Raw genomic sequence first — 130,425 nt, 5'->3', positions numbered from 1 at the left:
TATCTCACACTTAGGGCCTCTGTTCATGGCGACAGCCGACACAATAAAGCAGTATCCAGCACCCAAAACTCCAACTGCCGCAAATATTACGGAAGTAAACATCTGCCAAGAACGAGCAAAAGGTCAAAGCCAAAGTCCATCCTAAAAATCCATCTGGCATGTTTGCAGTTTCAATGACTCACAGATGGCGCATGGGGAAGTGCACCAGAGAGTCACCTTATCCAAATCCACAGACTTCTCCTAACCCTGTGGGCAGGAGTGGCTCAAGCACCAACCTCCTGGCACCAGGAGCACCAATGTCTCTCCTGCTTATCGGGAGATAAATGGTGTCGAGGCCAGGACCATGTGCGTGGAACGAAAGGAGTGGCACTACCAGTTCACATGCACAACCCTGATCTGGCCACTGCTCCCCCCCACCCCCTCAGTAAGCGGCATTTGCACCAGTGCTGTTGCTGTGTGTCTCCACCTCACCAGACCAGCTTCTGCTCCTATGCTGGCAGAAGTCACAGGTGAGGTTCTCAACCCTTTGGCCTTGAAAGAGTCATTTCAGTGATGTTAAGGGCCAGCCCTATCATTAGATAAGAGTAAGGCAGCCACCTCAGGAGGCAAATGCTAGGGGTGGAATGAGGAATGGCAGAGAGATGTTGGAGGGCATTGCATTTATACTTACCGCAAACCTCTTTCCACAACCTTCATTGCCACAGCACCCGCAGCAATCGTTATTCTTAAGACCCAGGAAGACTAAAGCAGGAAACACCATCTGATGGTACAACAGAAAATGCACTTTGAGGCCCGTTCGTTCCCAAGATGTATTTCTTCTAAAATGTCTACCGTCTTTTTCCAGACCCAGCAGTTGCATCTGGCAGGTCTACTCTCAGAGGAAGCAGCAGGAATCCTGGAATCCTCACCAAATTTCATTTAGGTATCGGTGCCATGGAATGCACTGGGACTTAATTCCAAATTTTAAAAGGTACAAAGCTCGGCTGCAAATGACCCAGCACCCAAAGAAGCAATTTTAATTAAGAAACTTTATGGACTATGCCTCAGCTGTATTGGCTATTGCTGTAAACTAAGTAATGCTGAACTGGGAGGAATGTAAGACCAGGTCACCTGAAAGACTGTCTCAGGAAATTCAACTCTGTGCCCAAGAATATTGTAGGGTGGTGACCCAAAAATGGGCATTTTCTGTCATTGTCCTTTCCCACTGCCATAGACAAAGAAACAACCATTCGTTGCTTCAAACCTCTAGGAAAGACATATATTTTTGCCTGACCCATAAGATTGGACCCTGGTATTTGCATTTGAATACCCCAATTTCCTGCTTTTATTTATTTTCATATGCTGTTATACTACTGTTTTACTGGTTTTATTTTGTATTTTTCTTTTAATGATATTGTTTATTGTTTTTTATGTTGTACATCACTTAGAAAGATCTTTAAAATATTAGCATATAAAAGCTTTCAATCAATCAATCAATCAATCAAAACACTGATCTAATCTCACAGAGCAATGCTTATGGTCTTATCTATCAGAGACAATCCAGCAGTACATCTGTTTTTAACATAATAGGCAAATGGTCTACTTTGGTAATAGACTATTCAATTTAGGTTTTCAAGTTATTCTCTGTTAGAATTTCCAGCTTGCATACTCAACGCACTGGCAATCTAATATCCAACACAGACTGTGCACCACACCTACAGTGTAGTCAGATTTCTGCTCACTGTAAAGCTCAAGGCAATAATAAAAATGAGAAGAACAGAATGCATTGCCCTACTCACCAGTACACCAGAACCCAAGATCCCTCCGAAGTACCAAACTTCATCTGAAATATGGTCTCCGGTTTCAACCTCTCCTCCAGGGAAAAACAACAAAATATTAGCAAGGGCACATAGCACAGCCAGAGGAATGAGAGTACCTCCAAGGCACTTTGCACACCCTCCGCAACACATGTTTCCAAAACTATAGCGCAGGCACCACTAGGGAAGAATGAGCAAAGAAATAAAAAAATTCCCTGGATCCCTTCAGTATTGAAAGACAAAAACTTCTTGGTTTATTTTAACCCAATCCACTTGTGTCTCCAGTTCCCACTTGGTACGGTCTCCTTCAGAGAGTTTGCAGTCTGCCAGCTAACTAGTGCTCTGATCATTTATACGGCGACATTGTCATGATCTCATTTTTCTGCATCTCCCCTCCACCCCCCAAATGAGATTATGTTCAGAACCACCTCTAATCTTGCCATGACAACCAGATACCTCTGTTAATATTTTACCAGCATGGACAAGACAGCCAGTGGTTTGGAGCTTGATTATTGGAAAATGCCCCTTTCAGGGATGCAACTTATTTTTGGTGATGTACTTTGACCCGCCACCCCCTCCTTTAAATGCTTAGTCATGGCAGAAATAAAAATGAACAATTCATCAGTGTTTCATTGCATCGCCCAGCCTAGGTGATTTCATAGGGAGTCCCCAATAAGTTTGCATGGGTGAGTGCACTGATAATGAATCTATGCTACCTTGAGAGTAAGAACAAGATAAAGGCTGTAAATCAAATAATTGTGTAAGCAGAGCAAAGTTTGGTCGTCATCATCTCTGCAGGGTACAATAGCCATTTTCTATTGGAAAGCATTCGCTCAAGGGCAACCTGCGAGGGGCAATGGATAGAACCAGGCACAACACTATTCTAGTATACTAATTCAGAAAAGGATGCTGCGATTACTAAAACCCAGCATGTGTTTCTCAAAAAAAGTCATGCCAAGTTTCTTTTTTTGATAGGGATAGGGTTTCATGCTTGGTGGATCAGGGGAATGCTGCAGATGTAGTGCATCTTGATTTCAGCAAGGCTTTTGGCAAAGTCACCCATTATATTCTTGGGAAGAAGCTGGCAAAAAGTGGGCTGGACGAGGTAACTGTTAGGTTGATTTGCAACTGGTTGACTGACTGAACCCAAAGAGTGCTCATTAATGGTTCCTCATCAACCTGCAAAAAAGTGACAAGTGGAGTGCCACAGAGTTCTGTCCCAGGCCTGTTGCTGTTCAGACTTTAGAAACAACTTGGATGAAGGAATTGAGGGAATGCTAATCAAATTTACAGATGCATCAACAATGTGATGCAACAGCAAAAAAAGCTAATGCTATTCCAGGCTCCATCCACAGAAGTATAGTGACCCAAAGTCATAGTCCCACTTGTTTCTGCCTTGATCAGACTACACCTGTTCTGGACACCACAATTTACGATGGATATTGACAAGCTGGGATGTGTGCCAAGGAGGGCGACCAATTTGATCAAGGGTCTGGAAATCAAACCTTATGAGGAACAGTTGAGGGAGTTGGGTATGTTCAGCTTGAAAAAGAGGAGACAGAGGGAATATGATAGCCCTCTTAAAAACTCTGAAGGGCTGTCAGATGGAGCCAGCTTGTTTTCTTCTGCTCTGGAGGATATGATTCTAATTACAGTGGTACCTCAGATTACAGACGCTTCAGGTTACAGACTCTGCTAACCCAGAAATAGTACCTTGGGTTAAGAACTTTGCTTCAGGATGAGAACAGAAATCGCGCAGTGGCGGCTGAGGGGAGCCCTATTTGCTAAAGTGGTACCTCAGGTTAAGAACAGTTTCAGGTTAAGAACAGACCTCCAGAACAAATTAAGTTCTTAACCCGAGGTACCACTGTACAAGAAAGGAGATTCCGACTAAACATCAGGAAGAGCTGTTTGACTGTAGCAGAGGTTGGATGGCCATCTGTCATGGATGCTTTATCTGAGATTCCTGCACTGCAGGGGGTTTGACTAGATGACCCCCAGGGACCCTTCCAACTCTACAATTCTATGATAGGATGAAAGCATGGGTCAGCTTCACAAACAACACCTTGCCCTGTCTTGCATCTGGCCACAGGCTGCCCACCCATGACATGACGTGGTATTCTGTGGACTAATCTGTGGCAAATCTTTCTGATGATAGCTTTTAGCAGACTTGACGGGGCAATGACAGAAAAATCATCACCTGCGGCATACATGCTACATTATTTTGTTCCACCGCCACCCCGTCAAGGGTTCCACAGGTGTTTGAAGCAATACAGAGATTTGCGAAACCTGTTTTGTAGAGATGAGGGTTGGTTGAATGCATACACCCCATGAAAAAACGATGCCCATTGTGGAGAACTAGCCCAAAGCCAGGTAGGGGTTAAATTTGGTGACAGTTAGAACCCTTAGGGGCGGGCTCAGCCTGGGTATAAAACACCCCTCCCTGTGGTCAGTAAGTTAGTTAGACATGTGGGAGTTAGAAGTGTGGAGAGTTAGAAGGAGAGTTGAGTTAGTTGAGCAGAGCGTGAGTCAGGAGTGAGAGCTGGGAGTTGAAGAGTCTGAGGTGGAAGTTAGCAGAGAGGGTAAACAGATTGTGAAACGTGTTGTTATTGGCATTTAGTTATTTGTTAGAGGTAATAGGCCGGTATCATTTAGAGGCAATAGGCCGGTATAGGACAACCGTTATAAGCTTATTGAACATCCTTTTATTTATCAGCAACCACAAGCTTTTGTACTCAATAAACAACTTCTTTGTTCACAATATCCTCGTCTGTGGTAAATGAAGTAAGCAGGTTCCAGCTAGTAGTCTGGTGGGTTGCAGCTGGGGACCGTTTGTCGTTGGTGCAGCACTCATAGACCGTGAAACGTCCGGGGGTGGCTGTACAGGGTGGAAGTGCCCGCGACACCCATTTCATACGTGGCTGGGGAGACTCAGCCATATGGGCGGGGTACAAATAAATTATTATTATTATTATTATTATTATTATTATTATTATTATTATTACGTGCTTCAATTCTCTGGGAGCAAAAGTAGCAAATTGCAATCTATCTTTCACACTCTCCCTCAATGCTGTTCTCATCTTCTAGATATGTGAAAAGAGCAAAACATCACCATATATAGTTATAGGGCTCCCTTTTTGTATAGTAGCTGACAATAATGATCAGTTCTGCTGTTTCAGAACAGTGTAGGGAAGTCTGCTGTAAATTCATAATGTGATTATTGGGAGGTAACAATGTGTTGTTTCAATCTTTGCAAGCTTTCATCTCTTGCATGCAGTGCTTTTTTCAAGGTGTGTGGCACAGGAGGACACATACCCCTAAATATTTTGTGAATCTATGTTTGGCCTCATTGAGGGGCAGTATTTCAATATGAGTAGGAAAATGAGAGTACTCCTAATTTTTATTTTTTTTAAAAAAAAGCACTGCTTGCATGTACTTGGGAATCAATTCCACTGCCTGTATGAAATGTGGAATATTAAAACCCAAGGCCTTGTTACATGATACTGGATAGTGACCCACTATAAACATTAGATAAGGACAAAATGGAAAACACCCACTGATTAATGCATGAAGCATATATACTCTGATAAGGATAAGTGCTTTCTGATAACGCAGAAAAGTATCTTCAAACGATAGCAAACAAGCAACAGTGAAAGTCGAAGATCACTGCTCTTTAGGTAACATTAAATAATGGTTGGGTGAACTTTCTATGTCACCTTTCACCAATGGCTGTGCTGCTTGAGATGGGGGAGAAATTTGTTCCAGTTCGCGTTTAAAAGCAAATTTATCAGATTTGCACTTTCCAAAACTGTGCAAGCAGAAACAAAGAGTTATCCTTTGAAATTCGCACATATCCAAATTTTGTGATGCAGTACTCCAACCAATGTTTACACACATGGGGGAAATGTACTTTAATATTCAGGGAAATATCATCTGTTGATTCCCATTTTGTTGTGTTTGCTCCCAAGAATACAACCGTTTTCTTAAGGTCACAGGCCTCAGTGCAACAAAGCCCAAAGAGACTACCCTGAGGTTTGGAAAGTAGATTAGCAGATACGTTTATATTGGAAACGTTAGGGATCTGTAAATGGCCATGAAGAAAGCTATGATTCATAAATGAAATTATGATGAACATTCCCTGCCCTGTGTATTAGTCCTAGATATTTAATCTGCTGCTGTGGTCTTCGCATCCTGGCAGCCGACATCGATCAATACAGGAAACCTCCCGAGGGCTTCCAGCTTTGACCCTGTACATAAATGATGAGGAGTGATATGGTTGCTGATAGCCTGCGATGACTCCCTGGCCACTCATGGTAATGCCTGTAAACTTCCAGTGACATAGTTAGGACAGAATGCATGCTCAGAAACCCTGCTTGAAACACACATTGCCAGTATGACACACTTCCCTTAACCACGTCCCTGGAAGTTCAAATGCAGACCTTACTGGGGGTTATTTGCAGGCAGGGCCGTCTTAAGCATATCCGGTGCTGTGGTGCAAAGATCCCTCCAGCGCACACACACACCCATTTCCCAGAATTGTCAACCTTTTTTAGGCGGGGGGACCTCCAAAGTTCTTGACCATTTTTAGGAAAGGTTCCCCACGGAGGTGCATAGCGTGCAACGTGCATGTCCAAATGGTGAGAAGGGGTGTGCGCAGGGGGGGGGGGAGGAATACTTATGGAGCCATTCCTCTCCTGGCCTCCCCACAACTCTCACGCAGAACCCTCCAAGCTCCTCCCTGCCTCACCTGTCGTTTCTTAGTTGCGGCAGCAGCCACACAAAGGTGGAGTGGGGAGATAGATCCCCCCCCCGGTTGCTGGCCAAAGGCTCAGCCTGACTGCCCGGCCACAGTGCCTGGCTGGGGGAGGGCAAGGAGGGAGGGAGGCTGCCAAGGCAGCCAGTGACGGAGGCGCTACTCTCGCTGGCTCTCTGCAGCCAGCCAGCCAGTCGAGTCCGGCATGCAAGCACAAGGGAGGCACAGCAGAGCATACAATCGGGATCCCAGAAGGTTATGGATTCGCCGGGTCCTGCGCCTCATCATATACATAGCCAAGATCCCGATTGCACACTTTGCTGCACCTCGTGTTTGCGCGCTGGGTTCGGCTGGCTGGCTGCATGGGGGTGTGGTGCACGCCGCGGGAGGGTGCGGGGTATGCCGGGGAGGGGGCAGCCATAATGCCATGCTTTCCTGAAAGGAGGCTCCAGGCATGGCGCAGCATGGTGGAGGCGGATGAGGGCGGCGAGCTGATGCTGGGAGGTGCCACGTCCAGCCTCCGCCTCTTCCCTGGCACCCTCCAGTACGTGGAGCCTTGGTTCCCCGCACCACTAGCCTCTATGGCTAAGACGGCCCTGTTTGCAGGTGGGATTCAATCACATGCCAGCAAATTCAGGCCTCGCCATTATAGTGGTTGAGGTCTTGCACAGACAAACCCGCTTCCAAAAGACCGGACTTCTTACAATTAACTATGGGGAAATGCACTGGAAACTGCAGGAAAACATGCTTCCCACAGTCAGCGTGAATCCTCCTTAAATAGCCAACATCACCTGATCTCCCTGGGAACAAATGAAGATGAATGCTCAATAAACAGGTCCCCTGAAAGTGCCCTGGGAAAAGCATGGAAATATCTAGGGTAGTAGCCACACCACCAATGTGGGTTATGTTATAATGGGGGCTTTCTTTATCCCTATGGCTCACAATTTTCTAGTCTCCAAAGCTGCCGAAATAGCATTGTCCTCTTTGTTCCTGTGTGAACCCTTATCCCCACTTTCTCGTTAGATCCTCTTTTGCTTCACCACCCATTTCTCTATCTCTCCTGTCCATTCTTCCTCTCAGGCCCCTGCTTCTTACACTTGGTTGGTATCCATCTGTCTCAGGAGACAATGGAAGAGTGTGCCTTTGGGGGTGAAGTCAAACAGTTGGGAGAGTTGCAGCGCCTGACATGGTTGTAGAGACCAATAAAGGAGAGGCATGTTTTATTGCATCTGGGGTAGATGAAGGCATACAGATGTGCTGATGTAGGTGTACCGTGACATTACTTCTTTCTGCACTCTTCCCAGTGGTCGTTCCTCCTCTGGTCACTGCTGTGGATACACAACCTGACGCACTGTCTCCAGTTACTGTAGTTGTCCGCAATAGATTCCCACGTGGTTGGGTTGATGTTGCCAGCCTTCATGTCAGGTTTGCAGACGTCTTTGTAATGCAGAGTTGGTCTGCCAACAGGCCTGGTGCCTGAAGCCATCACCCCAAAGAACACGTCCTTGGGGATCCTGCCATGTTCCATTCTGTGGACATCAGCAAGTCGGTGTAGACTTCGCTGAGACGGGAGTGTGAACATGCTAGGAATGTGGGCTCGGGAGAACACATCTTTTTGGAGATTGTCCTGTCATGTGATGTCCAGATGACACAGAACAAGTGGAAGGCATTGAGGTGCAGCCCATGACTCACTTCCATAAAATAGTGTGCTCAGCACATGAGCCTGGTAGATCTTCATCTTGTTCTTGGATGTTAACATCACATTCTCCCGTATGCTTTTGGAGAGGTGAACCATTGCCATAGCTGTGCCCTTTAACTATGCTCCTTTCAGACACCCCCTCCCTGCCCTAAGCACACACCCTGGACCAGGCATGGGCAATCTCGGCCCTCCAGATGTTTTGGGACTACAACTCCCACCATCCCTAGCTAACAGGACCAGTGGTCAGGGATGATGGGAGTTGTAGTCCCAAAACATCTGGAGGGCCGAGTTTGCCTATGCCTGCCCTGGACAGATCATAGAACTGCAGAGGTGTATTATAGTCCTTTGAGCACCAGAAGCATTTTAGTCATGCTGGCCACATGACCCGGGCATGGACAAACGCTGGCTCCCTTGGCCTTAAAGTGAGATGAGCGCCGCAACTGGACTTAACCATCCAGGGGCCCTTTACCTTTTTTACCTATTGTAAGGCAAAAAGAGGAAAACCTTCTCCATACCCACTTCCTCCAACCCATGCAAACTGTTCTGCACTTCTGACTGGCATCTTCCTCCCCTTCCTAACTAACACCCTCGCCTCGCCACCCCACAAACAGCCCTAAATGTTGCAAAGCAGCGTCCATTACTGCGCCCAAATAATATCTAGCGAACGGACCAAAGCGATTCAGAACGACTCTCCTCTCGTATGATACCAGAGGTGCGAAGGGACCTTTGCTTCGGAGTCACGTGCTCTGCGGTCACGTGAGGCGAGCCCAAAGCGCTGCTCCTTCGGCTCCCTCAGGACAACGTTGCTACTGCTGCTTCTCCTCTCCAAGCGCGCGCCAGGTAGGAGGGGCGTCTGGGAGAGCGAGGAGAGAGAGCGCGCGCGCGCATGAAAGGCACGCCTGGCGGCTCCGATTTTTGTTTTGTTTTCCCCCTTCTGTTGTCCGTCTCCTGCTGGAGAACTAGGTCCGTTAAAGGAGACGGCGGGCGCGTGGCTGAGGCTGCCTGTGCGTCTAGGCACAGAAGGAGGGGCAACCTTTGCCCTCGGGGCGCGAGAAGCGGCTAAGGCGGCAGCAGCTGGCTGGGCTCGGCTGAGCCACGCCTTGGAAGCCCGAGCGCTGCTTGCCTCCGCTTCCTCGCCGCCCCGTTCCTGAGGCTTATCCTCCGTTTACTTAGCTGCAGAAAGAAACACCCAAAGCAGCACCTCTCTTCCCCGACGGGGAAACATATCCAATTGAGTATATAGCCTATCGGGGGATGCTGCGTTTCAGTGATGCGCCCCCCCCCCCTGCCCCATCTGTGCCCGCCGCAAGGCGTTGGACAGCTGTTGTTTAAACCGGAGAAGTTGGACGTTTCAAAAACGAAAACGCTTCTCAGAACTGTAGAGTTGGAAGGGAGCACGATGCATTACTGACTGGCTGGACTGGACTGTCTAGTAGGGAGGCGGTACTGTTTCAGGGCAAGAGAAACTTTGGTGCCGCAGATGCTGCCAGGCTACAACTCCCGTCAGTCAAGGGTTGGGGATGATTAGAGTTGCTGTTGAGCAACATCTGGAGAACCAAAGGTTCCCCACACCTGTGGGCCTAATCACTAGTGACTAATTTCTAAGAGTGGTGTGTAGACTCTGGACCATCTTGGTACGCAGGCTGAGACACCTATCTGCCCGCAGACTGTCTCACCACTGTCTCACCAGAGTGGTGCATGCTCTGGTTATCTCCTGCTTGGACTACTTGCAATGGACTCTGTGTGGGGCTACCTTTGAAGGTGACCCGGAAACTACCGTACAACTAATCCAGAATACGGCAGCTAGACTAGTGACTGGGAGCAGCCGCCGGGACCATATAACACCGGTCCTGAAAGACCTACATTGGCTCCCAGTACGTTTCCGAGCACAATTCAAAGTGTTCGTCAAAGGGAAAGGGAAAGGTACCCCTGACTGCTAGGTCCTTTAAAGGCCTAAACAGCCCCAGCCCAGTATACCTGAAGGAGCATCTCCACCCCCATTGTTCACTCAGGTCCAGCTCTGAGAGTCTTCTGGCAATTTCCTCACTGTGAAAAGTGAAGCTTCAGGGAACCCGGCAGAGGGCCCTCTCGGTAGTGGCGCCCTCCCTTCAGATGTCAAGGAAATAAACAACTATCTGACTTTTAGAAGACATCTGAAGGCAGCCCTGTTTAGGGAAGTTTTTAATGTGTGATGTTTTATCACTTTATTATTAATATTATTAATATTAATATTCTGTTGGGAGCCACCCACAATGGCTGGGGAAACCCAACCAGATGGGTGGGGTACAAATAATAAAAAATATTATTATTACTATTGTTGTTGTGATGATGATGATGCTCTCTCCTCTTTAGGTACCGTAATAATGTGCATTGCTCTACTTCAAAATGTGTTCAGCCCGCCGTACTGTATTTGGGAGCCCCTCCTTATTCTGCTGAGTGGGACTGTGGACCTCTGCCCCCAACGTCCTGCCCACATGGCACCACTGATACCTTCCTTGTCCTGAAGTGAAGGGTTTTTGGAGGGGTGGTGGTTGCAATTGCTTCCCAACAAGTACCTGCACCTTTTTGCTGGATCCCTGTGGTTACCTGAAAGAAAGGCACTTTGGATGCACACATTATTACAGAGCAAGCGGGGCCTGCTCTAACAAACTGTTGCAATGGAAGTTTATTATTATTATTATTATTATTAGCATAGAATCAGAATTGTAGAAGTGTAGAGTTGGAAGGGACCATGAGGGTCATTTAAGCCAATCCCCTGGAATACAGAAATCTTTTACCCAACATGGGGCTCAAAACCCCGACCCTGAGATTAGGAGTCTCATCCTCTACCCACCCTCTGCATGGACAGATGTGCTGCACTATATCAAGCAACAGAACCACAATCCGAGCATTTGGATCAGCACATATAAGTAACTGAGTTACTGCTAAAGCCCAATTTTGTTAGACGGAACACAGCCTTCCTGTATTCAAAATTCTCAGGTTTGAATAAGAAGGCATCAGGATGGCTTTGAATCTTATACAACCTAACTTCGGTTGGTGAAAATTGTGTGTGGGGTGGGGTGGGTGGATGGGTGAGAAATTGTGGATCAAGTTTGTTCCTCAACTTGAATTTTGAACCTGGGGGGAAAAATACACTCATTTAATTAACAGTTGTATTATTGTTGAATTCAAGGGAGTTTGGGAGTAAGAATGATATTGCTTGGGCAGTTCCATTTCACTTGCCAAATGAAAACAAGGGATTTACATAAAATATGGTAACATGATGTAACTTCAGTATATTTAAGTGTAAGCTATATTGGACACAACAATTTGAGTTTTGCAGAACTCTGTGAAGTTTTATATGGGTCCATTTGATTTTGGGGTTCGCATTTCTTTTTGTACATTAGTTCAGGTTTTCCTTTTAATACCCATTTCTTTTTGTGTGTGTTGTATATTCTTCTGAAAAGGATGTCACATCTTAATTTCTGTTCTCGGAGGTCCCCGGTGGTTTGCAGTAGTGCTTGCGTTGCGTCAAGCCAGCCTCTTGCAACAAATATAGGCCTCGGTAATTAGTTATTCTGTTCTTTTAACGGGTGGAATATTGATCTTTTTTGTGTGCGTGAGTGGCATCTGACATTCAGTGGGTTGGCTCTGGACTTAAGTTAGCGACTCTTTAGACATGTGACTAATCTGGGGTGCAGCGCTATACTGAAGATCTCCTGGCTGAGGTTTCCACAATTTAGGAAGTGTAACTTGTGCTTCCTCTCTTCTGGGATACAAAACCATTCTCAAATCATTTCAGTTACAGTTGAAAATCAGCATTCCCATGTCTTTCTCTACTTCTTAGGATCCTGTGATTCTAATACACCCTAAAGTGGCACACTCTGTTTTGGTTTGCAAGTTATTTTTAGTTTAGAGTTGTTGTTGTTGTTGGTTGTTGTTCTTTTAATGAGCCTATCTCTGTTGCAGATATCTTAAAGAATGGTGGCAATGCTGCAGATGCTGCTGTGGCAGTAGCAGCTGCTTTAAATGTTACTGAACCATGCAGTACCGGCATAGGTGGAGACTGCTTCTGCCTCTATTACGACGCAAGCACAAAGCAGGTACATGGTCTCAATGGAAGGTAAGTACCAGAGAGAGAAAGAGAGAGGGGGAGAAAGAGAGAGAGAGCGCACATGAGCAGCTGTTGTATTCTGCTATGTAATAGGGCATAGAGTTGTTGTATTCTGTTACGTATTAGAAAATATAGGTGTATTCAGTTATATGCTGGGGTAAGCCATGCATTTGGGATTTCTCTCTTTGTAATTTCTACTCCCCCATCCACCCTCCAAAACCACCTTTTTGCTGCTGGTTTGAGAGTAGGGGCCAAGAAATGAGAGGACTAAGGCTGGATCTAGATACATCAAAAAAACATTTCAGGAAAACGTGTTGTAAATCTCACAATGGGAAATCGCGTTGCCAAAAGATGGAACTCCACAGCGTCATCTGTGCTTTAAAAAAAACACTAATGTAGCTGAGTCCTAAGAGAACTCCTCTGTGAATGGCAGCTAGGTTGTTGAGTGAAGAGATGCCACTTCCTTTTCTGACACCATACATTTTATTGTGTATGATACTACTGCAGGAAACATTATGCTAGACTAGGGCTGCAGTCCTATGCACTCTTTCCTGGGGTTAAGTCCCACTGAAGTAGGACAGTTGGCCAGCCAAGATTATGTGACTTGATTCATGACACACAATGAATTCAAAGCACAGGTTTGAATCTAGGTTTTCCAGACTGTAGCTCTACCTTCTATCTGCTGGATCACATTGGCAACGATGGGAAGCTTGGGAAGGGTAGTGGCTGGAAACCGTGGCAAATGGAGAGTCATTAAAGCACAGCAAACCAGGTTGTTGCCACTAGCTCGACTGCTGAAAAATAAGCAGATACTTGGACTGAATTTCTCAATGGAATTCCACATATATAACGGGGCTCAGTTTAGTGGTTTTGTTCAGGCTTGCTACACTTATCAAGAGCCTGTTTGCAATGTATACAGATGGTGTTTGTCCAGTTTTTGTGTGGGCCTTCAGGCTTGTGTGCATAATGTCACTTTGTTTTTTAGCTGAACTTGATAATGATTTTGTGCAAACACCCTGGTGGACAGAGTGTCTGCAGTTCTGGTTTCATATGGGGAAGACTTTCATTTTAACCAGGAGGTCAGAATCCAGCTTTGCACCTCATTTCCTTTTCGTTTTGTTCTGATTTTCCTACATTCATATGCTATTCAACTTTTCGCCGCTGCATGAGGAATAGCTGTCCTTTAGGTCTAAATTGATTATCAATAGGAAGATGCTATAAAAGGATAGCATCAGTTCCAGGTGCTCTTCAGTTCCTGTTGCTGTAGTCCAAGGGCAGAGAGCAGGACATGCTGAAATTCCTCTGATTATTCTTTTTCCCTCCCAGGAACCTTTCACAAAGAAACAGGAAACTCCAGAACAGGAATTCAATGTAGCAACATTGCACTAAGTGGCGCATGCATGTGGGGAGCAAGGTCAACTTGTGCAACAAGACTTTTCCACCCTCTTCTTCCCCACATGACCCCTAAACCTGTTCTGGTGGTTCCCTCAAATTTGCAGAGCAGATTTAGACGGTGCAGGGAGAAGTCTTGTTGCGTGAGTGGACCTCATTTTGCAAATGCAATAACTTAGTATTAAGCCATGTTTCAAACATGAGCATGCCTCCCTCCTGCCGCACAGGCCCTATGCAAATTGTGTCTCCCCCCACAGCACTCACGCACCTAAAACAAGCCATAGTATGGCTTGTCATGTTGTCCGAACCCAGACCATGGCTTGTTTGTTTCAACTGAACCTTCAACTGAAGGTTTGTTTCTTGGTTTATTTCTGGCTTATCACTCATGATTTGCTTGAAACAAACCACAGTCTGGGTTTGTGTAGTGCAACAAGCCGTATTGTGGCTTTTTTGATGTACAGGAGCCATAAAGGGGGGGGGGGGGTAGTGAAGGGCAGAGAAGCCGTGTGGGGATCTGTGCATCAGGGGCAGCTTCTCATTCAAACACATGAAAGAGATTTCCCACTTATCATCGAAACTGGGCTATGTGCCTAACACAGGAATAGTCAGCCAATGGCCACAATTGCCAGATCAAAACACTACAGTGACAGAAGATACTACCGTTGGCAGAGTGTTCCCTTTTGAGTAGCTATTAAAGCAGGTTAGCTCAAGGGCTAACCTTGACCAACCCTCTGGGAGCCTCATGCAAGCGATGAGCATGCACATTGTACTTAAACTCACATGCGTACATAAATAAATACAGTTTCTCCCCCAGCACTTAGGTTTTGGGGGAAAGTAGTTTTGTTTCATCCCCAAGTCTTGTTTCATGGGGAAGGGGTGATCTTCCTGGAGACATTTGCTGCAGAAGTGAGACTTAACCACCCATAACCCACAACAATTAGGCATGGGGAGGAAGCCGTCCATCAGAGCCAATAGATTTGTTTGCAAGTCAACAGGGCATTTGGGGACTTGGTGGGGCACTGTTGGCAGCGTGAGTAATATGGAGAGGATTACCTTTTCCCCTTTCCAGCTGCGACACACGCTCTGAAAATGCCTCCATGCACCACTGTTAGGCTAACCACAGTGGGGGCAAAGTGGGGACACTGGGAGGTCCCAGGGGCAATGTCTGGCCCACAGGCTGGCAGTTCCTGACCCCTATATTACTGGTACAGAAGCTCTTCAAGGGTTTGGACCTAACAATTCTAGTTCATAGGGTTAAGAGCATCGTCTGTTTCTGTGTGGCTGAATTAATGTAATATGTTGAGAATAGTGGTTTGAAGCAGAGCATTTTAAGAAGAGCGATTGGGTGGTGCATCTAATAAGAGTTTCTGGAAATAAAGGTGGCAGAATTTCAGCCTTTGATGAATCATTCTGTGAAAACACCATGGAAAATGTTCAACATTATTTCAGGTTGTTGCCAGGAGGCTTCTGAGCGCTGTTACAGTGCCGTGCTGAGAAACTGTAGCACCATCATCAAACTAAAAAAAAATAAGGTCAAATTGATGCTCTTTCTCCCCCTTTTATCTTTTTAGTATGCTTGTAATTCGGTTTCCATGTGGATCTCTGTTTGCTTTGCAGCGGTCGGTCTCCGCAGGCCCTGACCCTTGAGCTGCTAAAAGATCATGGCTTCAGCGAGGCAAATCGTCCACCTCCACTACATTCACACAATGTCACTGTACCTGGTGCGGCAGCTGGCTGGTGCGATGCTGTTGCTCTGCATGGAAGCAAAAAGGTGAACCCCAAATGAACATGCAGATTCAGGAATATAGCATAACCAAAACTGTTTCTTTTTTGGCAGATTTTTCTTTTTCTTTTAAAGCAACTCTATTTTGCATTTTTTTAAAAAATAAAATAAAATCTGAATTTGCTAATTTAGTTTATTGTGCACAATTTCTTCCACTCCTTCCAGATACTGTATACGGAAATGCAAGGAGAAATACAGGCCACGGAATCTCCTCTCCCATCACTAGAAATGTTACTCTGCTTCCCCACCTGACTTCTGAGATTTCGCCAGATTTGTCAGCTTATTTTCAAGCTTCTTTTCACAGCCATAGAAGACATGGGAGTGTTTTGGTCGCTTAATATTTTCTCCCACTTTACTATTTATCGATAGCCTATTGAACAACTTTGTTTATAGGGTTAATTTTTGTAAAGAGGAGGGCCTTGGGAATGTTTTTAATCAGACACACGTACATTTCAAATGTTGCATCTAGATGGAAAGTAATTGTGCGATCTTTCCCGGTTCAGCTTTCCATGTTGCAAATTCTGCAGCCAGCTATAGACCTGGCTGAGAAGGGCTTCCCAGTCTCAGAGATTACTTCCTACTGCTGGAAGAATAATGCTCATGCTCTTCGGGCACCTGGCAACCCACACGGGAAGGACCTGCTGATTGATGGTCAAGCACCTGGTCACGGACAAGTCTTCTGTAATCCTTTTTTGGCAGTCACTTTTAAGGTGAGCTGAACTGTCTTGAGCCGGTGTTCTCAGCTCAGAGCTATGGCTGCATTTAAACAGCAGTTTATTTAGTTTCCCAAACATTTCCCCAACTGTTCATTTCTGCATTATATTTGAGCTTTCGCATGGTGTAAAAGCTGCTTATAGAAATACAGCGGAATGTGGCACAAATTCAGCGTTCATTTTCATGACATATATATATATATATATATATATATATATATATATATATATCCAGTTACAGGTGGGTAGCTGTGTTGGTCTGCCATAGTTGAAACAAAATAGAAAATTCTTTCTAGTAGCACCTTAGAGACCAACTGAGTTTGCTCTTGGTATGAGCTTTCGTGTGCATGGAAGAAGTGTGCATGCACATGAAAGCTCATACCAAGAACAAACTCAGTTGGTCTCTAAGGTGCTACTAGAAAGAATTTTCTATTTTGTTTCATATATATATATGTATGTCAGGGAACTGCCCTTGGCAGGGCAGGAGGTCTTCTCGATGTACCAAGAGCCCAGACACCTCCTCAGTAGTAAAACCTCTTCAAGCGGGAAGAGCGGCACCTCCTCCAGTGGGGAGGGGCAGGCTGGAAACAGCCAGGCGAGACAAGGGCTTGGAGATGCTGCTGAGAGGCCCAGCACGCCTCATGAGTTTTGCTCTGAGGGGAGCATGCCACTTCTATCGCCCCAGTTGCACAGAGGGGTCAAAAGGAGACTGGTGAGGCAGTCTTTGGGGTGCCGCAATTCTTATGTTGGGGTCACAGTCAGAAAACGGCACTCCCGGATTCTGCAAGTGACTAGGACGGTCATGTTTTCATGTTCTCTGCACTGTAAATAGTCTGCACCATTAAACTGTTAAAAGACAGTTTAGACTCATGCCTGATTACTCGTGAGTAACGCTAACGTAGACCTGACTCTCTCTCTCTCTCTCTCTCTCTCTCTATATATATATAAATACACTGTATTTTCTGGCGTATAAGACAACCCCCAATTTTTCCAGTTAAAATATAGAGTTTGAGGTATACTTGGCTGCAGATTCTCCACCCGGCGTATAAGACGACCCCCGACTTTTGAGAAGATTTTCCTGGATTAAAAAGTAGTCTTATGCGCCATAATATACAGTATATATATATATATATATATATAATGTGAGGATTGGCGCAGTGGGGCCAATTTTATTGGAACTGCAACACATGAGGTGAGATTCAACCTAGCCATGATTTTAAGGGAAAAAACACCCCACCCACGCTGCTATTAGCCTTAGAAAGAAAGCTGTAGCTGACACTGGTGGGACCTCCCCACTAGGAGGGGTAAGAGCAGTAAGGGGGTGAGGGAAGGATTGGGGAGGGAAGGACTAAATCTCCCCTCCATGCATTCTGTGGTCTCAATTAAATTGATGTTTAATTCTCCCTTCCTCATACCTTGTATCCCCAATAAGAATCAGTCTCTTCAGGCACCTAGTACTATTTTTCTTTTAAAATCCTAATGTGATAGCTCAGTTGGTAGAGCATGAGACTCTTCATCTCAGGGTTGTGGGTTCGATCCGCACGTTGGACAAAAGGATTCCTGCATTGCAGGGGGCTGGACTAGATGACCCTCGTGGTTCCTTCCAACTGTACGTTTCTATGATTCTATACAATCTTTCTAATGATGCCTTTCCTGTTGTGTCTACTTTGACCCTTCGTTTCTGCCCTGGTGCAGGTAATTGACTCATATCCTTTTCCTGCTCTGATCTTGAAGGGATGTTGGGAGCATGCCATTTAGGAAGTGGTATCTTGCTGACATGTTGAACGGAGAAAGGATCAGATCAGGGCAGTACTCATTGTGGAATTAGACCCCACACTCCTCCTCCCCCCGCCCGGCTCCATCTGGGCTTTTAGAGAGGAAGTGAGATGTGTTGTCCACGGGAATGATGAAGGCTGGTATTTATCCAGAGAGAAATGTTTCATGCTACGCAAGGAAGTTAGTGGGGAATGACAGTAATGTACATGAAATTTAATTTTATTTCCACAGCAATTGAATTTGCTTCCAGGTTAACTTGGTTTCCACTAAGCATAAGAGATTTGGAGGCTGTATCTGAATATTCTTCAGCAACATCTCCCTTTTTCATTTTTCTGATAATTATAAATGTCAGTATGCTGCAGGCTAACAAATACTGCCTCTTAACCTTACTGAGGAGCTAACGTAATGCTGAAAAGCTGTTCAGAGTCCAATCTCATAGAAATCAGTAAATAGAACACTATAGGCTGAGAAGATGGATTCAAACTAATCACTTGTCCAGCTTAATTCCCTTCCATTGTTCAACTTGGATTAATGTAACGCATTTAACCTATACTTCATAACCAATTTGGGTTGTTTCCTCCACCCACGTGTATTCATTTCCCTACACTCAAGAGTTGTTGATAACATTTATCTGCAGTTTTAAAACATGCAAATATAATTTAATATATGATTAGCATATGCACAAACCATGGGTTGCAGATATATTTGGTCCTCTCCTTAAAACTGTTTGCTCCTTCGAAAGACAGTCCCCTGTGTCTTTCTGTATCTCTTGATGCCGTTGGCTGAGCTACTTTGATGTCGCCTTGTACTTTCACTGGTGATAGCAAATGGCCCCAGTAGCTGTTATTGACTTAGCTGCTGTGATGGCATGGAGAACTGGGAGGGATCTGGGTCAGGTAGCTGAACGCAAAGGGGAAATGAAAAGATCTTAGCATTTGAATTCTACGTTCGGCAAATTTAAACCACATATGGGCCTTGAATTATATGTTCTTTTGGTACAAATATTCCAGTTCATTGCAGAGCCTTGTAGTAAGCAGAGTCATCCAGCAGATAGATGAAATGTTATGCTCAATAAAAACTCAAATCCCACAGATGTATGACCCTAAAACAGTGAATGTGTGAAGAGAATCGACATAGATCCAAAGAGCATGTCCAGTGAGATTTTTTTTTTTGGGGGGGGTGGTATTTTCTCTGTGAACAGAATTCCATGTTACAATCTCCTTTGGAAACTAAATGTGAAATAGAAGTTCAACGTTGCTGTTGCCATGGCAAATGATTTGTGAGCTTCTTGTTTGCTGGCCATAGCCTTGGTCACATTTGCTTAGATCGACATGTGCGGTGCTTGATACTGCTTGAATTCAGAACTGCTATTCACTCACAAAAGGATGAAAGCTGTGAACAGTGAGCAAGCTGGTATAAAACCCTGTTTGCATCTGTAAAGTCAGCTGTCACCTAAGGGAGTCCAGGCCTCCATCCCTGTTTTTGAATATCTTCGAGACCGATTTTGGATCTCTTACAGAGAACTGTATAGAAATGATGAAATTAGCCTCTGTTGGATACACTTCACATGAGATAATTTCCTCCCAAATGAAGCTGGGAGTACACAAACTGTGCATTGTGATGTGTGTTGAACATATTGTCTGTGCATGCTGAAATAGATAATTATGCAAAGCAGTCTGCAGAGAACTCTTTGTTTCCAGCCAATAACTTCAGGTATTTCTGTTTCACTAGGGGGTGTTGTGTGCGTAAACAACAATGTCTTAGGCATCTACTTTCTGTCACAGCTGATAATTGGAGGTGATGTTTCAAAAGTGCAGCAGGGAATACAGTGCATTTCTCTGCTACACTAGCAATGTTGTTGTTGTTGTTGAGAATTTTGGAAACCGTGGCTCTTGAGTACAACGAAAGACAAACATTTAACGTGATAATAAGTGCACAAATGACACATAAACAACAAAGGATATATATGACTTTCAAGAGTCAGTGTGTTAGATGAGAGAGATCTCTCTCCTACACGGTTTATCTCACTTGAGGAATGAGCCTTTCTTGACCTGCCAATTTCATCTGTTAATATTTAACAAATTGGTGCCAGGTGGTAACCTGGTCTGTAGAGGATGGTACACTATTTGCTTAAACACGGGGAATGACACATGCCCTTTTGTCTTGTTGGTGCCAGGTACCAACAACTTAATATCCCCTTTGCATGACTGGCGTTGAAGTTGCTCTTCTTTGAAATCGCGTCAGGAGTGACAGGCAGTTTCCTTTTGTGTACATAAGTGCCTAATTGTGCTCTCTTTACTTCTGAAGCCACTCATTTACTGTGCATGCTATAATTTTAAAGAGACAGCTCACCCTTGCTTTCTACATACACCCTTCAAACAAATATAAAAATGCTGTAATATTTAATAAAGCTGCTACGTTTTACCACCACATGAAAGGACGGTTCTGGAACAGTTGGTCTTACCAACTATGGCTTGGGCCACAACTGCACCAAACGTTCAGGGCACAATGGGCTGGGCAGCATTCATTTAATGCAGCCTATCAGCTCAAAGACTTTGCCCTTCTCCTCTGCCATGTGCCCTGATCCCCTCCAAATTGTGAGGAGAACGAGAGGGGGCAATTGTTCTGTCAGGCAGTCTGCAACGCTTGTGCAGATGGAACTTCCATAATAACGTGACGTTGAATTCCACCCTAAGATACCACTTTTGTAGTTATGGCTTCCCCCAAAGAATTCTGGAAGCTGTTAAGGGTGCTGAGAGTTGTTAGGAGACCCCTATTCCCCCCCCCGAGCTTCTGTTCTCTGTTCCCAGGGTTCCCTGGGAAGAGGGGTTGGTTGGTAAACAACTCTTGAGAATCGTAGCTCCATGGTGGACAAATTGCTTAACCTTGAGGGTCCTCTGGTCCAATCCCCTACAATGCAGGAATAGACTTGCAGTCTGTGAGTGTAATGTGCAGCTGACGTGTGTTACAAGTGACCAAGGCTTTGCCGAGACAGCCATGGCACCCTTTTTGAACATCTCATCGTTCTCATCGTTTTGGTAGCCATAGTTATTTAAGCACCTAACTGAAACATTCGTAGATGTTGTGGTGGTCCTGCTTTTGCGTTCTCTGTCCCTCCCACAGAATTTTCTGTGAACGGGAATGCCTTTTTACTCAATGTGTTTGTCTTTATACTTCAAAGCGGTACTTTCCAGTGACACAGCCAAGGTTGGAAAGAAAATGGGGTTTCCTTGCCAGGTCATTCTTGGGATTCCCCCCCCCCTTTGTTTTTTATCCTCTGTTCTTCGTCCTGTAATTTTCATACGGTAATAAAATTGCCTGGCAGTCTCTTACCTTCCTCCCAGACCCACCCATGCCATGAATACAGGCTCTCAAAGCTGAACTTGGCTGTGGTTGTTTCCTTTGAAAAGAAGGCAGAATATATTGTGGGGTGCCCAGTTTTTTTAGGGAATGTGTGCAGAGAGCGAGAGAGAAGAGGTCAATTGAAGTGTTCATGAGAGGTGGACTTAAACACTAATTTGTGTCTCTAATTTGTGTGGGCTCATGATTGAAATATCTAATGAGTTGGTTACTGTCTTTATGTGTTGTTGTTGTTGTTGTTGTTGAATCTTTATGTGTACCCTGAACAAATTCAATTTAAGTGCCATATAATCTGGTGGCATACCATGTGAATTTTACCCCTCGTTTTTCTAGTCAGTAGGTAATATGAAGGCACCTAGGACTTGTTGACTGAATCACAGGGTTTTTTTTTAAAATGCATGCTACTTCCCAGAGAGCTAGGCCTCTGAAATTTGTTTCATACAGGCAACCTGTTTACTTCACTTCCATCTCGATTTACTTATGTGGAGGTTAGACTATTGTCAGGGGAGCCTCCAGAGGCAGCAGAGAGCAGGCTGGGGTGGAGCAGAGAGCAGGCTGGGATGCTGAGAGTACCCATCACCACCTGAGGAGCCCAGACTTTCTGTGGGAGTGACAGGCAGGGAGAGAGTTCTGTGGTGGAAGGGCACTCAGACGCTACAGGGTCCCCACACCAATTCAGCAGTTCAGGGACTGAGGGGGAAACGGTAGTTCCGTCGCCCCAATTACGTAGGGGGCTCAAACAGAAAGAGGAAAGGAGGAGACTGGGGGTCCCCCAGGCTCTTTTGTTGGAGGCGCCAGCGGAAAGCGCCACTTCCGGAATCTGAGAGTGACTAAGGCAGTCATGGAAATTTGGAGCTCTGTCTTGTACATATCTGTATAATAAAACTGATGTAAATATGCAGATCCTGAGTCATCGCCTTTACTCGTAAGGAGCACCACGAGCCCTTACAACTATGTCCTGTCCTTATTAAGCATTTGTTCTGATTTGTTTTCAGAGAGTTATATGATAAGAATGTTCATCTTGGATACATCTTGATTTGCCAAGTGCAGTAGTTATATACCCCCCTCCCATTAATCATCTGTTCATCTCCTGCTTTTCAGCGCATTTCCCCATCACTTTCCCAACTGCAAAGAGTTCGTTTTTTAAAAGGGGATTTGCTGCTGTGCAAGGGCAACAGATCCACTTCAGTTGCACAAACCTAAATTTCCACTACCTGGGTGAATCCTTCCCACAAAATACTGTGTGGGAGCGACCATGGTCCAAGGCACCCCAACTGCAAAAAGAAAGGGTTGGATTATTTTACATGTGTACATCCTAAAATGCAAAGGAAACAAGCTCACATTATACTGAAGTCCTTTCACTATTGCAAAACTCCTTTGGAAGGGAGCCATTTGCACTGGAGAGAGGGTGGGAAGGAGAAGACAAGCTGAATTGGAATAGAGAAAGGAAACCAATGCTTAACTTTTCCTCTGGCAATTATCGCCACCCCCCCAAAAAAAAACTTTCCTCGCTAGCTGCTTGATTTGGTAGAGAGTCAGATTTCAGTAGCAGCTACCAATAGAAACGCGCACCCAATACAAGCTTAATTAGTTCTGTAGATACTCTGCGCTAGGAGGGAGGGAGAATTTCATTTCTGTTCACATTTAAAGTCGAACCCACACTTTCCAAAAGAAGATGCAAAGCTATCCTATGAAATTTTCACTTATCCAGATTTTGCAATGCAGTTCTCCAACCAAGCAATGTTTACAAAAAAAATCATATATTAAAGGGAAATGCACATAAAATTCAAATATTAGAGGAAATAACATACAAAAATACATTATATTTGGAAAACTGCTAAAAAATGTGTATATTAGTTAAAACTGCAGACAGAAATGTGTTTATTATGAGAAAATTGCACCAAAATGCCAATGATTTTTTTTAAAAAACAACAACACGAAATTGCTGCAGAAATGTGGAAAACTGGTTGATGCTTGCTGTTGAAATTGAAATAAATAGAGCTCTGCCACATGACCCAGGGCTCAGAAAATTGGTATAGTGTCCAAGGCAACCCACTTAAGTGAAATGTTGAGTTCAATGGGTCTTTACTCCTCCCCGATAGATTTGTAGTAGATGATTGCAGCCTAAAACTCCTGTAGTATTCAGAAGCTGGCATTCAACCGTCTTCAAGCCTCCACCTGGTTCTTCAGAAGTCGGTCTCTTAACACACAGCATAGGTGAGCGCCAGTATGGAAAGAGAGTATGAATCAAATAGGAGATGTTTGCACATAGACATCACTGAGTGGCCGAACCTCTTGAACTCCTTTCTGCCTGGGTAGGGGGAAAAGGAGAGCGATTCCAATCCAGCATTTATATAGCCTGGTCAAAGCTCTTCACACTGCAAGTAAAATGTCATCAGGTATGGATACCTGTGTGACATTCACGAGCATCAAATAATCTCAGGGCCATTCTGAGAGTGTCTGTGCCTGAGGAACTTGTGATGCCAGAGTTCCCACATAAGAAAAGGAGAAGCTCAGATACCATATCATTAGTGAAGGTGTGTCACAAATTGCACTCGTGCCATTCCAGTCCTGCCAATAATAGTACCTTTCTAAGCCCATTCTTACTAATAAACCTATTAGTCATGTTGGATGTACACACACACACACACACACACACACACACAGAGAGAGAGAGAGAGAGAGAGAGAGAGAACAATGAGTAATGTGTTTAAACAAAGAAGCAAAAGTTAAATATACATGCGTTATTTATGTATCTTCACTCAGACCCATAGTCCTTCTAAAGTCTTGTGTCATTGCTTTCACTCTAGTTAAGTATTTCTGAAATGTTTTTTTTGAAAGATATATTAGGAATGTAGGAAGCTGCCGTATGCTGCGTCAGGCCATTGATCTGCTTTTGTCAACCCTGACTGGCAGCAGTAGATTTCAGTTCTGGGGCAGGATTTGAACCTGGGCCTCTTCTTTATGCAAAACAGATGCTTGACCACTGAACTATGGCTTTTCACTTATTGTTCCCCACCGGCAAATATACTGTGCGTATGAAATGGTCTGGAATTGGTTTTTTTTTTTAGCTTTAAGAATTGGATATAGATGAGGGCAGTTGTTATAAGAAAGCATTTGTGTGGGAACAAATTAAACTTACTTAAAATAGTGTACAGTCAAACCTCGGTTGTCGAACATAATCCGTTCTGGAAGGCAGTTCAGCTTCCGAAATGTTCGACAACCGAGGCGTGGCTTCTCGTTGGTTGCAAGAGCTTTTTGCACTCAAGCGGAAGCCGCGTCGGATGTTCAGGTTCCGAAAAACGGTTGAAAACCGGAGCATTTACTTCCAGGTTTTCGGCGTTCGGGAGCCGAAACGTACGATAACGGAGGTGTTCGGGAACCAAGGTTTGAACCACTGCATACTTAAGCGAAGTTGCTTGCCAAATTAGAGAAGTCACCTCTGCTATATGCTACTGCATTTACATACATTTAAATCACCCCCCCCCCAAAAAAAAGAATTCTGAGAACAGTCACTGACCCCTCACAGAGGTACAACTCCCGGCACCCTTAACAAACTTTAAATGTATGGTGCTTTTTTAAATGTTTTGTGTGTATGGAGTCTAGGTCTTGATTCAGCAATGCAGGAAACACTTTTATACTGAAAATCATCATTGTCAGGTAGAAAGTTTTCCTTTTCTTTATTGTTCCTTTGCTGGTGTTCAGTGACCACTATTTCTTCTCCAGGGTCTGCATGTATGGGAGATCCCTCCAAATGGGCAAGGAATAACAGCGCTATTAGCCCTGAACATTTTAGAAAATTTCAACTTGAAAGGTAAGACCAGCATCTAAAAGAGTCCTATGTGCCTGTTACTTCTTGGGGAGGGGTGGGTGGGTGGAGAAAGTATAGTTAGGGAAGAAACATTCCAGTTGTTTCAGCTTTAGGAGAAGAAAAGCCTCTGTTCGAAACTAAAGCTACTGTTAGTCACTGTACTAATTGTGAATTGTTGTTGTTCTTGTTTTTAAATTGCAGGTGACTTTACCTTTTTATGTACCAAAATAAATAACAGGGTAGGAAGTGTGAAGTGTCCATGTTTTCGGTTCACTCTGCATGACAGTTTTGTCACAAGACACTTTTAACAGAGCAATCCAAACTCTGCAAACTTGTCACACAATAGCCCTTCAACAATTGTTCCAGTGCATGCCCTCTAGCTTGAAGTGCTGGCTGTTGGAAGACTCCCAGGGGCCTTGGAGGTGGCACTGCTCAGGAGCACATGAGATGAAACATGTTCAGGGTGCAGAAAGGAGACTGGCTAGGGGAGGAAATGGATTGGGGGGGGCAGGGGGAAGGAGGGAGGGAGGGCAAGGCAGCAGTTGTGTGCACACTCACATTTACTCTGCACATGACACTTTACACAGTCCACATCTATCCTGCAGTTTCTTGAGGAATACTGCGTTTTGATGTGTTCTATTAGATTTCAAAATCCTCGTGAACAGACAGTGGATGACTTAGAGACACATCCAGCCAAACTGATATGCACAACAATGTGCAAAGGTGATTAGAAACACAGGTGAAAAAATGGCCTCACTGCGTTTTAAGCCAATAATGTGTACATAATCAAATATGGATGGTGAAGGAGGAAGAGAATAGAGGCAGAAAAGAAAGTGACATTTCTCCCTTTGGCGCACTCCACATACTGCAATTTCTCTTAGGCCCCTATATCTAGAACATAATCTGTGAATGAATTCAGTGCAATTATTACTTGTGTAGTCAATTGTAGTTTTCATGGGCAAGTGATTCTTTTGACCTGATGCTTGTGCTGGTTTACTTTTCTAGAAATGGGCCATAATACTGCTCGCTATTTGCACGTCCTCATCGAAGCTGTCAAAATCAGCTTTGCCGATACTTTATGGTTCTGTGCAGACCCAGAAAAAGTAGCTGTACCCACAGCAAAGCTCCTTTCCAAACCTTATGCCAGAGACCGTTCGAAGCTGATAGATTTGCAGAGGTAAGGGGTCATCTCTTGACTGCTTGTGTTTATTTCTTATTGCATTGATCTTCCACCTCCCCCCCCCCAAGGCGCTCAAGTTGACTTAAATGGCTCGACCCTCACAACTACTCAGTGAGGTAATTTGAACTGAGGGTTGGTGACTGGCCCAGTGTTATCCAGTGAGCTTCATGACTGAGCGGGGATTTGAACGCTGGTCTCCACGGTCGGAATCCGAAGCTCTAACCTGTGTACTTCTATATTGTTCTGATCCTGAAATATGGAACAGTTGTTTTCTTTGGCCTTGGCTTTCTTTCAAAGTAGCTGCTGTCTTCTTGATGTTTACACATCAGATTATAGCCCTCTTTCATTTGCAATGGCCAGGATCCAAAGAGTTAGTTCAGGCATTTGGGCAGGCCCAATGGGATTTTTGACATTTTTCTTTGAACAGCAGGCTGCAACACAATATCAAAAGCTTGCTTCTGAGAACCCGTTCAGTTTGAAAGTGGTTTTTGTGGAATGGGGAAACTCGAGCCCAAACTTTTGTAAGCATCCAGAAAGAGTTGCAAAGTTCCTTGGACCCCAGCCTATGAAGACATTGCGATGCATTACCTAGTTTGGGTGAGGCATTCAGGAGAAAGACAAATTGTTATAGGAAAGCCTGACGAAAACTGCAGAATGCTTGTCGGCATTTGTTTATTTCTGTGGAAGCAAGTGGAAGTGTGTATGTACGTGTGAGGGAAGAACTGCTTCTGATCGGGGTTCAAACCTGCTATTTGTTACCTGCCAAGTGGTGCGTTCCACTCTAAATACCACCATTTCCCATTTCCAACCAACACTCAACATTCTGTGTTTATTGCACATGCACCATCTTCATTGGGCTATTTGGGGGTTTTATGCCTCTTCTAGGTCATTTCTTTTTGCTTTCTTTACTTCTTCAAACCTTTGAGTTCCATGAAGCATACTAAAACCTACTTCTTGCTTTTCTGTGACCCTGGCTACATAAATATTGACACTCACCACTTGAGTATGCTGCTGCAGGGAGGAATGCCTATTGAGAAATCAACGCAAAAAAATGCTGCTAGGACGGTATCCTTTGCCCAATGTAGGGCTCGAACCCACGGCCCTGAGATTAATGTTAGATAAACAAACTTCTCACAGTTGTAAATTGGTGAGCCTTCATGCCCACAACACCAAGGTGGAATCTATACACATATAAAAAAAAGTTCAGAAAATGTTTTTATTATTATTAAAGTGAATTAAAAAATACATTGAATTTTCCATAAGGCTCACCATTGCCGTCTAGTGTCACATTGTATATTGCACTTAAAACACACTTAAAACGTTTTATTTGCAGCTGTATAGCTAAGTCCCACCATGTCTTCAATCATATACATAGAAAACAACAGGCCTTGAAAACCCAAGGGACTAAATATCTACAGTAGGGCATACCTGATTATATATATGTGGCATTTTTAAAGTACCCATGTGTGTTAGCCTCCTATTGTGTACATTAGATAAAAATGTTTGTTTAAATTTGTTGGCAGCGCTGTGTTTGGGTTTCATCTCATAAAATAATGTGGTAACCCCTTATTTTATCTGGTATTACCCGACCATAAAAAGACTTACAGGCACTGTTCCTTTCCTGTGTCGCTTTTGCCTTATCTTTCTCTGCCACGCTATTTGCTGTTTCAGCTGAACATTACCAGGGGGAGGGAGCAGGGAATTTCACTAGGAACTTGATGCAAGGCTCCTTGTGGGTGAAGCTACAATCTCTATTCTACTAACATAAAACTCGCACGATCGCAGGCATCTTCACTCATTAAGAAAGTAAGAAGAAGCATTCTCTGTTCTCACAAAGGCCAACCAGATGCTCGAAAGTGAAGCCCACAAATGCGACATGAGCACAACAGGATGTAATGTACACTTTATAAATAAGCACACCTTGTTTAACCCGACTTACAGGTGAACTCCCCACTTGTGGAGGGGTTAACATTCTGGGCCCCCATGCTCATAAGTGAAATCACGTGAAATGGGGAGCACCCTCTAAACACATCCCCTGCTACTGTGTCTTCAATCCAAACCAAAATTGAAGCTCTGGGGCCAGCTGGAGGCAGCACAAGGAAGTAGCGGCTGCGGCTGCGCTACCTCACGTTTCAGCTGTTAGGTGGAGAGGCTGAGCAACTGAAACAAAGCCTCACTGCGCCTCCAGTCTTTTTGGGGCTTCTTCTGCCCTCACTGACATCCTCTTTGGGCTCTGGGGAGGGTCTTCTCAGAAAAAACCCCTATGAAATCAGATATTTGAGTTTATGACTTTTTTTCTGTGTGAAGTTATTGAGTTGTTGTTGTTTCCTTCAGGGCAACTGCCAAATATAATCAAGGAAATCCTTTCCCGGTTGGAAGTGACACTGTTTACTTCACAGTGGTGGATACCCAAGGCAATGCCTGCTCTTTCATTAACAGCAACTATATGGGATTTGGCACAGGGCTGGTTCCAGATGGCTGTGGATTTACATTACAAGTGAGAAAATACTTTCAAGCACACGTGCATGCATGTATACACATGTGTGGAGAGTAGGGATGGAAAGATCTCTCACTTTTGCTTCTCCCCCTCATAAATTCAGTTCTCCGCATTTTGCAGCAAGCTGCAAATATATATTTTTAACAATCCTCATGAAAATTCATGAGCATTTTAACGTGAATTTCTCATAATAAACACATTTTTATATGCTGTTTTGTCTAATGTACATATGTTTACAAGCAATTTCCCCTAATATCATGCATTTTGTATGCAATTTTTACTAATATTTATTTTTATGCACATTTGTGCCTGATAAAGTGGTACCTCAGGTTACGAACTTAATTCATTCCAGAAGTCCATTCTTAACCCAAAGCGTTCTGAACCCGAGGCGCCCATTGCCTACATCGGCCTCCCGCGGCCCGAGAAGCAGATTGCGTTTGTATCCCGGGGCAAAGTTCGCAACCCAGGACACTTACCGGTACTTCCGGGTTTGTGGAGTTTGTAACCCAAAGCATTCGTAAGCAGGACTGTTCATAACCCAAGGTACCTCTGTATATGCATTTTAAATATTGTTTGATTGGAGAGCTGCATTGAAAAATAGGGATGAGTGCAAATATCAAACAATCGCTGTGTTTCATTTTGCAAATTGTTTCAGAAAGTATAAAGTAGATAGATTCATCTTGAGATGCATATTGAAATGAATTTCTCCTCCATCTATAGTGGAGAGAGAGAGAGAGAGAAGATTGCTTTAATATTAATTGGCACACAGTGCTATCCAGTATATAATATTGCTATTTCATATCCTGGTTGGCTTTAAAATGTTATTTACATTAAATTAAATCAAATCAGATCTTGTTACAATAAGTTGAATATGGGAAGGGTTTTCCCTACATTAATGGAGGGAGTCATTTATTTATTTATTTGCTGTGCAGTAGTTTGGGGAGGTTACACTACGGAGGTGGTTCAAAGTTTGGTGATTTTTCACCTTAATTTTAAAACTGTATATTTGGTATATTTTGCAGTAGCGTCTTCATAATTTGTAACTGGCTGCTATTTTAGCAGTGTTATGTGGGTTTGTTTTGCTATTGCCTTTATTAATAGCCTTAGGTAATTACATAAATTGTTAGGGAATTGTCCTATTAATGCCCACGGGGCAGCTTTGCCTACCCCTGCCTTTTACGGTATTGACTTGTTTTTTAGAACAGAGGAGCCAATTTTTCACTACAGCCTGGTCACCCAAACTGCTTGGCACCTAGGAAGAGGCCATATCACACAATTATACCCGCTCTGGCTACTGATGCTGATTCAGGGGAGCTTCTGTGCTCCTTTGGAGTAATGGGTGGATTCATGCAGCCACAAGGGCACGTTCAGGTGAGCCTCTGCATCTTTCAACTACTTCTCTGTAAGCATGCCATTTGCAAACCCTACAGAAGACCCTTTGCAGTCCAAGTGCAGAATCAATAATTAAGACGCGTGTTTGCAAACATTTAGAATTCATGTGTTTGAGGCTGTTTCAGGGTTTGGGGTTTGCTTGGTTGTTGTTGTTTTTCACATTGGCTTGCCCGACTGCATGCCTTCCTCTCCACCTGGCGCACCTGTCTCACCTCTGAGACCTGTACGTGGGTATACAGTAATACCTGAACACAGCATATCTGGCATAAAATCCAGTGAACTTCACAATCGACATCCTAGGTGAAATCAGCTGCATGATCCAGGTGTACTCATGTTTGATTTCATGCAATTGTGCCCTACTGGAATGTTATGCCGATGAATGGGCACCTGACATGTTGAAGAGGGTAAGTGTTCTGTTGCCGTCTTCCCCCATGATTGGGTATGTGTATCGTCTGAACCAGCTTGCAGTGCTGCTTCAGTACAGGGAAACCGTCTTTGTTTTTCGTAATGAAGATAAAATATTACTCATCTTCAGTTGCTTTGTCAGTCATGTTGTGATTTCCATCATTTATGTGAAGACATTAAAAAAAAACCTATTTTGCTCAGGCTGTTGCTGCTCTGTGAATTGGTGACTTCCTAAGGATGTATCAAATTTATGTAAGAAGCTTGTCTTTTTCCTTGTTCGTCTTATCCCATTCTGTACCCTTTGTAGGTACTGCTCAACATGTTGGAATTTGGAATGAATCCACAAGAGGCTTTGGATGTGCCTCGTTTTTGTGTCGAATATGACAAAAAGGGTAAGACACGTTTTTAAATACACATAATGACCATACGGTCATCATTCAACATCATCTTATTTTAATAGCTGTGGGAAATCTAAAATATTTAGTTCATCAGATGCAGGAACACAGGGAAGTGCCTTATTCTGCATTTGGTTTGGTACACACGTGGACAGAGATGCAACAAATAACAAATGTCACACTAAGGTCTGTCTTCCTTCCTTCCTTCCTTCCTTCCTTCCTTCCTTCCTTCCTTCCTTCCTTCCTTGCACACAGATACATTTATCTTTTTGCATCCTGTGGAAATGGGTTGGAATATTCTATTTCCGTTTCAAGGGATCCTGATTTAGAGCTATGAATTACTGCTTTCGTTCAATCCAAGTCTTTTGGGTTGAATGGCATTTGTGAAATCGATCAGTATCCCTGCAGTATTGCTTGCCCAGTTAAATCCTTGAATGCATTTCTTTTATACAGTGGATGCATGGCTCGTGTCCTTGGAAGATGGCATCCCTCGGCACATCGCGGAAGCATTGATAGCCAAGGGTCATACGGCCATGGCACCCGTAACTGGGCACAGCAGGAGCATGTTTGGACGGGGCCAAATTATCACCAAAGGAGACTGGTGGAGGCACTGGAGAATCCTGCCTTCTTCTAGCAATGTATTCTGGGCAGGGTCTGATCCCCGAGCTGATGGCTGTGCATTAGGATATTAGCACGGAAGAAAGAATCGGCTGTGTGTTAAGTGGATTAAAAAAATAATAATCAATGTCCAAATCGAAACTCAAATCTGAAAGGGTATAAACAAGGACAATACGGGCAAGGAGAAAATAGATGAAAATCTGCTTGAGCCATAGGCTTGGTGATAGAGCAAATGCTTTGCATGTAGGTCTCTCAGGGACAGTCAGAGGCATCTCTGCCTGTGACTGTGGAAGAGGGTTCAGCTGCCAATCAAGTTGGATGAAGGGTGGGGCAGCCTTCCGGTGGAGCTGATTGGCCAGAGGCCAAGGTGCTATGGATGGGACTCCTACAGGTGTCTATATTCCGGCTCTCAGTCGCACAGCTCTGCAACCAGAGCTGCTCCTACCATTAGGCAAACAGAGGCAGTCCGGTGGTTGGTATGGGTGGCAGTGAATTGCTGACTCACCCCCCCCCCAGCCCTCCCATCACCTGGCTGTGCTGCTGCTGCCTGCCCGCCTTCTCCCTAGCACCAGGAAGGGCCAAAAGATTGTCCTTCCTGCAGAACAAAGCACTCTGGGCAGGCCGGCTGTGAAAGTGCCTGTTCTGGCATGGTTTGCTCTGGCAGCTAAAAACGATGCCTAAAATTAGGGCAGAAAGTTTAGTGTGTGTGTGTGTGTTTTTTTTACAATAGTCCCAAGTTTTGCCCTCGTGGCAAATGTGTAAACTTCCTAATAAAGACAGGAGGAAGGGCAATTGATACCAACATTATTAATACTGACTAGCAATGTCTTCCCCCGACCTATTAAACTTTTAAAAATCATGTTTACAGCTTATATGTGTTTCATAGAATCATAGAGTTGGAAGGGCCCCCAGGGTCATCTAGTCCAACCCCCTGCAATGCAGGAATCACAACTAAAGCATCCATGACAGATAGCCATCCAACCTCTCCAATGAAGGACAGTCCACAACCTCCCGAGGGAGTCCATTACACTGTTGAACAGCTCATGCACTTCTATTGCATTTTGATACAATTTTGGTATTCTTGATTATTACATAGCTCTCCTTGTTTTGTTTTTTTCCTGTTTTAACTTAATGAATTTAATGAATTTTAATATCTAAGGAGCATCCAATCAGTCAAAAAAATAATAATAATGAATCCGCTACAAAACCTTTCTGCATTGATTTGTCTATATGTTTCTTAATGTAACCTTTCTGTTTTGTAGCATGTTTTGGTACAATTTGTTACTTAATAAAGAGTCTTCTATTAATAGTGCTGTGTGTATCTAGTTATTATTGCAATAAGCAGTTTGTTGTCCTTGTGTGGATGACGAGAACGGAACGGCTTAACCAGCTTTGTGCACCCACAGGAGTGTGGAGCTTGAAATTTCTCAAGCAGCAGCAGTAGGAACCTTCCCCCAAACCATAATAATAATGTAATTAAGTGTTCCCATGTCTGAAGGCATGGGACAATTCTGTTAAAAATAAACAGTGTCAAGATGGGAAATTGCCTGGGAACTTTATGTATGTCCCCTAGAGTTCCACGAAACGTGAGATATAAATTTAATAAACTAATGGACACAGAAATTATCTGCCTTTAGTGAACAGTACCAGTAGGGTTTATTTATTTTTAAAATCAACAACTGTGGGCTGCTTTTGAGGAAGCTAAAGCTGGGAGGGAACCTTTCAAATGATTTACACCTAGCTGGTGACACTACCACTTCCTCTTTTAAAAGTACCTTATTTATACATTTATTTATTTCATTTTTGCCTTTGCAATATCCAAGAGTGGGAAAAGTCTTTGTAAACAACCGCTTGTTTATAGCTGTCCAAGCTGTCATTTCCTTTTTCAGCTGTGAGCCTGGGGAAATGGCTAGGCTGCAGATATGTGGCTAGACAAAAACATCGAATTAACAGAACAGATTTATTCAAATCAGCATAAGTGAATGGAAAAAATACTGTACAGTGTTGCATTAGCCTGAATGAATCTCCCTCTCTCCCCCCTCCCCCCTCTCTCTTGCTCACTGAGCTACACTATATCAGAGGGTGCTTCCAGACTGTCAGTACTTTTGAGTGGCATTCAATCACCTGACAAATTCAGGTTGTGGAATTACAGTTGATTTGGTGCACTTGCACAATAAATCCACCTCCCTCCAAAAATGGGACTTTTTCCATCAAGGAAAGTGATGGGACAATTAGCTGGAAAGTGTGGGATAACAACTGTTTAATGTGACATATAACTTCCCCCCACAAACGTTGTGCAAAAATGAATTTCTCTCCCTCTCTGGCTTTGTTTCATGGATACAGGTGGAAAATGTTATTAGCGCACATTTAACAGGTAGTTTTTTGCTGGTCTGATAGCACAACTAAGAAGGCTTCCTCCAATATCTCTGTGATCTAATGGATCCATAATGAAGATTGTTTGAATATATATGGGAAAGGCAATCTAGTTTCAGAGCCCTTTGTGGCCATTATCGTGGCATTTCAGCTCTTGATTGAGGTAGCTAGCCTGCAGCTGCAACATGATCTCCTATTTGACGACACAGTACAAGCCAGTCATTTTAACATTTTCATTAGGAGCTTTTTAGGAAACAGATCCTGGTGGGGTGCAGTGGGGGAACCCTCCTAGACAGATCTGCAAACTGGTCCTATGCTTGTTTACATGGAAATATGTTTCACTGCAATCATGCGTACACCAAACAGGTGTACGCGGAAATGCAGCCTTAACTCCCATTGGACAGGCCAGTGATGAAAAACGATCAATAATAAAGGTGAGTGCATCAGGTTTATAGGGAGTTAGATTTATTGGCTTCTCTGCACAGTATTGGTTTCTGTTTTCTGTTTCTGTTTACACCTAGGCTGCATCAATTACTTTTTCAAGATCAAAATTCATCCAGCCACTGTAAGCTGTCAGCAAGTGAGTCCCACGATCATTATCCTATCATTGTTTTATAGGTGCTAGTCCATACTTAAATATGCTTAAAAGGCTGGTATTATGATGGGCAATTGTGGAATAATTAGTTAATTGCTGAATTGGTTATATTTAGCTTCTTTACTAGAGAGAGCTGCTTATTCATTTGACCTGTTATTATAATTACTTCTTGCTTAGCTTTTTGACCTCAATAATATCTTCTAGCAATGAGTAGCAAGGTCCCAAGAATTTGGGGCTGAGGAGTTGTCTATTTCAATGGACCATATTCTGGATTTGCCACTAACTTGCCTGATCCTTCCTCTTTTCTATGCCCAGATGTGGCATGTACAGCATCCAACCCCAGGTGGTCAAGATGTTAAGACTGCTGCAGTCACCGAGGAGTATCAGCTGCTATTGAGCCCCACCTCCCGCCCACACTATTGGCATAGGGTTCCATTTGTTTATGTAAAATATTTCTACCCCACCTTTCTGAAACTTAAGGTAGATCACAGTTAGCCATTAACATCAGAAGGCAAAATCATGGAACAGCTAGGAAAATCAATAAATCCATATACAGTCGTACCTCGGGTTACGTACGCTCCGGGTTACGTACTTTTCAGGTTACAAACGCCGGTAACCCGGAAGTGCAACACGGAGCGCGCACGATGCACGGATGCGCAGAAGTGTTCTGCACAGTTTGCGCATGCGCAGACCGCTACTTCCGGGTTTTTCGCACACTTGTTCGGGTTGCGTACTTTTCGGGTTACGAACTGTAACCCGGAACCAATTACGTACGCAACCCGGGGTACCACTGTAAAGTCAAAGCACAGCAGCAAAAAACAGGCATTGCCAAAAGGCTTTCAAGAGTGAAAACACGTTAACTCCAAGGGGATGTGGTTTATTAAGAGCTAGAAACTTGTTTTAATTTAATATAAGTAAATAATGAAACATGAGGTTTTCAGGATGCTGAATTATGCCTCCAAGGCTAATATTGCTGCTTGCGCAGAACTGAAAAATATGAACAAAAAAAACCCCTTAAAATGTGTCACAGGAGAAACTAGTATTTTTATTTTAATGTATTTATTAAAAACATTTCTGTATTAACTGCTTGTTGTTGTTTAGTCATGTCCGACTCTTCGTGACCCCATGGACCAGAGCACGCCAGGCACTCCTGTCTTTCACTGCCTCCCGCAGCTTGGTCAGACTTATGTTGGTAGCTTCGAGAACACTGTCCAACCATCTCGTCCTCTGTCGCCCCCTTCTCCTTGTGCCATCCATCTTTCCCAACATCAGGGTCTTTTCCATGGAGTCTTCTCTTCTCATGAGGTGGCCAAGGTCTTGGAGCCTCAGCTTCAGGATCTGTCCTTCCAGTGAGCACTCAGGACTGATTTCCTTAAGAATGGATAGGTTTGATATTCTTGCAATCCATGGGACTCTCAAGAGTCTCCTCCAGCTCCATAATTCAAAAGCATCAGTTCTTCAGCCTTCTTTATGGTCCAGCTCTCATGTAGTATTGACTGCTACATCTGTCTATTACGTGGCTGAAGTCTCTGAAGGAACCTTGATTGTTTGAGCTATCGTTTAGCTCAAACCATGCAGACATGGTACCAGGCTCAAAGGACTCCACCCTTTAGCAGAGGTTGCTGCCAAGAAGGAACTGGAAAGGAACTATTCCAGACTGCCTTGACACTAATTAATTTCCATCTGCTGTGCAAATCTCATTTGGCAAATGAAGGATGGGCCTCTTGTCTGCTGGAGAGCAACCATGCAGCTTTTTTTGTAAAAAGTAATAAAAAAGTAAAACAGATGTAACGTTTCCATGCCGTTTGAGCAGTAGCAAAGATCCTCTTCCCACAGCAGCACTGACAATGCCCAATCCATTATTCGCTACTTGATAAAACATTGTTTCCTTAGAACTGGGATGTGCAGGGCCCAGGGTTTGTATGGAGATGTGCAAAAACACATGCAAAAATACAGTAGCACTGTGCAGGAATTCAAACCCAGGTTTCTATGGTCCAAATAAAATATTCTTAATCACAGCACCCTGGTTTCTTTTGGCCCCATTAACTTGGTGCTGGTTGTTGTTGATCCCAGAAAACAAAAAAGGGGGCTATGCTGTAAAAATATTTTTTTTGGGGGGGGGGCGTGTTGGTCTGGATGATATGCAAGAGTCCCTTCCAAACCCATGATCCTCTGCAGGTGAAGATAGAATACCGGTATATAAGAGAAAACCAGACAAACCAGTTCCTTTACTAAAGTAATGGCCTTAGCTGGCCACTTAATTACTGACATTTACATTAGAAAGAAGTGACCCTGTTGCGATAGAAACAAGTGAGGGTACCTCCTCTCACCCAGTTGGAAGCAACATCAACTTGCAAGGTTGCAGAACAATAGCCAGAGAGACAAGAGACATGTCTTGCTCTTTGATGAGTTTGGAGCTTCTATGAGAAACCTAACAGGGAGGCAAGATCTGTTGACATTTTTAATGTTGTGAACCCTTCCATCCTATGCTTAGGTTGTACATGTGTGTAAATAAAACAATATCTCATAAATACACCACAGCCTCCACGAACCTTCATTTCAAGGAAACCAAACCCTACTGGGAGCCCTGAAATATCTCACTCGCACAACAATACCATTTAATATGATCATCTGGGGAATTCTTCTCATGGTACTATAACCTACAATATATGGTTTTGGTACCCCACTAAAACAATACGAGGGAGGGGCAAATTGCTCTTCAATTTGGATTCCCAGATTCTGTTGGACCATGACACCCCTCCCATCAGCCTCAGTCAGCTTATCCAATATTTGGTACCCAAAGCTGTTCTACCTGATGTTCATCCTGTTTATATGTGCGGATAAGGCCATATATCACAAAGGCACCACAGGCCTCCGGTGATTGTCCTTCTAGGGCAGGCACGTCCAACAGGTAGATCGTGATCTACTGGTAGATCACTGGATGTCTGTGATAGATCACTGGTAGATCACTGCCCCCCCCAAGAAGCTCAACAAGTTTGCCCCCCCCCAAAAAAGCTCAACATTTTTGCCCTGGATCCCTAAAAAAACGTGGTTTTTTTCCTCCCTTAAAAAAGCTCATCAACTTTGACCTGAACCCCCCAAAAGGGGGTAGATCACTGCCAGTTTTTAACTCTGTGAGTAGATCGCTGTCAAACTGCGAGAGGCAGTGAAGGATAGGCGTGCCTGGCGTGCTCTGGTCCATGGGGTCACAAAGAGTCGGACACGACTGAACGACTGAACAACAACAACAGATCGCTGTCTCTTGGAAGTTGGCCACCCCTGATTGTGTATTGATGTCTCTAGGATCTCTGGCCACTCGGAGATTGGGGCTTGTGTAACAATATTCTTGAATTGTTTTGAATAAAGTTCTCATTTTTGTCATACTGCATTGCGGAAATCGTGCTCTTTTATTTTGCTTTTACAGGATTGTTTACAGATAGTCTATTTATTGCTCACCCATTGTAGGAGGGTTTAAATATTGTAAGTCTCTTTGGGTGGGCTTGCCCAGAAAAGTGGCTTCAAAATACCTTCCAATAAATAAATAGTCCTATTGAGCTTTTGTGGCTGTTAATGTCCAATTAGCCAAGAAAATGAACCACAGTATTATTATTATTTGCATTTTCCAATCAATCTTTTTTTTTCTTCTTGGCTCTGGCTTTTATTTTGTGATGCTGCAATCAGTCTATAGGACTTTTATTTTATTTTTTACACAGACTGAGTGCCCTCTGCTGTCACAAAGTAAAAGTAAGATTTACAAAACAGGCAGCTATTATAATATAATAGCAAACTTTTTCAGCAGGGGGCTGGCCTACTGCCCCTCAGACCTTGTGGGGGGCCGGACTATATTTTGAAAAATAATAATGAATGAATTCCTATGCCCCACAAATAACCCAGAGATGCATTTTAAATAAAAGCACTCATTCTACTCATGTAAAAACACACTGATTCCCGGACTTTTCGTGGGCCTGATTGAGAAGGCGATTGGGCAGGATTCCAGCCCCTGGGCCTTAGTTTGCCTACCCATGATTTAGGCTGAACTTCTATGCACACCGTATCTGGAAGAAAGTCCCAATGAAAACAATATAGCGCAGCACGTTATACTTTAAATTGTTAACCAAGAAATGCAAGAGTCTGCAACCTGTAAAAATCATTTCCATATCTTTTTCTTATTGAGTATGATTTATAGTTTCTGCTACTTATATGTAGAAGCCCTGCATATTAGAAATCCTGCTCAGAATTCCCTTCCCACATAGCATCCTGAAATTTCACCATGCATCGTCTTTGCAGTGGATGATAGGTAGGTAGCCACCCAAAACTTGCAGTTTCTCATCTGTTTTTACACTAATCATTTCACTGTTTTCACCTTGTCCAGTGTAACCGATCTTGTTATAACTGATGGCCTAGCTAAACAAAACCGGTTCTGATGTTTAGATGTCACTGAAATCTTATACTGAAGCAAGTTATTTCTGACGTCAGCTATTGAAGGGATTGTTTTTTTAAAAAATGCACGCACAAACAATATAATAAAGGAAATTCTTGCCAATTGGATATTCAGCAGGGTAGGATATCAGCTTCCACTTCTGTGTAGGAAACCCGGTGGCTATGTTTACATTTGACTTAAATTCATCAAAGCCCAAACCCTGTCACTTAAATCCTGCTTAATCAGATAAGGTTGGGAGGATATGGTCATGTTCTGGAGGAAATCACTGAGGCCAACAGCTACAGAACTCGGGAGGGCCCTGCACAAATGTTCCTAAGTGTTGTAACATTAGGTGAAAGATCAAAACCTGACTTCAAATAAAATATATCCTTTTCCAATGAAGGCTGCCATTCTAAGCACATTTTGGAAAGCATACCTTTTCTTTCTTTGGCGATCACTCGTAGCTGAGTAAGATTGTCTTCCACAAACATGGTTTTAACATTGAGTCCGTAAGTGACTGTGGAGGCCAGTTCTGGATCCACACATCCTTTCACAGTGAGGACATAGGTTTGTGGTCAGGAGTTGATCACAGTGAGATTTGCCAAGCGCGCCTTCCTCTTAGCACGTTTCTCCCTTTCGTCCTGAGTTTGAAGGTCTTCAAAGCCCATGACACCTTTGGTAAAGGCTGTTCTCCAACTGGAGCGCTTGCAGGCCAGTGTTTCCCAGTTGTCAGTGGGAAACACTTTTTAATATTTGCCTTGAGAGAGTCTTTAAACCTCTTTTGTTGACCACCAGCATTACGCTTTCCATTTTTAAGATCTGCCAACTTAAAAATGGCAGTCCTTTAAGCGTAGTGGGGCTTGCACTTGAGTAAATGTAAGATCAGGCTGCAGATCAATAAATCAGGGCTATATATGCTGGACTAGATGGGCCATTGGCTTGATCCAGCAGGGGTTTTGTTTTTCATGTCCTGGTGTTCCCCATTACTAGTGCCCATTTACCTTTAATTAAAGCCATAAATTTATTTTAGTACAAACTAAAGCTGCCCATTTCATGACTACAAAGTCCTAAAATGCTTCTCTTGTTTTCCCACTCGCACCTAGTTTGCTACCTGCTCTCTGACTGCCGCCATGGGCTAGGAATGAGTCATTTGAAAGCTTTCTTGGGTCGTTTTTTGTAATTTCCTTAGCAAAAGGTGGGCCTGGAAGCTTTGCTGCCACGACAGAACCTTTGTAGTCATTCTGGGCCTCCTCTGCCTAAACCTAGAGTGATATAGTGGTTGGAGCTCTAAATTAGGACTTGGGAGACCAGGGTTCAAATCCCCACTCAGCCATGAAGCTACCAGATGGCCTTAGGTTGGTCACAGTTTCTTTCAACCTGACCAAACGAAAAGCTTGTTATGAAGATAAAATGGAGAGGAGGAGAACAATGTATGCCATCCCTGAGCTCCTTGAAGGAAAGGCGAAACATAAGTGAAATAAAGACAGGACTCCATCATCTGACAATACCTTTGATTACTGGAACCTTGTGGTGAAGGGTAGATTTAAAAAATCTAATAAAATAATGTTAGGGAGAAACAACAGCAGATGACATTATTCACTATGTTCTGCTCTGGTTTCCAGGGGGGAATAGTAGCAATTGTAGGAGCCAGCGTGCTTGACCTTTGGTTTGATCCAAGCAAGGCAAACTGTGGTCCTTAACTCTTTGACAGCATAGAAATAAACCCAGCTGAAATCAATGTGATTAGTTTTCACTTAAATTTAGTTATCCAATGCTCTATAAATATCTTCCTTCTGAAAGGTTTCTCACTCACCTATAGTTTTAAAATTCAGCAACGGGTTTATTTGGTGGCATTTTTATGATTCCAGCCTTTTTGTGTCGTAAAACCCAGTGCTTTATTTCTTAAAAAATGTTTAGTGGTACTCTCATTTTCCTACTTATATTGCCCCTCAATGAGGCCAAACTTAGATTCACAAAATGTTTAGGGGTATGCGTACCCCTGTGTCCCCCCAGAAAAAAGCACTGCATAAACCACTTTGACATATTTGGAAAAGCAACAGTTTTATATTGTTCCTGGCAGAGCATTGCATTTCTTTATTCCTCTCATCCCTTTCCAGGTTTTTTTTTAATTTTTAGCTGCCTTTATATCTAGAAACCTGTTCTTCATGTGGGATTGCCTATGCCATTATTCATCCCTATAAGGTTAAAATTCAGGCCAGCTGAAGCGCTGTAGCAATTTGGAAATGGCCAATGAGACTGTGCTTCTCCCAGGTCCTACATTCTTCAGTCCCAGTGGCCATTCATCGCTTTTGTGTAATAATCATCCAGGTAACTAGGTAGCCCAAGCTATTTAAGAAGGAATGAGCACAGCTCTCTCTCCCCCTTTTCGCTCTTGGATAGGTACATGCAGGCAGATCCTTGGCTCGAACGACTGACAGAACATTTACAAAACTGCAAGCAACATGTGTTACGGGAGATGCATTAAATTTGTTGGGTACAAGCTGCTGATTCTTGCTGTGCTCTGCATCATAGCAAATATCCTGCTTTATTTTCCCAATGGAGAAATTAGACACAATCACCTCAGCAGATACGTTGGCTGTCTTCATGGCATTATAGGAGGAGGTATTTTGGTGAGTAACAAATCGCTGTATGTTTCCTTTCTCACAATGGATGTTCTTATGCTTCTCTTCCCTCAGCTGCTGGATTTCATGTTTGAGAAAAATTTCCACATGGCCTCACTGGATTTGGAATCTTGGCCATATTTTTTATGTTTACCTTTTTTAAGTTTCAAAAATTCAGAGTTGTGCAGAACAATAAACCAACAAAATGAACTGCAAGGTCCCCCCCCCCTTCTTTAAAATCGACCTGTTCTTTCGCTGTCCTTTCAGAGTCCTAAACTGATGTTGCTCCTCTAGTCAAGACCAAAGTGTCTTGGCTGGCATCCCTTGGAAGCCACCAAGACATCAGCTGAAGAATTGAAGTTAAACCAGAAAGTTTAACCAGAATGATACTAGTGGGGGCCTGCAACAAAATGTGTATCCCCACCTCCTGAGAAGAGCACTCTTACTCAGAGCTCCAGACAGCCTAGAACAGAATCATTGGAGGCCTCTGTGAGGTGGTTGTGGGAGATTCAGAAATAAGGAATGGAATAATAGATATTTCACCCCCTTGGTGCCTTCTCCTGCTGAGCACTAATTCTATTTTATGGTGGGGAGCACGCAGTTTTGGAGAGGGAAATGGCATTTCCACAATTCTAACCCTCTCCTTCCTAAAACTTACTATTTACTTACTACAGTATATGCTGTCAGAGTATTGAGAAGATTAAGTTGCTCTTTTCCTCTGTTCTCCCATTCCCCCCTGCTTTCATTTTGCTTTCAAAACTGACACGTAAATATTCCAAATCTCAAAAGTGATGTCTTTTAGACAAACACACATACAGAGTGCCTTTCTACAGTCAATTGACAAAATGGTCAGTTTCACGTCGGGCAGTTTCCTGGTTTTAAAGTTGGCATTTTTTAAATTCACAAATGTGTGTGTTACTGAGGGTGTCTCCTGAACAGTAGAAGCCATTACCTTGGTTTCGGGTGTCTCTGTTTCACTTCAAAACTGATAAACCTCAACAACCTCATATCCTCCAACATTCCTCAGGTGAAAATTGGGGCATTTCTCTCTCCCCCACAACTGACCCACCTCAACCCCCCACTTTTTTGTTGCCCCTGCCCCCACCACAGAGTATTTCCTATCAGAGAAAGAATGAGTGCCACTGTCATTACATGAACAGGACACAGCACATTGTGCTGAGGAAACCCCTTAATCCTGATTTTATTTTATTTTCAAAAAGACAAACCACACACCAATACAGTGGTACCTCAGGTTACAGACGCTTCAAGTTACAGACGCTTCAGGTTACAGACTCCGCTAACCCAGAAATAGTACCTTGGGTTAAGAACTTTGCTTCAGGATGAGAACAGAAATCGCGTGGCAGCGGCATGGCAGGCCCCATTAGCTAAAGTGGTACCTCAGGTTAAGAACAGTTTCAGGTTAAGAACAGACCTCCGGAACAAATTAAGTACGTAACCAGAGGTACCAATGTAATGAAATTTTAGAAAGGGTCGAGATTAAATGCAGACACACAAAGCAGTTTTTAAAATGTATTTTTAATCTCTTGTTGGAAGCCACCCAGAGTAGCTGGAGAAACCCAGCCAGATGGGTGGAGTATAAGTAATATATTATTATTATTATTATTATTATTATTATTATTATTATTGTAGCATTAAAAATAAATAAATCAAGACTCCTTGCGCTTTGTTCCACTCCCCCTTTCTTCCCACCCAGGAAGACCCTGCACTCTGCCTGCCCCTCAGAGTTGGCATATTTCGGTGGCGGCAGCTACCAGCTATCCAAGGGAGGAGGCCGGCTGCAGCGGCCATGGAGAGGCACTGGGGTGCTCCCTTGCAGCTGCCACTGCCACTGCCATTTGGGACAAGCACTGGCCTGAGCTAGAATGCAGCAGCACTGCTGGGGGAAATAGGGACATTCCAGGATCAAAACGGAAGCTTTCACCATTCTGGGACTGTTCCGTTCCTGGAAAATCAGGACACTTGGAGGAGGATATGCCACCTTCATTTGCTATAGGAGCTGGCAATGGGGAAGGATGCAGCTGCAGACATGGTCTCTGGGCAGCTGTGTAGCTGCTGCATGCTGGAAAAGTCAGGGAATGGGGCAGTAGCAAGGTCAAGGCTGTTTGGGCATGGCAAAAAAAGGTAAACCAATGCTCCTGTTGAGTTGATGCACCTGAACCTCCCTGACCTTGCCCTCCCACTGTCCCTGATGGTGACGCTGCGGCCAAGACGCCAAGTCTGTGGTGGCACCCCTCCCTGCTGGCCAGTCCTAGAATTATAGGTGCCTAGGAAGGTGCCGACTAATAATCCCTTCTCCTGCTGTGGTTCATGACATAGTTATGACAAAACCTAAACATTCCCTCTCAGCTGATTCAGGCCGATGGTTTTTTCAGCAGCCACCTCTCCCTTGTGCAGTGATGGGGAGGGGCAAATGAAGGAGGTGGAAGAAGTGGAATAGTTTAATTTCAAATTAGGCCAGATTCGATTTAGCCTGTAGCCCATTGGCTAACCAGCTTGAATTGGCACGTTGACACTTTTAAATAAACACAGCCGGTTATCCGTTGTTACAATGGAAACACAAGTACTATACATGACACAGGGAGGGTTGCAGCTTGGTGGCAGAGCATCTGCAGCAGGTCCAAAATTCAATCCCTGGCACCTTCAGGCAGGGCTGGTTGAAACTTCTGCCTGAAGCCCTGGAGAGCAGCTGCTGGTCAGTGTTGACAGCACTGAACTAGATGGACCAAAGGTTTGACTCGGGAGATGCAGTCAAATCCATTAATTACGGTGGTCTGATATTAGGCAACTGCAAAAATATTTTGGTTTAATTGGCTAGAAGAAATTGGGCATAAACGGGATACAAGATGTAAGCTGAGCCATATCAGTAGGCATGATCAAAACTAATCAGAAACTCATACTGAGATGTGGGATGCAGGTACAATTGCTGATCTAATATAATTGTTTGCAATACAACTGTTTGTTTGTCTTTAAATTAAACCTAGGTGTTGATCCCGGCATTTGTGCTCATTGGACTCGAAAACGAGGGGTGTTTCCATGGATGCTTTCCCCATGAGCACCATGGGAGAAACTGCGCAGTAAGTGAGGCTTTTCCCTTTGCCAGTCATTTAAATGCGAGACCCAATCTGAAACTCAGAGGAGGCTGTTCATTCCTTTCATTGGTGGTGGGTACCCATCACAGCTGGTTGGGTGGAAGGCAGGGAGGCCAACACTAGGTGGCGCCAGAGCCAATGGCAGTCAGATCCAACCATTTCTAATGTTGTCCTCTTCCCTACTGAGTTCTACACTTGGACTGATTAGGAGGAACCTGACAACCAGAACCACAGCCCGGACTATTTCTTAAGCAAGAAGGCAAGGAGATGGGACTGGCTGAGGGCAGACTGGAGTGGTGGGGAAATACCCCATTTGCCCTAACTGACCAGCCTCTCCTGAATCCATTCTTTCTACTTTCATATTGTAGCTGCTGGCATCAGTCGTGGTGGCCGCTGTTGGGATTCTCGGTGCTGGATACTGCTTCATCATTTCAGCTTTAGCTTTGGCCGAAAGACCTTACTGTTGTTGCACTGATGACCACACTGGGTGCTGTCCGTGTTACTCTCCTGGAGGGTATGTAAGCTTTCCTGTGGCAGATTGCAGGAGCAGGGTGCCTTTTTGACTGCAATGCTCATCATCTTGGGCAACCAGCCAGGTGGACTGAGAATGATGAGTGCTGGAGCTCAAACACCTTTGTGTACTGCCCAGGCATCAGAGTCTATTATGTCTCTGTTGCTGGTTTTATTTTGATTTTTTAAAGACTATCTTGTCTGATTACATTGGCATTTTAAAAGGTATATTTTATGTAAACTGCTTGGAGGTTTTTATTATTAAGTAGTACAGTGGTTCTCAAACTTTTTTCTCTGGGCCACACTTTCAGAATGAAAATTTGCTTGCGCCACATTGAAATTTTTATTGATGAGAAATACATTGGAAAAGAAAAAGGAAAAACTCCTAGTGGTGCTTGATTTATAACATAAAACACAACTACTATATAGTAGGATCACAGGACTTCCAGAAAGTATAAAATGATGTGGCTGCATGAGAATGTGAATCACCCCCCAAAATATAACTATAAACTCTCTCTCTCTCTCTCTCTCTCTCTCTCTCTCTCTCTCTCTCTCTCTCTCTCAATCTCTCTCTCTCCACACCATATTTTTCCGTATATAAGACTATATTTTTTCCTAAATTTTTGAAGTTTAAAATAAGTGATCATCTTATTTTCTTAATTTTGAGTCCCCCAAAATAGAGAGAGTCTTATACATGGAAAAATACAGTGTGTGTGTGTGTGTGTATGCTTTAAGTATGCATACAGATTCAATGAGAGGTGTGACTTGGCTTTGGCTGGGCAATCTTTTATATTAAGTCTAATTCAAGATAAACAAACCCTCATTTCCTCATCAACACAAATGAATTGTTTAAATGTTTCTTTGATTGCCCTTGAATATTCCCACCCCTCTTGCCATACTCTCCTGCCGCACCCTTTGAGAACCACTGTATTGCATCCTGTCATTCATCACCATCCCTGACCACTAGTCCTGCTAGCTAGGGATGATGGGACTTCTAGTCCAAAAACAGCTGGAGACCCAAGTTTGGGAAACCCTGGTGCACACAAATGAATAAACTTGTGTACAAGAATGCATTAGGGAAGATTGCTTGCAAGAATGTGTATATCGGGGGGGGGGGGAGCCTACAGAAATGTATATACCAAGTAGAGTCGGACACGACTGAACAACAACAACAACACCTTGGTTCTCAAACTTAATCCATTCTGGGGCTTCCAATTGGCTGAAGGAGCTTCCCACACTCAATCAGAAGCCACAGAAGCCACATTGGATGTTCGGCTTCCGAAAAATGTTCACAAACTGGAACACTTACTTCCGGGTTTGTGGCATTCGGGAGCCAATTTGTTTGGGAGCCAAGCCGTTCGAGCAACAAGGTACCACTGTTTGAGGACTAAAATTTGGGGTGAATTTTCAGGAGGACTTTTTTTTTTTGAAAATTGCAAACTGATGCAGAAATGTGGAGAACTGAACTTAAGACTGAAAGAAAAGAAAACAAACAAGAAACGGAAAAAAATAAAAAGTGACAGATCTGTCTATTTCTAGATGCAGACAGTCCCTCTCCAAGGAGGAAAAACCGTGTTGTGAGGAGATTTTCTGACTGCTGTTTTTCTCTCTCCCCTCCTCCCTGTCTGAAAAAGCAGCGAATATTCACAGCAGCGCAGAAATAGGGAGCAAATATCTTCAAAATATTAAACGGGGACAAAGGCTATTAAATTTAATAGAACAATTTGTTCTTGTTCTTGTGACACCTTTCCCCCACTTCCAGAGGTACAAATTAATATTTGTGATTGTTTTCAATAGGTACCCGTGCCATGAGCCAAGGTGCTTTGTTACCTGGAACGTGACCCTGTTCGCCATCCTGCTTGTTCTGAGCGGGATTGAAATAATTATCTGCACCATTCACATAATAAGGGGATGTCTCGGAGGTGCATGTGACGTGTGCCATGTTCACAAAGAGGTAAGTGTGTTTAAAGGCTACCCAAAGCTTTCAATGAGTATTTTTGGGGTTATTTGATCACACAGAAACAGCCCATAACACTTTACGAGCTGATTCAGCAAGCCAAGGATGGCCATTATGTCTGTGTCATTAGGAAATTCGTGTCTGGACAGCGAATACAAAGTATATTTCTATATTTATTGCATTTATAGCTCCCTTTTGGGCAATGCCCCCAAAGCAGCCGTACCATAAAAATGTAAAATCCAATAAAATGTTAGCAATTGCAACGCAGCGAAACAGACATCAAAAAGAACCAAACACTACTAATTGGTTTTGCAGCACAGAATCGATCCAGCTTGTGGGCACCAACCAAATGAGTGTTGCCGCTCAAGAGAGTTGGGCATGTGCTTAAAACACTCCCCCTCGGCTTCAGTGTGACTTAGAAATGCTTGGCCACAATCCAAAATAGAGGTGAGTGCATTCATGTTTATAGGGTTGCATCTAAGTGATGTTTGGAGTAGACACACTGAATTCAACTGACTTTTGTTGGTCATGACCATTTGTACCAATGAATCTACTCTGAGTGTGACATATCTGGACACAACCCATAGATTTCAGCGCAGTGATGTATGTTCAGTGCTATCTTGGATTGTGGCTCTTAGCTTTGGCATTAGAGCGGTGTTCTTCAACCTTGGGTCCCCAGATGTTGTTGGACTACAACTCCCATCATCCCCAACCTCCGGCCCAGCTGGCTAGTGATGATGGGAGTTGTAGTCGAAGACCCAAGGTTGAAGAACACTGCATTACAATATGCCTTTCCCAAATGTTGCATAATGTTACGTAAGTGGGATTTACTCATATGAAAATAGAGAATGTGTGCAAGTGTCCCATGATGTTAATTTCCTCCCAAACTTTCTCAATGATTTGGTCACCAGAGCTTTTACTGCCATACTTAGTTTTATAACCTCCTGGTCTCATAAGGAGTGTCTACCAACCACTTCACTTCCGAGCATTGTTCCTTTGGTCCTTGAGTGACTATCATTTTCTCTTTTTCATGGGAACATCAGATGGTCAATCAACTGAAATCTTGTTGTATAAGCGTGAGAAACATCTCACAAGGAAGAAGCCCCACTACTTTCTGTGTGAATGACAGACTCTACCAAAGGGTGCCAACACTAAAGTTGGTATCACGACAGGGGATCTAGCAATGGGGAGTTTCCCCCCATTCAGATCAGTGCATCAGCTCTGAAAAATGAGTCATGATCCATTGAAATTGACCTTGAATTCAGTGAAATCTGCATTGGGCTGCCTATATTGTATAAATGGATAAGGGTTTTGGATTCTGGGCTATTGCTCTCATGTATTTATTAAATGTGTGTTTTGAATCTTTTACAGACCTGCCCTTGCTAAAACGCTTGGACTTGGAAATGGGTTGAAAACTTCTCATACTTGACTGTAATTATTCCTGTATTTTTTGAACTGAGACAAAACACATATTCTTAGCACTTGTTTTATATAGCATATGTACTCTGTTCATGTCACATACATTGTTCCCGAACATCATTGTTTTAAAACTTCTAGCCATAGCTGTCAACTTTCCCCTTTTCTTGCGAGGAATCCTATTCGGAATAAGGGAATTTCCCTTTAAAAAAAGGTAAAAGTTGACAGCTATGCTTCTAGCATGTAATTCAGCAATTAAAAAGTACATTGTGCAAGATCCCCTTTGAGCTCTCTTATGTTACAGAAATGTAACTATATTGTAATAATAATAATAATAATAATAATAATAATAATAATAATAATAATAATTTATTATAAGTACCCCGCCCATCTCGCTGATGGATCGTTTAGGCTACAACCTTGAACCCATGTAACTGGGAGTAAGCCCTACTGAACTCAGCGAAACTTACATCTGAGTAGACATGTATAGGATTGCGTTGTTAGCATATATTATACTGTTTCCCATCGTTAGTCGGGTGCTTTTCAATGTTCTATTTTTAATGTATAAATTGATTTTCCCCCAACAAGATGTTTATTGCTTCAAATGATAGCAGTAGGAGCTGTAGCTGAGTAAAAAAAGTTTGGACTCATTTTATTAGGGATCATGGGTGTAGCCAGGATTTTTGTTAGGGAGGGGCGAGACACCTGTCGTCATCATCCTCTGTCTGGCTCTGTGTAGCAGATTCGGAATGAAATGTTGTTTTAAATTACTTCCTTTTCTTTTTGACCCCAAGTGCTCAGAAAAATCTGTCAAAAATCTTTCTACGGTTTCTACTTTTAGTAAAGTATTTTTATTTATTTACTTCATTTAGGAGGGAGGCAACTGCCCCCCCTTGCCTATGCCCATGTTAGGGGTGCATCACATATCCCCTCTTTCTGGTGTTCAAAATGAACCTGGGAAGGGAAGGAGCAGAGTTGACTACATTAGCTGCACCTCCCAGCACCATGGAAGCAAAGTTCAGATGCAAAGATCTGAAGTGGGATTCTGAGCTGAACCCACATAGAAGTCTTTCTGAGATTGAGACCCCTCCCTTGCCCGCATTCTCAAGCGTGGGGAAGATTCCAAGTATGTTTAGCCAAATGCACTTAGAATAAACTTCAGGCCTTTGCACTCAGTGTGTTGAAGTCAGAAGTGGAGTTGAGGTCACGGCTGGCATGTATTCTCCACCTTCCTTCCACAGTCTTTGTCTTCACACATTCCATAGAATGCCTGATTAGGGCTGGAGTTGTATTATTTATCCTTTCTGCATATATAGATATATTTGGGAAGTGCATACCTGAGGAGTAGAGAGGCTGCTTCCTTAAACATTTTATCTTCCTATAGAAGAAGGAAGTAAGATGTTGTCAAGGTGGGAAAGAATGAAGGAAGTGAGATTTGACTTAAAAAAAGGATTGGGCTGAAAATCAAGATGATGGTGATCCAAAACAGTAACAATTAAAAAAAAAACCCCACAACCCCCACGTCTGTTTTCTCTTTCTTTTCACGTCTTTCATAGAAATTCATTTCACTGCCAAACCAAATTCACAGTTAAATATACAGATCTGAGAAGGTCATGAACGATTTGGCACTGGAAATAAGACAACATGAAGAGCTGCAAGGAAATTGCGAAAGAGAAAGGCAGCTCGTGCGCTTAAATTAGAAGCTATTGCATCTCTATAGCAAGTGAAATTTAAAAAGAACTGCAGAGTTGGAAGGGACCCAGAGGGTCATCTAGTCCAACCCCCTGCAATGCAGGAATCTCAGCTAAAGCTTCCATGACAGATGGCCACCCAACCTCTGCTTAAACACCTCCAAGGAAGGAGAGCCCACCACCTACTGAGGCAGACCATTCCACTGTTGAAATAAATAACAAACTACAACTCCCAGCATTCTTCGAAGAAACCTTTGCATTTAAGTGGTATAAAACCAACTTATGTTTGCAGTGTACATGTGTCCCTTGTCTTTCATCTCTCCTCACTGTAAGAAGATATCCTCTTGCGCACTTGATTTTCAGTTAGTGCAAAATTGGAAGTGATCTTTATAGTCATGACAAAGATCTTTTTGGCTTCCTTATGCGAACAGAGACTAACATGAAATGATGGCAATGACATAACTCCTACTGATGAGTTCTAAATCCTTTCAGAACAAAAAACCTTACGTCTGGCAAATGAATTGCTTTTGATCAAATTTGGTTTCAGTCAGCAGGTAGGTTATTCAACTCTCTTGGCAAGCAAAGACAACCAGGAAACTTGTCATTTATGGGAATGTAGCTGTAACTATTGCAACACTAAGGGACAGTTGAGAAACAGGCTTTGCTTTTTGTTAGATGTCTGTTAAATAGCAATCCAACAAAAGCAGAAGACTGGGTGTATGGCATGCACAATCTATGATTATTATTATTTGCCTGTTGAAAGCCACTTTGAGCTGTGGAAAAACAGCACACAAATGGTGTGGTCTTCAGACATTGCATACCAAGTACAACCCAAACTCCCTTCTTACAACTTTTTTCTGGGGTGGGAGAAACCCTGCTGCATGCCTACATTTAGAGCCCTGCCAGAGAGTTGTATATAATCCTGTTTGATAAACATAATGTTACTAGCACCCGCATGCAGCCTGAAATGAGTAGTCAAGTTTCAACAGATAAAACTGCATCCCCACTGAGAAAAGGAACTTACTCAGTTAAACGATAGCCCTTCCTCAACTTATTCCCACACACAGGGCCGTCTTAGAGAGATCGGCCGCCGTGGTGCGGTGATCCCTCTGCGACCCTGGCATGCCGCCTCTCCGCCCGCCTCCCTCCCACACTGGCTGCCCCTCGGGAGGGGGGTGGGCGAGCGGGGCATGAGGGGCGTGGCGCTGGAGTGGCGTGGAGCTTTGCATGCCCTTCCAGCGCTCCAGCTGGGGCTCCGGGAGGCGAGGGCGGCTGGCTTTCAGCCCGTCCGCCCGTCCGCCCGTGGTGGCGGGGGCAGGTTGGGGGGGTGCCCAGTATGCTGGCGGGCTCACGGGGGCGCCCCTGGGGGGCCCGGTGCCCTGGCGCGGCGCGCCACCAGCCCCTATGGACGAGACGGCCCTGCCCACACACCTGCATTTACAACTGCAGTACACTGAATTCTGTTGTTGTTGTTGTTTTTAAGAAAAAAAGTTCATCCTATATTTCGATACTGGAATTGAAATTGTTCTATGTTTTTGTGAAAATAGGTTAGGAAGAACATAGAAAGATGCCTTCTACCAGGTATAGGATAATTTTTGTTGCCTAAAGTCGAGCCCAAATGCCATCCCTGCTGGAGCCAGTAAAAAGTCTTGTTGTACTTTTCACACACGAATTCTTGTCTGAAGCTATCCTTTCCTCATGATGCCACCTGAAACAGGTTGCCTCACCCTGGTGCATGGAAGACCCAGCCTTTGGTCAGACTATTTGTTCACCTTAACCTAGTCTATTCGGCTTTGAATGACAGGGTCTCAGGAAGAGGTACCAAACTGGTTCAAATATAAGCCACCTCCAAATATAGGCTGCACCCCTAAAACGAGATCTTTTTGAAAAGGAAACATGTACCATAAAGCTCTGGCACCATCCAGTGTTTTTTTTTTTTAATAGAAAAACAATTTAAAAGGTACATTCAACCTCTAGTCCTTTCCAGCAATGAAATAACTCACCAAGCAGTGAGTCATACCTGTCAAGAAGGACAGGTGATCCTTTTACAATAAAATAAAATAAATAAAACTTCTGAAGTATCCTAAAGTCCTATGTGGGTCCCAATATCTCATCTTAAATCATGGCTTCTCTACATAGAAGTACATGATTATAAACCTCACTCAGGTTTTATACAAGCAAGATTTTTTTAGGGGAAGTGCAGCCTATATTCAGACCAATACAGTATTACCCATCACCTGCTTTAAAAAAAATAAAAAAAATAAAAATTCAGATGCCAGCTTTGCTGCCACACACACCCAGACAACACCATTACTGGCCCCAACAACATCAAACATACCATCTCAGGACTATTTAATTGCTCATCTTCTAACATTGTGTATGCCATCAAATGCCAACAGTGCCCTTCAGCTCTCTGTATTGGACAAACAAGCCAAACCCTACGCCAAAGGATAAATGGACACAAATCTGACATCAGGAATCACCAGAGAAACCAGTAGGAGAACACTTCAGTCTCCCAGGACATTCTATACAAGATCTCAAAGTAGTTGTCATATTACAAAGAAATTTCAGAAATAGACTAGAAAGAGAAGTTGCTGAATTGCAACTTATCACCAAACTTAAAACCATGGAGAGACCTGGTCTGAATAGAGACATTGGATTCTTAGCTCATTATACATGACAAAGCTGTTTTTAGCCATCTCACCCCTTGCATTTTCCTGCAAGGCCAATTGCAGTCGTTAACAGTTGTCAACAGGTTTACCTCACCTATCAGCCAATCACCCATTCCCACCACCCTTCTGAGTAATACCCCTCCCCACCGTCTCACTATATATAAGGGTCTGGTGACTTCTTTGTCAGTGTATCTGAAGAAGTGTACATGCACATGAAAGCTCATACCAAGAACAAACTTAGTTGGTTTTTAAGGTGCTACTGGAAGGAATTTGTATATTTTTTTATTTTGTTTCGACTATGGCAGACCAACACAGCTACCTACCTGTAACTGCTTTTAACAGTTACGCTTATTTGTTCCTATGGGTATCACATATTAAAGTACAAAAAACCCCACCTCTTTGAAATGGAGACAAATGCTACTGCATCTGAAATGGGACAACCACTGCGAGTTGGAAGGTGGGCTATTCTTTGGGGATGGGCTAAGACATCTTTTGGGATGCAGAGGCATGTAAACATCAACTCCTTATTCAGGGTGCTCACCCAGCTCTCTGGAAACTTGGAGCCTCATCCTCATAAAACAGCACCAAGATAAAGACGAGAATTGGTTTGGCGTCCTAATCAACTGTACCTCATACAGCGTTGGCGCATCTGGCAAGAGGGCATGTTTTCTTGGTGAGCTTGAGGCCCCAAGCTCACTTAAATGCCAATCCAATTGCATGCTGCTATGGAAAATGAAAAGCAGGCAGTCAGTTGGTCCCACCTACATAACCCTGTCCTGTTTTTCTTTTCTTTTTGGAGAAACCCTGGCTGGATCCAGCGGCGGAACTAGCTGCTGGGGCACCTGGAGCGGCGCACATGCCGTGCACCCGGGGGGTGGGGCGAGCTGTCCAGAGGGCAGGGATGATTGGCATGGTGATTGGTTTCAAGGGGGGTGATTGGCATCAAGGGGGGTGATTGGCGCAGCAATTGGCACCCAGGGGAGGCGGCATGGCGATCTGCTCAGGGGTGATTTTGTCACACCCCCTCAAGGATGACACCCGGGGTGCACCACTCCTCACCCCCCCCTTCCTACGACCCTGGCTGGATCTAGACACATCAAAAAAAGCGATTCAATTAAATGCATTGTAAACTTCATAAAGGGAAATCCCGTTGGCGAAAGACAGGACTCCACAGCACCATCTGGTGTCACAGTGTTATAATTCATATAAAGCGCCTTTTCTTTACTGAGTCCCGTCTTCCGATGAGCGACTGAGGTTTGAGTTGCAATTCCCTTTAGAGGCAAATTTCCTCAGAGGAACACCCTCCCCTCCTTTCAAGGATATGACAAGAGCTCCAGCCAGTGGCATTTGCCTATTGTTCTTACGAACAGCAAAGCTTTTATTTGCTGGGCACTGAATTTGTTTGAGCAGAATCATATCCCAGCAACCAGGTTCTTGTCAATGCGAAATGACTCCGTTGAAACAAGAAAGCTGAGACGTTTGACAACTTGGCAGGAAGGATTGGCCACCACCTTCTCTGCCCTTTTGAGATGGGGTTACAAAAGTGTGGCGGCTGCCTCAGTTGCCTGTTAATCCCCCTAGCACTTTGGAGCATTGTTATAAATATACTGCTCTATTTCCCTGATGGGAAAGCTCTGTATGCTTCCAGCAACAATCTCACCAACTATGTGTGGTATTTTGAAGGAATCTGTTTCTCTGGTGTTATGGTAAGTGTGGCTTATGCTTTCTTTTCTTTTTTCTTTATGGGTCTCTTCTCTAGGGATTCCTGCAATGAGGTGCTAATCTGCTGTGTGATCTTATATATATATATATTTACAAAAATACATATATTAGGGGAAAGTGTGCAGATGTCAGTGAACATAATGTACAAAATACATAATGTCTGGGGAAATTGCTTACAAAAAAAGTGTATATTATTTCAAAGTTACATACCAATTTTTATTGGTCTTTAAACAAATTCAAATACAAGAGCCACTTCTCCAGCAGTACATCTAATGTTGTTTGTTGTAGCCATTGACTTTAAACATAAACTTACACATTCAGTGTTCAAGCATATTATTTAATGTAACCCCTCCACTGAGAATGCTAAGCAGTTGGTATAACCAAATCTTGATTTGGGCCATGAACATAGTTAAAGAAAGGGGTCCACGTTTCTTGTCTCTATTCATTGTGCCTTTATTTGCCCCCCTGTGTCTGCTGAGATGCTCAAAAATTGCTGTATCCCATATGTTCTCATATGTTCAGGGCAAACATTTATTTATTAGGAATACGTCACATTAAAATGCTGATAATTTTTATAAGGATTTAAAAACAAGAAACCCGCCACCACCCTGCAAATGGTGGCAGAAATGTGGAGAATTGAACTTTAAACTGGAAAAAAAAATTGGAAAACTGAGAAAACCAAAATTGACAGAGCCTTCCATCCTACTCTAGAGTAATCTAGGCTGTGATCTCAATATGTATGACATGGGTTTGAACTAATGAGAATTGGCAGATGGTATGACTATGGTAGCCACTGTTTGTTGGACTGAATAACAAACAAAGTGCTTTCTTTCTTTATTCATTTATGTATTTCAAAGTGTTTATACCATGCTTTACTATTCTGAATACAAAATCAGAGCAGCTCAGTGTAGAGTTACATAAGGCAGCTGTACTTATTTGGAAAACACGTCCCTTTGAAATTAGCAGGACTGCCTTCCAAGTAAATAAGATCAGGAGTTAGGTTGTTAACCTAAGTCAAATGGATTTCAATGGGACTTCAGGGTGACTATCCTTTGTATTCCCCTCAATATAGAGGAAGGGTCATAGCTTAATGGAAGTGCATTTGCTATGTATGCAGAAAATCCCAGTTCCAATCCTCTGGCTGCAGGGGTGTAGGGTGCCGCTTTGCCGCCAGGGGAGGCAAACGCGGGGGCACCCCCCTGTGGGCGGGGCACTGCTCCCTAGCACGTGCATGCGCCCTGACATCACAACGCAGGTGCAGCATCCCAGGTGGACTGTGCATGTGCGGACATGCGCAGTCCACCCAAGATGGCGGGCGCGAGCGGGCGGCACCCCTTCCATGCGGCGGCACGGCAAGTTTTAAGGCTGCAGCGCGCGAACAGCAGCACAGACGCTGTGCTGCTATTTGCACGCTGCAGCCAATCGTGGGGGCGGGGCGCCACCCTGAGTGTCACCCCCCCCCCGGGCGGTACCCGGTGCGGCCAGCCCCCCTGCCCCCTTGCTCCGCCCCGTCTGCCTGATAGAGCTGGGAGAGAACCCTGTCTGAAAGCTTTCAGAGCTGCTGCTAAGCAATGTGCAAGTCTGAGCTAGATAGACCAATAGCCTGGCTCTTTATAAAGCAGCTTCCTGGGTTCCTAGACGAATATTGTAGCAAAAGCTACTTTTTCCTTTTAATAGAGCATACATTACAGATTGGACCTGCTAGACACAACTGGAAGCCAGGGTTTATTTTCCAAAAGGAGAGAGATTTTTATCTCCATTTTTTTCAGCTGCAATGGAACTGGTTATGGTTACTCATTTATTTGGGAAAGGCACTCACTTTAACTTTGTGAAGATTAGATGTTCAGCAATATCTGATCAACATTTATTTATAATTTTTACACAGCCATTTTGGGCATAACTTACTGCTGGTGGCTCATAATATCTCTCTATACCATATTTTTGTGAGCATCACACTGTAGTTCATATGCCTACCAATAGGTGGCCATACCAACTGCAGCGTGGCAAGTAAATGGCAAGCAAGGAAGCAGCACAGGGGGCAGGAAGTCCAGGTAAGCTGTTGAGGAAGGAGCAATGTTTAACGGAAAGGAGGGGCATTTCAGCCATCTGCTAAATACTGGTATCTCTCTGAAGAGCTTCCCACCCTCCTTTAAACACTGCTCCAGTGCTGTCTAATGGAAAGTGGGGATGCTTCAGAGAAATCTTGCTCCGAAGTGTCCTCACCTTCCATTAAATGTTGCTGGAGCAGTGTTTAAAGGAAGGTGGGAAGTGGTTTCACAAATCATTTCCCTAAAATTAAACGAACTGTGAGGGAAGGAAGCTGAGGTTCGGTGGGTGGAGAGGAGTGGAGATTTGGTCAGGCATGGGGGAAGTGGTGTAGCAGAGAGATAGGGGGTGTTTGCGAGTGGAGTGAGCAGGGGTGACAACCTCTAGTGCCAGGGGTAGGCAACCTAAGGCCCGGGGCCTGGAGACGGTCTGGGAATCAGCATGTTTTTACGTGGGTAGAATGTGTCATTTTATTTAAAATGCATCTCTGGGTTATTTGTGGGGCATAGGAATTCGTTCATCCCCCCCCCCAAAATAAAGTCTGGCCCACCACATGGTCTGAGGGACGGTGGACCAGCCCAAGGCTGAAAAAGGTTGCTGACCCCTGCTCTAGTCAATATAAAAACACAAATTGCAGAGCTTTCCAGAGACACATGCTACAATTCTAGCTTATAGAGCAGGCATAGGCAAACTCAGCCCTCCAGATGCTATGGCACTACAATTCCCATCATCCCTGACCACTGGTCCTGTTAGCTAGGGATGATGGGAGTTGTAGTCCCAAAACATCTGGAGGGCCGAGTTTGCCTATGCCTGTTATGGAGTCTATAAAAATGTGATATTATTGGATACCGTATCCCCTGTGACTTCTACTCCTGCCTTTGCAGATGCTTATGCTGGCAGCACTTTTAATATTCCTGGACCGAGACACCTTCCAAAAATGCTGCCCAAGTGAAAGCTGCACCAGGACCTACAGGGTGCGTATCTTGCTTCCACACATGGCATTTGTGCCAAAAACTTCCTTTGACCCCCTTCTGCTCCCATCTCCTTCCTTACTCTGTACCGGAGAGGAAAAGAAAGAGACTACCTCTGATCTCCACAGCTCCTCCTGGGGTGAAAAACAACAACAGGAAGAAGTGCTCCCAGTGCTCTCAAATTGACGGAAACCTTTTCCGTTTTTGTTTTTGTACGAGACACTCTGGGATTCCTGCCAATTTCTTCCTACCTCAAACGCTCATCGCTGTGGGGGTGAATCACACGTTGCTTCCAGACAACCTGTTTTATTGAGCATTCATCCTGACTTGTTTGCACAAAGCTTTGCTGGGAGAGTAGATGGCATTGGCTATTTATTGAGCATTTGTTCTGATCTGCGAGGCTGGGGGGGGGGGGAGTGAGATGGATGCAGCAGCCACAAGCCCTTCGATCCCAGCCCCTTGAGGGTGAGGCTGGGATCGAAGGCGCATGTCGACCTTCTCATGCTGCCCCCCCCCAAGCTGCTTTGTGAGACTGGGATTAGATCCCAGTCTTGCAAAGCAGTAGCCTACAGGGCTGGCTCAGGGCGGGCAGCGTGTGCTGTGCACCCACCTCCGAAAAATGGGGCTGGGGCAATTGCCCAGGCAGCCCTCCCCCACCCCACGCTACACCCACACGGTCCTGTATACCTGAAGGAGCGTCTCCACCCCCACCGTTCAGCCCGGACACTGAGATCCAGCACTGAGGGCCTTCTGGCGGTTCCCTCACTGCGAGAAGCAAAGCTACAGGGAACCAAGCAGAGGGCCTTCTCGGTAGTGGCGCCCACCCTGTGGAACGCCCTCCCATCAGGGGTCAGAGAGATAAATAACTACCTGTCATTTAGAAAATACCTGAAGGCAGCCCTGTTTAGGGAAGCTTTTAATCTGTGATATTTTAATGTATTTTAATATTTGTTGGAAGCTGCCCAGAGTGGCCGGGGAGACCCAGCCAGATGGACGTGGTATAAATAATAAATTATTATTATTATTATTATTATTATTATTATTATTATTATTACACTCATGCTTTCCCCCCTCCCTAAAATCAACACCTATATTGAGAATGCTGACAGCAAATCCAACTGAGAGGCCATCAGCGTAACTCCCCCCCAGCAAACTTTGTTCAAACAATGCCCCTTTTCTTGCAGCTTGCTTCTATTGTAGTGATAGCATTCCTCCACCACTTCCAAAAAGGTAGAAGTGTATTCTTACGCTATTTTGAGACATTGCCTGCCAACAACATTCATTCTAATCTGCGCTAAAGATTATTGCTATTTTTCTTCCCACCCCCCTCCCCCTGGCTCTTTAAGTTATGGAACACTTTCTATGCTGAGTTAATCTAAGTACCGGGTAGAAAAAACACAACACACTTTTATCAAGAAACTGAAGCGATGGAATTCCTTCACTGTCATAAAGATAACACTGTGCTCTCTTTAATGCAGCGTTTCATTTCAGTTGTGCTTGCCCTGCTAGGCATCGCGTTCTCTGGATACAGCCTGATCATATCTACTTTGGGTTTAGTGCAGGGCCCATACTGCAGAACTTCGGCTGGCTGGGAGTATGCCTTCAAAAACACTGCAGGCCGGTAAGAAAGAAATAAAGATTGCTGTCTCTAGGGCCAGCTTTGAACCAGCCCCCAAAACACCAGATCAAAACACACCCATCTTTTGAAATATAGAATCAAATGTGCATATATCAGTAAAAGTAACATAAGAAAATGCCTTATACTAGGGTAAATTGCTTGCAGAAAATGTGTATCTTACTAGAAATTCGCAGTAAAATGCTGGTGCCTTTGCACGAGGTGTAGGGGACTGCAGTTAGGATCCAAGTTAGCTTTCAGTATGTCCCATGGCGTTTGATGGAACGAGGTGAAGACAATCTGAAAAGGCAAAATCTACTTCTCATTCAATGCATGGGGGGGGGTATAGCCTGTGCACTAATGGTGTCCTTAGTGCATGCCTTTATGTCTTTCCATAGAAGTGAATGGCTGCTATCTGGTCATATGGGGAGAAACTGTGCTTTGAGGCAACATTACAGTAGGGACACCTCTGACCTTGGTAGCCCACCCACAGAGCCAGCGTAAGACATCTGGCTGCCTGAGGCAAAGGAGAAGATGGTACCTCCCTTCCCATTCCATGGACAAAAGCTGATGGTTGAATCCTACTTCAACACCAGCAATGGGATAATGACTTCCAGTGCACCTGAGACCAGCAGGCTACTTTGAGGAGTGTAGGCCAAGCCTGTAGCACGCATAGCTCTGATCTCCAACAGAGCAGATTGACTAGAGGGCAGTCACTGCTGCTTCCCAGCAACTGCCTCCTCGGGCAATTTCCCACATTCTGCCGAATGGTAAGGCTGGCCCTGACCATCCACTGTTTATGTAGAAGCTCTAGTGGGGAGTAACATTCTTCACTTCTCTAGAAAGCAGCTCCAGAAATGCAGGGGACAAAGGCAACATGTTTCACAGGAGCCATATTTGGGAGAAGAACTGAGGCAGAAGGAAGCAGTATTGTCACCATGGCTGGTTCACGGGGCTAGAAGCATGCTTAGATTTAGAAAAGGAAGTCTGGCTCAGTTTCTTTCTTTGAAATAGCCTCAAAGATGGGTGAGAAGATGGGGACTCATGTGGCCATAGCTCTGAATTGGGACTGAAACTTCCCCTGCCTGCCAAACTCGACAGGCCTTGAGGCGAATCTACAATAATAGCTTCTAACTTCTTTATGCTGCTGCTTCTCTGATAGCTACCTCACGGATCACGCCTCCTGGTCTGAATGCTCCGAACCTGCCCATGTAGTGGAGTGGAACATCATTTTGTTTTCTATTCTGATAGCTCTTAGCGGCCTCCAAATGTTGATCTGCTTTCTGAAAGTGATTGCGGAGCTAAAGAGGATACTTTGTGGGACCTATTCTGTCTTTGTCCAGGTAAGAGAATCATTCCAGAAGATGCTTGAAAAAACAGCAAAGAAACAAACCCGTTCTTATAGTCATAGCTCTATGGCTAAAGCTAAATGCTCTTCTATGAAGGATTTGAGTTCCACTCAGTGCTTCTTTTTCTAGAAAAATAGGTGCTGGTACTCACCATGAAGTTGTTAAATTAAGTGCCACACATTTTGCCAAAAAAGAGGTGCCAGTACTAGGTACTCTTGAGTATCCCCTGGGGGGGGGGGGAAGCACTGGTTCCACTATGCGTTTCTGCCCTGGAGCATTCTACTCTGGTCAGACCTCACCTGGAATACTGTGTCCAGTTCTGGGCACCACAATTCAAGAAGGATACTGACAAGCTGGAACGTGTCCAGAGGAGGGCAACCAAAATGGTCAAAGGCCTGGAAACGATGCCTGATGAGGAACGGCTTAGGGAGCTGGGTATGTTTAGCCTGAAGAAGAAAAGGTTAAGGGGTGATATGATAGCCATGTTCAAATACAGTATATTCTGGCATATAAGACTACTTTTTAATCCAGGTAAATCATCTCAAAAGTTGGGGGTCGTCTTATATGCCGGGTGGAAAATCTGTGGTCGAGTATATCTCAAACTATATTTTAACTGGAAAAGTTGGGGGTCGTCTTATACGCCCAGTCGTCTTATACGCCGGTATATACGGTATATAAAAGGATGTCATATAGAGGAGGGAGAAAGGTTGTTTTCTGCTGCTCCAGAGAAGTGGACACGGGGCAATGGATTCAAACTACAAGAAGATTCCACCTAAACATTAGGAAGAACTTCCTGACAGTAAGAGCTGTTCGACAGTGGAATGTGCTGCTAAGGAGTGTGGTGGAGTCTCCCTCTTTGGAGGTCTTTAAGCGGAGGCTTGACAGCCATCTGTCAGGAATGCTTTGATGGTGTTTCCTGCTTGGCAGGGGGTTGGACTGGATGGCCCTTGTGGTCTCTTCCAACTCTATGATTCTATGATTTGGGTATATGAATATAGCAAGTATGGTAAATGAATAAATAGTGCTTGACTGCGAAGCTGCATAGGATATAAGTGAAAACTTCCAAGTTCTGGTTTAACCTGTAAGTTAAAATTTGACCTCTTTCTGTTCTTTCCCACAGCCTACACTGATCTAACATTCATGAAAAAAGAAGCACAGATGTCATCATGTCACCATGTCTTTGATCACACCTTTTGACCTGCTTGATAACGGCTTGGAGTGCTCCTTCTGTTTTGCTGCATTTCTTTTTTTATACACACATTTCCATGCCTTAATTCTTATTTTTATTCATTTTCAAAATATTGACACATGAAATTATCAGTTAATAACACAAACAAAAGAAAAGAACCCGAAACAAGAAAAAAAACCCCATCCAGACAGCAACAATGCCATTTACTCAAAATACATTTCCCCCCTTTTCTGCCGTGATAAACTCATTACTTAAAAAAATATGATGCAAACCTGTAGTGAACACATTCAGAAATCTATGGATTGTATAGTGTCACATTCTACAACCGGATTCATTTAGACACTTGCCCTTGAAGAAACCTGTATGAAGCAAACTAAATATTTATATGTTACATGGGGTTCAACTCCCTATTTCCCCAGCATGTGATTTATGATTCTGCACACCCTTCTTTGTAGGTGCGCAATGTTTGGCATATCCACATGTTCTTGCTCCCTGTTTTCATCCCTTCCTCCTCCTTTTCTGATCTGTTTACCTTTCAAATCCCCCTTTGTATTTGCATATACAAGTGGACTTTCGGTCAGGCAACAGGAAGTGCAAGTGTGCTGTGCTCTTGGAGTGAAATATCAGCTTACCGATAACTTGAGGGACACTTGCTGAAATAACTGAAGAGGACGCACAACATAATATTTACATGGCGAATCCATCAGATTGGCTTTATATGTGAATTATATATGGATCCAAGTCAGCAGAGAGAGACAGATTGAGAGTTGTTGTTTAGTCGTTTAGTCGTGTCCGAATCTTTGTGACCCCATGGACCAGAGCACGCCAGGCACTCCTGTCTTCCACTGCCTCCCACAGTTTGGTCAGACTCATGTTGGTAGCTTCGAGAACACTGTCCAACCATCTCATCCTCTGTCATCCCCTTCTTGTGCCCTCAATCTTTCCCAACATCAGGGTCTTTTCCAGGGAGTCTTCTCTTCTCACGAGGTGGTCAAAGTATTGGAGCCTCAGCTTCAGGATCTGTCCTTCCAGTGAGCACTCAGGGCTGATTTCCTTCAGAATGAATGGGTTTGATCTTCTTGCAGTCCATGGGACTCTCAAGAGTCTCCTCCAGGACCATAATTCAAAAGCTTCAATTCTTCAGCGAACAGCCTTCTTTATGGTCCAGTTCTCATTTCCATACATCATTACTGGGAAAACCATAGCTTTAACTATACGGACCTTTGTCGGCAAGGTGATTGAGAGAGAGAGAGCTGCAAAAGGGTCCCAATGATGCACTGTATAGGAAACTTTCTGAGAAATCGTGTCCTGTTGAGGTTATGTTCACTTTGGGGCTGCATCAAATTGACTGCATCTCGCTCAGCCATCCCATTGGTGGTGAGTGGAATAGGGCTCGATTTTTCCTGGGTAGTCAAACTGGTTTGCTATTTTGCTGGTGAATTGGTGGATAGCTCCGTCAGTAGAGCGCAAGGCACTTAAACTCAGTGTCGTGGGTTTGAGCCCCCCCATTGGGCAAAAGATTCCTGCATTGCAGGGGTTGGACGAGATGAGCCTTGTGGTTCCGTACAATTCTAAGGAGTGGCTCTTTTTAAAGAAAAATTGCTGCAGGTGCCAAGGCAAAAAGCAGAGCAGAGGGAGGCTGCTGCAGTGGGACGGGTTGGGGTGGGAGAGAGAGAATAAGCCTCCCACCCCCTCACAAATGCTGCATAGTAAGCAGGGGCATTTGCTCACATTCCACATACCATTTCACTGCAGGCTCAATGCTCTTTTCTCAAGTTACACTCACACAGCCCTCTAAATTGACCTAGAATCCTAGATATTTTCTCTGCTGACTGATCTCTTGTCATTCCCTCAACTTGTTGCCCTATGAAGGCGACGCCTATCATAAGTTTTAAGTGGCAGAGTGAAGTGGAGCACCTGCTTAATTGACCAGTCACTTTATCGTTAGGATTCCTAGCTCTGAAACTGTACATTAGCAATTGCTTGGGGAGGCGGGGAGAAGCAAGGTCACATTTCCAATTTGTGTCCAAGAAGCAAAAACAAAAGAAACAAAAAGACTTTCAAAATTTCACGGCCTCTATTTAGTGAATGGCTCCTTTGTATCATGCTTCAGGGGCAGGGGGTTGTGTAGGGACAGGAAGGGGGAAAACATCAGTTTTTGTTCAGGCATTAGCTTGGGTAAGCATGGAGGAGACATCTCAACAGCCACAGTGAAAAAATGATTTCACTATAACGACGGACTTTGAAGAGTTGCTTGCAGAAGATAACTGAGTGCACAGCCATATTTTAAAACTAAGCCGCTGTTATTTCAAGATTCAGGTTATCAAATAAAGCAATGCAGCGTGTGGCTTTATTCAGTCTGTATCTTATCTGTATTTACCCCCTATATTTCATAATTTTTCCTCTCCCTAGAAATGGTATTGCTACTGAAAGTCAACTGAGAGCAAAACTGGATGAAATTGCTAAAGGAACCAGGTATCTAACTGAAATAAAGCAAATACAAAAAGCAATAGAAGCTAAATAAGAAAAACCAGACACTAATATTTGCATAACGGAAGTGGTTTAGCTAAGGTTGAAGCAGAACTTCTGACCATACGTATTGTTGGCATCTGTCTGCCTTGAGAGACAATGGAGTGTCACCGGATTTGAAGTCAAAGGGGTTTGAAGTCAAACTGCTGGAGAATCATAGCGCCCCTGGGGGTGTCAGGACCCTAATCTTGACATGCTCTGCCTGTAGGGAATTTTAGTTCTAATAATGAACCTACACACATTAGTCATAGGCTAAGTTTTACAAACTACTGTAATGAAAACTCAATAACAGCAATCCTACTGTGTAAACTTAATTCTGGGATTAATTGTCATAGCTGTCAAGTTTTGGATTTGCAAATAAGGGATCAGCAGCCTCACCTATCCCAGGGACAGTCACATGGCAGTGGTGGGCGGAGCCAGAAGCAAAAGTGGCCGGCACTGGTGTGAACGTGCGCAGTAGGCTTACTGTATTTTGGAAACGCTGCCCGTGGGCTACAACGCCTCGGCTGCTCAGGGAGCTCCGGATAAAAAGTTACAAAGCGCGCACCACTCCATCGTATTGTAATGTTTCAAAGCATCAGCCGCCCGTTTTCAAAGGCAGCCAGGCTCCGCCCCCCAGCTAACCCTATTGTCTAGCTGAGGGGCTCAGTGGCATCTGATAGGGGCTGATGCAGGGGGCCAAATACGCCCCCCTGTAAGCGTGGGAAATGACTCCCGCTTGCTTTGAGGCTGCAAGGAGGCGAGGTCTTCCCAGTCCCTGGCCAGCAGGGGGAGGGAAAGGAGCTGCTTCCTTTGAAAAAACGGGAAATTAAAGGGATATAAAAAATAAGGGATGGCAGCGGGAAACTGCTTGAAATAAGGGAGATTCCCAGGGAAAACGGGATACTTGACAGCACTGTTAATTGTGTATCCTTTTTGTTTCCTGTACAATGGCTTGCAAAATTTAATAAGACTTTTATTAATTGCATTTCAGTGAATGTAAATGAACTTAATGAAGCAATTAAGCACAATATTTTTGTCAAATTACAGAAGGAAAAAGCACATGTTCTTGCGTTGCAGGAAACACATATTAATAGTGCCTTTAAACATGGTTTTTTTTAAATAGAAAAACCAGATTGGGCCAACTGTATTGTTCTGCAGTCAATTCTAAAACAAAAGATGAAGCCATATATCAGAATCACATGAAGTTCAATATGTTCTGCGAGCTAATTTAGGCAGGTGCACTTTTTGAAAAGGGCATTTTATGCAGTCAACAGGATCAGTACGTCCCCAATGAAAATATGCCTTTCATAGGGATCTCATTGGCCATCATGAGAACAAGCTGCTAGACTAGATGAGCCTTTGGCCTGATCCAGCAGAGGCTTCTTCTTATAGCTCTATGTCAACTATCTAAAAGCTCCAGCTATCTTTGCAGTGGGCCAATTGATTATGGCAATCAACACAAACTCAGTTATGGAAGAGAGCAGAACCCGCTGAAAATGTCATTTGGATCATGCACACATTATTTTCAGCAAACTGCTGTTTTGAGACATGGGTTTGGATCTGGGGAGAGCAATCCTAACATCTCACTGGAAACATGGCGGGATCTGAAGCCCTGCCCCTCATGCTAACAAGGGCAGAAGGTAGGGATGCTATTTGTTTTACTTTTCGCTGTGCCAGTTCCAGGTTGCTGCAAATGAGGGCTCCGAGGATGAGCCACTTGAGGGACCGGCAGGTCAAAACTGCTGGCCCCAACCCCAAATGCCCCATATGGGGACTTACCACTCCCAGAAGCTGCTTCTTCTCTCTCTCTGTGCAGATAGGGTCCCTGCAGTGGAGTCCTTATCCTACCCCCTTCACCGGCAAAGATCAGGGTGTTGGGATTGCATTGCAAGATCACCTAAGGAAGTTCACAGAAGGAAGGTTTTCCAATCTGTTCTTTCCCTTGCAACCAGAAGGTCCCTCCCCTAGCACCCTCTTCGAAGCCACCCAGCCTTGTTCAGAAAGGGACCCTGAACCTCTAGCGAGGCTTTTAAGGGGTGTAGCTGGCTGCTGGTGGGAGGATGGAACAGGAAACTTCCCATCTACGATGATGAGGATGAGGATGATGATTTTATTTATACCCTGCCCATCTGGTTGGGTTTCCCCAGCCACTCTGGGCGGCTTACAGCACATATAAAACATCAAACATTAAAAACCTCCTGATGCAGGGCTGCCTTCAGATGTCCAATGAAAGTTATGTAGTTCTTTATCTCCTTGACATCTGAAGGGAGGGCGTTCTACAGGGAGGGCGCCACTACCGAGTGGTTGATGATAGACTCTTAGATCCGCTTTGCATTGCATACCTAATAAGTAACCACATAGTTAGATAAAAAGAAATGGCCTTGGCTGGAGAAAAAAAAAATTCGGGCAGGAAATGTTGGTCTGACTTGAAACCTGGAGGGGATAAATATAATTAATAAATATGATTTAATAAATATAATTAAGATGTCTGTGCTTCCTAAAATTATTTTCCTATTCTGCAATGTATCAGTCATGTTGTTAAAAATAAACAGATAAAATGTTAAAAATAACAGATAAAATTGGAGAGAGTAGAGGAATTGACTGAATAGACAGATTCACAAAAAACTAATCATTCTTAAAATTGCGCATGACTTTTCCTATACTGAAAGGCATTGAATTTAGACTTTGGCACTCTGCTATCAGGCTGCTAAATTTATATGGATTTTATCAACTGGATGAGCAATGAGGAAGACCAAACAAGCATGAATGAATGTACATAGAACAAACCTTTTGTAAAATGGCTCAGTACTTCCTAGGGCGAATTAAGAAAAAGAAAAGGAGACCTCTTTTGAAATTTGACAACTTTAATATTACTGACCACATGGAATCCACGTCACTGTCTTCCTGCTTGAAACCTTATGTTGTGGAATGCAGGAAAATCCACTAGGACCATGTCCAAGAAAGTAGATGGGCATTGCTTTCACATTGGGAAACTCCAAAAATTTTCACGGGGAGCTTTAATCCTTTAAACCCTTTTGATGGGGGAAAGTTTCTTTTACAGAAGGTCTTATTTGCATTTGAAGGAGGTTGGCAGAAATCAAAAGGAAGTTTTTCTAAAAATACTAATCCGTCAGCTGCCTGAGTTACTGGCATCAAATCTGGCTGTGTTTATTCTAGCAAGCATTGTGCAACCTTTCAGTCTATTGAACTATGCAACAGCAACCGTGAGGGTGGGTGCGTAGGGGAAACACAGATCTTATAAAGGGAACACGGTCTTCTATTACACCGGCAGCAATAGAAAATGGAGCTGTTGTTCGTACTAAGCCACTTGCTGGCTTGCTGCTTCTTACAGGCCTGGGCAGCAGATAGGGAATATTACATTGGGATTACAGAAACGGATTGGAATTATGCTCCTGGGACAAAGAACATCATATCTGGAAAGCCGTTTTCAGAAGACGAGTAAGTGATACTTGCTTTGGGCTAACTGTATTGAAAATAAGCTCTCGCCTTTTAGTATATGCATGTTCTAGTATAGCCTGATGCAAAGGAGAATGAGACTCCAGTACTTGCAACAACAAATTTCAGCTGTTTTGTTCAAGCTATGCCTGCAAAAATTGTATACATGGCTTCTTTTCTTCAGTGTCACATTAGCATACAGATTCGCTTCTCTCGAAGTATACTGGCTGCTTGTTGTTGTTGTTCAGTCGTTCAGTCGTGTCCAACTCTTCGTGACCCCATGGACCAGAGCACGCCAGGCACCCCTATCCTCCACTGCCTCCCGCAGTTTGGCCAAACTCATGCCAGTCACTTTGAGAACACTGTCCAACCATCTCATCCTCTGTCGTCCCCTTCTCCTTGTGCTCTCCATCTTTCCCAACATCAGGGTCTTTTCCAGGGAGTTTTCTCTTCTCACGAGGTGGCCAAAGTACTGGAGCCTCAGCTTCAGGATCTGCCCTTTCAGTGAGCACTCAGGGCTGATTTCTTTAAGGATGGATAAGTTTGATCTTTTTGCAGTCCATGGGACTCTCATGAGTCTCCTCCAGCACCATAATTCAAAAGCTTCAATTCTTCGGCAATCAGTCTTCTTTATAGTCCAGCTCTCACTTCCATACATTACTACTGAGAAAACCATACCTTTAACTATACGGACCTTTGTCGGCAAGGTGTGGCTGCTTAAGGACTACTTAAGAAAAAAGTTGATTTGTATGGAAAGGAAAAGTGGCTCATGCTGTTCCTACAGGAGGCAGCGATGGCCAATAACCTAGGTGGCTTTAAGAGAGGAATAGACAAATTCATGGAGGAGAGGGATGTCGAAGGCCACTAGCTATGATGTCTATGCTCTGCCTCCATGGTCAGAGGCAGTAATGCTTCTGAATACCACAGGAGGGGAGAGTGCTCCGGTGCTCAAATACTGCTTGCAAGCTTCCCACAGGCATCTGGCTGGCCGCAGTGAGAACAGGATGCTGGACTAGATGATTTAGCAGGTTCTTCTTATGTTCTCCTCCAACCAGCCTGAGCGTTCAGCTTGATTTACTTGGTTTATGAGGAATTTAGATAATATCCTGTGTTTATCGAGCACTTGTTCTGATTAGTTTGTGTGGTGGTTATACAACAATGAACCTCCTGCACCCACCCTGATTTGCTTGTGATATGTTTATATATGTTCATGTGGGCAATTCCTCCACCCAGGGCCATCTTACCCATAGGTGCTAGGGGTGCGGAGCACCAGGCCGAGAGCCTGGGGCCCGAGAGTTGAGTCCGGGGAAGAGCCCGCCTGTCAGTCGGAGTGCTGCGACGGGCTCTTCTGTTGTGGGCGGTTCTGCACCGCGATTTTGGGGGCGACCAAGACAGCGAGATGCTGAGGTGGCTGGCCGGTTCTGCCCTCTTGTGCGTCTGGGACTGGGCAACCTGGGGGGGGGCGCACTGGGCAGATCTCTGCACCCCAGCGACGCATATGCTTAAGACAGCCCTGCCTCCACTTCACACTTTTCAATGCATTTTGCTGTCACTTTCCAAATCATAAATGTTCCAAATATTTTCTTAAAGCTGACAGATCCTTTTAAGAACAACATAAGGCACGTCCAACAGGTAGATCACTGGACGTCTGTGGTAGATCACTGGCTCTCCCAAAGAAGCTCAACAACTTTGGCTCCCCTTAAAAAAGCTTATTTCTTTTGTCCTGCACCCCCCAAAACAAGGCTCTCCTTTTCCCTAAAAAAAGCTCAACAACAACTTTGTCCTGAATGCCAAAAAATGGGCCTTCCTCCTCCCCAAAAAAGCTCAACAACTTTGACCAGTTTTTAACTCTGTAAGTAGATCACAGTCTCTTGGGAGCTGGCCACCCCTGGTATAGCTGAAGGGGAAACAGAACTTTCGCAACAACCCCCCCCCCCCGAGTTTTAATCCTTCCCACAAAATAGTGACACTCTGGAGGCACCCCAAAATGTTGTGGTGAGGCAGTCTATAACTCTAAATTAATTTAGAGTTACGGTATATTTACAGTGCAATCCTATTCATGTCTACTCAGATGCATGCCCCATTGTGTGCAGCGGTTCTTGTGGTTTAAAATTAACAAATTATTTAAAAAAAAACCAGTCATCCTGAAGAGAGAGTGAAGTGAGGTTGTGGCCACGGGTTCTGTGTTCGAGACAGATGTGGAAATGCAGAGAAGACAATCTCTGCTGGAGAAGTGTAGAAACAGGAAGCAAAAGCAGAAGATGGTCAAAGAGAAAAATCTGTTAATCCTTCCTCAAGGGCTCTCAGGTGAAATGCAAAAGAGGCGCCTGAGGACAATGGCATGACACAATGAGAACTCAAAATCAACAAAACTGATCCTGGCCTTTGTCCCTCCCTTTGTTCAATCTAGGCATTTTACCAGCACCAGTTGCTGAAAGAATGGGCAAGAATGAGGAATGAAATTCAAAGGACTGATCAACACAGTGCCTTTCAAGGACTAGCAATAACCAGACACAGGGAGTACTTCTGAAGAGCAAAGCAAAGAAAAAAGGCTGGGTGGCACCAACAAGAGACATACAACAGACCTTCATAGCCGTTGTGTGTCGGCAACTCTATTAGCTCTCTGACAAAGCACAGAGGCATAGGGTCCAATTTCTTCCTTGGTGTAAAGTCACTGAGAACAGCAAAGTTGTACTGTGGGGTTGATTTTGGCCTATGACGCTTGACGTTTCACTTTTAACCTCTACTTAAACCCTTTAGCTCTCAGGAATCTTAGCTATGAGGTTGAGTTTTAATGAAAGCTATTATCTTTGCGGAGGAAGAGAAGGAGACCTTACAATTAAATATGAATTATTTGGACAGTCCAAGGAGAGCCATAACATGCACCTCCGATTTAATTTGTGACTCACAGAGCTTCCTGTAAACAGGCTCATAGCCTGAGCCTTTGCAGCAACACTGGTCTCCTTTTGAAATCTCCTCCTTGCAGAGAAAAACCCAATAAGGAGAAACTACCCATTGCACATTGGCAACCAGTCCTAGGTGCGGAAGATTGGATGGGGAGTTTGCCAAATGTGTGATGACGTTTCAGTGGGTCTCCTCTGTTCTTGCACCCTGCTGAAAAAAGCCCATTCTCATGTTGCCACCTTCTCATGGAGTAGGTGAAGAAGGGCCTCAGATGATGATAACAGGGTCCGTGTCAGTTCATATGAGGAGAGGCGGTCCTTAAAATATTGTGGTCCTGAGCCATTTAAAGCTTTATAGGTCAAAATCATCACGTTGAATTGGGCCCGGAAACCAATTGGCAGCCAGTGCAGTCAGGCCAGGACTGGTGCTCTAATTATCATTATTTATTGATATCATTAGCTATTTATTTATCATATATCATTATTTATTGATATCATTATCTTGTACCTCTGTAAATCTTGGGATTTATTCAAGCTGGATGACATCTCCCTCTTGTGCATGTATGACGCCATTTTGTCTATATAAGCAATGGCACTCGCCTCCGAACTTTGGAAATGGAAGGAATGATAATAATAGTTCATTTGAGGCAAAACGTTTGCTGTGCAGAGGCAGTAATCATAGAACCACAGAATTGTAGAGGTGGAGGGGACGACCCCCTGCAATGCAGGAAACTTTTGCCCAATGTGGGGCAAAACTCCACAACCCTGAGATTAAGAGTCTCGTGTTCTACTGACTGAGCTATCCCAGTGTACCAAATGTTTGTGAGCAAAAGTATTTTTTTTTTAAAGGACTTAGCGCTGACATGATTGTGTGTTGATCCTTTAGGCAAGCTGCTGTCTTTCTCCAACAAGGCCCAGACCGGATAGGAAGCACATACAAAAAAGCTGTGTACATGCAGTTCACAGACAACTCATACAGCCATATAATTGCGAAACCTCCTTGGCTTGGCTTCCTGGGTCCCATTCTTAAAGCAGAAGTTGGAGACACACTCATCATCCATGTAAAGAATTTTGCGACAAGGGCCTACACTCTCCACCCACATGGTGTCAAATACACAAAAGAAAACGAAGGTAAACTTCCATTCGTGTTTCAACCGTCTTCAGGAATACCAACTGATTCCATACCTTTCCTGTTTTGCAACAGAATTGCATCATTATGCCTGTAGACGCCCACCCAGTGCTGTGAGGAACACCCTGAATTACAATCAGGGTAGCCAACTGACTGTGTAAATCAACTGGACAAATCTAGTATAGTTGGCAGGACTGAGGGGGCGAGCTGAACCTCTGACATTTTTGTGCTGATATTAATGTCTGACTCAATCCAACCCCCCACAGACATACAACCCTATGGGTGTAGGATAGGACACGGGTGGCGCTGTGGTCTAAACCACTGAGCCTCTTGGGCTTGCTGATGAGAAGGTCAGCGGTTCAAATCCCCGTGATGGGGCGAGCTCCCATTGCCCTGTCCCAGCTCCTGCCAACCCAGCAGTTCGAAAGCATGCCAATGCAAGTAGATAAATAGGTACTGCTGTGGCGGGAGGTAAACGGTGTTTCCGTTCGCTCTGGTTTCCATCACGGTCGTCTGTGCACCAGTAGTGGTTTAGTCATGCTGGCCACATGACCTGGAAAGCTGTCGGTGGACAAACGTCGGCTCCCTCGGCCTGAAAGCGAGATGAGCACTGCAACCCAATAGTTGTCTTTGACAGGACTTAACTGTCCAGGGGTCCTTTACCTTTTACCTTACCTATGGGTGTAGGGTTCTTTTTCTGCAATCAGGAAATCTGCTTCCTCCCCCCACCACCTTCAAATTTGAGATGCGGGAGAAATTCGTTTGCTTCACATTTTAATCCCAACCTGCTCAGCCACACTTAACTTTGCTCTGTGCTTTCTAGGCAAAGGTCTGAGTTTCCCAAGTCTGTGTCCGAGCAGTTTTTCCCCCCTCCAGAGCTTCCCCCAGGGAAACCCAGGTTATACCCCTGGATCAGAGCGAATGCCAATCTGCAGAAAACCCAATTGCTGTTTGTTCCGATTCAGCAGTAAAATGTTTGTTTTCCCAGGGAAAGCGATGGGACAAAAAACAAAAAACCCACCACTCAAATCTGTCTTCTTCTTCTTTGGTGATCACTCGTAGCTGAGTAAGATTGTCTTCCATAAACACAGTTTTAACAATGAGTCTGTAAGTGACTGTGGAGGCCAATTCTGGATCTGCACGTCCTTCCACAGTGGGGACATTAGTTCCTGGGTGGGAGTTGATCACGGTGTGGATTTGCCAAGCGTGCCTTCCTCTTAGCACGTTTCTCCCTTTTGTCCTGACTTCGAGTGTCTTCAAAGCCCATGACACCTTTGGTAAAGGCTTCTCCAGTTGGAGCGCTCGCAGGCCAGTGTGTTTCCCAATTGTTGGTGTTTATACTACATTTTTTTTAGATTTGCCCTGAGACAGTCTTTAAACCTCTTTTGTTGAGCACCAGCTAATTACGCTTTCCATTTTTAAGTTCGGAATAGAGCAGTTATGTTAAATCTGAACCTGTGTCTAGAAACATGGCACAAAAGGAAATGTGAATGAGTCCTAAACTGCATTTTGCCTAGGTAATGGATTGTGCCCAATGATAGTCATACACAGAGGAGACCCACTGAAATTAATGGACATGACTACCTTAGGTCCAATACTTGCAATTGGTTGAACTTAATTGGCTACAACTCAATATGTGAACTGAGGGGCAGCTGTCCTTCAAAATTCATGCTTCTTTGCTCCCAGTACGTTTCTGAGCACAATTCAAAGTGTTGATGCTGACCTTGAAAGCCCTAAACAGCCTTGGCCCAGTATACCTGAAGAAGTGTCTCCACCCCCATCGTTCATCCCAGACACTGAGGTCCAGCTCCGAGGGCCTTTTGGCGGTTCCCTCACTGTGAGAAGTGAGGTTACAAGGAACCACACAGAAGTGATGCCTGCCCTGTGGAATGCCCTCCCATCAGATGTCAAGGAAATAAACAACTATCTGACTTTTAGAAGACATCTGAAGGCAGTCCTGTTTAGGGAAGTTTTTTAGTGTTTGATGTTTTATCATGTTTTTAATATTCTGCTGGAAGCTGCCCAGAGTGGCTGGGGAAACCCGGCCAGATGGGCAGGGTATAAATAATAAATTCTTATTATATTATTATAATTATTTTGCAATACAATTCTCCAACCAAGAAATGTGCACAAACAGGCATATATTAGGGGCAAGTGGACACAAACTGCATATGTTAGTGAAGTGGCTTTAAAGGTCAGCACCAACACTTTTAATTGTACTCGGAAACATACTGGGAGCCAAGTAGGTTTTTTTAGGACCAGTGTTATATGGTCTCAGCGGCCACTCCCAGTCACCTGTCTAGCCTCCACATTCTGGATTAATTGTAGTTTCCGGGTCACCTGCAAAGGTAGCTCCACGTAGAGTGCATTGCAGTAGTCCAAGCAGGAGATAACCAGAGCATGCCCCACTCTGGTGAGACAGTCCGCGAGCAGGTAGGGTCTCAGCCGGTTTACCCAAAGGAGCTGGTAGACAGCTGACCTGGACACAGAGGCACTTATACCAGTATTGTGATATATAACACCACGTTCACTATTTGTTGCATTTCCTAGGCGCATTTTATCCTGACAACACCTCAGGTTTGCAAAAGAAAGATGATGCCGTGCAACCAGGAGAACAGTATGTGTATAGATGGGAGGTAACTGAAGATCATGGTCCAGCAGCAGGTGATAATAACTGTGTGACCAGAATTTATCACTCACATATAGATGCCCCAAAGGATGTTGCTTCTGGGCTTGTTGGACCTCTGCTCATTTGTAAGAAAGGTAAGGGAAATATGGAAAACGACAGAGTGCTGTTTCCCTCCCCCCCCCTCAAGAAACGAGAGTCAGAGAATCTTATCTGTTTGCAGTTCATGAGTTGTGTTGCTGAGATTTTATCTGAAGTTTATCTGTGTGAGTCACATGTGCTCCTCATTTCTCTGAGAGGTGAGTAGCTTCAAGGAGCAAATGCAACACAGGTTTTGGTTTCCTTTGAAGGAGAGAGCACTGGAAGGTCATGACTTTGTTTATTAATATACAAGCAGAGAGTAGGTGGAAGCAAACAGGATGTGTGTTCCTGCCAAGCGGAACCCACTGCTTCACATCAGATCTGCAGACAGAGTCGCCCAGCATCCTCTGATGTTTCTATAGCCAACAACCAACTCTGTTTCTTCCTGCCTCTCTTTCTCTCTGTCCCCAAACTGCTGCTTCTTATGGTTCTTCAAACACACAAACATCTTACACAAGCCTCTTTCTCACAATTGCAGTGTGTGTGTGTTTGTCATCTTCCGTTCTCTGATAGTTCCTCCATATCTGTTGTGTGTGTTTGTGTGTGTGTGTGGTTTCTAAACATTTCATCAGCTGTTGCACCCAACCTAACTGTCCTGGATAGCAATAGACTGACCACTGTTATTCATACTGTAGAAACCTCCAGATGACTCAGCTGCTATTCACTGCATGAGGGGTTGCCTTTAGAGATTATTTGAACTATTTGGAAACTTTAATTGGTTAAAACAACAACAACAACAACAACAACACTCCTTGATAGTTGACCAGCAAACACATTAGGGTTGCCATGTGTCCTCTTTTTTCAGCAATAAAATTTGGGACAAATTGCATTTATTTGCTTTGAATGGTCGTCATAGCATCCTCTTTTTTTGCTCTTCAAAATATGGCAACCCTAAAACACATCTCACCTGTTCTTAAACAGCTGGCTGCTGGTCTGCTCTGTACTGTCTGCTGGTCTGTTTCTGATCACAGTTCAAAGGTTTTGGTTTAATCCTTTCAAGACCTGTACAGCTTAGGATCTGGGAATCTAAAGGACCATCACTCCCACGGGAACTTGCCCAAATGTTGAGATTGTCTTTGGAGACCTTTAGATATAGAGAGTGGGTGACCACTGGGGGAAATTCCTTTTCAATAGCAACATCACATCCAAGAACATAAGGCTGCATCTCAGAACTGGAAAAGAGCCTTATTTGATCAGAAAATCCCATCTAGTCCCACCACCATTCCGGTTCATTTGATGGTCTCAAGTTCTAGTTTTGTGATTTTAGATTTGTTTGATGTTGCTGATCCATTTAGGGCGGGGGTCTGCAACCCGCGGCTCCGGAGCCGCATGCGGCTCTTTGACACCTTTGCCGCGGCTCCAGGCAGGGCCAGTGCATTTAGTGCCAAAATGTAGGGGTGCTGTGCCGCACTGCTGGCCCGCCTGCGCCCACCCACTTCTCTACCTTGCCGGCAGCTGTGCTGCTCATGCGTGCCTCGTTTTGTGCCAGCGCAGGCACAGCAGCAGACCGCAGCAGTTTCCCTCCTGTGTTTGGCTGCTGCGATTCGACGAGGCGTGACGACTCGACAAGGTAAGGAGGCAGCTGCGGGCTGGGCCAGGGGCGGCGGGTGAGGGCGAGGAGGAAGCCCTCTTTTTAAAAAGTGGAAGAGGCCCCCGGGGGCGGGCGGTGCCAGAGGAGGTGAGGAGGACCCCCTTGCTACTGGGCCTTTGGCTCTTCCTTCTGCTCCGGAGTCGCCGGCCGGATGATGGCGCGGGAAAAAGCTCAGGGGACGACCGGTCCCGGGCTCTGTTTCGGGGGCGCGCAGGAGACTTCCCTTAAGCAGTGTGGCGAAAGGGGCCCGAGCATGGGCGTACCGACGGGGGGGCAGCGGCCCAGGGCCCCCCTGCCCCCCCTAGAAGAGGGCATCCCCCTTCCCATGTTTCAGTCGAAGGGTTTTATCCATTCTGAAGGAATGTTTTCCCGCGCCTTTAGGGGGGACGTGATCAGCCCCCTGCTTCAGCCCCTCTCAGCTGCCTTGCCCAGCCCCTCTGCTGGCCAATAGGGCTGGCCGTGGGGCGAGAGCATTCTAGCAGCGGCGGCAGTGCTGTTCATGGGGCGGAAGTATTCTGGGGGGTTGGATTTCCCCTTCTAGATTTGCCCCTGCAGCGTCAGGCGTACGGACGGTTCCTTTAATACAGTGCTTGTTGTTTGGCTGGGGGGGGGGAGCGTTTCGTGATATTTTGCCATTTTGCCTTCATTACCTGCTCTTCATTACCTGTCTAAATTGTGCTATGAGCTTCTGGGTCTATACTTGGTACTTGCATCCGTGTTGGGCAGTGGCCCACATGTTGGAGGTCAACATTTTTGGTGGGTAAAAAACTTCATGTTTTAAAAGTCACCCTGCTGCATTTTAGAATTGCCCTTTGACTTAAGGTAAGAAACAATATATGCAGTGTTATATTTGTTTTAAATGTCGCAATGGTTTTGCGGCTCCCAGTTTTTTCTCCCCTTCGGAAACGGGTCCAAGTGGCTCTTTTTGTCTTAAAGGTTGCAGACCCCTGATTTAGGGTGTGTTTTAGCCAATATCTTTAACGTGTGTGTGTGTGTGTGTGTGTGTGTGTGTTTTATAGCTGCCTTGAACATTTTTATTTCACATTGAAGGGTTTGCTATAAAATATTTCAAATAAATAACCCCATATGTCCCTCTTGGCACTTTCCCACCTGAGTGAATGCCTACTATTCATGCACATGGAGAAAAACAAAAGAGCTGCATTTTCAGACACTGTAGCAGAAAATGGGTTGGCCTCCCCATCATACACCACTGGTGGGCATTTTTCTGGTAACGAATAGCTGGGAGACAAGAATTTCAGCAGGTAAATGTGCAAAATGTGTCCTTTGTTTTCCTTAGGTACACTGCAGGGTGGAAAAGATAAGGATGTCGATCGAGAATTCGTCCTGATGTTTGCTGTGATGGACGAAAACTTCAGCTGGTACTTAAATGAGAATATCAAGAAATACTGCACTGAACCTGACAAAGTTGACAAGAATGAGGACTTCCAAGAGAGCAATAAAATGCACTGTAAGATTACCTTTCAGAACAAATTGTTTCATCCTTTTAAGAACCTTCTTTGCAACATGTATGTGTGCGCATAACATTACATGTAAGTTCCATAGATATTCACAACTTAGGCAAGATATTGAAAGTTATCCACAGCAACAGGCAATCAAGAGGTATACTATCCCTGAACATAGATGCTTCTGCCATAGTGAATCGTTTTTATATTGCTCCACACAAATATCTATGGTGTATGTGTTACTCTAGACTGTACGGTTTTTTTTAAAATATATATATGGCACCTGTTCAGAAGCTAAGTAGCTGATCAGTAGCTGAATGACAGACTGCTTAAATGCCCCAAGTTAGTCACTCTGAAGATTCTAAAAACAAGTACAAGATATAGAGTGGGCATCAAAATTCAGTGGGTCTCTTGCAAGTTTCCACTAACAGACCCAGACCAGCAAGGGCTGATTGGTGATGGGCCCTTATAAATCTCTGAGCTATTGGCAGGTGTGCAACAACACCAACTTCTCATGTCATGCCTGGGGTCAATATATTAGGTATAATAATCAATTAAGTGAAATCTACGACATCAGTGTTCTAGATCTAAAGTGGGTTCTGCAAAAAGAAAGCCTGTTTCAGAGGTAGAGTTTTGCTGATTCCACCTCATCATGATTGATGGCGAGGTTTTTTTGTTTTGTTTTTTGTATGCTAAATCCAAGATGCTGGTGTTAACCTTTAAAGCCATGAATGGTTTGAGACCTGGGTACTTATGGAATGGCCTTTTTCCATTTGTTCCAAAACCATCAGTCTCAGGAGGTGAGGATGGTGTCAACCAGGGGTAGGGCCTTGCTAAGTGAGTTCCCCATCACAATGCTTCTTCAGGCAGTTATTGAAGACCTGGCTTTTAAAAAATGCCTTTGGTTAATTAACTTTTGCTGGTTCAATTCAATTTGTGCCGCTGCAATCCGTAAATAGATATTGCTAACATATTAATTTGAATATACTCAGTTTTTTGGGGGGGCACCATGGTAGTTTGAAATAATCTTTTAACTTTTCCTTTTAAAGCAATCAATGGATATATGTATGGGTATCTTCCCAATGTCACAATGTGTGCGGAAGAAAATGTGAAGTGGTATCTTTTTGGAATGGGTAATGAAGCCGATATCCATTCAGCCTATTTCCATGGGCAAGTCTTGACAGAAAGGAACCATCGAATTGACACGGTCAGCCTCTTCCCAGCTACCTTCGTGGATGCTCTCATGGTGCCAAAGAACAAAGGGCAGTGGCTGCTTAGCTGTCAAGTCAATGATCACATAGAAGGTACAAACAAAGGGCACTCTCTCTGGGTTTCTTTTTGCATACCAAATAATTATAAATATTTTCAAGGTTCTGAAAGGTGTGTTCTCAGCATAGGGTTCACTCCTTAAGAAAGTAGTAAGATTGAGTCAGGCAAAAGGACAGAGACTTTACATCAGGGTTGGAGAACCTCTGGCCTTCCAGATTTTGCTGAACTACAGGCTCCCATTATCCCTGGGGATTAGCCATGCTTGATAGAGCTGGTGTGCATTGTAGTTCAGCAACATCTGGAAGCCCAAAGTTTTCCCATATCTGTAAATCTGGGGTAGCTCCCTTTTTTGTTCAAAGCGCCAGCTTCATCCTTGACCAACCCACTGGGGCCCACATGCCAGCAGTGGGTGTGGTTGGGGATTGGGAAGGAATTCATCAAACTCAAATTGCAATTAATCAGATCTGGGCAGACCATGACATGGGTTGGATCATGGGTCTACAGAATCCACAGCCCCGCAGAATCCTTTACAAGGTTGCTGCCTCTGTTCCTGTAAAAGGTGTCTCTGACTTTTAAAAGTAAAGGTAAAGGGACCCCTGATCATTAGGTCGTCATGTCCGACTCTGGGGTTGCGGCGCTCATCTCACATTACTGGCCGAGGGAGCTGGCATACATCTTCCGGGTCATGTGGCCAGCATGACAAAGCCGCTTCTGGCGAACCAGAGCAGCGCACGGAAACGCCGTTTACGTTCCCACCAGAGCGGTACCTATTTATCTACTTGCACTTTGACGTGCTTTCGAACTGCTAGGTGGGCAGGAGCTGGGACCGAGCAACGGAAGCTCACACCGTCGCAGGGATTCAAACTGCCGACCTTCTGATCTCTGGAAAAAACAGGCAATACAGCCTGAAACAGCTGGCTGGTGACGCTCCACAAATGGGGCTCTTTGTCGCTGCATGCTTTAAATCCAATATAGGAAGTCCCCTTGAGAGTGATGGGCCCTTGATGACATTTCATTGCTTTCAGGAGGAATTGAACAGGTGAAAACAAGTCTGCAACTAGGGAGCAATTCATGTCACTCTCTTTACCAAATTTGCTTAACTGAGCTGCTCAGATATACTGAATAAAATTATAAGGTTCTGATAAAACATGAAAGACAGGCTTCTCCAATCTTGTGGCTCCCAGATGCTTTTGATTACGTCTCCCGTCAGTCTAAGCCAGGACAGCTGCTTCCTGGGGATGTTGGGAGTTGTGGTCAAAAAAATCTGGAGACCACCAGGTTGTAGAAAGCTGCTGCAGACTCTTGCTGATCAACACAAGCAAGTGGATGCTCATAGCTATTGCAGTGCTTCATGTTAAGATGATTCTTCATGAGGAGATATGGGTCTGGGCTCACTGAAACAAACCTTTAACTTTAAGGAGTATTTTATCTGTTTGCAGATATTCACAGAATTTGAAGTATTCTAATGCCATGTGTTCTGTCTTTCTTTTCTTCAGGCGGCATGCAGGCCATTTTTGAGGTAAAAAATTGTAATAGCCATATCCCCTCTCCCAAGAAGAGCACCATAGCAAGGCACTATTACATTGCAGCAGAGGAACATGTGTGGAACTATGGCCCATCTGGAATAAATAACTTCACGGGGGAACCATTAATTCTGGATGAGTAAGTATTGCCTTTTAAGCTATCAAGCAAACAGCAGCCAGATGATTGCATGGGGGGGAAAAGTGTGCTTCCAATGCGCTCACCAGCAGAGCTGTTCTATCTTAGTAAGCAGCTGTCTAGGAGGGGTGTGTGGAGCAGTCCAATCCAGCAGCGCCTTTCATTTGTTCGTATGTTCATAAATTTTTTTAGCAAGGAGGGAAGGATAGAGCCAAGTCTGCACAAGAAGATCTGGCCCAGGTCTGGTACCAGCCCCTGGCATCCTAGGGCAGCTGCTGTGGATCCAGTGCCCCCAGAGGACCCACCAGGGCTTATACTTACCTTGGGTTCTCAACATCATGCAGCTAGGCTTGTGAGCTTCAATTACAATTACAAGGCATGACACTACATTAGGCACTCTTTGGTATTGTGGGAAATTAAAATGGCAGCTCCCAGCTGTTCTTGGGTTCCCATTGCTGCAGCTATGGGGAGGCCCATTAATATAAGAGGGGTCCCTGCCCTAGCCCTACCCTTTGCCTTGTGTATATCAGTTGCTTCAGGGACACGGGTGGCGCTATGGTCGAAACCACTGAGCCTCTTGAGCTTGCCGATCAGAAGGTCGGCGGTTTGAATCCCCATGATGGGGTGAGCTCCCGTTGCTCTGTCCCCGTTCCTGCCAACCTAGCAGTTCGAAAGCACGCCAGTGCAAGTAGATAAGTAGGTAACACTGTGGCAGGAAGGTAAACAACGTTTCTATTTGCTCTGGTTTCCGTCACAGTGTTTTGTTGTGCCAGACGCGGTATAGTCATGCTGGCCACATGACCCAGAAAGCTGTCTGTGGACAAACGCCGGCTCCTTTGGCCTGAATGCGAGATGAGCGCTGCAACCCCATAGTTGCCTTTGACTGGACTTAACTGCCCAGGGGTCCTTAACGTTTATGTTTACCTTTACCTATCAGTTGCCTCAGTGGTGGATGGGAACATCATACCCCTCAAGTGCCCCAATTAAATTGGGACACTCCGTTTTTTTGAGCTCTGTGCTTTCTTGTTGGTCACGTGACCCAGAAGACGCACATCCTGGCTTTAGGTCTGGACTTGTCGGAGGGTGTGGAATGTGAGAATCTGGTAGGCTCTTCTCCTTCTTTGCTGCCACAGTTGAGGCCATTTACTGCAAAGGTGATGCGATTTGGAAAGAGGAAGGTTAACGTGATAGAAATGATTCCTAGAGAGGAGAGACAGGGAAGGGAATGTCACCAGCAATCTAGGAAATACAGTGGTGCCCTGCTAGACGAAAATAATTCGTTCTGCGAAAATGTTCGTCTAGCGGGTTTTTCGTCTTGCGGAGCGGCAATGACAGCCGCGCTACGCAAAACGGAAAAAAAAGACGAAAATTTTTCATCTTGCAAGGCAGCCCCATAGACTTTTTCGTCTAGCGGGGCAGCCTTCCGCTAGACGAATGCCTTCGTCTAGCGAGTTTTTTGTCTAGCGAGGCATTCGTCTAGCGGGGCACCACTGTAGAGCAATCTACACAGGTCATGACTAGCCGGAACAGCAGCACAAGAGGGGAAATTGTGCAGCTAGTCCATTGATTTTTTAAAAAAAATTATTCAGAATGTCATGTAAAGAGTCAGTGAATGGAAGTGTGGCTAGTCCATAGCAAATTCCCTGTGTGGAAGCAAATGTTGTTACCTTTTGCTCCTTTAAAATCCCTTCATTGTAGTTCTTCCATGCTGCCAGTAAGCCTGATCATTTGGGCCTCCAGGTGGAGTCCTACCGTCCAAATCACTTTGATTCCAAGTTATGCCATTCAAAGCCAAACAACAGAAGAAATTAGGATGAGATGAAGACTGAACAATTTTAGTATGGTGCAGAATGTCTTTCTCTTTGCCGTTACCTGAATGCAGCTCTTGAAAATAATTTGTGTTGCTGCACAGGGAGTCCAAGACATTTTTTGAAAAAAGCGAACAAAGGATTGGTGGATCTTACAAAAAAGCTCTTTTCTTTGAGTATACCAGCAGTGACTTTTCACAGCGCCGGAAGAGGCTCCCTAGTGAAGAACACCTTGGGCTTTTAGGTAAGACAATTTTTAGCCTCTGACAATCAAAAGCAGAGGGGATTTTCAGTTTCCTAGGCTGAGTCTTTCATGGCTGAAGACAGCACACCTTTTGAGAGGTAAAAGTAATGGTGTCACTAGTTTGTTGTCTGATTACTGCAAAGCAGACTTGACGCTAAAGAAACTGAAACAGTCATTTAATGCAGGAGTGCGGAATAATAATAATAATAATAATTATTATTATTATTATTTATACCCTGCCCATCTGGCTGGGTTTCCCCAGCCACTCTGGGCGGCTTCCAACAGAATATTAAATGCAATAATATATTAAACACTAAAAGCTTCCCTAAGCAGGGCTGCCTTCAGATGTCTTCTAAAAGTCTGCTAGTTGTTTTTCTCTTTGACATCTGGTGGGAGGGTGTTCCACAGGGTGGGTGCCACTACCGAGAAGGCCCTCTGCCTGGTTCCCTGTAACTTGGCTTCTCATAGCGAGGGAACCTCCAGAAGGCCCTCGGCACTGGACCTCAGTGTCCGGGCAGAATGATGGGGGTGGAGACGCTCCTTCAGGTATACTGGATGAGGGAACATCATGCCCAGAGTCAAAATGCCACTGTCATGGCTCCCATTCAAGGACCCTGTGCTCAGGCTCTTGAGTCAGTTGTTAGCATTAAAAGTTTTATTCCAAAATTCACTACAGCACCCAAACTTAAGTGGGGTTACTGGTTACCAAGTCAGGAAGCATGGCAGATAGGTAGAAAAAAGACATTGACACAACATTTGACGCACTCTTTGAGTATTCCCTTCGAAGAGCAGGGTGGGCACTTTCCTTCATGTGGTTGAGGTCTGAAGACTCAGAACTGGGGACTCAGCTACATTAGTAAAGAAACAACGAATTGAATGTATTTTAAACATGTAACACCAGATGGTGTCAGAGAGCAGGAATTGTTTAAAACAACATTTCCCATAGGATTTCTTTTCCCTTAAAAAAAATGATCTTAAGTTCTGACTTATCTATAGTGTTTTTCCACTCTGGGAAAGCAAGTAGGCTGGGCATGTGGAGTCTGTTCACACCAGTGCAGTCACTCCTGCATTTTTGGTGATGGAGGTAGAGACGATAGGGCTGACTCACGGTCAGGTTTATCCCTCTGTGCCTCCCCTGAGGACAGTAAATCTATGTTGTCAGAGGGCGCTGCCAGGGGCACCACATTGACTGGCTGGGATACCCCAATGACATTGAGGCAGGCCATTTTCCTGAAAACCCATTTGGCCCTTCTCCCGGGTCTAGGTCACCACCTACTGATCTGCTGGACCTCTCCCTGGGGCCAAAGTCCTCCACCAGGTCCTGTTGATCACCTCCCACTCCATTGGGCTCCTCCCATGGGTCAGATTCCTGCAGTTCCTTGACCTCTTCCTTCCCGTCTGACCATTCCCACCAAGATGTTTCCATGGCAGGGTGGGGTCATGACAGCAGCTTGCCAGATGATGCTTGGGACCCTTCCTAAGCCACATCTCCATACAAGCTTTGTACCACACCTTATTCATGTGCTTTTGCTGGGAGAAGAAGAAGAAGAAGAAGAAGAGGAGGAGGAGGAGGAGTTTGGATTTGATATCCCGCTTTTCACTACCCGAAGGAGTCTCAAAGCGGCTAACATTCTCCTTTCCCCACAACAAACACTCTGTGAGGTGAGTGGGGCTGAGAGACTTCAAATAAATGTGACTAGCCCAAGGTCACCCAGCAGTTGCATGTGGAGGAGCGGAGACGCGAAGCCGGTTCCCCAGATAATGAGTCTACTGCTCTTAACCACTACACCACACTGGGAGGCAAGTGTGTTTGAGCTGCAACCATGATTAAGATAAAATAGTTTTAATTTGTGTTGTTGGGTTTGTGTGATTTTTAACTAGGACCTGTCATGAGGGCAGAAGTTGGTGAGACCATCCAGGTGACGTTTCTAAACAGGGCAACACACCCTTTCAGCATTCAGATGCATGGGCTGAGCTACAACAAAGACAACGAGGGTGCCTTCTACAACACCATCTCTGGAGGTGAATATTGCATCCATTGGAGGAGGTAAACCAACTTTCTTAACATGCTTCCTATGGTACAACTACTTAAGGGCATTTCTTTCTTGATTATGAACTTAATGTAGGACCTGCAAGCCCATCTTCACATGTGAATCCTGGAGAGAAATTCACGTATGAGTGGGAGGTTCCTGAAAACGTGGGTCCTACTCCGGAAGATCCAGATTGCCTTACTTGGATTTATTATTCAGCATCGGATTCAATCAAGGACAGCAGCTCAGGCCTAGTGGGCCCATTCTTGGTGTGCAGGAAAGGATCACTGCTTCCTTCAGGGAAACAGGTAATGCAGGAAGAATTGAAATCCTCCTCTTTGCATCACCGACCTTTTTGGGATTTTGAGAAACTATGGTGTGTTTTAGTCACAAAATGGCTGCTTTGGAGGCATAGCACGTTAGCCTACAAAATGGCTGTTGTCAGACCATAGCATAATGGCTGCCACATCTTAAAGACAAAATGGTGTGGGCATACTTCTCCCCACCCCATCAGCCCCACCACCAATGGGAGAAAGGCACCTACATCAGCCGCCACCATGCTCCCTCATAGATAGAAGTGCTTTTCTTCTGAACAGAGGAGCAGAAGAGAGGGTAGGCATCAAATCCTGGCATCGAATGGTGTGTGGTCATTTTTAAGGAGACGTGTTCTATGTAGAAGAGACTGAGCCAGTGAAAACAGGAGGTGAGCAGGGATTTATTTAATTTTGAGGAGATATTTACTGAGACCTTTCTTGGGTGCCATACTGGGGGGACACTGGTGTCTGTGGGCATCACATTGACTCATTGCCTTTGCCCCACTGCTTTCCTCCAGAAAACATTTTCTTCAGCACTTTCTTTAGTTGGAGCAAACACCAGGGGTGCCAACTTAAATAAAATATTGGGGGCTCTCAGGTAAGCCCCCTCCCCGACAGATCACAAGATGCACACCCACACCATTTGAATGACAGTGCCCATCAACTTAGGGGGGGTCAGCCTCCTATATTTTATTGGGGGTGGGGGGCAAAGGGACCTTATCCCCTAGGAGTTGGCTCCTATACATAGAAGACTCAATTGATGTTTGCTCCAGTTCAGCGGTAAACAGTGAGTTTTCCTGAGGGAAAGCGGCAAGCAGATGTGTGGGTGAGCCCTGACTTTCTAATCTCCAGCAGCATAGGAAGTCATTTGCTGGGTGATTTGAAAAAGAGCACCCCAGAACTAGAAAAGCGTTTGTAAGGATGTTTCATTACTTGGATAAGGAGCTGCACGTTGTTTTACAGATAGCTAGCCCCAGCCAATTTAATAGCGTTTTCCCACATGTGTCCCCCACCCCCACACTTTTGCACTTGCTCTTTTCCACAGAAAAATGTAGACAAGGAGTTTTTCCTCCTCGCCACAGTATTTGATGAGAACCTGAGCTGGTATCTGGATGACAATATTGCGCTATCTGTAGGAAATCCTACGCAGATTAATAAGGAGGATGAAGATTTCCAGGAATCCAACAAGATGCATTGTAAGTTTACCGTTTTGTTTTGTTTATTGAAATGATGAAGGCAAATTCTCTCATGGACCACAGCACGCCAGGCACTCCTGTCTTCCATTGCCTCCCGCAGTTTGGTCAGACTCATGTTGGTAGCTTCGAGAACACTGTCCAACCATCTCGTCCTTACATAGGTGCAAGTCCCCAAAATGGGCATTCTGGGGGCATGGCAGAGGTGGAATAAGGAGAGACTTGTGCCTATTTCCAACCTTGCTTGTGCTCAGTCACATGATCCAGTCACCAGGATCTTAGCCAGCAAAGTGTGGCATTAGTAAAATTCCTCCTGAAAGGAGTTTAGTTAGAATTTCTATACTTGGAATTGCTCTGTGTTTCTCAGCGAGTAATGGGGAATGAGATTGCAGTCTTAACATTCTCTCTTTCCTTGGGCAATAGGAGAAATCAAGAAGCCACTGTTCCATGAAATAATTTTTCATGCAGCGCATAAACTATGGCACTCACTCCCACAGGAAGCAGTGATGGTCACCAACTTGGATGGCTCTAACAGAGGATTAGGCAAATTCACAGAGGAGAGAGCTATCAGTGAATACTAGCCATATTGGCTGCAGTCAGAGGAAGCAACACTTCTGAATATTAGTTGCTGGAAACCACAGGAAGGAAGAATGCTGTTGTGGTTGGATCCTGCTTATGGGTTTCCTGTGGCCATTGTGGAACATGATGCTGGACCAGATGGGCAATTGACCTGATCCAACTGGCTTTCCTTATGTTGTTAGATTCATTAATTCCAGTGAGTCTGAGTAGGACTTAGCTGAATCCAACCCTAAGATTCTATGATTCACTCCTGTGTGACTTGGAGCAGAATCCAGATAAGACAGCAAATATGTGTATAGATGCATGTTTAATTAGATGTAAGCCCTATTAGCAGAGTGCAATTTATGTCTGAATAAAGATACATAGGATTGGACTACATGTGTTATTAAGTATTTCAAATAGATGGAAGATGATGGCTTGTTTAATTTGCAAAAACTGTAAGCACATAATATGCATCTTTCCTTTTTGCTATTGAACTATATTATGTTAGTTGTGGGATTTTGACACTGAATGTGTTTAAGCATCAATTTGTACCCTTCTTTTGCAGCCTTAAATGGATACATGTATGGAAACCAGGAAGGCCTTCAGATGTGTAGTGGAGACACCGTTTCGTGGCATTTGATTGGCTTGGGTTCAGAGGTTGACATTCATGGAATACATTTTTCAGGAAATACCTTTTTGACTAAAGGAGCAAGAAAGGATACAGCTAATCTCTTTCCACATAGCTCTCTCACAGCTCTTATGAAGCTTGACTCAGAAGGTGAATAACGACAATTGTACTCACTAATTTTAAACTCTTGCCTAGACATCCCAGCCATACATTTGGTTATATGAACTTCTCAGTTTACAGTCTCTGGACCAGCAAATTATTTCTAAAAGGGGGAAACCGAGTCGCCATCTCTCCTTAGTCCTGTACTTAGTTTGAAGAAAACTGAACTATGGAACTCTCACCCCAATGAAATTTCTGTGGCAGAGTTGAGCAATTTCCAAAGCGGGGTTAGATATCAATGGAAAATTATACCAGTAACTGCTAGCTGATTGTGCAAAACTCTGCCTCCATCCAACACTGGTTGGCTCTACCTCTGCACCACCATTTTGTGACTGGTGGGCCTTGGCAATTTTCAGCTTTCTCAAGTGGGCCATATGTGTAAAAAGCTTGGGAAACCCCTGCTCTAGCTCAAGTCTAGGAGGTGGTCTAGTGCGCACTCCTGTTGGAAATGCTAAGAATTAGTAAAGAATTAGTGGAGCATGTTTGGAGTTGGTTTTTCTCTCTTTTATCCTTCTCTTGAGAACCTTCAATTGTGTAATGAGTAAATGGTATCCTGGTCCTTCTCTTTCCTGTTGAGTGTGACCCATGGGTAGGCAAACTAAGGCCCGGGGCTGGATCCAGCCCAATCGCCTTCTAAATCTGGCCCACGAACGGTCTGGGAATCACCGTGTTTTTACATGAGTAGAATGTGTGCTTTTATTTAAAATGCATCTTTGGGTTATTTGTGGGGCATAAGAATTCGTTCATTCCCCCCCCCTGAAAATATAGTCCGGCCCCCCACAAGGTCTGAGGGACAGTGGATCAGCACCCTGCTGAAAAAGTTTGCTGACCCCTGGTGTGACCCTTTGCTTGGGACAAAAAGATAGCTGGTTTATTTATTTTTTTTAAAAATTATACTTGTCTCTGAATCCTCAATGTGTTAATTTGAAAAATATTCCACTTGACCTGCTTCTTCATCTTGACCAATTTATATAGTACACATCTCGAGCTCGGGACACCCATTTCAGGAAAGCTGATAACATAATAAGTGTTTTAGTCTTTAACACTCCACAATACGCTTTGTTGTTTTTGCTGCAAGAGACTATAGTTTGCTAAGGGTGTTAGGGACTGTAGCTCTGAAGGGTTTCCAGGATCCTTTGCTTTTTCAAATGCTTGATGCGTACGTAGCCTAACGAGGGCCAGACCATCACATTTCCTAGGCGTGCTTGGTTGGTTTCATTTGTTTGCTTTGTTTCTCCAGGGGTATTTGAAGTGGCCTGCATGACTACAGATCATTTCACAGGGGGTATGAGACAAAACTATGAAGTGAGGAAGTGTGCTTCATCACCAGAGGATAATGAGGTATATACCCATGAAAAGACCTATTACATTGCAGCAGTAGAAATAGAATGGGACTATTCCCCCAACAGGACCTGGGAGCAGGAGAGGCATCACTTCCATAATGAAAGGTAAGGCCAGAGCAAACAATAAATTCCTAGAAAAGCATATCTGAGATTGCTCACTTTTCCTTTCCATCCTTTTGTAGCAGGCATGGATACATGGATCCCAAGTGGTTGGACTAGGCTTGGTGAGACCCAAGTCGAAATCTTCATCAGCCTAGTCACCAGCTGTTAGCCTAACCTACCTCACAAATTTATTGTGAGAATTAAAGGTGCAAGGATGCACCTTAAGGATATCCTTAAGCTCTTTGGAGGAATGGTGGGAGAAATAAAACAATACTTCTCTCCCATATTTAAATGTAAAATGTAATGAATGCATAGCAAACAATAATCAGGCAGTGGTGATAATAGAGCGTGAGGAAATGCTGTTTACCTTCCCGCTGCAGTGGTACCTATTTATCTACTCATGTTGGTGATGCTACTATGAAATATACATTTCATGCAGATTTCATAGGGAACATTTTTTTTCCTGCTTCCAGCTTCCCTGTGTGGATTATTTCATGAATGCACAAGAGATGAGTTTCTTTTTGATGTAGAATGCAAAAAAAAATTAGGACTGGCACAACACATCTCTATATCATCTCCGAGGACAGACAAACCCTTTGATTAACACAAAGCCACATTCGCAGAGAGTAGTAATGGGCATTGTTGACTCAAGACCTAGAGTCTTACAATACCAAAGCACTTAAGATGCAACAGGATTTTAAGTTTACCTTTATTCCTCTATTTAAGTTTCCACCCACTGTTTTGCTGATAAGGTCTGCCATTCTGTAAAGCAGCCTTCTCCAACTGGATACAATTCAGATACATGAACAGTGGTCAGAAACGGTTGGAGTTGTAAGATCTTCTAAACCTGGCCAGGCATGCAATGACTCATGCAACGCAACCCTTGCTTTTAAGCACGGAGCTGCAGGCACTTATGTCTACCAGTCTCTGGTTAAACTCTCATCACAGGGAGATGGATTATTGCTCCAGAATAGCTATGGACTTTTCTGACATGACTTACTGAGATAGTGTGGATGCAATTTAACAGGTCAGGTAGGCCTGCTGGAGGCCAAGATCGGGACCTCTCAGGTAAACTGGTCCTCTGGAAAGTCAGACATGGAGCAGATATTCCCTGTGTTTGCTCCCTCCTGAGCTTCAGTCTTGTTCTGCAGGCGTGTCCCAGGGCAAGGGTGGTGGGGAACTTATCATAGTGGAAATTGTCCCGGCCAACTTTCCAGCAATGGATGGGGCCAATCCCCAAAGTAGATGGGGCAAGACACCTCACACACAGTCACACTGTGCTCCCCTTTCCTAACCATAACATGGAGATGCCAACCAGCCATAAGCAGAATGGCATCCCATGAGTTCCTTCCTTTAACTCAAGGGCGGGGGATCTTAGGCCCAGTGACCAAAGGTGGCTCTCAAAGCCTGTCTATCTAGTCCTCAGGAATTTGCACTCTCCTTTTGTGTTTTTGCCTGACTGAAATTCGTCCTTGAACTCTGATAATGCCTTTTGAGAGCCAGTGTGGTGTAGCGGTTAAGAGTGAAAGACTCGTAATCTGGTGAACTGGGTTCGCGTCTCCGCTCCTCCACATGCAGCTGCTGGGTGACCTTGGGCTAGTCACACTTCTTTGAAGTCTCTCAGCCTCACTCACCTCACAGAGTGTTTGTTGTGAGGGAGGAAGGGAAAGGAGAATGTTAGCCGCTTTGAGACTCCTTCGGGTAGTGAAAAGCGGGATATCAAATCCAAACTCTTCTTCTTCTTCTTTTGCCTACCTGGTTGGAGGATGGAGAGCGGCCTGTGTGTTTGTGTAAAACACAATTTCACATTTGCAGCTAAATGATGCCTGGAGCTTTTGACCAGTGCTTCTTAACTTTATTGGTAATTATATTCAAATGTATCCTTCACTTTTCCCCCCTTCAGCCCAGGGAATCCATTCTTAAATAAAAATGATAAGTTCATTGGGTCAAAATACAAGAAGGTTGTTTATCGAGAATATACTGACAAATCATTCAGCACCGCCAAAGAAAGGAAGGAAGAAAAAGAGCACCTGGGAATTCTAGGTACTGGCTTTATAAATGGCAAGAACAGCTATTGAACGTTATATTGGCATGAACTGAATTTTGCCGTGTGAGTCAAGTAAGGATGAGAGGAGGCAGCAGCTTCTGTACGTCACAATCAGCACTTCTTTTTTTATGTGCTGCATCTGCAGGGCCACAAGTTCCTCATCACTGTATTAAACTGTGGGTTAGCATTATGCTTGAACCAGATCAATGACATTGTAGATAAAGTTTAAGACTTAACACTGGATTTAATCCAGAAAAAAATAAACCTGCTTACTACTACTACTACGAATAATAATAATAATATTTATTATTTGTACCCCGCCCATCTGGCTGGATTTCCCCAGCCACTCTGGGCAGCTTCCAACAAAAATCAAATACATTAAAATATCACACATTAAAAGCTTCCCTAAACAGGGAATTAAAGTCACTTGAATTTAAGTACACTGTTAAGTGCTTAAGAGCCCTAGCAATTTAATTTGAGCCTTAAGTGTCTATAGGTTTCCTTTGCACTGATCAGCCTTTGCAGTTTTGTTTTCCAAAGCACTTTGGAATTTCCTTTAATGCTGTGCCTTAGAGAACATATTTGTTTTTAATCTCTCCAAGGTCCACTACTTGTTGCAAATGTTGGGGATGAAATCACAATTATTTTTAAAAACATGGCCTCCAGACCTTATTCTATTCATGCACAAGGAGTGAAAACTGACTTTGTGGAAGCAGCCGAAACCAGTTCAGGTAAGAGTCTCATTCGTTATTCCTCTCACTTTTTAAAATCTTGTTTTCCTTGCCTCAAGGTCTGTAGAATGGGGATGATGATGATGATAATAATAATAATAATAGGATGAAAGAAGCAGAAAATGTGGAGCTGGTGAAAGGACTTAATTCCTTCTGTTCAATTTTATGCAAAAACGTTTGGAAGATGATATGATTTAGCGTTGGTGAATCTGAAGGGGAAGGGTGTGCAACCACCAATAATGCCTATCTTGTGTCTCTCATCATAGGACACAATCCTAACCCTAGGCCACCAGTGCAGGCAGTTCTGCGCCCCCAGCCCAACTGCTCACACCAGCCAGGGCAGAAGGTGGAGAGCAGAAAAAATATCCCTGTGCTACACCAGTTTTCAGGCTACTGCAGTACACAGGCCTGGAGGAGGCGCATTCTTGTCACATGGTGGGAACAGAGTCAGCACAGGATCCAGTCCTGGCCATGAAATGCTGCTTTTGGGGGCTTTCTGCCTGTCACCCACCATCAGGGATGCCATCAGTAGTAGCTTCCACCCACTTGTGATTTGGATGGGTGCACTGGGGTGCTCCTCACTGCCAGGGCTTCCCTGCCGATGTGGGCAGAGGGACAGCCTCATTGGATGCCCTTAAGTTTTAGTGTTATGAGAGAGTGAGGCAAAAGTTTCCTCTATTCCCCTTTCTCCATGCTATGCATGATTTTATCTATTTTAAATATCTGTTTCATACAGGTGCAGTAAGAGAGTATGTTTGGAAAATACCACAGAGATCTGGTCCTGGGGAAGGGGATTCCGACTGTATCCCTTGGGCATATTACTCAACTGTGGATAAAGTTAAGGTGTGTTTTGAATGGCTGTTACCAAATCCATTCCCTTTCCTGGGCACAGAACACTTCTTCACCAGCCCCCCTACATTGGTTTCATTCCTTACTAAACGACGACTCATCTGACTTTGTTGAAATCTTGATGGAGACAATTGGCCCCGTGTAATCTGGTGTTTCTGGAAGCAGAGCTTTTAAGGGCGGCGGGAGGAAAATGTAGAGGTTTTCAAATTACTTTGTTTGGAAGTGGCAAGCCAACTTTCATCTATAATGGATGTGTATAGAAGGGGTTGGATCCAGACTAGGTTAGTCACACTTAGGTCCCATTTAAATTAATCTGAAAATTTAGTCATGATTTAAATCTCATTGATCTCAATGGGACCTAAATGTGACTAACATAAAACTGGATCTAACCTTTTAAATATATAGCAACGTAGGCCAGAAAAAATATGGGGCCATGGTGGTGGAGCTGCCATTTCCGAAGCCTTGTCAGGCCCACACCAACCAGGGTTAGAAGGTTGTGGGGCAGATTCCTCCCTCCTTGGTTTCCAGATATGACTAAGGAGTGGTAGCAGCAGAGCTTTCCACTGCTGCAAGTAGGAGGCCTTTAGAAGGAGACTTCCAGAGGTCTCCATCTGTGAAGGATATCTGCAGGATCCAGCAGCCCCTTGGCCAGCCTCCCAGAAGCTTAAACTTATCCCAAGCACTTGATATGGGCCAATATTTTGTCAGATGCTATTTCCCCACCCCCATTATTTTAGTAACGGCAATAGGTAATTATATCCTTTTTTTTCTTTTTTTCTTTTAGGACCTCTACAGTGGATTAATTGGGACACTGTTAGTCTGTCGCAGGGAGCATGTACCCTTACTTTCCACATCTGCACAGCCTATGCGATTTAATGTTCTTTTTTTGGTGTTTGACGAAAACATGTCTTGGTACTTGGATGAAAATATCAACACTTACTCTGTCAACCCAGAAGGTGTGAACAAAGAAGACGAGGAGTTTATCGAAAGCAATAAAATGCACGGTACGTTTCTAAGGCGGTGGCATATTTCCAACACCCACAATTGCCAGTCATTAATCAGACATTCTGTGTTCATTACATTTGCCACATACATGCCAAACTGTATGGCATAGGGTTGTATTATGAGGAACAGCTTAGGGAGCTGGGTATGTTTAGCCTGGAGAAGAGAAGGTTAAGGGGTGATATGATAGCCATGTTCAAATATATAAAAGGATGTCATATAGAGGAGGGTGAAAGGTTGTTTTCTGCTGCTCCAGAGAAGCGGACACGGGGCAATGGATTCAAACTACAAGAAAGAAGATTCCACCTAAACATTAGGAAGAACTTCCTGACAGTGAGAGCTGTTGGACAGTGGAATTTGCTGCCAAGGAGTGTGGTGGAGTCTCCTTCTTTGGAGGTCTTTAAGCAGAGGCTTGACAGCCATCTGTCAGGAATGCTTTGATGGTGTTTCCTGCTTGGCAGGGGGTTGGACTGGATGGCCCTTGTGGTCTCTTCCAACTCTATGATTCTATGATTCTATTGCAGCTCTTGGGTCCTTTTCTCTTTTGGATGCTGGGCTCCAAACACCCTGCTCGCTTTGTTTCCTTCACGGATGGCCTCCTGTAATTCAGTAGGCAGAGCGCATTTGAGGACCAGCCCTACCATTGGCTTCTTTGTACTGAAATCCACATGTTCTGTCGAAGAGATTTTTTCCTTCATGATAAACTTCTCTTTCCTTAGCCATTAACGGAAAGCTGTTTGGAAACTTGCATGGCCTTACAATGCACGTTGGAGATAAAGTCAGCTGGTACTTAATGGGGATGGGGAACGAAGTGGATATGCACACAGCACATTTCCACGGCCACAGCTTCGACTATAAGGTAAGATGATTGGTTCCTGCCTTTAATTTTAAACCTAGTGTTGGAGGAAAGATAATGTGTTTTTTTTTGGAGAATGTTCTTAGTCAACTGAATATACAAACCTGCTTTATGCCCAACTGCCCCAGTGTTTTCTATTCTGACCAGCACAGCTTTCAGCTGACAATATTGCCTGCCATCTTCTTACCTGATGTAATGTTGTCAGTGGCAAGCAACAAGGACGCATTGGTGGTTTGTTTGGGAATAGGGCAAGAGTGGGTTTGGGCAGATCCACAGCAGGCGTTTAAAGCACATGACTTCCCCCAAAGAATTCTGGAAAAATGAGGGATGGGCAAATCTGTTGTGTTTTGTTTCTCTCTGTTTCCATTGTTAAGTTTAGTTCTTCACATTTAGACATCAATATGTTGAAATGGTTGGGGTAACCCAGTCAGATGGTTTGGGGTATAAATGGTAAAATTATAATAATTATAATAATAATTAAGGTCCTCATGAAAATTTGCATTTAGTGTAAATTTCTCCTTTTTGTATGCAATGTTGCCTAATATACACATTTTTACAAAGCAATTCCCCATAATATAATGCGTTTTTGCTTGTTATTTTCACCAATATATGCATTTTAATGCACACTTTACTTTAACATACACATATTTGCACACATTACTTGGGTAAAGAACTGCATTGCAAAATTCAGAGAAGTGCAAATTTCAAATAGTTATAAACTGAAACAAAATTCTACCTCGTGCAATAAAGCGAAAGTAGGCATAGATGGCTCTCACTTATTTTTTAAAAAATTAAGTTGCCGGCATTTTTGTTCCAATTATATAAGTTTCCAGTACAAAGACATTCAAAGTTCTGCCACAATATCCTTAACTCATTTTATTTTATGTCTTCCAATGAATTGCTTCAAAGACACTGCAAAAATGTTTACTGATGTAAGGTGGTTGTTTTTTGTGCTTGCCCTAAAAGAACACCAGAACCTACCGGGCCGATGTCTTTGATCTGTTTCCTGGGACTTTTCAAACTGTTGAAATGTTGCCCAAGTATCCTGGGACTTGGTTATTGCACTGTCATGTGACCGACCACATCCATGCTGGCATGGAGACCACCTACACTGTGCTCCCAGAACAAAGGTAAGCAGTCACCAATTGTGTTCGAGGAAATACGTTGCACTTGCGAGGCCTACCAGTAAGTAGGGAGATTTATGGGAAGGAGGCTGCAAGGGTGCTTCAACGAGCTGTGCAAAATAGAATTTGGGAAGGGGCTTCTGAAGACCTCAGGGCAAAACAGAAGTTCACCTGACACCATCGTAACCCGTCAAAATGTAGCCCGTGAAGGGTGGGGAAATTAAACCGTCAGCTTAGAAAGACTCCACATCCCTGAGCTACAGCAATCTTGTGCTGCTCCCCACATCAGAAGAGCTAACTGATGTTATCTTCTGCCAGCTGCACAATTGAGGCTGACTCAGTGGCAGCTGAGCCCATTGGGTGAGTAAGGCAGGATAGACCATGATAGATGGAGCTAAGGATAACAACAGACAAACTAACGATATCAACCTACAGCAGACGAAGCTTAAGATCTGCTCCCCGCCCCCCCCCATTAACAGTGACCACATATACCCAACTGTTGCATTCTTCAAGTGGCGTTACTTCCTCTCTTTTCAGAAATAAATCCAGCAGCAAGGATCCCACCCTCTACCTCACCTCCATGATTCTGTTGCTTTGTGTAGCATTTCTATGACTCCGCCAAGTGCTGCTGCTTCCATCTGCCACTCAAGTTCCTACCCATGAACTTTTTAACATCCCCTGAGCCTATTTTTTTCCATTGCTTATTTCCACACCAGGAAAGGATTCACCTGCTAATCTCTTCCATTGTGCTACGTTTATAGATGCTATAAATAAAACCGTGGTAGGGGGAAATGCCAGCAACGACATTTAAGCAACGCACACGCTAAATAAAACACAGCCAATCTACTCAAGACTTTTTCGGTTCTTTTTTCTATGAATAGTGTGTGTTGCCAGCCTTAGTTGGGGGTGCGGTAGGGGACAAAATCCAAGCTATATTCACTCTCTCATTTTGAATCTCACTTCTGTTGACGTGTACATCTCACTCACCCAGTTGTTATTAGACAGCATGCATTTCTCCCTCCCCCCCCCCCAAAGAAAAGTGAAGCTATAATTGCTGCTGGTTTAAAGTAGCTTGAATCCAGGCAAGTATAGCATAGTTTAACAGGGAAGCTTTTAATATTTGATGAATTATTGTATTTTAATATTTGCTGGCAGCCACCCAGAGTGGCTGGGGAAACCCAGCCAGATGGGCGGGGTATAAATAATAAATTATTTATTTATTTATTTATTTATTTATTTATTTATATTAATTAACAGCACCTCTTGAGAGATTTGCAAGTGCCTTAATAATGTAAAAGCACAGTATATACATGCACACACACACACACATTCAACACCACACCTGCTTTCCCAAATGCTTACAATACAGAGTCAGTTCTCTGTTAATACATTCCTAAATACCCCACTGCACACCCATTGGCTTAACTATGCTTATAAACGCATGTTGCCCAAATGCATGCTCCCTCCCTATGCAGCTCTAATCGAGCCACAAAGCAGCATGCCCTCAAGCATACGCCAACACCTTTGTAACATACAATTTCTGCAACCGTTAAATATTTCAAATTTCATAATATCTATTAGATTCTATAGCTCCAGCTAAAGCTCTGTATAGAACAAATGTGTCTAAGCAGGTGTCCTGCCAGGGTTTCTAAAGTGGTAGAGGTGTCCCCCTTTTTCAGAGCTATAGAGTTTTTGCAGCACACTGCTGGTGGCATTAAATATCTTGGGGAGCTCTGTTTTGCACTAGGTTTGAAGTGTGCATTTCTAGGACTGTTGAATACTAAAGGCAGGGGACTGGGAGAAAAAAGAGGGTTTTTTTCCTGCACACCTATAGCATTTCTGTCCTACACATCAAAGGAAGAAAGTGGGTTAGTTGGAAAGAATTGTCTAGAGTTATCAGGGATTGTTCTACAGCAGTTGAGGGACACCAGTCCTGTGGATTTGTATTCCTGTCCTTCCCAGTGGGTAAAGTTATGAGATTTGTCACAGCTAAGGGTGACACAATTAGTCTGACACACATGAGCTTCCGTCTCACACATACCTTGCCAGCACTGGTTCCTGCTGTTTCTGGACATTGGATAGCATTGGGCACAGTAAGCCATGTGTTGGTAACCTCAGGCTTGGACTGCTGTAATGTGCTTTCCGTGGGGCTATCTTTAAGGTTCGTTCCGCTACAGCCGAATGCAGTGTCTCACTACCATGAACCTATGAAAGAACTGTGCAGGCTGCCAATATGCTGCAGAGCCAACTTTAAGCTGCTTTTCTTGCCTTGAAGCCGTAAACAAGTAGGGATCTGAATACCTCAAGGAATACTTTCTCCCATATAGCCCTGCCCATATATTATTTGAATGAGGCCCATTTGGCTCTACCACAGCCTGCTGAGATTCATCTTGTGGCAACCAAGGGCAGGGCCTTTTTAGTCACGGCACCATTTGTGAAAACACATGCTAAAGACTTTTTTATTTGCCCAGGCACTTGCTGGTTATTAATGCCAAGACTTTAGTAGAATTGGCTGGTTTTCTTCTTGTGGTTTTTTTTACTTTAAAAATATGTTATTTTCATGAGAAGTTACCCGTGACTGTGATTTGTTTTAAACCATTTTGAATTTTAAATTGCTGTAAGCTGTAAGTCACCCTGGAAACCTATAGTGAAGGGCAGGTAAGAAATCCACTGAAATAGTAATAATAGTAACAATTATCATTATATGTTGTCATGAACCACCCCGGGCATTTCCAATGAGTGGTTGTATAGAATTCTTTTAAAAAAATAATCAAATCAAATTCCTACTCCCTTGTGGGGATGGACAGTGGAGACCTTAACCTTCCTGTTCCCATTATCCTGTTGCAGCCAAGGTGGCTGCAATTTGAATCTGGACTTACTTTCTGTGCAAATAGGTTTATTAATATCTAAAATTAGTTGGATATGCCACCCAATTTTAATGTCTTTCTAGTTTAAAGAATAGAAGGACCCACTTTGTTTTTTTGATTATAAGTTGTTTTACATTGTTTTTAGTATTGTGTTTTAGTTGTTGCATCCCACCCTTGTTTCCCAACAACAATAAACACAACAAAGCTTACTTCTCAGCAGTTTGTCGTTTTGCCTGTATACATTACAAAACCAATAATACACCTATATATTTTATACACCCACACACCCCTACCTGATAATACCTTACAAGTGAAATGGACCCTAGCAGCCTCATACTTGATACTGCTCAGGAACTCAAATAAAAAAATCAGTGCAGATTACTGTTCTGAAAGGTTCCGTCCATCATCTTGATTAAAAACGGCATCCAATTGTATCCAGACAGACAAAAAAAAAAAAAACCTGTCTCTGGAACCATAATTCAAAGCTTGGTTGTATCTTCAGAGATGTTTAAATGCATACTGAGCCGACAAACGACTTTTAAAAATATATAATAGAAATTAAAATATGCATTTATTCGAACCAAGCATGAATTCACAATCCCATTTGGAATTTATGGTCAGATGCAGTAATGCCTCTGAATACCAGTTGCTGGAAGCCATAGCAGGGTAGAACACTCTTGTGCCTGGGTCCTGCTTGCAGGTTTTGCATAGGCATTTGATTGGTCACCGTGAGAACACAATGATGGACTAGATGGGCCATTAGCCTGACCCAGCAGGGCTATTCTTACATTCTTTTTATCATTTTACAGGGTTGACAGAGGGCAAGTGAAGGTGGTGCCATGAGCTACACTTCTCTCATATCTGAAAGGCCTTGGGGGGGAAAAAAACCCTGATCTTCAATGACACGATGGAAACTGATGTTGAACAGGCCAAGTGGCTTTTTAAAATCCCTGCTGAACATACTGTAATAGAATTTTCAAACAAAAGGACTACTCGTTTCATAGATGTTCCACTAAAGAAATTATTGTCATTGCCCTCTCTAAAAATAAACCAAATGTGAAGGTTCATGGCACTTCGAGCATATCTATTATATATATATTTGGAAACTTGTTCATTAAATGTCTGCTTTCTGACACAACGAGAGAGATTGCACCCAAGTTTGGAATGGCAATTCCAAAGATGGAGGAGCCAGTTTTTATCTTTTGCTTGGGAACCGGATGCCCTTTTGAAACAAGATGGCAGACCAAAGTGTTCCAAACTACACAGTTTTTGAAACCTCTGAAGATACTGTCACCCAATATGGGGATGATGAGTAGGTTTTGATTCAAACATGAGCTGTTTGATCCAAACTGAGGACTGAACCCTTCATTCACCACTGTTACCCCAGCAGGATAGAAAAGGAGACCTAATGCTGGAAGTGGTCGGGTGGAGAGAACAACTGGCTACTGCCTCCTTGCTGGCACAGCCCTGGGAGTCAGTCTCATCTTTTGTTATGTCCCCAAGGGTGATGGTAACAGTTGATGCAGGGATCAGTTTCAGGTGTGGTGCCAAGTGAGGTGGGCACTTCCCATCCCATAATTTAGTGGGAGGTGGCGACACTGAAGCACATTGAGATGAGACACATTGGGGGAAATAGTATGGCAGGGGGCGAAGAGGGGAAGATGAGGAGGCACATGCAGCAGTAACTGTGCAGGAGATGCCCACCTGGCTGCAGGGTCTGCTTTGCCATCTTTTTCCATACAGGGTATGCTCTGGTGCAGCAGCAGGATTGAACTCCCTTGCTCTCTGCACTATGGTCAGAGGGGGGAGGAGGAGATACTGTGCCTCCTTCACCTCCATGAGCCACAAAAGGTTTTCAAAGCTGTGATTAAAGTTACATTAGGCATTAATAAATCTTAGTGTTTTTTTGGTACTTCCAGACAGTTGTAAACAGAGAACAGGGAGAAACTCAAGGCAGATTAAACAGCACGTGTTATTGTTTGTGCAGGAAGTCAGTGATAGAACCAGCTTAAAAGAACAGCCCCAGCATCTGAATTCAGTGAAGTCCCGTTACAGAAGCTGCTTGAACAAATAGGCTACCACAGATCCAAAAGGAAACCCAAGAACTTGCCGCCACTTGCATTCATGGCTGTTGGTGCAGATAATTTATTATTATTATTCGCATGGGATTTTCAGCTGTTTGGTTTGTTGGACACCCCATCTGACACAGGTGATTATAAGGAGAAGAAGAAATAACCGAATTATATTCACAATAAAGCTATCCTTGGAATGCACTGGCATTTAGCCCAACTTTCTCCACATAGTATATGTGTAGCTCACTTACAACACCCGTGTTTAGCATCATAAAACTATCACAAGAAAGGGGAGTGAGATGGTTAGGATAGGATTTCAGGCCACAGCTGAAATAGGCAAAGTCTCAAAAATTATACACACACACACACTAACTTTAATGTGCCAATATTTATATTTTAATGTGTCAACCAATCTTCTCATAAACATAGGGAAATGCTAAAGACCACCATATATCTATAGTATTGAATTTATAGTTGCATAGTGAGCTTTCGTCCATTTGAGTACATTCTCTTTCAAAACGTTTCTCAGAGATCATGCAGTCCTTCTTTCTTGTGCTTAGGTCACTAGTTTCCTTCTGCTGCACTGAAGCAGATGCGGCAGGAAAAATGCTGCGTTCCCATCCTCTGGTAAAATATTAAGGAAGTCCCTCAATTCCAGTTCCATGGCAATGACAGATAATGTTTCTGGGCAGGGAAGATACACCATGTTTAAGTAGATTCTCTTTAACCATCAATTCTTACTTTGCCTAATTATGTTTATCCTTGAAAATGTTGCGATTTGTGCAGAAATGTGCTCACTTAGCATCTGCTCTGAACCCAGTTCTTTAATATAGTCATTAAAAGCACCTCCCCGCCATCACAGCCATCTATACACCTAAAAGTTTAAAACAACAACAACACTGCAAAGACTCTGCACACCCACAAACTGACAAGAAGTACATTTCTTTACCTGTTAGGGATGACAGGAGTACAGAATAGTTGTCTCCAGGATGTCTGATTCGTTGACAGAGCTCAGGAAGGAGTTTGTTCCACCACAGAGCCTAAGCCAGCCGCAAGACCCAAAGAGAGACGGAGAAAATACCAAGAGTGCTATGAAGTTCCTGAAGGAATCCAACCTCTTTGTTTCTTAACACATTTAACATACACACAAACTTTCTGTCTTAACGGAGAACCTTTAAATACAACATATATTTATATTTGTCACTCATATCTGTGAAGTATAGCTTGTCAGGGTTCTTCTTAAACTTAGCAACAAACAAGAGCGATGGCTCCCTCTTGTGATACTAAGAATTCAGGGCAAAGTACAAGTCGAGATGAAAGAAGTGACAAAATGCCTAACAGTGCCAAGGAAAGCTTCATTCTGTGACCTGCAGAAATCATGCAAAATTATATATACTTTATACAATGCACTCCCTTCTAAGTTTAGCACATTGTACACTTTTAGGATTATGAATTGCAGCAACGGTTATACGACAGAGCTTCACAACCCATGGTGTGAGCTGGCTTATTACGAGACTGGCCAGAGTTTTATAACTAGGCTCCCTTGCTTGAATGCAAATGCTAATCCAAGATTTAATAAAAGAGAAACCAAGCTTTGTAAAAGTCCTCATGCCAGCCATGTATACATGTATGTATGTATGTATGTATGTGTGTTCAATACACAAGCCCAAAGCTTTGCTCAGACTTGCTGAATGTTGGCAACACAGAGTTTAGAATTGTGCACTAATGGGGTCACTATATTGTGGATGGAGCAATTCCCATCAATAACAATGTACATGACATCAGCGTGTACATGACATTTCAGGACAGCAGAAGCTTTGTAACATCAAGTGTGATGGTTAAAAGGCAGCTGAGGAAACTGCAGCAGGAAAGCAACAAACAGCCTCCAAGGTGTGTCTTCTCGAAAGAACACCAGTTTTCTATATCCAGCAGAATAAAGCAAGCCTTATGAGCATTTCACACAAGCACTGAAGTACATTTCAACTGTGAGCAAAAAAACAACAACGCCTGAGCAAAGTATTGAATAAAGGTTAATCACTTTTAACAAATGCATGGAAAGCTGATCAAGTTAAGGAAAGGCTATCAGTACAAATAGTTGTATCATTTTCCAGTGGTGCTTTTTTGTTCATGGGTTTAAAGGGGGGGGGGAACAGAGCTAAGACTAAATGAAGGTAATAAACGAAGCTCACCCGACATTCATGCTTCAATTCATGTTGGGCGTAGGGTATGACAGCTTGAGGGCATCTTTCCAGAAGTTTGTCAATGGATCTCTCATACTGCCCTAACCGAGTATCGCAAAGAATGTGGATGCTCAGGCCAGAAATAGTCTCTTCTGGAAGGGCCTCCAACAGTGGCAGAATGGAAGGTATATTGAAGTATGGGCTACATAAGAGAGACTGAAGGGCGGGGGCAGAAACATTATATCTAGAATTTAAGACACAATGAAAAAACCAAACCATACCAACGTAGACATGGACTGGAAGACACCAACCATTTTTTAAATAACAAAAATACCTCTCAAACCCCCCCCCCCACAATGTTTTCATCATTAAGAACTGCTTGGCAGACTGGGTGAGCCAAGAAAAAACCAAAGCAAATGCAATTTTTAATTGCCTTGTTTAGATTAAGACCCATGTCTGCTATCCTCACTTGTATGCCCATTCCTTCTTTTGGGGTCGTTCTTGCTTTGAACGATGCCCTTGCTGCATATTGGGATATTTCTGGCCTGACCTGAAGCATGCATTCAAGGCATTCAGTCTAATTATAGGCAGTCAGTCTTCTTTTCAGCCCCAGTGTCTTCAAGGCTGAAGAAATGGTTCAGAAAAGCCTAGGACGGGAATGGGGAACCTGTGACTTTCTGGATATGGTTGTCTCATTACTCCTGACCAATTGCCATGCTGGTTGGAGCTGATGGGGGTTGGAATCTAGGCCGCATATTGAGCACCACAGCTTCTCCTTATCTTTAAAATAAACCATGTCCCTGCACACACCTTAAATGAGATCAAACACAGGTCTTTTTTAATCTACAGAGACTAGGGCCCAGGGTTGCTGTGGGGTGCCTTCCAGATGTTTGAACTACAACTCACAGAGTTCCTGATCTTTGGTCATGCTGGCTGAGTGTGATGAGAATGGCAGTCCACAACATCTGCAGAGCACCATGCAGGGGTGAAACTAGGCTTTATTTCACCCAGGTCAAAGACCCAGTTTGGCACACACTCCATGTGCATTTGTGCAAGCATGCAAGCACGCACACACACATGCATTGAGAGTCTCAATGGTGCCCCTCTGGAGGCTTCACCCAGGGCAATAAAACCCATCTAGCCCCCCCCCCCAATAGCTACAGCTCTGCACCATGTTATTTACCCCTGGGCTATAGAGAGAAAAGATGCAGGAGAGGGTAAGCATTTTATACCTGTAATTTTGAAAAGTCGTCAGAAGCATTCTGGTCAGAAGGAGGAATTAATGACATCATGAAAGTAACCCAAGGAAAAATGAGTCCATAATGACCACAGGAATTTATCTGAACAAGTGCAAAAATAAATAAGAAGAAGCCATTAACATTCTAAGCATTTTTATGTCTAATTTCCAAGTCCTCATTTAAGGGGGTCAAAAAAAAAGCACACTCCCAGTTTATTTGCAGACTAAATTTCAGTTGTAAGTCATTTGTTTTGAAATATATAGTACTCCTGAAAGAACTATTGCCCCCCCCCCAATATTATAAAAGTCTCCATTTCATCTAGAACCAAACTGACGCAGTTCCATCCAAACATGTTTGCACACACACATACTGTCAGGCTTCAGGGAATCGGCTTCCTCCCCCATGGCTGTACATGAGCAGATAAAAAAAAGGGAATTCTTGCCAGTTAGTTTCTTTAATAAACACAGTGAAGAACAAAAGAAAGCATCTTCCCAGAATGGCGGTGCTCCCAATTAAGGGTCACTCCCTCTTCCGTCCCTATTAATCTACATCACTCCTACATCTTGTAATCTGAGCTTGTGGCCTCTGCGCTTTCTGTTCTGACACTTTCTGAGCTCTCCGTGACTTTGGGGGAGGGTGTGTGTGTAGATACTATCCAGAGGCTGTGAATCTGTTAACTCTCTCTCTTCTAGTGTTTCTTCTGCTAGCTGTTCCCCATCCATTATTTCCCAGCTTCTGCTTTCTGAACTATGCCCCTCTGCAAACCACTGTTCCAAATCTATACTGTCCTCCTGCTTCTGAGAAGATTCAGGATCAGGATCAGGAGGAGGGAGTGGCTTCCGCCACTCTTCCTCGGTGCAGCCATCCTCAGCACGGTCCCTGACACACACACACACACACACACGTAGGATACAAACTCTGCTTACCAGATCTTCAGTGGTTTTCAGTGGCTTAGTATTGGGCAACTGCTTCCTGGAGAGCCTCCAAATATACTGCTCAGCAAGTTTAAAATGCAGCTCTTGTACCACTTCTTTCTGACTGCATGCGACAAGAAGGGCTTCCCAGAAGTCCACTAAGAGCTGGGGGACGGCATCTTCCTCCTTGGCACTCAGCATCTGTTTTTTCCAAAATATTAAGGGAAAGAGCTGCTTACACACAAACAAAATGTAGCCGATTTGTTGTAGATCTCGTTTAAGCAAATATCCTTTAAGCAAGGAGGGATAATCAGAAACGTTAAGCGGGGGAGACATCTCCAGAGGCATCAGTACACAATATGTGGGTGCAATGCAAAAAAAAATGATGTGCCCAAGAGAATCACCCCCATCGTTCATCCCGGACACTGAGGTCCAGCACCGAGGGCCTTCTGGCGGTTCCCTCCCTGCAAGAAGTGAGGTTACAGGGAACCAGGCAGAGGGCGTCCTCAGTAGTGGCGCCCACCCTGTGGAACACCCTCCCAGCCCCCACCAGATGTCAAGGCATCTGTTTATGGAAGTTTTTTAAATGTTTGTGCTGTATTGTGTTTTTAATATTCAGTTGGAAGCCACCCAGAGTGGCTGGGGAAACCCAGCGAGATGGGCGGGGTATAAATAATAAATAACCAATTTATATTTATATTTATTATTATCAGCTTCTTTGGTTATGCCCCTTAGCCAACAAAGAGGAAGGGAGCTGTTGAATTTGCCATACTCTCCTCTTGCTGTTTATGGAGCTGTATGAGAAGTCTGACCGCAACTTTCTTCCCACAGATGGGAATTGCACTTTTAGTTCGTTCTTCCTTTGTCTAGTGATGGGACACAGACTGCTTCGGAAGTTCCAAATAAACAAACTATTAATAAAAGCTAAATGTCAAACCTTGATGTACGCGTCTGCTTCTTCCAGCTCAATTTTGCTGTTTTCGTGTAAAGCCAACATTGAAGCCACAAGGAACCCAGGCCTCGTCTCCCTAAGATAAACCGCAAGCTCAGTCGGGACAACTTGCCCTTTAATTTGCTGTCTCAGGAGTCTCGGCTCCACAATAAAACCACACACCAGCATCATCTGCAGACCAAAGAAAGGAAAAAAAGAAAAAGGTGAGAGAATATTTAGATGTTGGCATTCCTCCCCACTCTACTCTGAAAGAGGGCTGATTCAGTTTCACTTTTTGAGCTCTGGTACAAACACAGGCCAAGGCAAAGGTGAACATTTAAATCCTACCCATCTCTACAAACAAGGGCAGAGATAATGTTCTTGATGGCTTACTCATAGGAGGAAGCAACAGGACGGCACGTTCCCTTGCCCTCCCCGCCCTCCTCCTACAGAGCACAAGTTGTCTAACTGTGGTTAACTGTTGCATTGGCATCAACATTAAGAACACGTACAGCCAATTAGGCTCTCACTCAAGCCAGGAAATAAAAGCTGGTTTCTCCCACTTATAGCCTGGTGCAAAGAAAACGGTTAACTAATAATCCCCAGTGGGAAACAGTTCCCATTCCATAGGAGGAAGATCCCAGGGCCAGTTGCTTGTGGTTTAGCAGGAAGGCTATTGCCTGTTACTTTCAAGTAACTCTGGAAATAGGTGCACTACTCTACTAAAACGTCAGGAGCGGTCGTGAGACAGGAAGAGAACCTTGAGTTCCACACACTGGGATCATGCCACAATAATGCACAGGAGAATTATGTGCAGAAGGGAAGACGAAAACAGATCAGGATACGAGAGGTGCCATGACAATATTATAGGAAATGGGATTACAAACATGTATCGATACTGAATTGTCTTCCTACAGACTGATTTAATATGCAGGGAAACTGAGGGATTAAGGCGGTGCTTCTCAAACCTGGGTCCCCCAGTGTTGTTGGACTACAACTCCTATCATCCCTAGCTAGCAGGAACCAAAGTTTGAGAACACTAGATTAAGGAGAAGGGGGAATGCAGGCATATACCTGTGCAAGAGAAAGATGCTGTTGATCTACAAAGACTATCTTCTACCAAATTGTCCATCAACATTAGCCTATTTTCCCTGCCTCCACTAGTCTACTTTCTTTGCCACACCCCCTTCTCTCTGTTCACATGTCCCAAAAGGACACATAGATGTGGAAAGGACTATAGAGCCATTGGCTCCAAATCCCTGTCTAAAAAGTCAGGATCATTCAACCAAATGGAGAGCAGAAGTCAATGTTATCCACTTCCACCTTTCCAAATGCCACAAGCAAGAACACAGGAAGGTGTCTTATACTGCAGTCAGATCACTGGCCTATCCAGCCCAGAAATGTTTGCTCTGAAAGGAAGCAGATCCCAGGAACGGCTTTTCGCTCTATCACCTACTAGCTTCACTTTAAAAACAGAACGAAATGAAGATGTTGGGAATTGAAGCTGGAACCCTCTGCATATAAAGCCAGCGCTACTGCTGACTTCCTGTTCTTCCCCAAAGCAGGGAACAAGTCCATGTGTCCACATGGAGAAAAGCTTCAAATAACTACAACCAATGGTAGTTGCTTCTAGCCTGTAGCTAATGGGTTGCTGAGATATTGCAAACATGTCTCTGGCAACAGGTGTTGTTGTTGCATATATATATGCGCAATTGGATTTTGCCAATAAAAGAGAAAATCTGAATTAAATTGGGTGGGTAGGTAGAGATACAGGATTGCCATTTTGATGCTAATGACATTGACTGGATGCTGTAAAAAACCACGAATGCATGAGAAGCAAGGCATTCACAACTCCGTGCCATCTAGAAGCACGTTGTATAGCTCAGGCACGACCAACAGGTAGATTGTGATCTACCGGGAGATCACTAGACGTCTGTGGTAGATCACTGGTAGATAACTGGCTCCCCCCAAAGAAGCTCAACTACTTTGGCTCCCCTAAAAAAGTTCAACAACTTTGACCTGAACCCCCCAAAACAGGGTAGATCACTGCCAGTTTTTAACTCTGTTGGCAGATTGGAGTCTCTTGGGAGCTGGCCACCCCTGGTATATCTGAAGGGGAAACAACTTTCGCAACAACCCTAGTTCTCTACTCACTCCCACTGCGCATAACGGTACAGGAGACAACAACCTTGACACAAATATTGATGCAAAGTCAGCAGGGCGTACCTCCGCATAGCTGTCCAGCTCACTTTTACATCCATCGCGGTCTCCCATTTTCAGAGCCATAGAAGCCTTGGTTAGCGTCACCACAACAGACGGCACAACCTCTTCTACTTTCTGTAGATATTCAATTGCTATTTCAGGAGACACTTTTCTCATGCAAGGGCTGCAGAGGACCTGGGGTATTTGGTTCGACTCGGCAGGGTGGAATATATGGAGTACTTTGGCTGCCAATTCCTGGTAAACGAAAGAGACATGTTTTTAAAAAGCAAAACAACAGCTGTGCTTTGTTTTCAATACAAGGCCTCTTTCTACCCATGAACATTCTGTATAATTTGCCCATAAATCATCAGGGGTGCTAGGGGAACAAGTACTAATTTACCTGTTTCAAGTGTTTGTTTGTTTTTAAATGCAGGGCAGCTGAAGCCATTATTTCGTTCTTGAGAAGGTTGCAGGTAATCTCAGGGTCACACACAAGCACCTTGGTTTGGGACATCCACTTCAAATCTACTTCCACTGTGTACAACCTGTGGCCCTCCACAAGTTGCTGTGTGCCCTTCAGTATGGTCATTGGTCAGGGATGATGCAAACTGCAGTCCAACAATATCTGGTGGACCACAGGTTTCCTATCCCTGATGCATCTCCTAGGGAGTTATAGGTGTGTAGTATTCATTCATCCACAGATCCCAATTAGAATAGCAACGTGCTAAAGTTTCACATAGTTATACTTTTTCTTCTTCTGTAAGTGCTTCTAGAACTTTGCATAATTTCCTCAATAACGGTTAAAGCAGGACAGTACAGTCGTACTGGAAGTTGAATGCCTTGCAAGTCAAACGTTTTGGCTCCTGAACGCCGCAAACCCGGAAGAGAGCGTTCCGGTTTGCAAACGTTCTTTGGAACCCTGATGCTGCTTCTGCGGCTTCCAATTGGCTGCAGGAGCTACCTGCAGCCAATCGGAAGCCACGCCTTGGTTTCTGAACATTTTGGAAGTCGAATGGACTTCCAGAACAGATTCTGCTCAACTTTTGAGTTACGACTGTATTATCATTCCATTTTACATAGAGGACCACTGAGGATGAGAGGCTAGCCTAAGGCCTCTCAGTGCAAGGGAGAGAAATTTTGAGGAAAGGGCTTCCAACCTGCATTATACCACTTAACTAGGTACAAACAACAAGTCACCTCTTTTTTTTTTCATAAAAGGAACTTCTTATTTAGAAGATGCTCCACCAGTAACACCTTTTCTCAAATTGATCTAAATATCAACACAGTTTTTACATCTCATGAAAAGCGACCAACAATGAAGTATAAATTCTAGTTTCCTGAGATTCACAGCAGCTCCTTTTACAAAGGCTGGCTCAGATTATACTTTTGGATACTTTTTCACTCTCATAAAAGGAAATTTGTTCACATGATAGTCATTTGACAAGCCAGCCAGAGGCTTATTGAGTAAGCCACGAGGAAGTTACATTAATGGAACCGCTTGCAGTCCATTAAAAGTGGCATACGGTTATTACATCAAAAGGTACATTCTGGAGGTTGGTAATGGCAGACGTTGCCTTGGCAAACATGTCTGAGCTTCCAATTCAGGCCTGCCACCAAACATGGAAGTAGATCTGTTACACATGAACACAAAATAAGCCATCTTCTACAGAGAAAGAGAAACAACAACAACAACAAAAGGAACCATAGTCTTACTTCACTCAGCTCCTCGTCTGTGTCTTCACAAAGGGAATGATACAAGTAAAAAATAATCCCCTTTTCGTACTTATGCATTTTATCTTCAAACGTTGGGTCTACTCTCTTCAGAACATCAGTCACGGATAGACCGGACATCTTGTAGTAAGGCAGAGCAAGGTGGAAGTCTTTGGTGTTAAACCTGAAAGTACAGAAACTACTAAACACCACAAACCTACATGAAGAGTCATATATCTTAACAGAAATGCTTCAGCACGGGGATGGAAAACCTGGCTCCCTTTGGGACTCCGCCAAGCATGAGAGTTGTCATCCAGCAACATCCAGAGAGCCGAAGAGTCCCTCTCTTTGCATTAACAAGATACTTTCAATAAACAGCTTTTCATATTAGGCCAAGTCTCACTGTTATGCCAGGATTAAGGCTGTGTCTCCAACTTGTAAGGTTTATACTCCCAATATTGACAGGCTGACGTTTGCTCATCTTTTCCAATGAGTAGCAACCAAACCAAGATGACTTCTAAGCACAGCCTAATGGATGGGGAGGAAATAACCGGGATGGGGGAATACCTTATGGAATGTTCAAGAAAAGAGTCACAATGAAGGACCACAATCGAAGTGAGATCCAACTTTGTGCAAGCCAACCTGCTCCCACAGTGGAGTATTGCTTCCGCAAGAACCCTATGACACAGGTGTAAGCGGCATTTGGCCCTCCAGCTGTTGCTGAATTAAACCAAGGAGCGGTTCTTAAAAATAAGTAACAGATAAGAGTTACAGGAACCCGTATTGTGTGAACATACAAATAGAAACAAAACATACCAAGGTAACTACCGTCGTACCTTGGTTATCGAACACTTTGGTACTCGTACGTATTGGCTCCCGAACGATCAAAACCTGGAAGTGAGTGGTCTGGTTTTTGAACATTTTTTTGGGAAGCCGAACGTCTGATGCAGCTTCTGCTATTGTTTCTGGTGCGCCTGCGCAACTGGAAGCCAATCGGAAGCTGCGCCTTGGTTTCCAGATGTTTCAGAAGTCAAACGGACTTCCGATATGCATTCTGTTTGAAAACCAAGGTATGATTGTATATAACAAGTGAGAAGTTTCACAATGTTCGAGACACTGGAATTATCCAAACAGTACACTACAGACCACAAAGCAGCTCTCCAATAAATATGGAACAAGATTTGCAGGATCAAACCTTGTTTCATGCTTCTTCAAGCAATGGAGAGCATGGATGGATGGCAGCTAAGGAATCTTCATTCCCTCCATTCTTTGGTGGATTCCCTCCCCCCCCCCTTTTCAGAATAGTGTCAATGCAGTAGACCCTGTTAAGCTGCTAATGATCCCATTCATCTGCAAGCAGCCAACAAAATTACAATACAGTACTGTGGGGCCCAATAGTGCTATATTTTCATTCACTGGGACTGAATATGTGAAAGCTGCTAGTCAAAACAAAATTGCACTACAACTCCAATCAGTCCCAGCAAGCACAGCCAATGGCTATTGATGACTGGAGTTGTAGTTCAGCAACATCTGGAAGGCCAAAGGTTCGCCACACCTGCTTTTACAGAAGTCCAGGCAGCCAACAATGGAAACGCCAACAATGGAAATCTGTAGCCTATGTAAATTATGACTGGGCCAGAAAGCAGAGGCTGTGTGCCCATTGACATGCTGTATGAAGCAACAATGCTAGTTGATGGAAGCGGGGGGGGGGGGGGAGAGCAAGCTGTTGCTTTTCCATGCATACATCTTTGTATTATATACGAAGATTTAAAGAAGATTATATAAAGATGTTTAAACAGGAGTCACCCAAGTGTAAGCATTTATGGATACGAAATCGAAGAAATTCAAACCTGCTGTAACAGTCTCCTAGGAGAGCACAGCTTTCCTTTAATGCTGCTAGGAGGTCTTCCTTTTCTGCCGATTCCTTTAGATCAGGGTCCATTAGTGCTGCTCTGACTAATAAGTGAGCCTCACTTAGAAGGTGGATACAACTCTCCGTTCTTACATTTTCATAGGTCTTGCTGTACTCTACCTAGGGCAGAAACAGGGCACACCATAAGGGGGGGGGGAATGCTTGCAGACCTTATGTGAAGTTAGCAAATGCACCGGATTACAATATGCTACTTTATTTCTCTACATAAAAAACCCCCAAAGCAGCGTACAGTACCATTTCTCTGTAAAGCAGGAGAGTTGAAGTAGTGTTCACGATGTATAAATTCCAGCCAGGTTCAGATTCTGGAGGAACCTTGGGTTTGATGCTGTCAGACTTCCGGGAGCTGGAAGAAGTGGGACGTAGGCTCAAGTTACAAGAAAGGAGATTCCTACTAAACATCAGGAAGAACTTTCTGACAGTAAGAGGCTGTGGACTCTCCTTCAATAGAGGTTTTGAAGCAGAGGTTGGATGGCCACCTGCCATGGATGCTTTAGTTGAGATTCCTGCATTGCAGGGGGTTGGACTAGACGACAATCAAGGTCCCTTCCAACTCTTGATTCTATGTTTCTTTGTTTTTGCATTTACGTCCCACCATTTTTTTCAAGGAGTTCAAGGTGTTCTCACCCTCCTCGTTTAACACACACAACAACCCTGTGAGGCAGGTTAGGCTGAGAGGCAGTGACTGGTCCAAGGCCACTCAGTGAGCTTCATGGCAAAGTAGGGGAGCTGAACTCTGGCACCCTTGGGCCCTAGTCTAACACTCTAAACCACTAAACCACACTGGCTGTTAAAATACACATGTACCCATAATTATGACTTTTAGGTATTTCAGTTATTTATGCTATCAAGAGCCCTCGAGACATTAAAACTAGTCGACAGTAAAAAAATAAAAATAAAAATTGAAGGTGGGGCTGACAAGTGGGATAGCCCTGACTTCCTTGGAGTTGGAAGGTGAAGAAGTCTGAAGGGAGAGCACCTATGAAGCATTTTAGGACCCTGAGAAATCTTGGCTCTAAGATGCATGGAGGGCTTCTACAGATACAAAAGGCGACAAGAACAGCGAAAAGGGCGTCGTTGAAATCCACTCCCATACATGTTTATTTCACCCCAATTGTAACGCTTACAACGTTTACGATAGGGTAAAGTTGGGTGCGTGTACCCCCATCACGTCTACTGATGCCACCAGAGATGTCCCAAGCCAGCCTCTGTTCGAACATATGAACTATTGCACTCACAGGAGTCTCCTCGAAGGCTTTTTTCTCTCCGTAATGTCTTCGGTCTCTGCTTTTGTCAAAACTATGACGTGGTTCTTGAAGTGAGAAATAGCTTTCAGCCCTATAAAAAGCTGCATCCTCAAGGCACAGACATCCAGGGACACAGGGGGGCAAGCCTGTGAAGAAATAGTTCTTACGTTATCTTGAGCAAGTTCATTAAAGCTTCAAGTTTCTTACAGGGTCCAGAGTGGCATGGTGATCATTTCCAAGCTGAGTGACATTAAAAAAGCCCATAAACCCTCTGTAAGGGAGATTCAGGGGTCTAAATAGGAAAATATTGTATGCTGTGTGAAGTTCTCAATCTACATGAGAAAATCTACATTTTATGATCTTGAGTGCTCAGGCGGTGACTCTGCTTTTTACATAGTTAGACAGTTACCGGTATATAAGGTGTGTTTCCCCACCCCTTTTCCTGACAGCGTTTGTATGGTTTTGTCATGGCCTTTGGATAGTACAATAAAGCTTATTTTGTTTTGATTTGACATAAGCCCCTTCACTGTTCAGTCACTGCAGTATGTAGACTAAAGGTCTACAGGTTTCACAGAGAGGTATGTAAGTTGCTTATCTTTTTCACATGATCAAACTTAGAATTGGCAACAGTTCAGGATTTCTCCATTCTCTTCAGTGGAGGAGAGAAAGGTTTCCATCTCCTCCTCTAGCGCCAACAGAGTGCTGAGGAAAACTAAGTAAAGCTTCTCTGTACGCTTACTGAAATCTGCCCAGCATCAATTTGAGACAGGTTTTTAAAACCTGCTTTCCATTAGGTGACTGTTACAATGCCTACAAACATGTTTATCTGGCTGCGGCTGATGGGAGCTGAGCCCAACAACACCTGAAAAGGTGCACAGGGTCCCCCAACCTTAGTTTAAGGCCTACAGGACAGTCCATTTGCAACAGTAACCCCCAACTTCTGCAGCACACACCTCCTTGCCACACTATCTGACCAGATGAAAGCAACAAGTACTAAACCAGGGATAGGCAACCTAAGGCCCGTGGGCTGGATGAGGCCCAATCGCCTTCTTAATCCGGCCCGCGGACAGTCTGGGAACCAGTGTGTTTTCTCATGAGTAGAATGTGTCCTTTTATTTAAAATGTATCTCTGGGTTATTTGTGGGGCCTGCCTGGTGTTTTTACATGAGTAGAATGTGTGCTTTTATTTAAAATGCATCTCTGGGTTATTTGTGGGGCATAGGAATTCGTTCACCCCCCCAAAAAAAAAAATATAGTCCGGCCCACCACATGGTCTGAGGGACAATGGACCGGCCCACGGCTGAAAAAGGTTGCTGACCCCTGTACTAAACAAAAGGAAACTCAGGATTGTTGCAAGCCATGCAGATGCAAGATGCAGGTGTGAACTGTGGGCATTAGGAGTCAATCTGAGGTTTGAATCCACTCACTTTTAGCGTAGTATCAATGTATGGATCTTCATCACGAGCGGCTGCTGCGCTGCATCTCACAGTAAAGCACTGCAGGTTGTTGCTAGCGAAGAAAAAGAAAGCCACTGGATAGGTGGTTTTGCATCGCACCGTGGTTATAAAGTACCCACGCCAATGCTGCAATATCTAGATGCTAACTGAACTTAAACCCATTGATTCCAATAGGTCTGTGATGGATACAACACCCATTATGCATTATAGCTCTGATCCTAAACCTCTGCTGCTTTTAGAGAGATCTTTGGGAGAAGAAAAGGCAAAGGAGTAAACAAATCTGGAGAGGAGTTCCTATCCAAGCGCCTTATGTGCCTTCTGTTCCAGAAACTACTGCAGCCAAGCTGGTGCCAAGTGTATCACTCTGCTTTTCTTTGGACCACACCAGCGAGGCTAAGAGAGGGGCCTTGTGTCTGGGCAGCCCAGGACATTCACACACACTGCCTAGGCTTGCGCCCCAGAGAGATCACTTTGGTACTGATAACGCAGTGGTTTGGCTTCACCCTCAGATGCACACTTCATTGTTTCTCAAGACAGACAAATGGCAACAATGCGTCGTGCTATTATTGTATTTCAACTGATTTTTTTTAAAACTGTTTTGAGCACCAAAATATTTGTGCAAAATGCAGCATTTAAATTTAACTATGGCTATAATACCTTGTGATAACATGTAGGAATTGCGGGGTGAGTACCGCCTGTTGGGACCTCTCTGAATACTGGTAGGTGGAAATCAGCTCCACTAAGTTGCCCACCGTGTAGAGGTATCCAATGTGAGGCAGAGAAAAAAAGCAGAAGAGACTCAGAAGTTCTCGCTTAGCTGGTTCGGCTCCGCCGGTTGTTGCAGAATTCCCTAGATGAAAGGAAGAAAGCAGTTACTCCCCAGGCTCCCTTTCTTTAGGGAGGCATCCGCTCTCAGACAGCCTGCAGAATGTTTTATAAATATATTTAGCCGTGAGTGAAGAGAGCAGCCCATGCTACATTCACCCGGGTCTCCGTTTTCGAGTTAAGAATTCTGAGATAAAGCTCTTTCACTCCGTAGCCTATAAGCACTAGAGCAGGCACCACCAAACTTGGCCCTCCAGATGTTTTGGGACTACAGTTCCCATCATCCCTGACCACTGGGTCTTGTTAGCTAGGAGTTGTAGTCCCAAAACATCCGGAGGGCCGAGTTTGGGGATGCATGCACTAGAGATATTATTCTGCAAGAGTGAAAGCCAAACGAAAACATAATAATGGGAATGTTTATTAACTCTTGATTTGATCCAGCTTACTGACAAATTGTCAAAGGATAAAGAGAGGTACCCTAAGCCATTTTGGTTATTAGGAGGAGTTTGGATTTGATATCCCGCTTTATTACTACCCGAAGGAATCTCAAAGCGGCTAACATTCTCCTTTCCCTTCCTCCCCACAACAAACACTCTGTGAGGTGAGTGGGGCTGAGAGACTTCAGAGAAGTGTGACTAGCCCAAGGTCACCCAGCAGCTGCATGTGGAGGAGCGGAGACGCAAACCCAGTTCCTCAGATTACGAGTCTACAGCTCTTAACCATTACACCACTATGAGGCAGTGCTCTGTTGGAATGCTGGCATTCGTAGGAAATCATCACCTATATTTACTCCTTAGCATGCAATGGTTTTTATCCTTTTACTGTTGTCAACAGCTTTGCTGATTTAGCAGTATATAAATGCTTTTAATAATTTAATATTTGACTAAATATTAGCCTACATTTAATGTACACTCTTCTTACAATGTAACTGCTCTCCTGCCTGACACCCATTCCAGCATCAATTGGATACAACAAGACCCCCACCTCCTGCCCCATTTTCATCCAGCCCATGCTTTATATATCAGAAATATAGAATATGCTGACATACCTGATCACACAGTAGCACAACAAAAAAGCAAAGGAAAAAGGGACAGCGATAGATCTAAAGTCTACTCAGAGTATGATTAATGTTGTGAAGCACCTACAGACTATAAAAAGCATTGTTAGCCAAGAGAAAACTAAGATAATGCCAGTATTTTACAAAAGGAATTCAATCCTTAATTCAACACAGAAGAAAGCTCTCTTCTGAATTTAGCATTCAAAGCTAAATTCAAAACAATGTACTTTTAAAGATTTATGGCATCTAAAATTATATATAAAAATCTAATCAGAGTCAGCTACTACTCTTGTGACTAAATTACTCCTAATGTTATTTAAAGACAATGTGATTTCTAGGAATAGGATTTTTATGTCACAGAACTTCTGTAAAACACTCTAGAGAGCTATGCTTTGAATGAATGTATTTAATTGAAATCCCCTTTATTTATTGCTTTTAATTTCATTTATAAGTCGCCTCCCATGAAAGAGCTCAAAGCAATTCTACAATAAAAATCGACAACATATATAAAAACAAATTTCACACCCAGATTCATAATCTCTAGCATTCCCACATCTTGCATAATTAATAGGGTTGTGGGTTTTTTTTCTGGAAGGGGAGCTGCTCCCCAGTGAACCATAATCCCCAGTTTTCATTTGCTCCCAATGCTTTACTTAGCCCTTTCCCCCAGAAAGATTGTGGTGGATGCCCACGAAGGCTGCTACTAGAAATGCAGATGTCACAAGCCTACCTGTTACATACACAGGCAGCAGCTGGAGAGAGTGCAGCTTGGCGTCATCACCAGAGAAGGCAAAGGAGGATATGTCTAGAGCAAAACGTCTAAAAAGAAACGTGACGGGTGAAATAATTCCAAGCCAACATATAGGCATGAGCTGCTCACAAAACATCTGGAAGAATGTTGTAAGCACTGCTGTGAGGCAGAAACTTGCATCCCAATACATGGGCAAGTACATAGAAACCCATGGGACCAAGGCAATATGAATATCCAACAGCTAGAATGGTCTCCAAAAGAGAAACAACTGGCTTTTGTCCCACGACTGAACTCACTAAGTGTGCATGGTATGTTCTAAGCTAGAGTGGAATAATGATCAATGATCTATTAGTTATATATGTACTGTTGGATATGGATCCAATAGTGGGGCCAATAGTTAAGACGGCAGTTTATGCACATGCTGTAGAGCAGGGTTGCCAAACTAAGGTCTGTGGGCTGGGTACGGCCCGAGCAAGCCTATTATCCGGCCCCCGCTGACCCCCGCCGCCTGCTCTTACCGGAGCGGCTGCCCATCTCTGGATCAGCCGGCACCGGAAATAGCTTGTGTGCATGTGTCATTTCCGGCGCACCTCTGGGTCTGCGGAGGCCTGTGCGCACGCACACAAGCTATTTCCAGCGCCGCACCAGAAAAAGCGAGAGCGTGCGTGTATGGGCACACGCGCTCCCCCGCCCTCCACACAATCGGTGCCGGAGAAACTGGCCTGGGGCCGGGTAAGTCTGCCAACCCCTGCTGTAGAGGGAAGTGAGGGGCAGAGATGGGGCTTGTCAACCTGGGAACGTAGCCCATCTAGGAGAAGGAAAACTCTTATCCTAAATCTCCACTGCCTGCAGGATATATTCTGGAGAAGAAAATGCTAAAGAGTAAACCCTACACAAATCCAGAGTGGAGTCCTTAAGACGGCTTGTATGCCTCTTTCTTGCAACTCCTGTAGCCAAACCGGTGGGAAATATACTGCTCCTTTGGACCACATCAGCGAGGATAAGAGGGAGTCTTGTCTGTGCAGCAACACACTCTGCCCAGGCTTGTGCCCCAGGGAGGTCACTTCGGTGCTGCTAACATAGCGGTTTGACTTCAGCCCCAGAGGCCACACTCCGTTGTCTCTCAAGGCAGACGGATGCCAACAATGACAATGTATATATGACTTCATTTAAAATAGATTTTCAATAAAATAATTGACTACCTGTACAGAACATATTGCAACTGGAAGTTTGACTCTTCACCGACTAAGCCCGTTGACTCCAGAGTAACAGATATTCCACATTGCCTGCTTTCTTCCCCAAGGAGCTCCACAGGTTGCTGACAGATAACAAAGTCATCTGACTCAAATGGAGTTGAATCAGGTTCCTCTTTTACACCTTTAATAAATGGAGCAAAGAATCAGGTTTACAACCCGGGGTGGGGGGTGGGGTGGTGGTGGAGCCTTATTTGCCCCTACGGGTTCCCATTGTTGCGCCCGGTGAGAGAACATGGAAGTAAAAAAAAACCTGAGGCTTCTGGCTTCAGAGAGAGAGAAAGATTTAATTTCTGCATGCAGAGGTACCTGGGTGTTTAGATAGCCAAGCAAGTACAAAACTAGTCAAATTTCAGACAGTTCTTATAGACAGTTCTCTGGCTCTCTTCCCACCCCAGAAAACTTCCTCTTGTCCATATAAGGAACATTTCCTGTTGTACATTTCCTGTTATACATATAAGGCAAAGGACATATAAGGCAAAAGAACATTTAGCCAGAGTTGGTTCATGCGCACTCCAGCAAGGCCATCCTATCTCTTGACCTAGGCAACAGTTCCTCTCTGCAAGGACAGCTACAGTACTCTCTGCGTAAGGTCTACTGTTCTTATCTCCAGACACTTAGTAAGGCAAAGCTTGCCAGAGAGAAGTACAATGCAGATCAAAGTTCACAGCTTTACAGAGCAGTTTCATACAGAAAAGCTTAACAGGGGCACTTTTATACTTAATACATTCACTGGACTAACAATACATTCAGGTAAATATATAGGTTAGCTAATTAACCCCTTCCATTCCCTCCTCTTCTTCGGACCGCTGGAATTCTTTCTCCAGCGCGTCCCTGGGAAATGACTGATATTCTCTAGCAAGGGCAATGAGCTGAAGAATCCATGACACAACTTTATATGCATGCATTGCATTAAACTGAAAATACAAAGGCAAAATAACAATGGGGGACACAATATCAACAGATACAACTAAAGATCTTTTACATCGAATATTCCTAACACTAATTACAGAAACTGTTCAACTGGTCACATTATCTGGTAACTGGTCAACACAAATTAAGGCAATATGATCATTCAGTCCTCCCATTCAGTGTTCTTTTCCTTCCCTTTCTTCTATAGGCGTGCACAGGGCCAATGCTGCTGTGGCAGCAGGCCTTTGTTGCTTCTTGGCCTTTGTTGCTTCCCTGGATCTTCAGCTTCAAAGGATGTTTCAGCACACTGTGGCAGGTCCTGTCTCTACACCACTGGCAGTGTTGTCAAAAAGACTCTGCAGGATCTTTGCCACTTAGGTTTCAGAATCGCTGCATAGGGATAAAACTGGCTTAGCAAAGCTACATGGCATTAGGGCACCTGCTAAAAGAATAGGAGATAGTTACAGAGATTATATCTGCCCTTGGAGGGTGGTGTCTTGGGCCCCTCCAGCCTTTCTTTTGCCTCACAGATTAACCTCACAGGTATCGATATTGATCACACCTCAGTCCTCCTCCCTGTTGGAGGCAAGCTAGAATAACCCAATCAAATAAGGACAGCCTCCCATACACTCACAAGATATTACTGACCATGCCGAATCACTATCTCCTCGAAATACAATATTCTTCCGCAATGATTATCCCATAGCTTGGTCTACTTCTTTGGCCCAGAATAATAATTTAGTTCATTTTTCCAATCCATGCAAACACTCTAAACTTAGAATACACACAAATATAAACAAATACACAATACAATCATACTATCACCACAATTTCAGACCAATTTAACATAAAACTCTGCTAATGTCAGGGAACAGAAAGATACAATTTCCCCCCAAATAAGATCCATTTCTCCAACATCACTTTCAAACACACTACTAGAGCCATTGCAATTCTCACTATCTTGACATCCTTCAGAACATTCTCCTTTTTTAAAAAAAAACAAAACTTTTACATAGCAACTAATCTTTTCCAATATAACATTGTACAAGTGATCTAGGGTGTTTGGGTATAGCTATTTTCTCCTTACTGTCTTCTCTTTTCTAATGTTCCATTTCTCCATCCCAATTATATTACCAATTCCAACAGCCATATCAGAGACTAACTTTCCCTCCTCTTCTATTTCCTGCATCCAAGCACCAGCCATTGATCCTCAGTACCTAATTTTCTACTTACCACCTCACCAAGCCTATCAGGACCTTGTGTCCAAGAATTAACTCACCACCACCAACCTATTTTTGACCCTCAGGAGGACTTAAGGTGGAAACAGGGCAGTAGGGAACAAATTCTAACAGAGTTGGGTTGTCAGACAGAATAGAACTTGGCCTATTTATCTCGCTTCAGAGCCATCGGTTGGTCACTCTCATCATCTCACACATGGCGGCCAGCTTAGCAAAATTGCTAACTCCTCACAACGGTGTTTCATTAGGACAATGGAGTTGAACCCTTGATGTGCTCATTCAAATAGTGACAATTTTCAGGTTTCTTTTAGGTAACAACAAATTATGGACAGGGCAATAGGAAAAACTCCTGTCTTTTTAAAACAATCTTTGAAGGGCTTACTATATATCTACCACCTCTGAAGCAGAGCCATCTTCAGGCCTCTCTCATTGTCTCATGCTTCCATGGCAACAACCTGGCGGTCCTCTCCATGGTTTGGACAATGGATTCACCCCCCTAGATGTGCTCTGCAACCTTGGCATGGAGGGTGGTGTATTGCCTTCAATATTGTTTCCTGCTGGGCAGGGGGTTGGACTAGATGACCCTTGGGGTCCCTTCCAACTCTATGATTCTATGATTCTGTATACCTTCACTTTATCATCAATTTTCCTTCCAATCATTCCAAAAATTTCTGCCCCCTTTTCCTCCTGAGGTTCAAACTTACTCCAAATCCTAACTTACACTGTCAGGGCTACACTGTCAGTTGCTAACCATGAGCCCCTTCCCATTCTACTTCAACATTCTCTTCTCCTTCATTCTACATCCCACAAACCTACATCTACATTCCCAAATAACTTTCTGCCAAGAAGCCATTTCTTCTGTTTCAAAACCTTCCCTGAAAAACTTATAAAATAAAACTTTCCCCTCTAATCAACTTCTGTTGGAAACAATCAAACTGCTCAGAAGACATAATCTTCTTCTTTCTAAAGACATAATCACCTTTCCCCCCCTTTGTGGGAGGCAAATTTCCTTCCTTTGCAAGATTCACTGCTGCAAAGAGAAAAATCCTTGCTGTTTAAACTAAGGCTTCTCTCTGTTTCTGTCCATCTCCCCACTCTCATTGCTTTACCAAAGGTCAATTAAGAAACAAAATAAGACTGTACCAGCTTTAAAAACAAACTAACAAACATTCCTGATTGCAAGAGCAGCCCTCCTTTCAATGCTTCAGACACACTTTTACATTCACCTTAACATTGCAGAGAAATACTTTTACAGCCCATTCTATTGAAGACACATACCTTGGCACACAAACAATTTCCAAAACACACTCACCAAACCCTGGGGTTCAAACAGATTCCTTGAAGGGACAACAAAACAAAACAACAAATACAAATTGTGCAGCCACATATACACGGAAAAAAACAGACTTCCCAGACTTCATTGGCAATGCAGCAAGAAATGAAACAATTTTGGGAACACAGAGTTTGGGAACACACATTTTAGGGCTGCTTTCTGCACCACCTTTCCAGCATAAGCCTCAAGCAGGGACCAACACACACACACACACAGGCACTACAGACACAGACAAACTCACAAAAATCACACTGCACAATCACTGCAAACACAGAACTCATACAACACACACATAGTGAAGGAAAAATCATAAAATTATTACAAGTCATAAATTTTTAAACAGCAACAAAAATTCCAATTCCCCATCTCAGCAAGCTCAGGTTCAACCTGGGACACTCCTTCCACCTAACCAGACTTTTTTCATGCACACACTCTCCGCTTCGCTAGGGACACTGAGTTCCTGCGTCTCATTCACTCAATACATCCACTGGAGCGTCCCCATACACCATTCCCATACACAGAGTAAAATCACAGAAAAATTCTTAACCCCCTTCTCTCTCTGAAAAATTCTTAACCCCCTTCTCTCTCCTCAGAGAGGGCACCCCCCTTCTTTTCCCCACAGCCAACGGCACTCTTTTGCTCTCTGCTGGCTCCTTCCTGGCGGCCCTCTATGGCTCACGGCCAGGCTCCTGGCGGCCCTCTATGGCTCACGGCCAGGCTCCGGTGGCAAATCCACTTGCACACTACCGGATTTTAGCGGCGGCCCTCTACGGCACACGGCCGCTGCAGGATCGATCGCATCCTGCGCTTCCCCTTCCCTGGGAAGCTGCTCCCCCTGTGGAGCTTACCTGTCCTCTGCAGATCTTACTTCCCTTCCCCCCTGCGGCCGCTTTCTCTTTCTCCCGTCGCCACGGTGCAGTTTGGCTCTCCCCCTGGGGTGAGCAGGTCCCTTCCCACAAACAGGCAGGAAGCGCGCTTGGGGCCAGCAAACGCCAGACCAGGAGAGCCTTTTCTGCTGTGCAGCGACGCCTCGGACTCCCTGTTTTCTCAATCCCGGGGAACAGCGAAGGGTTCCCGGCCAACGCACCACGTTATGGAGCCTTATTTGCCCCTACGGGTTCCCATTGTTGCGCCCGGTGAGAGAACATGGAAGTAAAAAAAAACCTGAGGCTTCTGGCTTCAGAGAGAGAGAAAGATTTAATTTCTGCATGCAGAGGTACCTGGGTGTTTAGATAGCCAAGCAAGTACAAAACTAGTCAAATTTCAGACAGTTCTTATAGACAGTTCTCTGGCTCTCTTCCCACCCCAGAAAACTTCCTCTTGTCCATATAAGGAACATTTCCTGTTGTACATTTCCTGTTATACATATAAGGCAAAGGACATATAAGGCAAAAGAACATTTAGCCAGAGTTGGTTCATGCGCACTCCAGCAAGGCCATCCTATCTCTTGACCTAGGCAACAGTTCCTCTCTGCAAGGACAGCTACAGTACTCTCTGCGTAAGGTCTACTGTTCTTATCTCCAGACACTTAGTAAGGCAAAGCTTGCCAGAGAGAAGTACAATGCAGATCAAAGTTCACAGCTTTACAGAGCAGTTTCATACAGAAAAGCTTAACAGGGGCACTTTTATACTTAATACATTCACTGGACTAACAATACATTCAGGTAAATATATAGGTTAGCTAATTAACCCCTTCCAGTGGTTAGGAATTTATGACATGCTCAGTGTCCTAAGAATAAAAGCAGCCAACTGCTACTTACAGTATAACTAACAGTATGGATAAAAGTCTTCATATTCATGAAAGCATTCAAATTAGGACTATACAACAAGTTCAGGAATTTGGAATCCTAAAAGGCATTTCTAACCATGGATGGCAAAAAATGAACAACTGAGATGAATGGAAATTCAAATTTTTGCAACCCACATTCTGACTCCTCCCAAAAGATTCAGCATGCCTGAAAAGAGTCTGTAGCATTTAGATCTGTGCATAATAAACATATGCCAAGATGGAACTATTTCAGTTAAGTGCAATTTTATTTTTTCTTCTGCATGACCTGATTGTTTGTTTTTTTGTTTAAAAAACACATACACAAACATTGGGCTGGATCAAGAGAATTAAAGTTTTGTTTGTGCTGACCTGCAAAGACTTGATCAAGAGGATTTGTGATGTGCCATTACAGATAAATTCAATAGCAGGTTCCATGCTCTGGATCCAATCTTAAAATATTAATTCAGCTTCTTCTTGCGTTTTCTAACTATCCACAACTTGCAGTGCCTTTGAAAATAAATCATTTCTCAACTAGTGTGATGGCTAGCTTTACTGAAGGAAGCATTTTATTAACTTGTTTAATCTCTGCTTCCATCCCAAAGATGTTTTTAGAAAGAAAAAACAAACCATAAAAACCAAGGACTACATAGCCTTGCTCTGGAGATTTTAAGTGCCATACTAACCTTTGTGGAACCTTTCAGACACTACAGAGTCACAGGCTTGCTGTCTACTCCTGCCTGCTGCTTTCACACCAGCTTCCAAGTGAAGGATTAGGACCTCTAGTTCTGTTGTTATGGCTATATATCCAGCACAAAACGCAACTTCTGCAGGAGTGACATTATCAATGTGCAGAATTAACAAGCGTTCGAAGTCCAGCACAGTCACATTCTGACTCCTGACCAGATGTTTCAGGCAGAACAAGATCAGTTTATTCTTACAGCCAACAAGCAGGTCTCCAGTTAAAGGACAACAGGAAAAGCACAATGGGGGGTCCGAAAGGGGCAATTCTACAATTGTAATCTGGTTCTTAGACGTTTCAGAATAGGATGCCTCCAGGTTATGCCCTATCATCCGCACACAGACGCGGGAGTTCCCAGTTGACATGCACCTCCAGTTTACATAAGCTCGCAAGAAGAGGCTCGAGTTTTTTTCCTCAACAGTGACCACGTAGTCTCCTGCGGGAGGAAAAAATAGAAGCATTTTTGAAACACAGAATCAATATGTACACCATACATAAGCTGAGGAGTTACCAAGTGAAAAATAGCAAGATGGTGTCACCTTTAAGAGCAATAAATAGGCCACTTCATCTGATTTGTTACCCTGAGTGGCAAATACACAAGAGATTGTGGCCCATGCAAGCATACTCCATAACGAATTTGTTAAGTCTTCCAAAGGTGCCAAAGGACTGTTGTTTATCTTGCTGGGGATTAACACTGGTACACCTCTGGGAATTTCCAAATGAAGTTACATTCACATTATAAAACGTGTACGCTTCTTGAATTAGTTGGTAATGCCACACAAGCAGCAGCAACAGAATCATATCTAGTCCACGATGGTCACTGGGCGATCCTACCTCGCAGGATCGTTGTGAGCACAAATTGACATGGGCTAGGGCGGCGGGGGAAACAATCCTGCACGTGCAGCCTCGAGCTCTTCAGGAGAAAGAGGAACAGGGGCTGACATGCAACGAACGAAACGGAACCTGCCCTCTTCTCGGACGCTTTGGCCAGCTTGCCACTTACCCACTTCGCTGTACGCCATGCGCAGCACCCGCCCCAGGGTGCTGAAAGAGCCGAGAGGCTCGCAGAGCTCCGGCCGGCCGGCGGCGAACACCTCCACCTTGCAGGCGCCCGGCGCACAAGCCACCAGAAGCGTGTCTCGGCCGCAGCAGAAGAGCGCCGGCTCCTGCTTGGCGGGCACCACTTGCTGCGAGCCGAACGGGTGCAAGTTGTAGAGCTGCACCATGGTTCCCGATCGCCCAGGCCGCCTCTCCGCCTCCGCCCGCTGCCGTTGGGAGAACTGCCGTTTCCGCGGCAGGCACCGCCCCACGTCGGTCAGCTGGAAGGAGGCGTCGGCCGCGCCCCCGATCCTCGCTACGGCTTCCCACAAAGGCAGCATCGTAGCGCCGTGCTGCGGCCCTGGGCGGACGCCCATTTATACCCGTGGTTAATGTCCGCATGCAAAGGAAGGCGCGCGGAGTCCCAAACACGGGGAAAGCACTGGTTGTGGTGCCAAGCAGTGCAATCTTACACAAACACCCTCGGAAGAAACCCCCCCCCCCTTTTCTTCATCGAGACCCGTTGGCAGGTAGAATGTGCATAGGATCGGAGCCCCCTAGGCGCACATACTTGCGAGGATTACTTGCCTTTGAGCTCCGTCGGTTACTTATCTGGGATCGTGCTGCACTTGTGAATAGACGGCTCTTAAGTGTGGGAAAGGCTTTGAACGTGCAAGATAGAACTCGGGAGACACGCAGTATCAGCATGGTTTTAGCATGTTACAGGAATTTCCCCGAACCACACACACTTGAGTGAAGTTAGAGGTTGGACTGCCATAGTCAAAACAAAATAAAATGAAAAAATCCTTCCAGTAGCACCTTAGAGACCAACTAAGTTTGTTCTTGGTATGAGCTTTCGTGTGCATGCACACTTCTTCAGATACCCTTGAGTGAAAATATTCTTTTATATATGGTGTTTCTGTTATAAATTCCTATAAATTCAACTGTATGTCAGATCTGGGCCGTCCCACCTTTGCTCTTCTCCATATTAAGAGGGCTGTCAAAGGGGGGAGGCCTGGTGTGCTCACAGGGGAGCCATAATCTCCTAGGCGTACCAGCACGTCCACAGCGGAGCCCTGCCAGAGGATGTGCCCACTCAAAACTGCCAGACGATGGGTCATTTCCCTCACAAAGGACCCACCACCTGAAATGGATTGGCTAGAACAAAAGACAGTCATTAGCCCTACCTGGCCAAGGCAGGAACTTCGGAACACTCTTTTGTTTTGTAGATATGTGTGCCTGGGAGGGGTTCAAGGGGGGGATGACATAAATGTTATGACACTAAGGTTACCTCCCTTGACCATCCCAATCTGTGATGTAGTAATGATGTAGTTTGGGGGTGTTACTTGGGGAATTAGTAACTAATAAAAGTTGCAGTTACAGGTAGGTAGCCGTGTTGGTCTGTCTGCCATAGTCAAAACAAAATAAAAAAATCCTTCCAGTAGCGCCTTAGAGACCAACTAAGTTTGTTCTTGGTATGAGCTTTTGTGTGCATGCACACTTCTTCAGATACACTGAAACAGAAGTCACCACATCCTTATATATATCTATATCTATATATCTAAGGCCAACTCTCTGCCTCCGCTCACTGTATCTATATCTATATATCTAAGGGTCTGGTGACTTATGTTTCAGTGCATTTTTTTGCAGTGTATCTGAAGAAGTGGAAGGTGTTTTTTTTTTTTTAAATATTTTTTATTAATAAAAGTTAATAAAAAAAATATTAAAAAAAAAAACACCTTCCACTTCTTCAGATACACTGCAAAAAAATGCACTGAAACATAAGTCACCAGACCCTTAGATATATAGATATAGATACAGTGAGCGGAGGCAGAGAGTTGGCCTTAGATATATAGATATATAAAGGTTTAAGGATTTAGAGTTGGTGGATAGAGTGCCTGAAGAACTGTGGATGGAGGCTCGTAACATTATACAGGAGACAGCAACAAAAACCATCCCAATGAAAAAGAAATGCAAGAAAGCAAAGTGGCTGTCCAATGAGGCCTTACAAATAGCGGGGGAGAGAAGGCAAGCAAAATGCGAGGGAGATCGTGAAAGATACAGGAAATTGAATGCAGATTTCCAAAGAATAGCAAGGAGAGACAAGAGGGCCTTTCTAAATGAGCAATGCAAAGAAATAGAGGAAAATAACAGAATGGGAAAAACCAGAGATTTGTTCAAGAAAATTGGAGATATGAAAGGAAGATTTCGTACAAAGATTACCACAATTAAGGACAAAAGTGGAAAGGACCTAACAGAAGCAGAAGACATCAAGAAGAGGTGGCAAGAATACACAGAGGAATTATACCAGAAAGATATGGAGGTCTCATACACCCCAGGTAATGTGGTTGCTGACCTTGAGCCAGACATCCTGGAGAGTGAAGTCAAATGGGCCTTAGAAAGCCTCGCTAACAACAAGGCCAGTGGAAGTGATGATATTCCAGCTGAACTATTTAAAATTTTAAAAGATGATGCTGTTAAGGTGCTACACTCAATATGCCAGCAAATTTGGAAAACTCAGCAGTGGCCAGAGGATTGGAGAAGATCAGTCTACATCCCAATCCCAAAGAAGGGCAGTGCCAAAGAATGCTCCAACTACCGCACAATTGCACTCATTTCACACGCTAGCAAGGTTATGCTTAAAATTCTACAAGGCAGGCTTAAGCAGTATGTGGACCAAGAACTCCCAGAAGTGCAAGCTGGATTTCGAAGGGGCAGAGGAACCAGAGACCAAATTGCAAACATGCGCTGGATTATGGAGAAAGCTAGAGAGTTCCAGAAAAACATCTACTTCTGCTTCATTGACTACGCAAAAGCATTTGACTGTGTCGACCACAGCAAACTATGGCAAGTTCTTAAAGAAATGGGAGTGCCAGATCACCTCATTTGTCTCCTGAGAAATCTCTATGTGGGACAAGAAGCTACAGTTAGAACTGGATATGGAACAACTGATTGGTTCAAAATTGGGAAAGGAGTACGACAAGGCTGTATATTGTCTCCCTGCTTATTTAACTTATATGCAGAATTCACCATGCGAAAGGCTGGACTGGATGAATCCCAAACCGGAATTAAGATTGCCGGAAAAAATATCAACAACCTCAGATATGCTGATGATACTACCCTGATGGCAGAAAGTGAGGAGGAATTAAAGAACCTTTTAATGAGGGTGAAAGAGGAGAGCGCTAAATATGGTCTGAAGCTCAACATCAAAAAAACTAAGATCATGGCCACTGGTCCCATCACCTCCTGGCAAATAGAAGGGGAAGAAATGGAGGCAGTGAGAGATTTCACTTTCTTGGGTTCCATGATCACTGCAGATGGTGACAGCAGTCACGAAATTAGAAGACGCCTGCTTCTTGGGAGAAAAGCAATGACAAACCTAGACAACATCTTAAAAAGCAAAGACATCACCTTGCCGACAAAGGTCCGTATAGTTAAAGCTATGGTTTTCCCAGTAGTAATGTATGGAAGTGAGAGCTGGACCATAAAGAAGGCTGATCGCCGAAGAATTGATGCTTTTGAATTATGGTGCTGGAGGAGACTCTTGAGAGTCCCATGGACTGCAAGAAGATCAAACCTATCCATTCTCAAAGAAATCAGCCCTGAGTGCTCACTAGAAGGACAGATCCTGAAGTTGAGGCTCCAGTACTTTGGCCACCTCATGAGAAGAGAAGACTCCCTAGAAAAGACCCTGATGTTGGGAAAGATGGAGGGCACAAGGAGAAGGGGACGACAGAGGATGAGATGGTTGGACAGTGTTCTCGAAGCTACTAACATGAGTTTGGCCAAACTGCGGGAGGCAGTGAAGGATAGGCGTGCCTGGCGTACTCTGGTCCATGGGGTCACGAAGAGTCGGACACGACTGAACGACTGAACAACAACATTAATAAAAGTTGGGGTCTCTTCCTGTTCAGGGCTTCCATTTTGCTCCACCTGGTGGCGGGTGGGGGCCCTGTCACGAGAGTCTTCAATAAAGACCAAGCCTACTGGCTGCTGTTTTCTCTGACATTCCTGGCTGGTGTCCTTGCTTTTTGTCCAAGGGAGCCCTCAGATTTCTCCTTTAACAAGCAAAAGAGGGTTAAAATTTGCCTGCGTGCCACTCTTCTGCTATGTTTATGGAGAAGTTAGTTACATCGAACCAATTGCAGTTTACAGTACGCATTGTTTAAATTTATATGTCACATTTTAATACCTTTGGTCATGGGCATAGCCAAAAATTATGCTGTGGGGGAGGGGGGCAGAACCGAGCTTGGCGAAGTATTTATTTACTTGATTTATTGGGGGGGGGGGTCAGCTGCCTCCCTGCACTCCCCAGGCTACGCCCATGCCTTTGGCTCTCAAAACAGCTAACAACCAAGAATGGATATCAACTCAATTCTGGCCAGCGGCGTTGCCCTGTTGAGGTCAATGGGGCTTAAAGGTAAAGGGACCCCTGACCATTAGGTTCAGTCGCGGACGACTCTGGAGTTGTGGCGCTGATCTCACTTTACTGGCCGAGGGAGCCGGCGTACAGCTTCCGGGTCAAGTGACCAGCATGACTAAGCCGCTTATGGCGAACCAGAGCAGCACACGGAAACGCCGTTTACCTTCCCGCCAGAGCGGTACCTATTTATCTATTTGCCCTTTGACATGCTTTCGAACTGCTAGGTGGGCAGGAGATGGGACCGAGCAATGGGAGCTCACCCCATCGCAGGGATTCGAACCGCCAACCTTCTGATCGGTTTAACCCACAGCGCCAGCCATGGGGCTTAGTCCCAGATAAATGGGATTAGGAATGCTGCCCAAATGAACCATAAGTGACTCCTTTGCCGTTACACCCTTTTATGTTTGTGTGAGACTGAGACACACACACAATCTATCTATCTATCTATATACTGGTATATATATATATATATATACACACACACACATATACACACACACTTGTGGATTATCATGGTATATTGAAAAAGCCAGTGTTCTCAAAGCTACCAACATGAGTCTGACCAAACTGCGGGAGGCAGTGGAAGACAGGAGTGCCTGGCGTGCTCTGGTCCATGGGGTCACAAAGAAAGAGTCGGACACGACTGAACAACAACAATTGAAAAAGCATGCACACAACTAA

The 130,425-nt window shown here is 44.1% G+C and overlaps 6 protein-coding genes across 7 annotated transcripts in view; 4 read left to right on the top strand and 2 right to left on the bottom strand.

Moving 5' to 3' along the window:
• Window positions 1-2,245, bottom strand: part of TM4SF4 (transmembrane 4 L six family member 4) — an 8,701-nt gene extending 6,456 nt beyond the window's left edge. Inside the window, exons 1-3 of the mRNA XM_033150422.1 lie at window positions 1,779-2,245; window positions 671-760; window positions 1-102 (exon numbers count right to left, since the gene is read on the bottom strand). The exon at window positions 1-102 is cut by the window's left edge and continues 35 nt beyond it. Coding sequence (XP_033006313.1) covers window positions 1-102; window positions 671-760; window positions 1,779-1,949 — 363 coding nt within the window. The 5' untranslated portion in view covers window positions 1,950-2,245. The remainder of the gene's footprint in view (window positions 103-670; window positions 761-1,778) is intronic.
• A 9,371-nt stretch (window positions 2,246-11,616) lies between these two features.
• On the top strand, window positions 11,617-31,799 carry LOC117046383 (glutathione hydrolase-like YwrD proenzyme). The gene is made up of 10 exons (XM_033148182.1): window positions 11,617-11,792; window positions 12,197-12,350; window positions 15,351-15,504; window positions 16,020-16,226; window positions 25,092-25,179; window positions 26,182-26,353; window positions 28,691-28,853; window positions 30,054-30,224; window positions 30,958-31,042; window positions 31,499-31,799. Exons 1-10 carry the CDS (start codon window positions 11,696-11,698, stop codon window positions 31,735-31,737), a joined length of 1,530 nt encoding a protein of 509 aa, XP_033004073.1. The 5' UTR covers window positions 11,617-11,695; the 3' UTR covers window positions 31,738-31,799.
• A 9,535-nt stretch (window positions 31,800-41,334) lies between these two features.
• Window positions 41,335-48,792, top strand: LOC117046382 (transmembrane 4 L6 family member 1-like). Its single transcript, XM_033148181.1, has 5 exons — window positions 41,335-41,681; window positions 44,675-44,767; window positions 45,151-45,296; window positions 47,090-47,246; window positions 48,621-48,792. Exons 1-5 carry the CDS (start codon window positions 41,514-41,516, stop codon window positions 48,633-48,635), a joined length of 579 nt encoding a protein of 192 aa, XP_033004072.1. The 5' UTR covers window positions 41,335-41,513; the 3' UTR covers window positions 48,636-48,792.
• A 5,619-nt stretch (window positions 48,793-54,411) lies between these two features.
• TM4SF18 (transmembrane 4 L six family member 18) lies at window positions 54,412-61,875 on the top strand. The gene is made up of 5 exons (XM_033150420.1): window positions 54,412-54,734; window positions 57,681-57,770; window positions 59,246-59,388; window positions 60,545-60,725; window positions 61,852-61,875. Exons 1-5 carry the CDS (start codon window positions 54,558-54,560, stop codon window positions 61,864-61,866), a joined length of 606 nt encoding a protein of 201 aa, XP_033006311.1. The 5' UTR covers window positions 54,412-54,557; the 3' UTR covers window positions 61,867-61,875.
• A 5,834-nt stretch (window positions 61,876-67,709) lies between these two features.
• Window positions 67,710-99,404, top strand: CP (ceruloplasmin). 2 transcript variants are annotated; one of them, XM_033150419.1, is made up of 19 exons: window positions 67,710-67,890; window positions 71,677-71,921; window positions 74,470-74,682; window positions 77,575-77,745; window positions 78,790-79,044; window positions 80,506-80,671; window positions 82,581-82,720; window positions 84,602-84,742; window positions 84,847-85,058; window positions 86,110-86,260; window positions 87,384-87,596; window positions 88,846-89,053; window positions 90,954-91,093; window positions 91,700-91,828; window positions 92,565-92,671; window positions 93,462-93,681; window positions 94,399-94,538; window positions 95,502-95,665; window positions 99,336-99,404. In XM_033150419.1, the coding sequence occupies exons 1-19, from the start codon at window positions 67,733-67,735 to the stop codon at window positions 99,367-99,369; spliced, it is 3,207 nt and encodes a 1,068-aa protein (XP_033006310.1). In that variant the 5' UTR covers window positions 67,710-67,732; the 3' UTR covers window positions 99,370-99,404. The 2 variants fall into 2 exon arrangements, with proteins under 2 accessions (XP_033006310.1, XP_033006309.1); XM_033150418.1 differs by lacking the exon at window positions 99,336-99,404 and adding an exon at window positions 96,197-96,508.
• A 1,580-nt stretch (window positions 99,405-100,984) lies between these two features.
• Window positions 100,985-125,570, bottom strand: HPS3 (HPS3 biogenesis of lysosomal organelles complex 2 subunit 1). The gene is made up of 17 exons (XM_033150417.1): window positions 125,287-125,570; window positions 124,228-124,719; window positions 118,243-118,417; window positions 117,020-117,108; window positions 115,065-115,257; window positions 114,378-114,459; window positions 112,942-113,096; window positions 111,941-112,049; window positions 111,624-111,805; window positions 109,777-109,957; window positions 108,088-108,318; window positions 105,868-106,053; window positions 104,943-105,131; window positions 104,011-104,118; window positions 102,788-102,994; window positions 101,548-101,638; window positions 100,985-101,282 (listed from the first exon to the last, which is right to left on the bottom strand). The coding sequence occupies exons 1-17, from the start codon at window positions 125,507-125,509 to the stop codon at window positions 101,155-101,157; spliced, it is 3,021 nt and encodes a 1,006-aa protein (XP_033006308.1). The 5' UTR covers window positions 125,510-125,570; the 3' UTR covers window positions 100,985-101,154.
• Between the last annotated feature and the right edge of the window lie 4,855 nt (window positions 125,571-130,425).

This window comes from Lacerta agilis, chromosome 5 (genome assembly GCF_009819535.1).
Source record: "Lacerta agilis isolate rLacAgi1 chromosome 5, rLacAgi1.pri, whole genome shotgun sequence".
NCBI lineage: Eukaryota > Metazoa > Chordata > Lepidosauria > Squamata > Lacertidae > Lacerta > Lacerta agilis.
Note: the sequence above shows the minus strand (reverse complement) of the source record. Positions and strands in the feature narration are given on the sequence as shown.

Excerpts from the sequence above, each read along its gene's own strand:
- LOC117046383 (XM_033148182.1), top strand. The coding sequence starts at position 11,696 with ATGTCACATCTTAATTTCTGTTCTCGGAGGTCCCCGGTGGTTTGCAGT. Across the intron at positions 15,505-16,019 it reads CTCTGCATGGAAGCAAAAAG|CTTTCCATGTTGCAAATTCT; the intron begins GTGAACCCCAAA and ends TTCCCGGTTCAG. Across the intron at positions 16,227-25,091 it reads TTTTGGCAGTCACTTTTAAG|GGTCTGCATGTATGGGAGAT; the intron begins GTGAGCTGAACT and ends TTTCTTCTCCAG.
- LOC117046382 (XM_033148181.1), top strand. The coding sequence starts at position 41,514 with ATGTGTTACGGGAGATGCATTAAATTTGTTGGGTACAAGCTGCTGATT. Across the intron at positions 41,682-44,674 it reads TTATAGGAGGAGGTATTTTG|GTGTTGATCCCGGCATTTGT; the intron begins GTGAGTAACAAA and ends AATTAAACCTAG. Across the intron at positions 44,768-45,150 it reads ACCATGGGAGAAACTGCGCA|CTGCTGGCATCAGTCGTGGT; the intron begins GTAAGTGAGGCT and ends TTCATATTGTAG.
- TM4SF18 (XM_033150420.1), top strand. The coding sequence starts at position 54,558 with ATGGGGTTACAAAAGTGTGGCGGCTGCCTCAGTTGCCTGTTAATCCCC. Across the intron at positions 57,771-59,245 it reads GCTGCACCAGGACCTACAGG|CGTTTCATTTCAGTTGTGCT; the intron begins GTGCGTATCTTG and ends TCTTTAATGCAG. Across the intron at positions 59,389-60,544 it reads TTCAAAAACACTGCAGGCCG|CTACCTCACGGATCACGCCT; the intron begins GTAAGAAAGAAA and ends CTTCTCTGATAG.
- CP (XM_033150418.1), top strand. The coding sequence starts at position 67,733 with ATGGAGCTGTTGTTCGTACTAAGCCACTTGCTGGCTTGCTGCTTCTTA. Across the intron at positions 87,597-88,845 it reads TATGAAGCTTGACTCAGAAG|GGGTATTTGAAGTGGCCTGC; the intron begins GTGAATAACGAC and ends TTGTTTCTCCAG. Across the intron at positions 91,829-92,564 it reads AGCAGCCGAAACCAGTTCAG|GTGCAGTAAGAGAGTATGTT; the intron begins GTAAGAGTCTCA and ends TGTTTCATACAG.
- HPS3 (XM_033150417.1), bottom strand. The coding sequence starts at position 125,509 with ATGGTGCAGCTCTACAACTTGCACCCGTTCGGCTCGCAGCAAGTGGTG. Across the intron at positions 124,720-125,286 it reads CATGGCGTACAGCGAAGTGG|GAGACTACGTGGTCACTGTT; the intron begins GTAAGTGGCAAG and ends TTCCTCCCGCAG. Across the intron at positions 114,460-115,064 it reads TTCCTACATGTTATCACAAG|CAACAACCTGCAGTGCTTTA; the intron begins GTATTATAGCCA and ends TTTCTTCGCTAG.